Source organism: Epinephelus lanceolatus, chromosome 8, assembly GCF_041903045.1.
Source record: "Epinephelus lanceolatus isolate andai-2023 chromosome 8, ASM4190304v1, whole genome shotgun sequence".
Lineage (NCBI taxonomy): Eukaryota > Metazoa > Chordata > Actinopteri > Perciformes > Serranidae > Epinephelus > Epinephelus lanceolatus.
In genome coordinates, this window is record NC_135741.1 from 8,081,791 (window position 1) to 8,209,926 (window position 128,136).

Genomic DNA, 128,136 nt, shown 5'->3' on the forward strand with positions numbered 1-128,136 from the left:
TATGACGTTGTTTCATCATTTTGGACGACATACTATTACATTTTTTTTATAATTTTGGCCGACATCCTATACTATGACTTTTCTTCATGATTTGAGACGAGAAACTATACTATGTCGTTTTGTCATGATTTTGGATGATATCCTGTACTATGATTTTTTTTCATAACTTTGGATGACATACTATACTATGAGGTTTTTTTTCATGATTTTGGACGACATGCTATACTATGACTTATTTTTCAGGATTTTGGACGACATACTATACTATGACTTTTTTTCATGATTTTGGACGACATGCTATACTATGACTTATTTTTCAGGATTTTGGACGACATACTATACTATGACTTTTTTTCATGATTTGGACGACATATTATACTATGACTTTTTTTTCATGATTTTGGACGACATGCTATAATATGACTTTTTGTCATGATTTCGAACGACATACTATACTATGACGTTTTGTCATGATTTCGGAAGGCAGACAATACTATTACTTTTTTCATGATTTTGGACGACATACTGAGTTTTTTTTCATGATTTTGAACAACATACTATACTATGACATTTTTTTCATGATTTTGGACGATATACTATACTATTACATTTTTTCATGATTTCGGAAGGCATACGATACTATGACGTTTTTTCATGATTTTGGACGACCTGCTTTACTATGACTTTTCTTCATGATTTGAGACAAGAAACTCTACTATGATATTTTTTCATAGTTTTGGACCACACACTATACTATGACTTTTTTTCATAACTTTGGACGACATACTATACTATGACTTTTTTTCATGAATTTAGAGGACATACTATACTATGAGGTTTTTTTCATGATTTTGGACAACATACTATACTATGACTTTTTTTCATGACTTTGGACGACATGCTACTATGACTTTTTTTCATAACTTTGGACGACATACTATACTATGACTTTTTTCATGAATTTAGAGGACATACTATACTATGAGTTTTTTTTCATGATTTTGGACAACATACTATACTATGACTTTTTTTCATAACTTTGGACGACATACTATACTATGACTTTTCTTCATGATTTGAAACAAGAAACTATACTATGTCGTTTTGTCATGATTTTGGATGACATCCTATACTATGACTTTTTTTCATAACTTTGGACGACATACTATACTCTGAGTTTTTTTTTCATAATTTTGGACAACATGCTATACTATGACATTTTTTAATGATTTTGGACGACATGCTATACTATGACTTTTTTTCATAACTTTGGACGACATACTATACTATGACTTTTTTTCATAACTTTGGACGACATACTATACTATGACATTTTTTCATGATTTTGGACGACATCCTATACTATGACTTTTCTTCATGATTTGAGACGAGAAACTATACTATGTCGTTTTGTCATGATTTTGGATGATATCCTGTACTATGATTTTTTTTCATAACTTTGGACGACATACTATACTATGAGGTTTTTTTTCATGATTTTGGACGACATGCTATACTATGACTTATTTTTCAGGATTTTGGACGACATACTATACTATGACTTTTTTTCAGGATTTTGGATGACATACTATACTATGACTTTTTTTCATGATTTGGACGACATACTATACTATGACTTTTTTTCATGATTTGGACGACATACTATACTATGACTTTTTGTCATGTTTTGGACGACATGCTATACTATGACTTTTTTTCATGATTTGGACGACATACTATACTATGACTTTTTTTCATGATTTGGACGACATACTATACTATGACTTTTTTTCAGGATTTTGGACGACATGCTATACTATGACTTTTTTTTCATGATTTGGACGACATACTATACTATGACTTTTTTTCATGATTTTGGACGACATTCTATACTATACTATGACTTCTTTTCATGATTTTGGACGACATGGTATACTATGACTTTTCTTCATGATTTGAGACAAGAAACTCTACTATGATATCTTTTCATAGTTTTGGACGACATCCTATACTATGACTTTTTTTTCATAACTTTGGACGACATACTATACTATGAGTTTTTTTTTCATGAATTTGGACCACATACTATACCATGACTTTTTGTCATGTTTTGGACGACATGCTATACTATGACTTTTTTTCAGGATTTTGGACAACATCCTATACTATGGCTTTTCTTCATGATTTGAGACGAGAAACTATACTATATTGTTTTGTCATGATTTTGGATGACATCCTATACTATGACTTTTTTTCATAACTTTGGATGACATACTATACTATGAGTTTTTTTCCATGGATTTGGACCACATACTATACTATGACATCTATGTCATGTTTTGGACGACATACTATACTATGACTTATTTTTCAGGATTTTGGACGACATACTATACTATGACTTATTTTTCATGATTTTGGACGACATACTATACTATGACTTTTTTTCATGATTTTGGACGACTTACTATACTATGACTTATTTTTCATGATTTTGGACGACATACTATACTATGCATTTTTTCATGATTTTGGATGACATACTATACTATGACATCTTTTCATGATTTTGGACGACATACTATACTATGACTTTTCTTCATGATTTTGGACGACATACTATATTATGACTTTTTTTCATAACTTTGGATGACATACTATACTATGACTTTTTTTCATGATTTTGGACGACATACTATACTATGACTTTTTTTCATAACTTTGGACGACATACTATACTATGCATTTTTTCATGATTTTGGATGACATACTATACTATGACATCTTTTCATGATTTTGGACGACATACTATACTATGACTTTTCTTCATGATTTTGGACGACATACTATATTATGACTTTTTTTCATAACTTTGGACGACATACTATACTATGACTTTTTTTCATGATTTTGGACGACATACTATACTATGACTTTTTTTCATAACTTTGGACGACATACTATACTATGACTTTTCTTCATGATTTTGGACGACATACTATACTATGACTTTTTTTCATAACTTTGGACGACATACTATACTATGACTTTTCTTCATGATTTTGGACGACATACTATACTATGACTTTTTTTCATAACTTTGGACGACATACTATACTATGACTTTTCTTCATGATTTGAGACGAGAAACTCTACTATATTTTTTCGTAACTTTGGACGACATACTATACTATGAGGTTTTTTTCATGATTTTGAACGACATACTATGCAATGACTTTTTTTCAGGATTTTGGACGACATACTATAGTATGACTTTTTTTCATGATTTGAGACAAGAAACTCTACTATGATATTTTTTTCATGATTTTGGACGACATACTATACTATGACTTATTTTTCAGGATTTTGGACGACATACTATACTATGACTTTTTGTCATGATTTTTGACGACATACTATACTATGACTTTTTTTCAGGATTCTGGACGACATGCTATACTATGACTTATTTTTCAGGATTTTGGACGACATACTATACTATGCATTTTTTTCATGATTTTGGACGACATACTATACTATGACTTTTTGTCATGATTTTTGACGACATACTATATTATGCATTTTTTTCATGATTTTGGACGACATACTATACTAGACTATGCATTTTTTTCAGGATTTTGGACGACATACTATACTATGCATTTTTTTCAGGATTTTGGACGACATACTATACTATGACTTTTTGTCATGATTTTTGACGACATACTATATTATGCATTTTTTTCATGATTTTGGACGACATACTATACTAGACTATGCATTTTTTTCAGGATTTTGGACGACATACTATATTATGCATTTTTTTCATGATTTTGGACGACATACTATATTAGACTATGCATTTTTTTCATGATTTTGGACGACATACTATATTATGCATTTTTTTCATGATTTTGGACGACATACTATGAGTTTTTTGTCATGATTTTGAACGACATACTATACTATGACTTTTCTCATGATTTTGGACGACATACTATACCATGACTTTTTTTTCAGGATTTTGGACGACATACTATACTAGACTATGCATTTTTTTCAGGATTTTGGACGACATACTATATTATGCATTTTTTTCATGATTTTGGACGACATACTATACTAGACTATGCATTTTTTTCATGATTTTGGACGACATACTATACTATGACTTTTTTTCAGGATTCTGGACGACATGCTATACTATGACTTATTTTTCAGGATTTTGGACGACATACTATACTATGCATTTTTTTCATGATTTTGGACGACATACTATACTATGACTTTTTGTCATGATTTTTGACGACATACTATATTATGCATTTTTTTCATGATTTTGGACGACATACTATACTAGACTATGCATTTTTTTCAGGATTTTGGACGACATACTATACTATGCATTTTTTTCAGGATTTTGGACGACATACTATACTATGACTTTTTGTCATGATTTTTGACGACATACTATATTATGCATTTTTTTCATGATTTTGGACGACATACTATACTAGACTATGCATTTTTTTCAGGATTTTGGACGACATACTATATTATGCATTTTTTTCATGATTTTGGACGACATACTATATTAGACTATGCATTTTTTTCATGATTTTGGACGACATACTATATTATGCATTTTTTTCATGATTTTGGACGACATACTATGAGTTTTTTGTCATGATTTTGAACGACATACTATACTATGACTTTTCTCATGATTTTGGACGACATACTATACCATGACTTTTTTTTCAGGATTTTGGACGACATACTATACTAGACTATGCATTTTTTTCAGGATTTTGGACGACATACTATATTATGCATTTTTTTCATGATTTTGGACGACATACTATACTAGACTATGCATTTTTTTCATGATTTTGGACGACATACTATACTATGACTTTTTTTCAGGATTCTGGACGACATGCTATACTATGACTTATTTTTCAGGATTTTGGACGACATACTATACTATGCATTTTTTTCATGATTTTGGACGACATACTATACTATGACTTTTTGTCATGATTTTTGACGACATACTATATTATGCATTTTTTTCATGATTTTGGACGACATACTATACTAGACTATGCATTTTTTTCAGGATTTTGGACGACATACTATACTATGCATTTTTTTCAGGATTTTGGACGACATACTATACTATGACTTTTTGTCATGATTTTTGACGACATACTATATTATGCATTTTTTTCATGATTTTGGACGACATACTATACTAGACTATGCATTTTTTTCAGGATTTTGGACGACATACTATATTATGCATTTTTTTCATGATTTTGGACGACATACTATATTAGACTATGCATTTTTTTCATGATTTTGGACGACATACTATATTATGCATTTTTTTCATGATTTTGGACGACATACTATGAGTTTTTTGTCATGATTTTGAACGACATACTATACTATGACTTTTCTCATGATTTTGGACGACATACTATACCATGACTTTTTTTTCAGGATTTTGGACGACATACTATACTAGACTATGCATTTTTTTCAGGATTTTGGACGACATACTATATTATGCATTTTTTTCATGATTTTGGACGACATACTATACTAGACTATGCATTTTTTTCATGATTTTGGACGACATACTATATTATGCATTTTTTTCATGATTTTGGACGACATACTATGAGTTTTTTGTCATGATTTTGAACGACATACTATACTATGACTTTTCTCATGATTTTGGACGACATACTATACCATGACTTTTTTTTCAGGATTTTGGACGACATATTATTCTATGACTTTTTTTTCATTATTTTGGACATAATACTATACTATGATGTTTTTTCATAATTTGGGATGACATACTATGACTTTTTTTCATGGTTTTTGATACATTGTTTTTTATGACATAGTATACAATAAATTTCTTTTAAATACATATACGTCTTTGTGATTTCTGTCATGGTATATCATATGCTATGACATTTTTGTGTTTTTTTACAACACACTGTTGAGTTTCTGATTTTTTTTTACAATCTACTTTTTCATGAGGCAATAAAATTAATTAATAATTAATAAATAAATAAAATACTCAAGTTAAACAGGCCATGAAAGAGGCCACTCACCGCTCAGCTGATCAGAGCTGAAGCAACAGGTTCAGCTTATCATCATGACATAAAAAAAGATGATGCAATGAATTACTGAAACACATGGTCATGACCTCTGTGGTGTAATTCCTCTTCACCTCCCTAGACACATTCTTTCACCCCCCTGCTGTCTGCGTTAAAAACACTAGAAACGAAAGCAGTATGACCAGTTCATGTAGTTTTAATGCTTAATGCCATTCAGATTCAGCCTGTTCCCTCAAATCACTCCATTACAATGGATTAAACCATTAAAAGAGGGATAAAAGTATTTTAGCATTTTTATTCTGTAAGACACTTTAACGTCATTCCTGAAAGAGGAAACACATGATTTTGGTTCATAGCACATTCATGCCTGGCAAGAAAAAAAAATATTAAGACTACATCAACAAAAAAATGTACAAATCATGGAAGCAAACAATATAAACAATATCTTATATATAAAACATAGGCATAATAAATATTACACAAACAAAAAAAACTAAAAGTAAACAGAGTTAACCTATTTGGTTTGGGCGATGTTTGGAATAATGTTATAAAAGTCACTGATCTGAAAAGCTGAACATCAGTGTGAATGTTAAGTAAATCTCCCGGGGGAAACAAAACTGTGTTTAATGTATTCACTCATTACAGAATATCCAACCCAAACCTTTTGTTCAATCTCTTATTAGTGTACACTAATAACATACACAGGCATTACTCAAGTTTAGACTTCTTTTTACTTTGTCCTATGACCACGTTGTTGTGCACTAGTGTGCGTGGTTTTTGATACATTTAGGCCTCAAGAGTTGAACATACACTCAAGCCATGATATATATATAGTGCAGGAAATTCCTCCAAACGTCATATTCAGTCTTCTTTTTTCAGGAATTCAACTCTCATTAGTTCAACACACCAAATGGCATTAGTTCAACCAAGATTAACAATAAAGAAAGAAATCCATCTGTGTGTTGAAACATGATTCGCTGCATTGGACCTTTTGGGTGCACTTTTTGTTGGCGAGCCACTTCCATCTTTGGTTGTGTTAGCGTATTCACAGGAAATGGCGATCAGTTTTGGTTCAGTCAGGAATCGAGGACCATGTTATCATTTAAACACAAGACATTCATCATTCATTCATTCAAACGCACACACACACACACACACCTATACACGAGCAGACACAAACAAACTCATTGTGTGACTGTAAATGTAAATTCACTCCTTAGTGATTCTTCTACTTAACATAGATAACTGTGCAATTTTCATTTTTTTCTTTTGTTAAAGCAAACCAGGAGTAGTATAAATATTAGGAGGACATCCCAGGTGCTGTTTTTTTTTTTTTAGCCACGTGTAGAGAGAATTTTCAAGACATTGTGTCCCTCCTCGTTGACTCTGGAGATGGAGAATTCAGCTCCACCTCAGCTCCGTCGCACACTCCCCCAGTCCACCTTAAGGTCCCAGCCCCTATAATGCTACTTCCGTTGCAAAGTGCAAGCAGTTAATGTCTCTCTGCCTCTCCCTTCCACTCGAGAAATTCGGAAACCAATGCAACAGCAAAGAAAGAAATGTCCAAAATGCAAAAATGGTACGATCTGTGTCCAAAAAAGCAAACAGAAGGGAGAGGGCAGCAAGAGAGAGAGTGCATTTGTGTCTCAAGAAATTCAGTCCATCAAAGCAAAACAAGTGTTGTTCCTCATTATGCCCACGTGCCACTGATCAGTTGGTTGGAAGAGTGGTTATTATACCTCCCTGCGAATAAGAAGATAAAACACAACATTAATACACACACTCCCAAGAGTAAACAATGCTTCTATTAAATTTAAGATCATTTCAAGCAAATTAGAGGCATAGTTTAAAATCTTGACATTTTTTATGTGACCCTTGTTTTGACATACTATACCATGACTTTTTTCATGATTTTGGACGACATACTATACTATGACTTTTTTTCATGATTTTGGACGACATGCTATACTATGACTTTTTTTACATGATTTTGGACGACATGCTATACTATGACTTTTTTTCATGATTTTGGACGACATGCTATACTATGACTTTTTTTACATGATTTTGGACGACATGCTATACTATGACTTTTTTTCATGATTTTGGACGACATGCTATACTATGACTTTTTTCATGATTTTGGACGACATGCTATACTATGACTTTTTTTCATGATTTTGGACGACATGCTATACTATGACTTTTTTTTACATGATTTTGGACGACATGCTACACTATGACTTTTTTTCATGAATTTAGAGGACATACTATACCATGACTTTTTTTCATGATTTTGGACGACATGCTATACTATGACTTTTTTCATGATTTTGGACGACATGCTATACTATGACTTTTTTTCATGATTTTGGACGACATACTATACTATGACTTTTTTTCATGATTTTGGACGACATGCTATACTATGACTTTTTTCATGATTTTGGACGACATGCTATACTATGACTTTTTTTTACATGATTTTGGACGACATGCTATACTATGACTTTTTTTCATGATTTTGGACGACATGCTATACTATGACTTTTTTTACATGATTTTGGACGACATGCTATACTATGACTTTTTTTCATGATTTTGGACGACATGCTACACTATGACTTTTTTTCATGAATTTAGAGGACATACTATACTATGACTTTTTTCATGATTTTGGACGACATGCTATACTATGACTTTTTTCATGATTTTGGACGACATGCTATACTATGACTTTTTTCATGATTTTGGACGACATGCTATACTATGACTTTTTTTCATGATTTTGGACGACATACTATACTATGACTTTTTTTCATGATTTTGGACGACATGCTATACTATGACTTTTTTCATGATTTTGGACGACATGCTATACTATGACTTTTTTTACATGATTTTGGACGACATGCTATACTATGACTTTTTTTCATGATTTTGGACGACATGCTATACTATGACTTTTTTTACATGATTTTGGACGACATGCTATACTATGACTTTTTTTCATGATTTTGGACGACATGCTACACTATGACTTTTTTTCATGAATTTAGAGGACATACTATACCATGACTTTTTTTCATGATTTTGGACGACATACTATACTATGACTTTTTTCATGATTTTGGACGACATGCTATACTATGACTTTTTTCATGATTTTGGACGACATGCTATACTATGACTTTTTTTACATGATTTTGGACGACATGCTACACTATGACTTTTTTTCATGAATTTAGAGGACATACTATACCATGACTTTTTTTCATGATTTTGGACGACATACTATACTATGACTTTTTTCATGATTTTGGACGACATGCTATACTATGACTTTTTTCATGATTTTGGATGACATGCTATACTATGACTTTTTTTCATGATTTTGGACGACATGCTATACTATGTCTTTTTTTACATGATTTTGGACGACATGCTATACTATGTCTTTTTTTACATGATTTTGGACGACATGCTACACTATGACTTTTTTTCATGAATTTAGAGGTCATACTATACTATGAGTTTTTTTTCATGATTTTGGACGACATACTATACTATGACTTTTTTTCATGATTTTGGACGACATGCTATACTATGACTTTTTTCATGATTTTGGACGACATGCTACACTATGACTTTTTTTCATGATTTTGGACGACATGCTATACTATGACTTTTTTTCATGATTTTGGACGACATGCTACACTATGACTTTTTTTCATGATTTTGGACGACATACTATACTATGACTTTTTTTCATGATTTTGGACGACATGCTATACTATGACTTTTTTTCATGATTTTGGACGACATGCTACACTATGACTTTTTTTCATGATTTTGGACGACATGCTATACTATGATTTCTTAGTGACCCTTTTTGTGACATTTTAACCTATGACTTGTTTCTGCCTATACACCTATAAAGTGGAATCACAGAAGGTATTACTTACGATGCAGTGAGTGTGGAGTTGAGGACAAGAGTGGTGCGTATCCTATAGAGCTGAGCCAGTGTCAGCTTCTTGTGCTGTGCCGGTGATTTCCTCTTCTTCGGTGACATTTCCCCTGAATCACCTGTGGCTGTTGAATCGTTTTTCCTTTCTACGCAGGCAGATGGAGCCACTTCCCCGTCTGACCTGTTGCTTTGGGGCTCATTACCCTCACGTGGTCTAGCAAGCGCCATTTGGCTGTGCCTGGCCTCCGCCCTCTTCAGGGTGGCACAAAGTTTGTCAGAGGGCGTGCTCATACTCAAGCAGTCGTCAGACTGGTCGAGGTCACTGGAAAACAGCTCCACGCAGTTTTGGCCTAGCTCCGTCAGACTTCTACTGTGTGCCAGCTGCGACGTGTCCATGTCTCTACACTGTGATTGGTCCTGCGCCTCAGAGCTGAGTGAGTGTGTGTTGGGGGTTTTACCATGGAGGCGCTGCAGCAGATTGTCCTCAGAGCGGGATAAGGTCAGATTGGACAGCCTCTGGAGGCAATGGAGACGCGACTGAACATGAGGCCGCCGTCGAGGTTTAGAGGACTGGACTACTGACAGCTGGGACCCCACTGAAGCAGCATCCTCCTCCTCTTCCTCTTCTTCCTCCTGCTCTTCTTCTACCTCCTCTATTTCTGTCCCTTCCTGCTCCGCCTCCTCGACCTCCCTGTCTCCCTCTTCCTCCTCCGTCTCCTCTCCTTCACTCTGGCCAGGCTGTTGCCGAAGTTCTCTCAGTAGGGATTCAGGGGAGAGGGTACCGTAGGCGCTGTCCATGGAGAGAGAGCGACACTGGGGGTCCAGTTCCTCGCCGTCAGGCCCCGTCCCCTGTTCTTGCTCGGAGTAAACACTGGAGTGAATCCTGTGGGGGCTCGTGGACTGAGACTGCTCGACCTCAAATGTCTCAGACAGAGGAGTCAGATCAGAGTCTTTTTTACTGGTTCCCTCGAGGTTCATGTTGGGGGAAGGAGGCTCGCTTGCTTCATCAATTTCCATCACCGACAGGGTCTCAGTGGATCCATCGGATTGACTGAAAGGAGATGTTTGGTTGGTTAATTGGATCGTTAGGCTTAATACTTCTACAACTACCGTCACTTTATACTTCTATACAATACTTCTACTACAAAAAGTTTTACTACAACTACTAAAAATATTTACATTACAAGAACTACAAATAATTCAATACAAAAAACTTTAACTACTATTTCTACTAAAACTACTACTGTGTAATTTTATGTTAAACTATTGAATCTATCTCTTTATTTGTTTGAATCTTTATATGTTTAAATAATGAAACTACATCTACAGTACCAGGCAGCAGTATTTTATCACAGTTGAGTTATTCTCTGTGTTACCTTGAGTTCTGCTGCTCTTTGTGCCTCAGGCATGGAGAACTTGTGGTGGAGTTGCTACTCTCATCTTCCTCCTCCTCTTCCTCGTCACCCTCCGTGCATGTCTTCAGACTGTTCTGCTGTCGGAGGACCTCCTCGGTGCGAAGCCTCTGGAGCTGGTTCTGCAGGGTAATTAAACACAGCCACGTTAAGTTTATAAACTACATTATTCTGTCTCCCAGCTCCAGGTGTTAAACATTTAGTAAGACATGAACCGGCTCTCCAACCTGGACGTTGCAGATTGCATCGATCCAGCTTCGCCCCTGGGCGGCGCTGTTGGCTTGGAAAGTGTAGGCTGCCACTGCACTCTTGAACTCGTTGAGGTAGATGAGGATGAATGAGCCTGCAGAGACAAGAAGGCACAAAAAAATCTTGACTGTTTGTTGGTTATAAATTCCTAAATCCAGCAGACAAAATTAAACACATCGCATTTGCCCATATTTTTTATATTAAAAGTGTGTCTTGAGTATGAAAATGATCATTATTTGCCTCACAGTGTTCATCTGAGCACTCACCAGGGTCTTTGAGCTCCTTACAGACGACGTTGTGAATGAGGAGCGGCTGCCGGATGATTTTGACTTTCTCCACTCTCTTCACTGGCTTTGTAATTAGCAGCAGGTCGGTGAACAGGACACAGTAGACATCCATCTACAGAGGAGATAAACTCGTCTCAGCTCAGACAGAAACACGTCTCTATTCTATAGGTCAACCATTTTATGTGAAACGTGATGTGGCTGCGAGGCCAACGTGAGAAGCCAGATGTTGAGTTTAAAGATAAGAGGAGCTCATCGTGTGTTTACAAGCCGTCATGTGAGTCACTCTTACCCTACTGTCTTTGCCCTCTTTCATCCTCAGCGCTCCCTCCAGATGCAGCTGTCGAGTCTCCTCTGGTGATATTCCTCTCATGGGAGCCATGAGGTCGAAGCGGTTGTACTCCTTGAGAATCTGGTGGCGTAAAGACAAAAGCATGAGGCTGAATCTTCAAACAAGTCTCATATCTGACGGCTTTTCTTTAAAGAAGATGTGGGAAAGCTCTGCCAACAATCACTCCTTACCTTCTCCACCTCTTCACTGCTGCCCTCTACAGCTTCGTACGAGTCTATACGGGCGGAGATGGTGGCCAGCTTCTGTTGTTCCTGACGCTGTCGCATCTGGGACTCCACGCTGTTGATGAAGCCCTCGACTGCGGCGACCTTTAGGAGCAAAACACAGAAATACAGTCAGTGTTAATTAGAAAAGCAGCATGTGATATATCTACCTTAGCTTCTCTTGAAATTCCTCTTTTCAATTCCTGTTTTGTAAAAGCTGAAAATACTGAATATATAAAGAGAAAAGCTGTAAAAGGAAAAGCAGCAAATGTTTTGTATGCAAACATCTGAATTTGTTCAGTAACTGAAGCTGTCAAATAAATATAATGGCATACAAAGTACAATATTTTCTTATGAAATGCAGCGAAGAGGAACAAAATGGAAATACTCAAGTACAAATTTGAGGCACTTGATTAAATGTCTGCAGTTACATTCCATGACTGTCCTCACCATGCTGTTGACAATGTCCCGGGCTGACGGCTCGTCCGTCTTCTTGAGAACACTCTTCAGTAGGAGTGGATATTTGGTCAGTCTCTGGTGCGGCTTTGCCAACATGTCGGCCAGCTTCAGACGGTTACACTGCTTGTGTGTTTCTCCCCACTGAACAGAGGCAGACAAAAACAGGAAATCAAACATTTAACGAGCCAGGAATACGAAGACCGCTGACAGGGAGCGTACTGTAGGTGTCTGGGATCAGCTTTAAGGCGAGACTGACCGTGACGTAGGTCCTGAAGAGCTCATTGTCCCTGAGAAGCGTGCGCATGTTCTCCATGCAGCCCTCCTCCTCCATGCAGTAACGGATGTAGGGCTGGAACCTGGAGCCAAACTGAACACACACGCATAAACAGAGACATGCGTCAGAGATATTACTCATCAGGGAAAACATATTTACTCCTGCCGCAGTCTCAAGTCAACACTGCAGATGGTTGAATGATATAAACAGAGTGTGAAAGAAATATGAAAATCACTTCTGTGACCTTCAGTCAGATGGTTAATAAAGACAGACGTGGTCGAACTCAAACAAATCAACCCTTTCTGTGTGGTATCCATGGAAATACTGGAATATATTCACAGTGGGGTACTACTGACCGTCCTGAAGCCGTGGTGGAGGTCAGTGGGGTCGAGCAGAGCCCGGGCCTGCCTGGCCTTCTCCAGGACAGGCAGCATGACCTGGTTCCACAGTGACGTGTGGAGGCGGACGATCTCCTGGATGTTACTGAACAGCTTGGCGGGCTCCACCTCCGTCAGCAGGCCGCTCTCCTGCAGGTTCAGCAGCCCGCACAGGAACAGCTGCACAGGGCGACACATGAGAACATGAGTTAATATTTCTAAGACACTACGCTGACATAAGGTTATCACTTAACACAGCACAGGTTACAACTCTTTCTGTGGCTCACGGATTAGTGATAAAGGCCGCTGTGTATTTTTAGACTTTAACAATAGCTTCACTGTGTGTTTATCTGTCACAGTACAGAAGTCACTTCATCTTACACAACAGCCACGGCTGTATCAGCACATGATCTTTACAGTAGTTCTCTTTGCACTTACATCAGTGATGACTCTGAGTTTCTTTATGTAAGTCGCCTCCGTCTGCAGCAGCTCCCATATCGCCTCCTGCTGGTGGAACTGCCGCCTTGTCAGTGTCTGCAAACACAAATCATATTGTTAAATATAACAATTATATTCCAACGTTCAATTATTATGTCACAACATTTATTTTCTGTAGCTGGTAATCACACTCACATTCACACCTACGGACAATTTAGAGTCACCAATTAACCTGCATGTCTTTGGACTGTGGGAGGAAGCTGGAGCACCTGGAGGAAACCCACGCTGACACAGGGAGAACATGCAAACTCCACACAGGGTGTCTCTCTCAGTCCTTGGCTGCCCTTGTTTGAGTTATATTTGTTTGATATTGCGTATATGCAAGTAAGGCTGGGTGTATATATCTATTTAATTTCCATTGTTTATATGTTTGCTGTTCATATCTGTATAAGTCAATATTGTTGATTAGTGTCTGTGTTTCCTGCTCAGAGGGGTGTATCATGTAAATAAAACCATCCACTCATTGTTCTGTGTTCTCAAACACCAGGATAATTGTCCTGATATTTTCCAGTCACATCACCAACTGATTTACTGGACAACACACAGCCGTGAAGTCGGTAAATTGTCTTACGTAACAAATGAACATGCAGTATGAGGAGCAGCTGAGCGGTGATACTGCTGCTCTGATGAGTCATGTACACGTTAACAGGTGGAGGCCAGAGACAGTGAGTGATGGGTGTTATCTTTTATATACTGAAGGCATGTGCGGTTCCTGACAGCAGCGTAATCGCTGTGTTAGCATCCTTCTGGGAAAACGGGCACCGGGGCAGGTGTGACAAAGACGAATGATAGGGAAGTGAAAGTCAGACACGTTCCAGGAAGCTGGATGCCGGTATGTATGTACTGTAGGTAATTAGATACCAGAGAGTGTTTGTCAATCACTTATAAGGGACTGTATGAAAATTATTAGTGAGGGAGAGGAGCCAGGGAAGGGAAGGGTGAGGGGGAGTGGAGAGGATCCTATAATTTAGTTCTCACCACAGATTTCTATTTTTAATTTTCTTTTGCACAAAAAAAGGATTAAAATATATATATATATATATATATATATATATATTATATAATATTTATATAAAGACAGATAGATATTTGGGGGAGGACTGCAGTTTTTTCTTGGCCAAAAGGAAAGGTCCAAATACATTTTTTGCTTCAACTTATCATCATGACATAAACGTTGTCCGCACAATGTATTGGCTTTAGAATAATGACACTATCAGTGTTTAGACTGGTTCCCTAAAAGCTTCACTGTCATGATGCAATTCTGTCTCCAACCAGGTATGATCTCGTGGAAAAAAATTAAGGCTTAATTTACAGCACAAAGGAAGTGCGTCAACAACTGTGTATCCAAAACAGGAAGAGGATAGCACCTGGATTCACGTCCTCAGCTCATACACTGAGTAACACTACAAGTTAACATTCCATCTTAAAAGTTGCCGGCAGTCGGCCCAGTGAATTATTTTTCTCAGACTCCAGCTGCTGTGAGAGGCAGCAAAAATCATTTTATAGTTATAGTTTACTAATAAAACTCTCCACAGTATGAACAGTGGTTACATGAGCCTCAAAACCAGACACAACTCAGCCCTGAGCAGAGTGACCGTCCTCTACTGACCAATCGGACTGCAGCGTTCACAGCTCCACCTTTTAGTACCAGATCTGTGTGCTAGGTACCCCAACAGAGGGGGGACCAAACATGGAGACGGTACGGGACGGTTCCACTGGTACCATCCACAACTTTACACAGTGGAAACAGGAAAAAAGCGTACCCAACTGAATTCTAACGTACCGTACTGCTTGGTGGAAACGGGGCTATTGTTCTTCCCGATACCTATCGGCAGCTATCCCCAGATTATCAGTAGCGGAAATGGTGGACTGTTGAAAAGCTTACTGTGGAAAGTCTACTCAGCCAAAGAAAAATAGTCCCGCTGCTAAACTCTCAGGAAAACAGAAAGTGATTTAGTTGTCTTTCGGACATAAGTTGCGATAAACACAAGTAATTTTCTTACAGTCCCTAAACTGTATTCCTTGAAAATGCTTTTTCATTTCAATCTGGAGCTCGTTGCTGTTTGTCCTCATCCACACAAGTTTCATACATCAAATAACATGTTGACTTAATTTTGTTTCTAATTTTGGCTTAATTACTTTGCATTATATTTTGGTTTACAGTCTGTGCATATGCTCTCTATCGCCCACACCCCGCTGCCTGTGTGTGCCGTACCTCTGAGTTGTCCAGTAGCATCTGCCAACTGTCCTCCAGGGCCAGGTTGGTCTCCTCCTCCTCCTCCTCCCAAGAGTCCTGGTGGAAGGAGAGCTGCCGCGGCACCTTGGGCAGCCCGAACAACGTGTAGGAGTGGAGCTTGCTCTGGAGCTGCTCCAGACGGTCCACCTCCTGCGATGAGACAAAAAACAAGCCTAATTAGTTTGAACAAGGTTAACGGCGAGACAGCGAGATGAGATGCGAAACTAACTGTCCATGTCTGTCCTTTGTGTTTGATTTATTGTTACAATCAAACTGTAAGTAAAGATGAGTCCAGGCATTAGCATATAAATCCTGCCCGTACTGGCGCCTTAATTCTTAAATCCAACAGGAGCTGCTATTCAGGCCTTTGTTCTGTCTGGCGGGCCTTATGTAGTTATGAAAATGAGCTCTGTGCATTGAGACCACTTTAACAATAGAGCACGAGGGAGTGTGGGCAAAAGCTACAGCGTGGAGGGGGAGATGGACCACTGGTTTATGGTTCATGAAACCTTTTGAGAAAGACACTGCTCTACGTCCACTGATTGAAAGAAATGTACAACAGATTTCAGAGTAAAGTGATCATAGGTTAGCACTTCTTTTCAGAGTCAGTGAAAGTGGAGACTGACAGTGGTCGATCTCTACAATATGCAGAGTGCAAGAGGTCCAGGTCCTGGTGAAGGATCTCTGGCCCTGAAGGGGTGAAGGGGGGACACTAAGGGTGAATAGAGATGAGACGGGCAGTGACAGGTGACTGACAGATACTGTCTCTATCTGACATCTGCTACTGTGCAGAGTGTGACCTCAGGAGGGGAGATACAATGGGAGCGTGTGTGTGTGGGTGTGTGCTTTATTAGGACGTTTCTTATTGTTGCTGAAAACCTCTGATACAAGAGTTAAAGGAACGTTTTTGACATTTTAAATGACTTTATAAACGAACAGTATTTACAGGTTTTACATGAAGGAAGAAATAGAAGTTTAAGAAATTAGCTTATTGAGCTTTTTTTGGGTAGAGATGCATCGACTCATCAGCCGGACTTCGGCATCGGCCAACTGTAATAAGATGACATTCAAGGATGGCAGTGGCCGATGTTTATCGCCATGTCACATCAATTTGCGCAGGCTAAAAAGCAGGGCTCGAGACTAAAACTGTCCTGTCTTCCCCGGGACAACAGAAAATGTGTCTGGGGTGAACAGAGATCTTAACTGCAACACCATCAGGACGAAAGGACACAATAAGCTCACTATCAACAGCCCAATTTTTTTCAAAGTGAACAAAGAATCTGTGTTAAAATCAGCAGGAGAGCTAGGTAACGTTAGCTGTTAGCAGCTGGTGGCCGGAGCTAACTGCTGATGGAGGTTGCATAGAGTTACATTATGATGCGTTCAAGTTCTATGCAGTAAAAGTGAGTATTGGGCAAAGTTAATTATAACATTATTATGAAGTGTTCAGTGCGATCTTGTAAAATGCAGTTTTTGGTGAGAAACTTGAATAAATCCAGCTGTTAGAAGGAGAAATTTGCTGATGTTTTCACAGCAATATAAAATAGATATTAGAGAGGGAATTATATTATATATAGTGAAAAGACTTCTAATGAGTGAGACAAGTGTATTGGATAAGGGAACAGAAGGATAACAGAGGGAAGTCCTGTATCTAGACATACTTTTTTTTTTTTTTTAAAGGAAATTTTTAATAAATAACTACGAAAAAAACCCTAAGTATCAGCTATCAGCTTAACTGTTATTTAAAACATCAGTACTGGCACAGAATTTTGTAATTTGGCATCTCTGATTTGGTGATTTTACTTTTATATTAAATCAGTAGTTCCCAACTGGTGGACCATAAGTGACTTTGAAACATGTCAAGTTTGTAAAAAAACTCACTTTATTTTTAAGTACAGTGAATTTCTGGCATAGGGCTTTTATTTTGAAGTGCCGTTTCCTGCTGTAGAGTGAGTGACCAACAGACAGCAAACTAGCGATGACATGGCCAAACACAAGTATGACGCTGAATGTATTAAACTACGTGGACCTTGAACTAATGACTGAGGAGGAATCTGGACCCCGTGGCTGGACCAGTTGGGAACCACTGATAAATTTTGTCACCTTTGGACAGAGCCAGGCTTGCTGTCTTTCTGCTCGGCTAAGCTAAACTACAGCTGGCCAGAGGAGAGAAGTATCAATCTTCTCTTTTAACTCCCTGTAAAATAAACAAATAAGCATATTTCCCACGATGACGAATTACTCACTTAATCTTTCTTTTGGGAATTTTTAAAATAAAACTCAGTAGAACTGAGTGAGGCTCTTCCTCCACCTACTCATTTCCAGAGTAAAGCATGTGCGCCAACATGAGAAGGGAAATTACCTCACCAGAGCTCAGGGGATTTGACCTCCTGACCTCCTCCCACTGCTGCCGCTACTGTTTTGTTTGGTTTTAAAGATTTTTTTTTTAATCTGGGACCTATCTGGGAAACAAACTCACCCCCTGCAGCTTTTACAATTCCTGCTAACAGCAGAGAGAACATGCACCAATTTGCCTAAAACAGCTGTCTTGTGTTTCATGTGATGAGCTTTGTCTGATCAGTGTTACCTTGACGAAGGGCCCCGCTCCGGCGTTGGAGCTGAAGAAGCCACTGAAGCGGCTGGCGGCGCGGTTCTTCCAGCTGTCGGGACCGGCCCCGATGCCTGGCAGCGAGCCGCCGATTTGTCCCAGAGCATCCGGGGTAGGAATATTCGTCTCTCCCAGGAACTCTGTCATGTTCTTCCTCCTTCGAGCCTGTCCCTGCACGACAGAGACACAAACATTTACACAGTGTAACAAGACAGAAAACAGAAATTGAAAGAAGACTGGCACAAGAGTTTCTGTCACCTCGAGGGCAAGGACAAAAGTTTCCAACCAAACGGATGGAAAGAGACAATGAAGGAAAGAGAGAAATATACAAGGACAGGACAAACAGGAAATCAGAGGGGAATTCTGTACGAGGGATGACATCAGCAGGACCGTTAAAGCGATCCTAATGACCAGACACAAACAGGAGAGGGAAGGACTGCCACTTCCTCGCAGTGAATGCTCATTACATCACAAGGAGCAGGCGGGAGGTTGTTCCATAAGAACAGACGGCCCGAGTCTGGCCATTGTTCCCCCTTTCCATTGTTACCCTGTCAGCAGGCCTGGCCGCGAACCCTCACTCATGCAATCTCTGTCCACTTTACGAGCACCAGCAAAGCAAACAAACAGGGGCCACCTCTGTATCTGAGGAAGCAGTTGTTTTTGCCGTTAAAATGAGGAATCTGCTGCTGCGGAGTCGGGACACTGACCCCCCTTTGAACACAGTGACAAGGAACTTGCATTCCAGGACACTGACACTGTTTCTGAAACTGACCGGCCATTCCAACAAAATTCTTTGACCGAGATAAAACACACACACACACTGCAGGCAAAACACTTATTCAAACACCCCCCCCCCAAAACAAACATTCCAGTAACATTACAGTAAATAACACACCATGAAGGATGGACATGAGTACTCAGTTTGGATATCAGCATTGATTCAGGGTGTAAAGTAATCGCTGCCCAACCTCCCACACGTAAACATGACTTTTCTTTCTATTTTAAATTTCTTTAATGGTTAAAATCTAATTTTACTGTAAAGCTGCGTGCTGTGTTTTGCTTCGCTCGACGCCTCCTTGCCTCGCTGTCACTTTCTCTGTTCATCATGAGCCCACAGCTGATGGAGTGTGAGCTCCACACTAGCGGGACAGTTGGTAAGAGTTTGCCCGCACACACAAACAGTGACAGGGCTAACTGTTAGCACCACACGGCTAATGTTACCTAAGGCAGTGGTTCCCAACTGGTTCAGCCACGGGGTCCAGATTTCCCCTTAGTCATTAGTTCCAAGTCCACAAAGTTTAATATATTCAGCGCCATACTTGTGTTTGGACATGTCATCGAGCTAGTTTGCTGTCCGTCATTCACTCTACAGCAGGAAATGGCAATTCATCATACTTAAAACTGAAGTGTGTTTTTTTACAAACTTCACATTTGCGAGTCACTTGAGGTCCATTCAAAATGGACCTGTGACCCACTTTTGGACCACAACCCACCAGTTGGGAACCACTGACCTTAGCGTTATTAACAGGTTTCAGTGTTGGTACGGTGTCAGCCGCTTGTACTAACCAGGAAGACGTTGAGCTGACCATGAGAGAACCAGCTCTAGAGATGGTGCGTCTAACCTATGTAACGGCAGCAACAGAAAGTTTGCTGATTTTTCTCACTGTAACTTTGAATTTATAGTTTAATAGGCTAATTAAAACTTGGGTATCAAGTAAATAAATTCCAAATTGCACTAGTTTTCTGCGGCCGGCCAGTTTACATTCCTATTCTATCCCTTTAAATTGGTCACAGAGCTTTCCAAATATATGGCAATATAACAGAATATTTTGAAATGCTGGGTACACGGCTGTATCGTTAATACACGAACTATACCTAAAAAGAGTACTCCACTGATATAGCATTACACTCCTATGACATCATCACTCCTTATTAACAGTCTCCGCCCCGGAGATTTGGGTGTGTTAAGACTACGTGTGTGTACTGTGAGCCTCAAGCCAAATATTGACTGTAAACAAAATTAAATCAAATTACTTTTTTCACCCATTAAACATACAGACGTTTGTATATGTGCAGGTACAACCCGACCCATCAGAGGGCAGCTTAGTGGTATCTATGTAGCCTGGGAGGTGAAACATGAGGCAAAATAAAGTCCAAAAAGCCCTCGCTGCTGCTGCTGGTGTAGCATAGTACTAAATTATTGCTGGAAGCATTATATATTAACTGAAGCAAGAGCGTATCAACATCTTTACGAACCCCTTTCCTCTATCATCTGAATTCTGGAGGCTGGGTAGAAATAAGACTGTTTATAGAGAGTTTAGTGAGAAAGCCAAATGAAAACTGTAAAATTGGGACAGAAACAGGAGCACAGACGATCAGGCGTTACATAAATTGAGACAAACAAGCAGGCTGGGTAAAAAACTCCTGAGTCTGTGCTACTAGACATGAACAACCTCCATTACACTTCAGATACAGACTTATCAAAGTATATATTTTTCTGACATGTTTATCTAACAAGCTGAAATATAAATATTATGAAGAGCTCTGGTCAAATTGTTCTGCATCACACAGGTTCCCATTTTAGGAAGAACTTGCCCAGACCTTTGTGAAACCACTTAACCAGAGTAAAGGCACACAAGTGGCTTACACAGAGTTGCATAATGTGATAGTAAATCTGAGTGGGGGGTCCTGCAGGTTTCAAACAGCTCTCAGTCCTTTTATCTTTTTTTGTTAAATGATTACCAAAGAAGAGAGTGACCCAACTGCAAATAGACATGTTGGCTTTAAAACAAAAACTAGAGTGAGAGGGGAAAAACTGAAAGTCACAGTGGCGACAGGGAAACAAGTTTGGACCCATTTAGGGGATTTTTTTAAGGGGGAGAATTTGGCCAAGTGGTCAAGGACACAGGTGTCAGGAAGTGTTTGGTCTCCGTGGACAAACAGGGAAAGTCTGGACCTTGTGCCACTGACAGCACACCGCCTGGGAAACTGAAACCTGGTTAGTTTAGGCTGTGTTAGAGGAACATGACAGCACTTTAACCTCTCCAGATTTAAAACAGGCGGGAGAAGAAGAGCAAAAACAGACACTGGAGCTTTTCCAATTATGTGTTTCAGCAAATCACATCAATAAAAGTCAACATACTGCAGAAAGCAAATGTTCTGAGGATCACTTTAACAAGAAAGTGGTTTCTGAAAGACAAAGACAAAAGCCAGGAAGTTGTAATTAAAAAGGACACAGGGATAGAAGCTACCAGCAGTTTCCCACCACATTAACAGTGCTCACCATTGACGCCAGAGGCATGTCAAAAGAAACAAAAACCATCCTAATCCTTCAATTGGATTCATGGATCGCAGCCCATTCTGGAACCAGCTGCTGCGCTCTCTCAACTTCTATCCTCCTCTCTCCACCATGTAAAACACACATCCACGCCGTCCGGACTTGTGACGCCAAACCAGCCCCGAGAAAGCTGAGTGACAACTGCAACACCGCCACGTTATTATTCCCCCATCAAGACACTAAGTGTTGAACTTCATCTGGTCTTGAAAGCGTCCCGTTCCAGCTGACAGAGTCCGGGTTTGTGGTGTCTGTCTGCCGAGTCCTGCCGTGCCCGACAGCAGCGTCTCTTTGAAGCGGGATGTGTCTCTGTCCTGTCCTGCTGTCCAAACAGTCAGTGGGTGCATTTCATACGGACACTGGCCTGAAGTCATAGCAACCAGGAGGATCCTGCCTCATTGTGTCGGGCAGGAAAGAGGAGGCAGGGCCAGGGTAGAAAAAAAAAGGGTGGCTGATCTGAATATTAGGAGGCGGAGAGAGGGTGACAGCTTGTAGGGAGCTCCCTGCTTCAAACACACATCCTCAACAACCAGCTTCTCACTACTTATGAAACATTAGCTCCTTTTCACGGCAATTACCTGAATAACACCCAAGAAAATGACAGGGTGACTGTAAACGGTTGGGACGCTTCATTCTTTGCTCGTATTTGAAGTTGGTCCACTATTCTTTGTGCTATCTGAAATCATTGTTTTGCCTGGAGACCTCTGAACAATGCCAAGCTGGCTGGCCAAAACAAGGAACAAGAAATGCCCTGATAATGACCAAACGGGAAATTCCCTTTGTTTACTTGCATGTTTCAGCACATTTAATACGCTGCTTATCCCCACGAGATAAGCACAGGCACACCACCTCCTCCAGGAGCAGCAGAAAGTCAACTTAAGACCAGTTAATTTATATGTATACAGCACCAAACCACTACAAAATTGATTTCAGAACATTTATCACAAAGAGAAGGTTTCACTTCCACCAAGAGCTTCCATCAAAAACTTCATCTTGTCTCTGCCAGTTGTCTGAAAACTTTGTAGAGGTGAACTACTTAGTAGATCAACAGAAAATGTATCTGCAACTATTTTGATAGGCCATTAAGCGTCTCTGGTTCTAGTTTTTAAATTGTCTTGATTTGCTGATTCTATTGGTTCTTTGCAAACTGAAAGTCTTTGGGGTCTTGGACTGTTGGTCAGCCAAAAAAAGCAATTTGAAGATGTCTGCTTGTGCTCTCAGCCAGGCATTTTTCACAATGCATTTGAAATTTCACTGACTAAACCAATGATCAGAGAAAAAAAGACTGTAATGCCGGCCTTACATCAAACGACTGTTTTAACTCAGTTGGTGAGCACTCCTGTGATCTCAAACATTTAAAACTCGTCTTGATGTTCAGACAAAATCAAACACGTTTGATGTAATTGCAAGTTTCTAGTCTTGGCTCATGTGAATACAGAAATTCAATGGCATGAACATTGTCGACAACCAATAGCTGTGCTCTCTCCAGCACCAAACAGGACGCAGAAAACCAGGTAGACAGTAAACATGGAGGGGACTCCCACAGGGGGCGTGTGAACAAGTCTCGGTTCTCTTGGACTGTGGAAAAGTTGTCGAGGGAACAAGAGCTGGTGTTAAGTTTGATGTGTATCTGATCCACCAACTAGCTCTCATGAAACAGATCGCTTCTCATTCCCAGGGTCTCCTGCCGCCAAGATAGTGCAGTTAACCAAAGGAGGCTGGCAGCAAGTTGAGGCAGCAAAAACTAAAATGTAAAATTTGTACGCAAATACAGTTTATTTTTATAGATTATGTTGATGCTGCATTAACAAAAATACTGTCAACATGTGACGCCTTGAATATTGTGTTTACAGAGTCATGTTTTTGCAGACATTTGGGGAATTGTTAGAAATGTATGTTTTTTAAATGGAGTTTGGTGTAATATTTACCACTGGGAGCAGGATGGGAAATAATCTGTAGTCTTGCAAACAGTGACACTGCAAGATCCCCAGTCTTTGCAAAATCTGACAGTGTGTGACATAGTCTTTAAATGTGAGAGGGTGTTTAAAAGTTGTCCAGGTGTTAGTTGCAGCCCTAAAGCATTGTGGTAATTTCATCAGAGTCAATTATATTTCCACAGATAATAAACCTGAGAAGATTTACGTCACATGAAGCAAATACACCCTCACAGTAAACACTACACTGCCCTTAGTCGTGTCAGTCTAACTAATTATGTTTACAAGGTTCCCCTTGTGCCTCCTGTGTAAACCTGTCAGTCAGGACAGAGGGCAGCCAGATCCGGAGCTCTCTTTGTTACACAGCGACTCGACTCGGGGGCTGTGCGACTTGTGCAGCGGGCCAGCCATGTTAACGATATCAAGCCTTGTGCCCCCCTCGCAGCCTTATCTTATCACCACGGTTTGTGGTGTTAACCTTGGCCTGGAAAGGAGAAAATCTTTAAATGGGGGGGATTGTATTAAAATAAGTGGTGACAAAGAGCAAAGAGACCACCCCCCCCCCTCTCTGCCCACTGCTACTGCCTGTATGTTAGTCAACTGATAACAACTCCCCTTGATCAGGTGGGTTGATTAACGATGGGAAAACAGTGTGACACTGACCTTCCTGAGAGCCTGGACACACACCAACACCAACACACACACACTCACACCCTCACATTCACAACCAGGAAACAGAAACTAAAATAAACTCCTCCAGTGGTCAACACACGCTGCACGTTTCAAGGCCGTTTCAGTTCCAATAATGACGACCTGATGACCACCACACCGCAGCGACACAAACAGAAGGTTTCAGCCTGCGGTGAGAGACGAGAGTTGTCAAAACAATGCTGCTTTTCCTGGACCGCCATCACCTGACCCCGTCATCACACCTCACCCACACACACACAGACACACAGTTTACCTCAGGGCAGAGGAGATGAGATCAATGAGAAACTAAACAAGGGATAAAAGTGGAACTTTTTGTATACGACCATAAATTAAGTTGAATTTAAATCAAGTGTAAACATATGGGAGCTATTTAAATTAAATTAATTAGTCTTTTAATCTATATAATGCCTGTTATAACTACTCACAGTTCAAAGTGATGCCTTCAAATGTCTGTTTTTTGTATAACACAGTCCAAAACCCCCAAAAATCCAGGTTATCATCATGTTTGGTTAAGAAGAGCTCCCCATTTAAGAAGCTAGAATAAACACATGGCATTTTTGCTTTAAAAAATGGCAACAAACCTCTGCTAATTTTTAAAAAAAATATTATTTTAAGTGTGTTTTGTGTCCAGTTGACACACACATATCACTTTGGTTTCTGTATTCTTTAAAGAAAACCCCCAAAAAAAGAAAATGTCATTAAAAAAAAAGAAAATTACTGTGAAATATTTTTTAAAAACTTTCCAAAATATCAAAATAGTTGCACATCATGAACTGATTGTTGCAAACCGTATTATTTCCACTGTCAACAGAAGCTTCAGGTAATGTTGTCTTATTAAACTACATAATCATCATCATCACTGCACAGACGTGTCAGCAAACATCTCACCTGACAGTCAGTCGACGTCGGTTTCGTGTCAGGAGAAGGTGACTCAGGAATCTCTGAGTCCACATGCAGCAGGTCCCAGCTGCGCCACGATGACAGACGACCAAAACGAACCATTTTCCCGCAAAACAAAACAAAACAAAAATTCCCAAAACCTCAGGGACAAAAGTGTAATGGAGTAGATGAAAGAAAAAGCACAGTGGTAATTCCAAAAACTCAGGAAGAATCCATTTCCAGGAAATCACAGTCCAGACAGACGTGCAGCACAGAGAGCAGCATGGCAGCTCCTTCACCTCACTACCTGATCCTGCACATACTGTGAACCGCAGACCAACGGTCAAACAAACAACAATCATAAAAGGTGTGTGTGTGTTCGCCCTGCAGTAATCTCCACCTTTAGGCATCAGGGGGGTTCTTTGTCTTCTCACACACACACACTCTCACCTTTCCAGCACACACACACACCTCCTCAAACCGCTCAGCATGTAGCTCCTCCCACGCCATATGGGGAATAAATTACAGTCTCCCAGCACCTCGTATAATTAGTTTAATTAGAGAGTGTGCTAAAAAAAAACACACAAGTCATCTTAGTTCTTCACACACAGTTTGGACAAAGACGGATCCAGCAATTATAAGTGTTAATGATTCTTATATAAAATCTTAACAGTAACACAAACAGGCGACTTTCACTTTCAGTAATTAGATGATTATGTAATACATGAATATGCGCTCTGCAAATTGAGCTTTTACAAACTATCAGGGTGCAATTGATCTTTGCATTATCAGTTATTATTATTTAAACTGTAAGAAATCCAATAATCGAGTTTTCAGAAGTCCCATTTTGTTCCACCAACAGTCCAAAACCTTCAAATATTCTGTCTGCAATGAGATAAATGTGAGAAATGCAGCAAATTATGAGATTGAAGAGGTTGAGATCAGAGAATATCCTGCTTTTTCCCCCTTTAAACATGACTAAAAAAGTTGCTGCTTAATTTTCTGATGATTGGCTGTTCCATTAATCGTTGCAGCTCTACTATAACTAATCTAGTTTGCGCAGAATCAAGATGTCGACATATCAGACACTTAAATGTAATGCTTTTAAGACCCTTTCAAGACAATTTTGAATCAATTTAAGACTGATTTTTGGGCAAATTAACTTTTTCCTATTCAAATGTTAATTCAATTGTTAATTTACATTTCGTAAAATTTAAGCTAAGTATAATTAAGTGCAAGTATCAAGTAAAAAGTGGTTTAAAGTTCTAACACCAGAAATGCACAGGAGCATAACTCATTTTGACAATAAGAAATTAAAAAACTGATGCATAAAATTAGACATTTGTGGGAATTATAACCTTAAAAATGTAAAATTTGGACAATTTCTTGACTCTAAAACTGAACTGATACTATTACTAGCACTACTCATGATAACAATGCATTTATAAGGCGTCCTCGAGTAATCCTGTCATGTCTTGAGTTGCAAGACATAGCTAAAAAACAAGCAGCAATGAATCCATAGATCATAAAGTCAAGGAGTTCTGTACTATACAATAAAAGTTGATAAAAAGACTAGACAAAAATCATAATTATTAGGTATATGCCAGCTTGTAAAGGTGTGTTTTCAGACAGGATTTAAAAGCGCAACATGAGTCAATATTGCGAATGTCGTGGGGAAGAGAGTTCCAGAGGTGGTCAAGCTGGCAGATGCTGATGTGAGCTGGTTTGCAGAAGAGGATCTCAGAGTACGGGAGGGTGTGTAGACATGAACTTCCGACAGGTAGAAGGGGCTCGATTGTGAAGGGGCCTTAAAGGTGAGAAGCAGAATCTTGGAATCAAAAGCCAGAGAAGCTTCTGGAGAACAGGAGTGATATGATCTATGGAGGGGGTTCTGGTAAAGATACAGGCAGACCGACTGAGTTTATGGAGACACTTGAGAGGGAGACCAAAGAGGACAGATATAGGTTGTATCCAAAGAGTGAACGAGGACAGCAGCGCTGTGAGGTGTAAGTGACGGGCGAAGACGATTAATGTTTCGTAGATGAAAGTATGCAGGCCGAGTAACATTGTTAATGTGGGTCTCAAAGGACGGTGCACTGTGCAGGATGACACCCAGAGTGTTAACCTGTGGGGATGGACCGACTTTGGAGTTGTAAATGGTTAGAGTGAAACTGTGGTTCAGCCAAAGTAGATTTAGTACCCACAAGGATAACCTCAGTTTTATCACTGAATTTAAAACTTTTTAAGGACCTAGAGACACAAACAAGTGCATAGTTTTGACACTGAATCAAATCAGTTTCTTCCTTTACACCCTAGCACTGATGTCAGGGATGAAAGCAAACATTCAGGTCTTATATTAGACTTTATCAACTCAATCACTGACACTTCTCACTCTATTAAACTATACTGTCTGTTGTGTGGAACACCTCGGTGGAAGCCCGTGTGACCGCCGCTGATTCAACCATTGTCATTGTAAGTGGCTCTGTGTTCATCCACAATTGTCCCCATTGTGAGCCATCAGATAGCGAGAGAAGAGCTGAGCTGTTGGATGTGACGACCCGGCTGAGGAACAATCTCCACACATTACCATCCACTCGCTGTGTAATGCAGACGGAGGGGGGGGAAAACATTCTGTGTGACCCAGTTTGAAAAAGAGGAAATAAATAATGACAATTGTTTCTGCCACACGTCTTCCGCCTGCCGAAACAAAGCACACTGAGAGCATTGTATGAGCTGAATACAATATCACTCAGAACAGACTGGAAGAAAATAACCCATGAGTCGCTGTGTTTTGGGTTCAGTACACCAACAGTGAGAAGACGAGACACTTGCCACTCCTTCCACTGTCTGAAATGTAGGCTCACAGTACGTCATCGCCGTGTCTTCAGCCCTGGAGGCTTTTGGGAGCTTTTGTCAGCGACGTGTTTCTCAGAGTCCTTGTCTGTTATGAAACAACATTATCTACCTATGTTGTGTATTACATAACAAAGCATCCACCCCCGAGGCAAAGCCCTGAGTCTGTTTCTTTTTCCAATGTGTGAACTATTGCAAGGCTGCAGCTAACGCTCATCTGCAGATCAGTGTTGAGATTTTTGCTGAAAAAGGGAAACTAATTGATAATCAGAACAGTTGCAGATTAATTTTTACACTGACTGAATAATGGATTGATCATTTAGGCTCTAATCAAGCAATACAGATACTAGTTAGGTTGGGGGGGGAGGGGGGGGGGGGGGGGGGTTGATTCCTAGTTGTGTCACAGGTTTTCGATAAGTCGATAATTGGAAATTTAAAAACTAAATCACACATTTTGATCACTTGTAACAATTTTGTAAGACCAGGCTGTACATTCCTTATGGTTGAACCAACTGGATTGTAAGACGTAACATACGTAAAACATCAGCAATGTGTTTATGTTCCAAACTTGGCTACGTCTTGAGTTTTGGTGAGGATGTCGGAGCGTGAGCAAATGCAGATGGATGCAATCTGACTGGTACCCCATGGATTAAAAGGTAGCGTATGGAAGCATTTATAATGGAAGCAAATGCATTTGTTTATTTTAACATTACAAAAACGCTAGGTTTTAAAAGTAGCAAGGTGCCTCGAGATTCCCATCCCGAAGGACACTGCAATTGACTGAAACTTCTCCCGTGTGCCAAGCGTGCAGAAGAACCACAGTGGCTGTCAAGAAAACGTGAAAGGCCCTGTCTGGAGCTGGTGTTTGGTTTGTCTGTTCCGGGTTACTGTAGAAACATGGCGGACTCAGTGGAAAAGTACTCACTCTGTATACAGATATAAACGGCTCATTCTAAAATATATGCCCCTATTATTTTCAATGTACAACCCCACACTAACAGCAGCTAGATGCACATCGGCGCTCCCAGACGCGCCACCCTGGGCGACACAATTAAATGCATTTCCCCCCCATTCGCTCTCTGCTTGTACATACCAGCTCCCGTAGCAGCTCTTTGTCTCTGCTCCTACGGCAGCTCGACTCCTCTCCTCACCACCGACGCATGAAGAGAACTCTAGCTGCTGCTGTGTCTCAAGTGCGTCAAAGAATAGATAATGGGAGACTCATTGCTGAGGTTGAGAAATATCCTGAGCTAAATGACCCACGATCCTGTCATTATAAAGACAGTGGCCAAAAAGATATTCAGTCGTTTACATGTAGCTTCAGAAAATCGAATTATTGGCTTAGTCCGACTGAAACCAGATTTTAAATGCATGTAAACAGCTTAGTCCGACTGAAATCGGACTATCCGTAGCTCGACTAACACACATAGATAATTCGATTGAAAATCGGACTATTGCTGCATGTATCCACTTAGTCCGAGTGGAGTCGGACTTGGCGTTCTGTGCATGCACCACTTTTTCTTTCACAGGCTTTCACCTGGAAGAAGGACATGACGTAGCAGCAGTGCAGTAATTCCCGGAAAAACCATCAAACACCATGGCGACCGAGAAGCAGAAGACGCATTTCTGGACGGATGAGAAAACTACATTCATGCTCCGACAGCTAAAGGAGCCAAACATTTTGAAGTTTATGGATGGTAGGAAAACGAATTATTTATAATAATAATTATAATTATTTTAAAAAACAATATGCGCTATATTAAAAAGGACACAACGCCGCCTATCGAAGCAGAGTCAGACATACTTGGTCAGAAATTCAATTTTCTCTTCTGCATGTATACTCAGACAAAACGAGAAGTATGACTTGACTGATCAGCCGAGCTATGAAATTAGCTCGACTACTGCGTACATGTAAATGTACTGAGTGTCTGGCGAGTCATAGCTGTGGAAAATCAAGCACAGTAGTAGAAGCAGAAGTACAGATCTTTTAGTAAAAGTAGTAATAACTTTGTGTGGTCGTCTATTAATGAGCTGCAGTGCGACACGTCAGGTGTGTGCATTTGAAGGTAACGAAAACACGATTCCTAGTCCCAAGTGATTATTGATGAATAAAAACATACATTAGATTCCATTTCTGCCAATATATCCCTCTAAATCCTTCATGCTGCACCTTTAAAAAAAGAAGCCAACTTTCTCAAGTGTTACACTGATTACGTTGATCTAAAGATACGCACATAGGGACTGTCTGATCAATATAAAGGTAAATAAGATTACAGAAATCAAACAGCAGCTTTACTGCGCAGAAAACTTTATAAACTCAGCGTTACAGACACATTTCAGTTTGTACCACACAAGTATTGAGGTCTAGAACTGAGTATATAAGACTTTCCCTGCTGTGTTGGCCCAGTGCATTATGGGACGCCTGAGCACTGACACACATATGGAGGATCCATTACCTTATATTAACTCCCTGGGAAAGCCAAAACCATCCAACTGTTAACTGTAACGTAATCCCGCTCGATCTCTGGATCAGATAATCTTACTGTGAGTTAAAACACTTTCCCCCTGTTGCAGGGTTTTATGTGTTTAACTTCACCCAGAGCGGCGGAGTTGGCGCGCCACGTCGGTGTTGTGCTCAGTGTGCTGTGGCAACTGATGGTCGTGTGTTATATAAAAGCTGCCACAGAGCGAGGATTATTGTCCTGTACATGCTTACTGAGTATCACGAGGTCACAGACAGTTGAGTTATCTTTATGACGACTGTAAAACTTACAGTTTCTCTTCTCAGCAAACAGGAAAGACAAGTTTGAACTGGGTGAGCTGCTGTGATACTGTATCAGCAATGCAGATGTTTTATAAGCCCCCTGTGTACTTAAGTTTTGTTTCTGCTCCAACCAGACGTCATATTTCTCTGCATATGGACCACAAACATCCTGAGCCTTGACCCCGGAGACGAATGACTGCAACAGACCAAACAGGTAAAATGAGTCACAGCTACTGCAGAGGAAGCACAGGGGGGATCCCAACTTCCAGATTTTAGTTTTAGTTTAACTGGTCTAAAATAGACGTGGCTCTCATCCACTCACTGTAAAATACAGGATGCTGAATTTTTCTTTGAAGCTATAAACATGTTTTTCTACTCCCACGCTGAGGCACGCAGGTTAAAAGTTGAACTTGCTTCAGATCAGTTGATACACTGCTGATATTATAAGGGGCAGCGGTGCTTTGTGGGAACTATCAGCAAGATTGGAATGCGTCTTCGACCAATCAGAGAGCTTGGCCGAGGCTCCCCGTTGTAAAATAATCAATCTGGATCATCAAAGCTCTCTGCAGCCTATCACAACGCTGCCAGGGCCTATAAAATCTAACATGCACGCAATAATAAACTTGAAATACCTTCATTTAAACAAAAGAGGAAATCTGCACAGTAAAGGACAGGACTTGGCTGCGTTTCCTCCGACGCCTGGCACAAGCCGCTGCCATGCCAGGCCGTGAATCCCTTCACCAAGCAAATATCTGAACGTCTTTGAGCGAAGCCCTCCGTTCCATAAAAAGCAGGCACGCATACATTTTAATGGCGAGTGCCAAAGCTGCTGCCATAGAAACTCAAAGAGCGCACTCAGTACCCACATGTCCAAGAGGAGCCTTTGTCCTTCAAATAGCTTTCATAAAATATGGGCTGGCACCCAACACGGATCACAGGGCTTCTGCTGCCGAGTCTGTTAAAGACAAAAGTATTCAATAGAGTTCAGTGAGCTTTGGTTCTGTGGCAGGAGGCTCTTTATTTGGGTCCAAGAGTGAATAATTTATGAGTCATTCTCAAATAGTTTCAGAGACAGAGAAATGAGAAATGTGGGGCTGGAGCACAGGAGTATTTTCATTTTCAACACTTGGCTAAATACGCCCACAAAAAGAGTTACTATGACAGAATTTTGACATGTTGAATATTTATTTTCCCAACTGTATGTCGACAAGGACGTGTAAATCATTGTATTTGGTTTTTATGTGCACTTTATACAATATCCCAACCTTTGTGGAATTGTACTATTTTCTCAATTAACCAATTCATTATTTAGTTGGTAAAATATGAGAAAAAGTGACAAATACCAACCAAAATTTCCAAGAGCCCAAGTTAAAATAATCATATTGCTCGACCATCAGTCAAAAAACCAAATATATTAGTAGTTTATTGTATTAATTTATTGCAAATATTGACATTTGAGAAGCTGAAGCCAGTGAATTTTAGCTTAAAGATCCTCTATAGACATGTTTTAACGCTATAAAATACTGTCTTTGAATAATAATTTGTGTCTGATTTGATTTCAAATACCTATAATCACTTCTCCCTCATCAAAAAATGCATAATCTATAATTTTGCAAAACTTTTTCATTAAAAGTTTACCTACGAGATGTCTCAGACTTTACCAGAAAGTCGATTCTGAGTCAATGTGCACTTCAAGTTTCAACATCTTACGTGTTAATTGTATACTGAACTATGACTGGACTCCAAACTAGTCGTGACGTCACAAAATCCTGCTCGCACACGTCTTGACCTTAGATTCAAGGTGACCTCAGAGACACTTTAATGTGAAAACAGCCTTCTGTCATCAAAAAGCAACAATAAGGAAAACACATTTTTGAGTGGAGGACTTTTAAAGTATGATGAACTGCAGATGAATAAAGTTTTAGCTCTATAGAAATGTCCTTATAACTCCACACAGACACACTGACAGTCAGACACTGTGTGTATTCTGCCAGACATCCCACAGACAGCAGCTTTCATCAGAGCATCACAAGCAGCACATCACTGCCCCCCTGAGGACCGCACTCATCACTGACATCACTTTCCCCACATTAACACTCAACATAACTGACAAGTCACCTGCAGCGAGGGCACGTTCACATTCTTTGACAAAGTTCATAGCAAAGGAATTACACCGTCTGTACTTTGATGGCACAAACAAAATAAAATGCAACAGTTCCAGTCAGCAACAGGAGGTCAGATACTGTATGACTAAATCTCTGCTTTCCTCGGCAACCTCCAGTGTTTATGTCTCCACGTGATGACTAACCGGTGACTTACTGCCACAGATGGCAGTAAAATGCTTTGACCCAGCCTCTACCTGTTTCCCCGCCTAAAGCAACGATGACATCAACACTGCTGTCTGTTTACAGTGTGTGTACATGCACACATACAATCAACCTCACCCAGAAGTGGGTCAAGACATGTCTCGAGGGTGTTTAGCAACAAATTAATTGTTTCAAGGACCAAACCTGAGCAAACACCAAAAGTAAGAATTACCACAGGGAGGTCCACAGCAGCATGACGAAACTACAGTACGGCACAGTTCATCACAAAGAGACAGAAGCAGCCGATGTCATGTAAGAGAAAGATGTGTCATGATTTATGAGACATACGTATAAATAATAGGCTACTTCTGACTGTATTTGAATTGGCAGCATTATGATTACATTATCAGTATTACAGCAGCAAACAACTTCTTGCTGTGTAAAGATATAGTAAATATAGTATAAAGTAGATATAGTACAGTAATGGTGTCATGAAGTCATGCTACTTCTGTGCGTGGACACAGTCCGGCTACGTGTGCATGTCTTGGTACGTGACCACAGGACGTGTCATTTCCATTTATAGTCTCTGTAAGCAGCTGTGCAAGGCATTCTGGTCATGCATCGCTGTGTTTCAGGAGGCGGGGCGTCCACTCCTCATCTGCGTAAAGTCTAATCTAGGCTACTTTATATACAAATCAGTAGCATCTATTGTCACCTGCCACCTCTGAAAAACTAAAACTAAAACTAACTCTTTTGTCGGCGTAATTGGAAGACACGTTCAGCAGCTGCATGGCTGTTTTTTCCAGCTCTAACGTTTTCAGAAACAAATTTCAGTGAACTGTTTCCGTAATATAAGAGAAAGTTTACACACGTGCCGCCATGTTGGTTCAGTTTAAGATCTGGGAGCAGACAGCTCACGGGCCTAGTGCCACAAAATGATTCAAGAAGTAATTTTAAATGTTTTAAAGTGACATCAAAACACCAATAAATGGGAAATAATATAAGATAATGTGATGTGTCTCACATTTATAATTCCCTCACACAAACAGTGACAAGTAGATTCCCCGTTAAGTTTTTAAAATGAAATGAAATTAGATTAGATTAAGTTAAATTACATTTTTGGGTAGAGCTCAACTCTTTATTAGGAAATGGATGTGCACAATATACTAATACAGTCAACTGAAAATTCATTCATAGCTTTTTGAAAGGGCCCAGTTGAATATTGCAATAATAATGTGCACACCATTTGAGAACCACTGTATGCATCTATGGTAAGTCCTTGTATGCGTTTCCCACAGGCCAGCTAATTCTCCTCGCTCAACACATACGGCGGTTACACATGATAACGGCAACAGCATCGTCACAATAGTGTGATGTCCAACTGTGATTCCCCCCTACATTAAAACAGTTTGCTCTGTTAGCACTGTTTGTGTTGTTAGCATCATTAGCTCCTAGCGCCCAGCTGAACCACCTCCATGTTGAGAGCCATGTGCAGACAATCCCACTCAGACTCTGAACTGATGTTGCACACAGCTTCATTAAGTATCAATATTAGCGTCAATGGGATCGATACAAAAAAGAAATGGATCCATCACATGTTAAATTACATCCTGTGTTCATGAATACTTTCTTTAATTAATTTAAGTTATTTTTTAATTACTTTTTCAATTTTTATTTTTGTTTTATTTAATTAATTTATACTTTCAAAAAATTATTCAAATTATCAATTGCTGGTAATAATCTATTCCCCTCATTAATCATGACACATTCCACATGATATTACATTACCTGCTTTTAACAATAAAAACATTATATAGATATTGATACTTGTATTGATTTCTGTGATGCTGGTGCAGGTTTTACTTGGTATTAGATAAAACAAAGTATCAACCATCCCATAATGCACATCTGAACACAAGACAGTTTTAAATGGAAAATAAAATATGTTCATTAAACAAATTCTCTGAACTCAAGAGGTGATCAAAGCACACAGCATCAGCAGGGTTACAAATACTGTGCCGTAATAACAGTTTCATGTGCGCAGGACGTGATCCAACATGAGATGGATCAGATTTCTTTGTATCAATATTTTGGACACTTGTATCTGTTCTCTAAACTGTGTCCTCCCGAACAATAACTGTGCTCACTCCTTCTTCTGGAGGGCACGGGGATGACCTCATGAAGATGATTCAAGTTGGAGCAACTGTTAAACATCTGGCGATAACACACACACACCGGTGACAATACAACTGCTCATGTAAATATTATTGTGCCAAACACAAATCACTGCTCCTACTGGGAGCGGATGTTGCTAAGCAACCACTTTGTTCGGCTCCTCTTCAGCAACAATACCGACATGCAGGGGAAGCAATTTCAATTGTTGATCTATAATACTGTTTATAAAATATTCGACTGTTGAATTGTGCTGCTGTTGTAGAGCAAGTCGAGCCGGTGAGCCCATGAACCTGCAGCGCTCTGCAGCTGACAGAACAACAGCAGCTCTTGTATCTCATATAACTGATTTAATCATTCAGGTCATTTATGGAGCAAAATACAGATCAGATGGTTCCACCTTCTCAAATGAGGATTTACTGCTTTAATCTGTAAATTAAATATGTTTGAGTTTTAGACAAAACAAGCATTTAATAGTTGGATAATGCTCTCCTCTGAACAGTAATTGTCCAATCATAGTTTAGCAACCATAAGTCTGCTTTTGTAAAAAATAAATAAATAAATAAATAAAAAGAGGCTCAATTCATGAGGAGCAGATTCACTTTGTAGTATTGCCTTGCTGTGTGTGAGCTGGTCCTGCATGTTATCAGAGTTTAGGGTAAAAAAACAACATAAAGGGGCTCCATGTGAAAGTCTGAACATGGTTCTTAACATGGATGTGGCTGAGCTGGCAGCTAGCAGCTAACGGTGCTAACTCCATAAACAGCACAAAAACAATGGCAACAGTGCTAACAGAGCTAACACTGTTAACCACGGGGGAACCAGAGGGTGGGCGCTATGCTTCGACAGCACTTACATCATGATTTCAGTGGTAACCACCACATGAGCGCAGTGCAAAGCAGCAGCGACGAGCTAGCCAGTGAGATACACACATGCACGCACAGCTGGACCGGCTTACCACAACAAACTATAGACAAACTCTGATTGTAACGCACAAAGAGGTAGTGTGACTTCATTCTCTACTATTTCTTTACACAGCCAATAAGGGGTTGTTGCTATGGCAACATTGTTTTGATACATTGGATGTGCTGAATGTGCATATTAAGGCAGTACAGGAGGAGGTGCACATTAATAATCCTCCAGGACTGTAACATGCTCATGTTTAACCCAAACAATGTGTCATGTGACAGCTTGGTTCAGATCCAGGTCGGAACACGTTCTCACCACAATCGAACTGCACCAGAGTTCGTTTGTAACCGGACTGACACCACCTCTTCAAGAAGGTCTCGGTCTGGTTGGTTTGGTGCGCACCTGAGTGTGATTGTTGTCACACCTGCCCAAACAACCAGCAGGGGCACGTGAACATAGTTCGATTGAACCGAACAAAACAGTGCAGGTGTGAAAGCACCTTTAACAACAGTCGTCATTTCAACTGGCAAAACTTAATTGTGCTACGCAAGAATGGTCAGTTTGACACACATACCAATGGTAACTAATTAGGCTGGGGTAGTGCTAACAGTCACTTTGTCAGCTTGGACTCTGTCTGGCTTGTTAAAGTAATTGTTAGTTGCAGCTGTATGCAGAGGATAAAGAATACTCAATTATTGCTAAAATGAATCCACAGTGGAACGTTGAAAACAGCTTCATCATGTTTAAGAGCTGCATTTCTGGGCCTGTGTCGTTCTGTGCCACAACATGAACCCAGTGACTGTCTGCTCCGTGTTTGGCGGGACCAGGATCCTGCAGGCTTCCGTCAGCCTCTCAGCGTCTCTCACCAGTAACAAAACAGCCACTTCCTGTAGCTGCAGGAAGTGCTGAAGTGGCACAGAGTGTTCCTGAGTGAACTCATCATCAAATGAGACTCGAGGGCTCAGTTGGCAGCACCGAGCACGCCGACATGCACATACACGAGTATGTGCACAAAGACACACACACACAGCTGGCAGTAGACTGAAACGGAAATCCAAAAATACATTCCCAGGGTTCTGCTGGGCAGATAAAGGTAAAGCAATACCATGAGGTCATGGTGGGATTACCATGAGATACTAACCTGGCCCAAGGCATTATGGGAGTAAGGGAAGAGGAGGTGAAGTGATGGAAAATAGTAAAGGGTGTGGCAAAACAGTACGAGTCACAGGGTGTGTCTGTGTTTGTGTGTGGTTAAATGGGATGGTGTGTTTGGTTTGATGAGTCTGAGAGACAGTGACGAGCTTCACATGAAACATAAGACCATCAAGAGATACTATTATCCCGTCCGGCCAGATCCAACTCACCAACAGATCCACACTTTCTTTTCGTCCCAGAGATCCATGCTCCAGCTTCTCGCTGCCCGGGGTGAGGATGTAGGGGCTCTGGCTCTGACCGCTAGAGGGCTTCATGTTGGGCAGACTGAGCGACCGCAAGTCCTTCACACCCTGCTCCACCTTCAGCTCATCACCCAGCCGTGCTACATGAAAAAAAAAAAAGGAGGCTGAGCCGTGTGGGAAAGGGAATTTTGCAAAACTGAAAACTTGCACAACCTTCAGATCATTATTTATTTAGGATCTGTATGATTTATCACTATGGTCAAAATGTCAAGTGCTTTATTTCAAGTTTACTTGTCTCCTTATTTGAGACATTTTAAACAGAGTACCACACCCAGAGTTTTGAGTTTGATGTTTTTCTTGAAGTTAATCCTTTAACAGACCCTCGTAAACATCACAGGGTATATTACCAACAAAAAACACAGACAAACTTCTGTTAAACCTGTAATAAAATGTTTTTTTTGGCACTTGAAAGCAGCAGAGACAAGTTGTTCACACAAAATCAAACGTTTAAGTTGATATGGTGAGCTTGTTATCATATTGTTGTCTACACATCCAGCACATACGGAGCAACATTATACTTCATTCTGAGCTGTGCTTCTGGTTGATGTAACTCCAATATTCACTCTCTTTTAGCTCTGTTTTTGGTCTCTACCAAGCAGCAACTCCTGGGGCTGAAAAAGTAAGCCAACAATGAAGTGACAAAAACTGCAGTTCCTCTAACGGCCACTTGAGGCTGGCTCCAAGAGCGAGTCAATGCCCTCAGCCACCCATGTTAGAATGCCAAACTCTGCAGCTGAAAGAAACATGTTTACAGTCCGGTATAAAAACAGTTTTGGTCTCTACTGCTAATTTCACCGTCCATGACAACTGCATAGTGGACAATTTTTTTATATAACTCACCTGTTTACATTTTATCAAGGCTTAAAATTATGCGTAATCACTTTTGTTCACCTATAAAAGTCTTGTTAGGCATTTGATTGTACTGAAAGACCCTCTAAGGGGTCAGATGTTCAGTTTTAAAACCTGTTTTTTGTTTTTTGTTTTTTTTTAGCAAAAATTAGGATTCTCATTATTACAGTTAACCATAGCCTTAAATGCTGCATGCTAGGGCTGTGCGATACGATGATATATATCGTGTGACGAAAGAAAAATGTCTATCGTTTCATATTTTGCTCTATCATTTATATCGCTGTGACGCAAATTACACTTCTTACGGCAATATTTTTCATCATTTGGAGTCTGTCCATCTTTTGCACGCATCTCATTGATAAATTACTCTTCTTGGCTTTTTAATTCGCAAAGCTTTTACGGCACTTACAGTAGCAAAACAAGTTTATATAACTGCGCTGTCTTTCTCTGCTGCGCTGCACACACTGAGGGCTCAGCCGCGCAGAGAGCAGAGACGCAGCGAGGCGGCGACAATATTCAGATTAAATCAGGTGGTGCGGAGTACAGCCTCAACTTTTTATTCATTGGATTAAAATGTGCTATATTGTGATATGTATCGTCATCGGGATATGAAATGACCTACATCGTGATATGAGATTTTGGTCATATCGCCCAGTCCTACTGCATACTAACCAAGCTAGCAGCTAGCAATAGCTCTACCCTCTCACCAAGTATGTCACTTCTTGCTCCAAAAAACAAGATGGTGACGGTCAAAATGCCAGACTCAAAGCTTCGATATGGGTGTCCAGAAACCACTGGGTGATGTCAGGGTGGCTACGTCTATTATTTTGTACAGTCTATGGTTAACAGAAACCAAAACCGAACAAATGTTTTACAAGTTAAACCTGTAATAAAATATTTTTTGGCCACTTCTGGGAAGCAGAAACAAATTGTTCACGCAAAATGTTGTCTATTTTCACATCCAAAAGATATGGAGCGACATCATAATTTATTCTGAATTGTGTTTCTGTCCACCTGGCAGATTTCAGTCCAGTATTCAGTCTCTTATAGCTCCTCTGTTGGACTCTAATAACTCCTCTTTATCTCCTAAACGCTCAACTATGTTCATCAGAAAGGCGATTACTTTGTTTTTGTGCTGTTTGACAGTGGCCAGGCAGCGTAGGTCACTTTTTAAAAGCTTTTTTTCCTGAAAACAACAGACGAGTACACTAAAACATTAAAGTTGTGGGCTGACAAAACAAAACAACGTACTAAAACGTGATGAACCGCTTCATACAGTCAGGTGTAAACTCTTCATCACATGAGCAAAACCTTTAACATACATGTGATCCATTATTAATTTAAAAATACTGATTATACCCACTTCAATATTTGTTGGAGCTTTGGAGGAAATAATAATGTGATTGAGCATTTTAACAATATAGACCAAAACAGAGCAGAACAATGCAGATGCTCAGTTGTCATCTTTATAAAAACTGTTTAACCCTCCACCCACATGACCTAACAGCTGTAGACCGTTTGCCCTCGACCTCTGTTTCAGCATGTAACTCCAGACTGTGAGTCGGGCGGGTGAACATTTGAAAAGAATAGTCATTAGTCATGGCGCAGATCTGTTTTATGGAAGGCTTAAACAGGCCTGTGATATGGAAACTGACACAAGTGTAACTGCAGCGATCGCGCAGAAGGAGCACCATTCCTAGTTTCCACTGGGGAGAGGGAGCTGGCAGAGTCATCACGCTGCTGTTGCTGCTGCTGCTGTTGCTGTTGCTGCTGTTGCTACATTATTATTAAGGGATTGATGGGAATCTTAATCACACTTCTGGAAAAAGACTGAGCAGAGCAGTGATGTGTTTTCCCTTGTAGCTCTGATCACCTCTGTACAGTCCACTCCCTTTTCCTCCTGGTCAGAAGCATGTGAGAGGAAACTGGCCTCCGTCATCTCACGTGCTCGGTCATTGTTCAGGGCTCGCAGATAAGAATGCTGTGACGTCTAAAATACACCGAAATACAGGACTTAAAGGCTGCCTACTTTCTATGAACAAAGCAAAACATCAGCACATGATACTGCTGCGTTTCTCATTTATTTTAAAAGTTTATGGTCCTATTGTTTGTCCACAGTCCTTTCAGAGACACCCAACAACTTAATCATGATTATGATTTAATTAGAAATAAGTTGGAAAATGCAGACAGGACCCATCTGTTACCGGCCGCGATGTCAGTGACTTTCAAAAGAAAAATTGTGTTTGAGTGACTAAACATTCACAGCGCAAACAAACAACAGGTACTGATGTTATATTCTGACACAACAGGAGGAAGACGATGGAGGATATTTACTAACCAGCTGTAAACTGACCTCATGGATGCAAAATGTTGACCAAAGACTAAAGATAAAAATGAGCTCAGTCCCAGTTCAGCTAATAAAGATCTGATGCTGGGCTGTTATAACACGTTGCATGTGTTCGTATAGTGATGAATGTGCAAATGAAAGTGTTTCCTGCTGTTGCACCTGACATACTGGTTGAACAGAAGTGAGAATGTGAAAATATATTCTGCAAGAGGAAAGTTATATGTTAGAATGACCTGATATTGTTATATAAACAAAAACATCAGTGATTCAAAGTTCAGAATCAATCCGGGAGAATTTCACTAAAACTTCTTAACCGCTCTGACTAAATTATTGCTGTAAAAAGACTTGTCTCACTGCTTCGATCTGGCTCATCTCTCGCCCTCAGTGTGCATCCAATAAAACGGTGCCACAAAGTTTTTCTCACAAGTTAAATCTCAGACACATTTGTCATTCTGCAGCGATAAATCAGGCATAGCGGCTTGTTGTGAGCATATTTTGTGTCTCAAACACAGAAACCTTAAAATACACATTGGATGAGCATAAACACGCCATTCTCAGCTGAGAAAAATATCAGTGCAGTCCTTAAAGGGATAGTTCAGATTTTTTTTAAGTGAGGTTGTATGAGGTACTTATCTATAGTCAGTTTGTTACAGACAATAGATGTCAACTGGCACGCCTCCAGTTTAGAGAAGCAGACAGGAGTACTGACACAGAAGCTAAGCAATGTACTGTTGTGGGCGGGGACAAAAAGTCCTACTGAAAAATATTAATATCATTCTAAGTGTACACTTTTTAAGAATGTTTTCACCGCTTTACTTTGCCGTCAGACAGCAGACAGGCTGCTTCTTCCCACTTTAACCTGAATAACAAACCGGAGCTAGCTGTGAGGCTAGTGGAGCGTTAGCCGCAGTATGACCGGAGGGAAGCACAGTCAGTTAGCCTCTGCTAGTCTCTGAGCTAGCCCCGGCTCTCTGTTTGGATCCAACCGGAGCACCGAGCCCTGGTTTGTTATTCAGGTTAAAGTGGGAAGAAGCAGCGGGTTTGTCGGCCAGCTGAGTGAAGTGGAGCCTGCGGAGGAAACACCGGGACCGTCTGCAATAGTCCGTGGAGGTGCTGCGGTGCTCGGCTGCACAGATAGGAAACCCCTCGGCTGACAGGATGTATCACTCTCTCACTCTGCTCTCTCTCACGCAGGTGCATAACATATGTGCTACTTGGCTGTCGGATAGTCTGTGTAGTGTGTTCAAATGTGACTGACACAGGGCGATGTGAGGCGACACAACAGTTGGCTTTCATCGCTGCTAGTTCTTTGATGTTGGTTTGGTGTGTCCGCAGCTTTAGTCACCAATTAGCTTTTGAAATTATTTACTTGTAATTGTTGTCTCCCTGATAAACAACTGAAAATACGACTCAGACAGTGGTTTTACAAAGCCCCTAATAGTCTGGCCCCATCCCACATCGCAGACCTCCTAACCCCTTATTCTACCTCCAGGTCCCTCAGGTCAGCTGAGATTCAAACTCAGGGGTGATCATGTGTTTGCTGTGGAACAGCATCTCTGTCTTAATCAGATCTGCCCTGTCCATTGACTTGTTAAAGTCCAGGCTCAAATCTACTTTTATTGATTAGTGTTTGAGTCCCCCTGATGTGGCTTATTGTGATGTTGCCTCACCTGTTTTTTAGTGTGAGTGTTTTTTTAGTTTGAGTTGAGAGCAGCTGATCTGCAGTGTGTTACAGTGCAGCACAGTTAGGGTTCCGAAATCATGAAGTGCTGCAGTTAAGCATGTAAAGTGCCAAAGCAATGGGCCTTCTGATGGCAAATTAAAGCAGTGAATATATTCTAAATATAGCAGGTGGCTATTAAACGTATTGTTGCTGCCCCTGTCCACAGCACTACATTTCTTAGCGTGTGTGCTGGCACTCCTGCCTGCTTCTCCAAACTGGGGGTGTGTCGCCAACCATGGATTGAAGGACCAATCTAATTTCACTCTTCAATGCCTATAAAGGGCGATAAATCCTCGGTGCACATGCCCCAGTGACTCAGACAGAGGATGAGGCCTTACAGCAAGGTGGAGTTGATTCTGTGCTGAAGTTTGTATTTAGGTCAAGGTGTGTTTTTACCTTTCACTTTGAGGTAGTGTCCTCCAAAACGGTAGGCCTCAAAGTTGAGGGACAGCGGCGTGTTGGACTGATCCAGGAACAAGTTGACCCGGGACAGCTCGATGCCGTTCCTCTCAAACACTGGACCCAGAACCTCTCTGTTTGCACACAGAGAGAAAGAGAAGCTGTTAATTACGGTTCATTTCAAACTCTTGTAACTTATTCTATGTGGCCGCTCTTACCTCAGGGTTTTCTTTTTCATTGCAGGTACGATTTCTGTGTTGATGTCCACGTTGAGATCAAACTTAAGGCTGAAGCACTCCTTACTGGGGTCCTGCAGGGGGAACAGACACACTGTTAGTTTACACAGGTGGGGCTGCAGCTCTGCTCGGGCTGTATGTGAGCTCTCAGCAGATCCACAGGGGGGCTCCTTCTCACTACGCTGCCTGACTCAGACACAAAGCAGCCTGGGAGATACCATTATGTTACAGCAGCGTTGCTCGGAATAATGGTGGCTGCTCTCCTCACAGCACACCTCTCTGCTTGTACTGTGCACCATTTGTGTGAAACTGTGCTTTTACATGTAACTCTGAGTCACACAGCGAGGGACAAGTATCGTTAACCCCCCCACAGATTCTGTAAAGTCTCTCAGGCGAGGACACAGACTCCTTCCAGGAACAGAAATCAAACTGTGGTTTCGTGAAGGGGGGGGGGGGGGGGGCTTTGTATATTACACACTGCAGCCCATGTCTCTGCACGATTACTTACATCAGTGTGTCGTCTCCGTGGCTTCTTTTTCACCAACTTCATCCCCCCTGTTTTACGCTCCCTGCAAAACAGTTACACACACATTATCATACCTGTTCATACACCACGAACCCAACATCAGAGGAAACTGTTTAACGTGACCGTCGAGACTTGGACAGAAGTGATCAAACTGTCAGGAGACACACATTTCATGGCTGTAATTTATCCTCCAGTGAGAAAGGACAAGAGCTCCACTGACAGGCGGGAACACATGAACACTAGCATGACAGAACGGAGGGTTACTGACCCGCGGTCGTTGCTCCCCTCATCCTCTTCCTCCAGGTCGGAGGGGGGGCTGGTGCGTGGGGGACAGGAGCGCGTGGACACGTTCCGAGCCAGGATGGAGGCTAAAGGTCAAGAAAACACAGCAGTCATTACTTCTGTTTCATCACAACTATGGCAACCTTTAATATCAAGCTTTAAAGGGTCAGTTCACACAAATTTAGAAAATTCTTTCCCCTGAGTTTTGCTTTAATTTGTTTAGGTTTTGATGTGTTTGTCTCAACTGAGGGGATTCTGTCTGTGGTGTTCACTCCAGGACCCCAGGAACGCTGCTCAGCCTTGCTTCTAATTCTTTCCACTGGCAACTTGAAAGCAGCCCAAAAAGCATTTCCCCATAGACCACCATTATAAAAGAGACGTCTGTAAAACTATTGACAAGACACTTCGAACTGCAAACAAGGTCAAATATGACTCTTCCTATTAAGACGTTTTGATCCATGGAGGTTTAATATTTGCAAAACTTTCCTCAAGCCGAGAAAACTCTACTGCGTATATACAGTGGGCAACATACCACATATGTAAACGCAGAAGCTACAAACTTTTTTGGTGTACGTGCCATGGGAGCAATTTTCATTGGTCTAAATGGGCACCATCTTGGGGTTCAGTATCCAGATCTTAAAGTACATCTATGCGTCCATCACAAATAAACGTCCATCAATCTGATTAGAAATCACAGAAACAAGACGATCCCTGTAACTCCAGAATTTGCCTGAGAATCATCACGTAATCCAGTGAATACTTTTTAATTTTCCAAATGATAAAAATACAGGATAAATCAGTGTTTACCAACTGCTCCAGTCTCAAGGTCCAGATTTCTCCGTGGTCATCAGTTCAAGGTCCACACAATTTAATACATTCAGTGTCAAACTTGTATTCGGCCATGTTGTCGAGCTAGTTTGCTGTCTCTGTCAAGGAGCTGTCAGTAAGTCACTCACTCTACAACAGGAAACGGCACTTCAAATTAAAAGCTCTGTGCCAGAAATTCACTGTGCTTCAATATAAAGTGTGTTTTTTTACAAAGTTGACACGTTTGCAAATTGCTTGCGGTTCATTCAGAATGGACCCACGACCCACTGGTTGGGAACCACAAGGCTAAAAGACAGGGCTCAACTTGAAGCCCAAGGTGTTGGACTTTGAAACCACCTGCTCTGGATAGTTTTCTTATGGACGATTTCTCGATAGAATAAAGCTCTATTGAAAACAAAAATTTCATCGTGAGGTTTGAAGATTATCTGGAATAACCAGATTTTAATGAACAAAATTCAATTCACTGCCAGTGTGTTTGTGGGGAAATCTCAGGGACATATTTAACATCGCTGGTTAGCACTAGCCTGGTTGCAGACCAGCTCAACGTCTATGATTTCTACCGCAGTTCAATGAGGTCAGGCATCATGTCCACTTAAGAAAGATCTACCAGCTGTAAAAAACAGTCGACCAATCAGTGCTTTGTAGGCAGGATTAAGAATATAAAAGCAATGTTTTTGGGGATGCCCACTGATTTCTCCATATTGGCAAGAGACTGTCAAAGAAATAAGGAACATCTTTGGAATATAAGTTGATTGTTGTTTTGTCATGTTGAACTTGGGCTCAATCTCATGACCCAGGACAAAAACCTTTACAAAGTACTTTTCGCCGCGAGCAAGAAAGCCATCACATGGACGACTGGATCGCAATTATTAATGAAATTCACTGTATGAAGAAAATCTAATTTTCTTTAAGACCACCAGTTGATCAATCTTCAAAACATTGGAAAAAATGGATTGTATACACAAAGGGATGTATCCTACTGAGTGGTGAGCTGAAAAGCCCTGTTCTGTACCAATGCGTGGCTTCTACCGACCCCTTACCACCAATAAAAATAAAGCTAAAAATAAATTAATAAATAAAAATGTCATCTTCCCGCGTAGCTTGCCTCGTACCACCCATGAAAAATAACGACAGACAAATAGTCACAAAAATGCCCAGAAGTGTGGATGAGACTGACAAAGCTGCACAGGATGTTGTTAACTTGATTTACATGAGTAACAACTCCTACACTGTAAAATGTCCGGATTTGCTTCAAGCAACTTCTACTGATGACAAAATGACATCAGCGTGTTTGTAACCTGCTGCAGAGACACAATGTTTGGGTGGGTGAATGAGGTGAAACAAAATGTGTCATGATCAGGGTCACTTGAGAAAAGTGTGATGAACCAACCTTTGATAACAGTAATGGTGAGAATTTGACTGAGACATGCATTAAATAATTACACAAATCATAAGTCAGAATTTTACATATGGAACAGGAAAATGTTGATTCGCAGTTTTTGCCTTATTTAGATGACAATAAAAAAAAAAACAAAACAGTGATATCTACACAGTGAAATCCTGCGATGAGGCAATGGGTATGACATCACTGTAACAGGAAGGATCACCAAATAAAGAAACAACCCACCTTGAGGTTGTAAGTCAAATCGGGGGTGCCGATCAAAGTGCATGTTGTCTGTGTTCTCTGAATGGCTGCGTGAGTCACATGACTCACACAGGTGAAGGGGGCTTTTGTTATTCAGGTCTTGGCAGTCTGGGTGGTGGCAAACCTAAAAGCAGACACAGAGGGGAGGAGAGGACAAGAGAAAGTCAGATCACATCACTGCCAAGAACTCCAGGTCCCTGCATTAAAAGACAAAAACATTTTAACAGACTGGGCCAAAGTGAAAAGAGTAAAACAGTCACACACATTGAGAGTAAACAGCTCCCTGCCTTACTATTGTTTCTGCCACGATTAAATGACCACAGAGGCGGCCGCGGGCATTCCTGAGGTCTGATGACTCCCACCTTCCCACCATCTGTCCCCCTCTGTGGGATGGCAACTAATTGACTTAAAGTTAGTTTTTCACCTTGCGTGCTGAGCTGGGACCAGCTTACCCCTTATGTAATCTAAAATCGTATCCTGGGAGGTGAAACAATGAAACTGACCGCGGGTCAGTCAGACTTTCAGGCCGCAGAGCTCTGAAAGCTCCGAGCCGGGGCGACAGGCAGCAGAAGGCTGCAGGATTAAGGATCTCTCTGTCTCTCTGTCTCGGCCCAGACAGATCCGACGCCCCCCCGTAGCCGTCGCCGCCGCTCTTCTACATCTCCACCCTGTGTCCACCTCCGCCACTGCCCACACCCGGCTCAGGAAGCGAGGATATATGGGGAGATACAATGGAGGTCCAGCTAATGTACTTCCTGTCATTGTGTCCATGTACTCGGGAGGAGCAGTGTGTCTCTGCATGAGTGTGTAAATGTGTGCACGACATGGGTTTGACCGCAAGCTAGGGAGACTAGCTTTCATGTAAACACAACAACGATAATTAATCACGAACAGAAGCATCCTCTGACAAAACCCTGTCATACAGGCCCGTCTGAAGCAACTCTACTGCTGTAACACACTCACATGCACAGCCACATGCGCCTGCTATACATAACAGCGTGTAAGTGCTATTGAGTAACTCAGATTTCAAAGCAAACGACTCTCTGTCCCCACTTCTGGTACTCTACCGTCACATCCTGCTGACTGGAGCAGGAGACTCCTCCACTCCTGCAATTTGGCTCCAAATCCATGCCAGCAGGACCCCAATAAACATCCAACTCACCACGTCAGCGGCCTGCTAATTCACTCTGCAGCGTGCCCCTGTCCAGCCGCACTGACGAGCTGCCTTATTAATCCACTCCTCTCAGTGTCTAGCCAGGTATAATCGCAGATTTTAAGGAGCAGGTCGCAGGGCCGCAGGAGGACAGAAGGAGGGAGGGGAGGAAGGAGGGATAAGGTTATGGGAGGGTGAGGAGTCCCAGTAAAGATATAAACCCAAGGCAGGAAGGAAGGGAAAAAAAAAAGGTCCATGCAGAAGCTTTTCAGAAGTACAAAGCCCCCCTAATCTCGCAGCCTAATTGGTGCCTGTGCTCTGTCAAAGCCATCTGACGGTCGTGCGGAGATTAAACAGCCTCGCAATGAGCTCGGCAAGCCAGGGTCTTCTCCTCTTCTTCCCCTCTCTCCCTTTCTTCTCTGTCCTCTCTGCCACCACCAGCACCGACTCCTCCCTTCCTCTCACGCACCCAGGGTCACTAAACCCAGACAGAGCCCCCGACCAGAGAGAGGTTTTAAATAGAAAGAGACTGAGTGACAGGAGTCAGTGAGGCCCACAGAACGGCCTTGTTTGCTGTGGTGAACATGACATGCTCTCGTCCAGTGCGCACAACTCCAGCTTTTTACAACTTGGGTGTTACATTCATAGTTTTGGCTCATTTCATAATGTTGTGCAAAAGTCATTGCTGAGATCTGGGAATACGGTGACACCATTACAACAAAGTGCGGCACGGCATGAAACACGTTTATCTGACAGGAGTAATATCCAAATCTATAAAGATAACATCCAAGTTGTAAAACAGCCCTTTAGTTACCTGTCTTACCAAAAACAAGTCCACAGCCATGCTAGCAAGTCTGTGAGGCTGTGCTGATGTTTATCAGGTTTAATATTTGCCATGTTTAATATCTCAGATTAACGTGCATGCATGCTAACATTTGCTAATTACCCAAAACTACAAAGTTCAGCTGTGGCTGATGGGAATAACTTAAAGGCCACATCCACATTCATACGTTAATAACAAAATTGATCTCCATACACACAAGCACCACCAAGCTTCAGTCTGATTTATAGTTTTGCACAGGCTCTACACCAGGGTGTCAAACTCATTTTAGTTCATGAGCCACATGCAGCCCAGTTTGATCTGAGATTGGCCGGACCATTAAAACCATTGCATAATAACCAATAAGTTCCATCAGCTCCAATATTTTCCCTTTTTTGTGTAAAGAATCACAAGTACATTCTGTAGACGTTCATCCTTTTACAAAACACATGAACAGCCTGAGATGTCTTAAGAAAAATATGTGCACTTTCAACAGTACGTCTCAGTTTTTCCACATTCAGTCACTGTCAGTACATGTGCATTTATCCACACATGTCCTGATGCAGATTCTTCTTTTTGAACTGAAGCTGCTGATTTAAAATATTTTGCACAATGTTCAGTTTCTGTAAACATGGTCACAGTAAGTATTCATTGTTATATCAGAGAGCTGTGTCCTGGTCAGGGTGGAAAAGCCTCTGAAGCAGAATTTCACATGAAGTAGGCACTTGCTCCTGAAGCCTGGCACCTCTTAGTCTAGTCATCTAGTGGGTCGGATTAGACTCTTTGGAGGGCTGGCTCTGGCCCATGGGCCGTATGTTTGACACCCCTGCTCTACACCATTGGCTTCCCAAGCAGCTTATACTGTTATGAGCATTTGTACTTGTGTGGTGGTGTGTCTGTGTCAATCTGCAGTTACACCTCCAAAACACTAGTGGGCAATGGGGTTTCTGTGAAGTGCTGTAAAGTTTGACTGATTCAAAACACACCTAAACACATAAAACAAGGTGTAACAGTGACAATATTAAACAAGTACAATTTTGGCTTCATTATATCTCAAAAGATTCACCGACAAAACAGCTGTCTTTATACGAGACGTGTTTTCCCCACATGTACAACATGCTAATGTTATTAGCATAAGCCTATGACGTTTTACACTATATAAATTAGCATAGCAGCTAGCAGACTTTCCTCTACTCATATGAAGCCAGGATAAATCACGCACAATTTATTGTTTCTTATCTGTGAAAAATAGTAAATAAAAGCTTTATTTGCACTGAGGAAAATGGTTTGCAGCTTTCAAAAAAAAAGATCAGGCTTCCTTGGAAAGTGCACATCAGGCTATGGCGTAGGCTACAACAACATAGGTTACACGATTGTGCAGAGTCTACCACATAGGTATGGCATCGCTTCAACGCCGAAGTATAAATCAGCAACGAATTAGGGGTTTCAAAATGCTGGAGGTGTAAATGTAGTGATAGTTATTCACTGAAAAACAAAACATATTATTAGTGTGTATTCAGCCTGACTTTGCCAGTATGTGGTTGGAAAATATTAGCCTGATTAAAATGTTGACGTGATATTGGCGCTAGAGGAAAAGTCAGGGCATCACCAGAGTCAGAAGGATTCATCGTCTGGGAGCAATAAATGTCTTTATAAAAATTTCATTGCAATCAATCCAACATTTGTTGCAATATGTCAGCGAGGAACAAGTTGTGTTCTACTTTTTAGGACAAACTGAGGTCTTGTTCAGTCTTGTGCTCTCTGTGTAGTCACCACAGCAGAGGAGGATCATGAGAACACTGAAAACTAAGGTCATTTCTCAATCACTGTAGCTGATGACGTTCGACAACTTGCAGGTACAGAGGAGTGAAGCGTCTCACCCCCGACTGAGTCACTGACCTCGACTTACCGCTCCACGTCCACGCTGCAACAGACACGGCTTCACGGCAGAAGCAAACAAGTCACAGAAATCTGTTACAACACCACCTACTTATCCAACCTCTGAAGTCTACGTCAACGCATGCGCTTGCATTTTTGTGTAGCAGAGTCAAATGTCCCTTCGCACTGAGGTGGTATGTTCTCCTTAAGGTGTGGAGACGGATGGCGGGGCCGGAGAAATACGAGCAAATCGGATGCCATATTTAGACAGTAGCTGCAGATAGGTAGGCCTTCCTCACTATCAAGTCAGGGCGTTCACATTCCAGCTGGAAATATCTGACGCTTCAGCCAAGACAAACCAGTGCATCACAGGATGGAAGAAAAAAAAAAAAGTTCAAACAATCCTCGAAAAGCTTGTAATCTGACGTTCATGACAGAAACCTGAAGATAAACACCTGAAATAAGAGTTTCAGCTCAGGATATGTGCAACGTGGAGTTTTGCAATGCGCAACATTCCTAACAATGAGAGGCATGATTGATACTTGAGAACGAAGAGAACCTGACTTTCATTATCCGGCCTGTTACTGGATCAGTTTTCCCACACAACGAAGAGGAGGAGGAGGAGTGTGAGTGAAGCTGAGTGTAAGGGAATGTGACCACAGCTGACAGGAGGCCATGCGAGCCTCGCACTGACTGTATGAATGCGTGTGGGACAACATGTGTCATGTGAGAGTGTGTCGCGTGTGTCCCCTTCCCCGCATGCCTGCTCTCTGGTCTGGCCGGATTAGTGGGAAGGTCCAGGGGGGTAGCATGACTGTAGATGAAACACCGCACACACACACACACACACATAATTCCACCTTGGTCCCCCTGCCCAACAGCTGAGATCACACAGCGGCCCCACAGCGGCCCTTCGTCTTGGCTTAGCACATCCAGCGCCACGTGGCACCTGCTTATGCACCCTTGTTTCCACACATCCTGCAAACACGCCAACACTCCCTCACGGACTCACAAACGCAGGCATGCCCGCTCTGAGGCTGTGTCATCAGTGAGCAGCACGCCAGTCGCTCAGCTGTAATAAAGCCGTTCTTGTTTGGAAGAAGATGACTGGAGTCTTCTGAGGTGAATCAGGATTATTACCTTAACGCTTAATCCTTCCAAACGCTGGCACGCAACGAATGAGGGCAACACGCTTTAAAACACTTACTGCCGCCGCTGACAGGGACTAAATCACACTGCTGATGCTAAAGACATTAAACTGGGGGAAGGTTATATTAACCTCACATTCAGACGTCTCAAACATGATTTATAATTAAGGATGGAACTTGTGGTTTTACAGCAACAGCCTGGCAGTTCAATTTGGCTGCGATGTCCTCACCACCATCACGATTTTTAATACACTTAGACGGCCTGGCGCATCCTAACAAGCTGGAAAATCTGCGGGTAATCAGCCGGGGTGTATGGAATTATATGACGCATGGAGGGAGAGGCCGCAGATAAATTCAAACCCAGATTACAGATGTGACTCAATGTGATACAAGGCTCATCCATCACAGGGCGGCTGTGAGGAACACAGAGAGAGACAATGTCTTCAAACCCATACTGATCGAACCTCATGTCCGTTTACAACCTTGCTGCCTTTCCCGCTCTGACCACACTCCGCCCTCCTCCGGAACAGCTTGTCCTGCCAGAGCACACCTAGGACTTATATAATAGCACGCATCACCGTGTGCACGTGTGTGTGTGTGAGGAGTAAAAGGGGGTCCGTGAGCTGTAAGCTTTAGTTTCTCTCGGAGCCAGGAGTCATCACAGTGCGTCTTCAGAGGGATCATTGGCTTTCCTTGTTTTGTTGTGTAAAGCTTCAGAGATGGAGCACCATATCAGATCTAATCTTAGTTTGCAACATCTGTCAGTAAACTCAAAGATTCGGTTAAATCTGTATCGCCGTTTGTTGGCCTAGAAGCCATAAACGCTCACGGAATAGTTATCAAATGTACTGGGACACACTGAAACAACATTAACAACATATAATAACCTCCTGACTCTGACACCTTGTTTTTAACGAGTTACTGGCTCCAAACTCTGGAGGTCCAGATGCAAAAATGTTGAGCTGATGATCTTAAAGGAGACCTAACATGCTTTTCCTTATTTTCTGTCAGATATATAACGTTACAGATGTTCATATTAAACGATTGTGGCTCAAGTTTTAAATAATGACGTAAATGTGTGTAATCAATCCCTGTGAGCAAAACCCTCAAGTTTCAGACTGTTCTGAACACTCTGTGTCCAACTGCTTTCTCCTGCTATTGAGACAAGCTGACATCAGCTCAGGATGGATTTCTATATATGGTCATCTCCTTCAGACACGTTTCTGCAAGTTCACATTGTGTAGCCTACACTGCTACATGTAGCTACATGCTAACATCAGGGAAACATGAAATCTTGATTGTTAATACTCTGAGATTTCCAGTCGTATTCCAGCTGGCACATGTCCAGTAGTAAAGATTTTGGTTTTGAAGCTGATATTGGTAATTTTTCATAATAAAAATTGCCACTATTCAGTCTGCAATGACGGAGCAGAGACACAGAGATACTTTAGACCTGAAGATGCTGACCAGTCAGAGCAGACAGGCTTTTTTAAGAGGGGGGATTCAAGAGACAGGCACTAAAATGGAGTGTCTCAGGCAGAGGGTGAATAAATGAAAATGAGTGTAAGAGGTCCCTTTAAAATATCGTTGTATTACTCTACTGATATTGACAAGACGCAGTCAGCTAGATTATTTACGGTTGGGATGAGGAGCTACTCTGTTTGTTTTATTGACCTACAAAAACACACAATTAACTCAAGGTCGGTGGTTTCTTTTCTAAGGCTGCTCCTTGAAAGTCAGAGATTCGAATAGTCAGTTAAAGACTCCTCAGTCGAAACACATTGCCTCAAGTAGAGCAGTCATTTTGGGGGTTTTTTTCTGGTCAGTGTGCTGTGCAGTGTAGTTCTGGGAACGTTTTGGTCCAAAGATTTTGCTGCAGAGTGAGTACTCTTGACTTTAAGCAACTCTTTGGTAAAGACATCTGCGGACACAATGCAGTGGCACAGAGGAGGAGCAACTCGCCATCGTAAGGCTCCAAGACAACATTATCTATCTATAAAAACTAATTTCACTCCCAAACGTAAGTCTAGTGTAGCCCGATTCACAACAGGGTCTGCCCATTGGTCCGACATCCCATTGTTCCGACCATATTAAACCCATTGTTCTGACCATATTAAACCCATTGTTCCAAAGTCCCGGTGTTCCGAAATCATCATGATGCCCTGTGGTTAAGGTCTGGTTAGGTTTAGGCACAAAAACCACTTGGTTAGGGTCAGGAAAAGATCATGGTGTGGGTTAAAATGAAAAAGAAAGTGACAAACACATAAGCTGTGAGCCTGCTTCAACTCAAGCCTTTCCCAGCTGACCCAGAGCCGGTCACGGCTAGTTAGTCCGGGACGTCGGACTAATGAGAGGTCGGAACACTGAGAGGTCGGAACAATGCTACGGCACCATTCACAACTCCCTTCCACCATGGGGAGACAATCTTGGACACACATGTGGCGATCTGGCAATAGGCTTTCTTACGCTGGCACAGGAGTGTGCTGATGAAGCATTAAGTTGTTAGATTTAACTCATGTAGCAACTAGCTAGTTAGCTAGCTAGCTTGGTAATTCCACCAGGCTTTAATGCCACAGTGGTGACACAAAACAACATGGTAGACTTTATTGTATCCATAGGGAAATTTGATTTGGACTACACACAACAGTATAGCACATCATCCACTCGTGTTAAGCCTTAAGCATGACTTAGGTCATCACTCACTTCAACCATCACTCAATAATGGACAGACTTTTGTGTTTGGCCTCGCATGCAGCGATCAAGCCAAAAAAAGGAGAGGAGAATATTCAATTAAAGATTGCTGGAGTTTAACAAATCTGGGTATTGCAGCGATTGAGGACTTGTTCCGACCAGCTGTTGGAAACCAACCCTAAAGGTGGATAAATAAACGTCAACCTACGGCAGTGACTAGCCAACCAGATGTTAATAATGACAGGTGAGAATTCACAGGTGTAAACGTCCAACTGAGGAAACACGCTCCAGCTTGAGCTTTTAATAAAGTTTTTATTGTGTTGACTGTTGGCGTGCGTGTTTGTGTATGTCAGACTGTAAGTATGAGTGAGTGGAGGGGTGGGACAGGAGTTAATGCACAACACGTAAAATTTTACCGCATCTAAAAGAAAAACATACTGAAAAAGTTGAAAAAAAATCGTATCTTTTATTGACATATTGCGAAAACAGGAGTTCCCACACATTTCCCTCCATAACACACACACACACACAGCTGTTTGTCATAGCGGTGCCCACACCCATAGAGCAAACTCAACTCCCTGTCTTTGTTCCAAGCGGCCGTCATCAACCTTCACTCAGACACACACTATAGAACATGTGAAATCAAAGCCAACCTGAATCAACACACAACACAACAGCATGATTAATGCGTCATATTGGGGACAATGGAGAAAACTGTTTGGTTGAGTTGAGCTCAAACCTGATGTTTGGGCCAACCTTCTGTCCGATGCTGAAAAGTCTCATTGCACTCCAGTCTTTGTTGAGACTGCGGGTGACATCCAGGTACACTGTGTTTAATTACACGGGCCAACTTTAATGCTTACCATCACTCCACTCCCACAGAGAGGGCTGCTTTAAAGGTCCTGTCCTAACACGAAAGTCATCACTGATTTGGCAACTGGCGGAGACTCTCCTCAGCAGTAAGTTATGTTAGTATTAACTCCTCATCAGTCATGAGAGGCTGGAGCAGACGGCTCACGGTAGCTTCAAGCCGACCTCTCAAACTCAGTTTTATTTCAAAAACCCACCTTGACTTTGTCGTTTCTCTCTTTTACTTACGCAAAAGAAAAACACACACCAAAAAAACGCGTCCCAATTAACACGCCCACACACGCAAATGATTGGTTAGCGCCAGATGAGGCAGAGTCATGCACAGTCTTGTTCAAATAGTCAGACTGCAGCGGAGTCAGTCAAACATCCAGACAGACTTTGGTCAGCCCAACTCATATACCGTCGAACTAACCAAAGATAACCCCAGAGTCAGACACAAGTCCACATCATCAGTGGTTCATAGTCTGTGACTGACAGAAACACAACCACTGTCTCATGTTCACACACAAATACACTAATGTGCTGACCTTTGACCTCTGCGTTACATCAATACAGTACAGAACAGGGCAGAGACTGCACAAACACAGGTGTGCCAAACCATGTCTGATGCAAACAAAGTAAAACATTTCTCAAGGATTTTTTTACAGTAACACCTTCACCTGTCATTTTATTTTAGGCAGATTAAAGAAATCTGATATCCTAATGGACTGTTTCAATTTGTTTTGAATGCTTGAACCATTTTATCCGATTAAATGCGATATTAAGGCCGAGCAACACTGACAAAATCAAACGTCACAACATCTTTAATTGATCCCTCGATATCCATAACACTAAACTTGTATGAGGAAGCCTGCTGGGTGTTTCCAGGCGATATGACCTATGAGACATATGTAAGACACATTAATTATAGAGCTGTAGCTAAGGATGTCACAAGAACTAATGCCTTGATATCAACTTGGCGCCAAAATTCTAACATGACGGTACTTGTTTTTCTCTTGTACTGTAGGTGCTGCAGATGCAATTCTTCCTGACCTGATGGAGCAGCATGTACTTCTATGAGTGTTCTAGTTTGCCGTTAAATGCCAATGTAGACAACAACGACACATGGAAGATGGCGACGGCTACAGCTCCACTCGTCAAAAGGAAAAGTGTTTTTTTTTTTTCCCTGAGGCCAGCGTATTTTGTTAATTCTTTGCACTGGGAGCACCGTGTATTTACACTCTGCAAACGCCAGCAGCGTGACGAGGCACTGAACGTCTATTCTACATTAGGCTTGGCGTTTTTTTGTCTGATCGCAGAGAGTTGAAAAATGTTTGACTTTAGGAGCAACGCTAAAATCAACCTGCTTAGCTGTCCCTCCATTGTGACATTAGAAAGTGTCACATTTATCTTGCAAGTGTACTCTTCTTCAACGTTTGCTTTACTTCCTGGATTTTTCCCACATGGAAATTCTGACCAATCAAGAGCAGCTTTCTCGCACAAGGCATTTTATCTGGTCCGCTTGTAAATGCTGCCATGAGAACACAAACCAACTCTAAGCAATTATACAACTTTGTAACACAATTAGTCCCTGATTGGGACCAAAGCAAGACCACTCTAGGTCTGAAAGCACTCAAACCGTGGGACCAAACTGGGTACTGAGAATTGTGAAATTTCACTAGTATTGTCATCTACTACTGGTGGCATCATGACATTCTTTGCTGTAACTGATGTTTTCTTTCATACTGATTAATCTAGGAGTTGGTTTTTCCTTTCAATTAGTCAATTAAAAATGTATCGATATAAGTCAGGAATAAGGAGAAATTTCCATCTCAAGTTCTCCGACCCCAAAGTGTCATTTTAAAATCACTTAATTTCTATCATTCTTTATATTTTATTTCATTTTAGTTAAGTTGGGAGCATGAGACAAAAAAACATTTAAGACTCTGACACTGGACAAAGCTAGAAACTACACATTTTTGGTGTTTTCTTTGCTAAATCAATCACTTAAGTTGTTGCAGCATAATATCATGAATGTTGATATGTCAGAGGTTGTAAGAGGAAACCATCTGAGATCATTAAACTGCACAAAGAGTCAAATAAGTTTAGAAAATGACATCACTCAACTGTTTATTAGCCTTTAGGAAAAGGAAACGATAACAGCTTTCCCAGATTATATCGATACTATATTGAAATATTCCAACTTTCCAGTACTGAGGTTCCTTCCTCATCTTCAAGTCTTGTCGAGACGTTGATTAGTTACTCACGGCAACTTACAGTCCAATATCTGCTGCTGCATTAAGCATGATTGATCGTCAGAGAAAAAGTCTGAAGAGCTAAATGCCTGCAGAGCGAGCGTGCTTTTCATCAAGCCGAGCTGACAGAGACTGAGCCAGGTCAAACTCTGCTACACGTTACGTTTTTGCTACCTTTTTTGTTAAGAGCCAATTTTCATTGTCCTCTTGGGAGCAGAGCACACGACCCCGCAGGGCCTCCCTATGTGTGCCAGAGAGGGCCTGCTTTCCTAAACATTACACAGAGTTGCCATTAGCTGTGGCCCAGTAGGTGGGATTGAAAACAGCGCCCAGTAAGGCTGCAGGAGATCAAAGGGGGAGCCTGGGCAGGCCTGGCCCCGACTCTGATTTATTTTTCAATAAATAAACGATGCATCTGTTGAGGAGTGGCACGGGAGAGAGCTGCCGCGTGCTCGCTTTCTTCTGCCGCCATCTGTCCTCTGGCCGGGCAAGGAGGCGGAGGAGGAGAGCCAGGGCCTGTTTTTTTTTTTTTTTTACTGCTGCCGTTATGCAACAAGACGGCCTGCCTCACTGCATGCCTGTTCCCTATTAACCGACTCTCCCTCATTCTGGTACCGTACAGGCCCGACGCCTTCACACACATATGGATTTACTCAAACAGAGGCACTTGTTGTGTTTCATCCTCCCAGGAGAGAGCAAAATGTGAGTGTGTGTGTGCCTGTGTGTGTGTGTGTGTGTGTGTGTGTTACCCAAACACATGTTAAGTATGCTCATCAAAAGGAGCCGCAGTGGTTAATTCTGGTGAGTTTTCATTCACTAACAGGCATCAAATGTGCGCTGAGGAGGGGCATTTAACGGGCGGTGATGTCATGAAAACTGCAAGTGAAAATGAAACAGTGACGGCGGGTGAATATAATGATCCTAATAAGGAAGACTGAACATTTAACCATTTACGGCGATGTTGCTGCAAGAAACATGAGCAGTCAGACGATCAGACGATCAGACGATCAGACAGTCGGCCGTTCACTAGTTTCGAGGGGTATGACTGTACACAGATGTCACGGTTCAGGTCATTCCGAGGAGTCTGATACGTCAGGGAAAAAACCCAAGTGATACTTGTGATAAATAAAGTTGAAAGAAATTACATTTCTAGGCATCGTAACAGATTATAAACTACACTGCAAGCCGCATCTAAATCATAGCAAAGCCAAAATTTCAAAGTCAACTGCAAGTTCTTCTAAATCATGCCTCATTTTTATTTGCAGACTGAAATAAATTCTAAATTCTGAAATTCTTCGTTTCTTTTCACTTATTTTGAACACACAGTAGTACAAGTCTCAAAGGCAGACAGAGTTCTCTTCCTGGGGACTGAGGGAGCATTTTGTGCACTTGCAACTTTGGTAAATTATTTTCATTAGGAAATTTCAAACACTTCTGCATTACACTGTACAAACACTGAACAAACATGTTCCCAAAAGAGTAACAGCGTTCAACAAGCTACAGAACTGAAAAGCAATTGTTTTAATATGGAATTAATATTTAACAAAATATAGTAAAAGTAAATTTGTGCAGGAGGAAGAGTGTTCGGTTATATGCTGATGTAAATGCCAAACTTCTGTATTTCCTTTTTTATCCTGTTCTGTTTTTGCATCTAGGGGCTGCTTTAAAGCACCAGGGATGAGGCGTTTTTTTGCTCATCCCAGTGATCCACACATCTGGGTGATGCTGTCCAATGTGTGTTAGCATGTTTGATGTGTTTACATTCATATGACGAAGCAACACTGACACACCGTCCTCGTCTTGCACACAACTCTATCTCTGCTGCTGTGGTACCTGACCAGAAATCTGCAAGCGAGTCTTCTAGCTCCAGCATTTCATTTGTGCTCAACATATTGTGACTGACTCACACCAATTAGCTCGTTGTGCCAACCTCGGCAAATGTTGCCAACAATGTACAACTAAAAGGTTCTCTGCCGTGTGAACTTTGGTTCTGCATTATGTACATAACTCTACATACTGTGTTCTGCTCACAGCCGCATGCACCAGACTGGGACGGCACGAATACACAAACTGTTTCTGGCACATATAGTTTACAATGATAACTGACAGATTTTCAACTCAAAATAGAAAGTAATTTTTGCAACAGTGGGTTTCTAATCTGCCACAATAGTAAACAAAGCAGGCTTCTTATTTCAAGCTGAAACGACGACGAGTCAGAGCAGATTTTAGCTCATTAATGTGAACACTGTCGCTGATTTTAAAATTTCCAGATAGCCTGTTTTATAATTGAGAATCCTGCAAAAGGGTCTGGATATACACTTGAAGGCTACACACATGCTGTAATGCTAAAAGGCTACAGCTACACGTCCCAGGCAAAAACATCAACATCTTCACCAGCTGATGATCCAAGCAGAGGCCGTAATGACCATGTGTTCGTACACTGCGGAGCTGGTTAGCTATATTAACCTAGAAGTTGGTCTGTAGACTGGATAAGATGTGAACAACAGACTAGTTGGGTATTAACTGAACTATCTGCCTGCATTTTATCTTCAAAAAAAATCGCATGATCATGTTTCTACAGGCTTCTTTCCGCATCACAGATTTCTCCCCCAGATTCACTTTTACCAGCAGCAAAGGTGGACACGATAAAATTCAAGATGGAATAAACTGGATTACAGACTGGAATTACCTCCCCAAGAAACATGTCATATCAGTACATCAGACTCCAGATAAGTTTGTGTGACTAATGTGCTTGTTTGATGGTTTGTTGACTAAGGACTGTGTAACTGTACACAGAATTTCATAATGTCATCCTCCTCTGCACGGTGACAAACCATGGGAGAGAAAGGTTTTTTCCAGGGTTACACATTTAGGAGAAACTGGACCATTTTGCAGAGGTGTTTTTTGCAAGTCACCTGTAAGTCACAAATATTTGCACTCAAGTATCAAGATCAGTTCTGAAGTCCTTGACATGGAGTTACCGGTCCTTAACAGTTCATAATGCTCTCCTCACCAAACCCATTTTTATAACAGAGTAAGGTATTAAGAAGAAGAAAGAAATATTAGCACATTTTTGGAGAAATGAAAGAGTGATTCCAGAGAGAAGCAGACAGAGGGGTCTACAGTCTGTGTTTGAAGGATATATCCAGGATGTCAAACTGACTCAGCAGCAACAACAGGTTAAAAAGACAAAGATAGTTAGAAGCTAAAGCCGAACTATAGGCTACAGATCACAGTGTAAAAGTGAACCACCACATCACTGCTGATCGCCACACAAGACAGTGAATATAAAGGGAAACTATGCTGATATTGAACCAGCTGTGTGGCATCGCAGTGTGTGCAGTGTGTTTGGCTTCACCCCCGTGCTGCTGCCAGCACCTGGACCTCCGCCACTGGACGGGCAGGGATCTTTTAAACAACGTTCATTTGCCCACACTGTGATGACACACCGCTGGTTGATTATCAGCAAAGTTTCCCTGCTTCCCTTCACTGGTCCCTGTACAGCAGGGTCGGTCTTTGTTTCACTGTTATAATCATTAAAAAGCAAAAGCAGCATGTGTATACATTCAGTAGGCTATATCTTCAGTAGCTAGCTAACCCTACACTTTTCAGGGTTTGATTTTGGTTTTGGAACAGGGAAGAAACGTATATCTTTTTCCAACCTCTCCAGGTAACGAGTATCATTAATACACGACGTGCCCCAGACATAACATTTAGCTCCAAATCCACAAAACCAGCCTGAAAATGAAGGGAATCTGGAATGACTGCATTAGAGTCAATGGAGCACAGCTGTGTTGTTGTCTGACCCTGGTCTGAGCCGGCCTGATGCTAGGTTATGATTAGCCAGTCTGTATCCGAGGGCGGGACTTAACGAAGGGTCAATTGGCTTGGGCCACGGTTTCATGTACTTTCAAGTCAAAAGGCTCAAGTCCAAGTGAAGTCATGAGTCAGTGGTGTTTAAGTCCAAGTCCAGTTGCAAGTGTTCTTTTAATTTTGTTCAGTTGAGTCATCAAATTTGTGAGTCGAGCCTGACTCGGAGTCCAAGTCATTTGACTTCAGTCTACACCTATTCATCTCTGCCATTTAGTATTATTAACACACTGACATCATTTTCATAATTACACTGCGACACAGCAGAAGTAAATAACCCCCAAAGTCCATCATGGAATATTTGCATTTCCTCCTCTGGTCATAGATATATAAATCACAGGTGCCTTGACTCCAGATATTCATCAGCTCTCCTGTCCTGATGCTGCCTCAACACCATCTCTTATCTTTTTGCCCCTGCTACTATCACACACAGCAGAGTACAACACAAACAATGTAAAGGTGAAATCAGACACTGCCCAAAGGTCCATCTGACAGCACACAGTCACTCCAGGTTTGAGCTTTCACCACAGAAAGTAACAAACTCTGGAACAAACATGCTCACAGGAAACACTGTAACTCCTTTTTTGTTAAGCAGACTATGCATTCCAGTGAAAGGTATGTTTCAACATGCAGCCGGTGTTTGCGCACAGAAAATATTAGCAGCTCATTTTCCTCTTGGATGACTGGATATAGTTGCTTTTCTATCGGAATACAAGCATGAATAAAACCTGCAACAATTACTGAAAACACGAAATTCTATTTCTTTAAAAATAATTATATTTGGAAGACTTAAAAAGCAAAAGTTGAATCTGCTTTGATTGTTTTTAGCCCTACGACGAAAACACAAGTGACCCCAACCCCCGCAGCAGCACACTCAAATATTTACATGACACCAAAATGACACATGCCACTGTCACAGTGTCGTCACAGAGAAAAAACAACACACTCAAGCTTAAGGAGAGAAACGGAAGTAAATCCTCTTAGCGCTGAAGAACTAAACACAACTCCACACTATTCAGCTCAGCGTGATCAATACGGCAACACGAGAAGAGGCAGCACTCACCAGCAGCTGGTCTCACTCTGCTCTGACACAGTCAAGTGTACTGACTGCTGTCTCAGGGCAAATCTTGGCCGGACTGTGACGCAACCAGCCTTCCTATCCATAGCTTCAGGGCAGAAAAAGAAAGAGGGATAGACAGACAGGAGGGCGGCGAACAAGTCCAAAAAAGGATGAAGTCAGAAGGGGGAAAAAAAACTGGGTATTCCAAGTGAAATCAGAATTGATTTTGGAGACTACTTCCAATTTGGTATAAAGAATATGGAAAGGAGAGAGCTCTGGTGTGTGCCAGGGGGCACGACTGGTGTGTTGATATAAGAAGCAGATGTGAAATATGCAGACAAAGCAGGAAAAACAGGCTTTAAGTGCTGGTCTGCACAGATGTGAATGTGTGATACCTTCACAGCCTTACACAGACAGAAAAAAGCAGTCAACAAAAAATGAATCGGTGACTACCTGAATAATCGATTAATTGTTTCAGAGTTTCTAAAAAAGGGGAATTTGTTGCTTTTCCTTGTCTTGCAATTATTATTAATAATAATCTTTATTGCCGACAAATGTGGCTTCACAATGGATGTACAGAGAACAATAACGGACATGGCTCCAGTGTAAAAAGTGGTCACGATTTTTTGAACTCTTTAAAAAGGGGATGGACAGGATCAGCCACAGTTTGTAGGGCTTTGTGTTTCACCTGTATGTTACATATACAGTACAGGCCAAAAGTTTGGACACACCTTCTCATTCAATGCGTTTTCTTTATTTTCATGACTATTTACATTGTAGATTCTCACTGAAGGCATCAAAACTATGAATGAACACATGTGGAGTTATGTACTTAACAAAAAAAGGTGAAATAACTGAAAACATGTTTTATATTCTAGTTTCTTCAAAATAGCCACCCTTTGCTCTGATTACTGCTTTGCACACTCTTGGCATTCTCTCCATGAGCTTCAAGAGGTAGTCACCTGAAATGGTTTTCCAACAGTCTTGAAGGAGTTCCCAGAGGTGTTTAGCACTTGTTGGCCCCTTTGCCTTCACTCTGCGGTCCAGCTCACCCCAAACCATCTCGATTGGGTTCAGGTCCGGTGACTGTGGAGGCCAGGTCATCTGCCGCAGCACTCCATCACTCTCCTTCTTGGTCAAATAGCCCTTACACAGCCTGGAGGTGTGTTTGGGGTCATTGTCCTGTTGAAAAATAAATGATGGTCCAACTAAACGCAAACCGGATGGGATGGCATGTCGCTGCAGGATGCTGTGGTAGCCATGCTGGTTCAGTGTGCCTTCAATTTTGAATAAATCCCCAACAGTGTCACCAGCAAAACACCCCCACACCATCACACCTCCTCCTCCATGCTTCACAGTGGGAACCAGGCATGTGGAATCCATCCCTTCACCTTTTCTGCGTCTCACAAAGACACGGCGGTTGGAACCAAAGATCTCAAATTTGGACTCATCAGACCAAAGCACAGATTTCCACTGGTCTAATGTCCATTCCTTGTGTTTCTTGGCCCAAACAAATCTCTTCTGCTTGTTGCCTCTCCTTAGCAGTGGTTTCCTAGCAGCTATTTGACCATGAAGGCCTGATTCGCGCAGTCTCCTCTTAACAGTTGTTCTAGAGATGGGTCTGCTGCTAGAACTCTGTGTGGCATTCATCTGGTCTCTGATCTGAGCTGCTGTTAACTTGTGATTTCTGAGGCTGGTGACTCGGATGAACTTATCCTCAGAAGCAGAGGTGACTCTTGGTCTTCCTTTCCTGGGTCGGTCCTCATGTGTGCCAGTTTCGTTGTAGCGCTTAATGGTTTTTGCGACTCCACTTGAGGACACATTTAAAGTTTTTGCAATTTTCCGGACTGACTGACCTTCATTTCTTAAAGTAATGATGGCCACTCGTTTTTCTTTAGTTAGCTGATTGGTTCTTGCCATAATATGAATTTTAACAGTTGTCCAATAGGGCTGTCGGCTGTGTATTAACCTGACTTCTGCACAACACAACTGATGGTCCCAACCCCATTGATAAAGCAAGAAATTCCACTAATTAACCCTGATAAGGCACACCTGTGAAGTGGAAACCATTTCAGGTGACTACCTCTTGAAGCTCATGGAGAGAATGCCAAGAGTGTGCAAAGCAGTAATCAGAGCAAAGGGTGGCTATTTTGAAGAAACTAGAATATAAAACATGTTTTCAGTTATTTCACCTTTTTTTGTTAAGTACATAACTCCACATGTGTTCATTCATAGTTTTGATGCCTTCAGTGAGAATCTACAATGTAAATAGTCATGAAAATAAAGAAAACGCATTGAATGAGAAGGTGTGTCCAAACTTTTGGCCTGTACTGTACATCACTGTTGTATCTGCTCTTTCCTACGAATTTTACAGGCCACGTTAGGGCTAGCCATACTTGCCAACATTGGGTTGTGAAAAATAGGGAGATTTTTTTCATCTGTGTATCTGCCCAAGGAACAAGGTTCCTTTGCAGGGTGTGCGTATAATTGTTGTCATTTCTTGCCTTGTATTTTAAACCTGATGAAGGAAACTTGTTCTGAAAATGTTCTTTCTTTGATATTCAATAAATGATTCTGTTTACCATTGAGGATAATGAAAAAATTAGCAGTTTTAATTGTTGAAATGAGTACCAGAAGGCTAAATAATAAGGCGGTTACACTGCAATGCATTTAGTATGCAGTATTTATTGCACATCAAATTAAAAAGTGTGTGCCACTGACTGTGCCACCCTCGGAGGCCACACCGCCCACGGAAGCGCTGCGAATAGCCTCGAAGCGCCAAGAAGCAAAGCCAGTTTCCTTTCGCCGCACGTGATAACCGACAGTGTCATCCACACTGGCTGCGCCGCGCAGCTCCGTCGTTTCGGCGTCTGGTCTATTTTCTGCGCGAGCGGCGAGCGATTGTGTCAAGCCGGGTGACGGAGACAACAGCTGGGAGCAGAACCACTTGTCGACCAGCATGGAGAAATGTGCATCTGATGTAAACGGAAGTGCTCCGTCTCGCGCAAGAATTTTGGTGCGCTGTGCTTCGCAGCACTTCCACTTCGCAGCGGTGTGGCCCTGGCGTCAGGTGTCTCTCTTTCTCTATCCATTTCTGTCTGGTCGCTGAACTGACAACGCTACTTGGCGTATCACTGCCTCCAGCGAGTGACTGAGTCACGTCACCGGCTTGCCTCATACGCGCAGGCAGGCCAGGGTTGCCAGATACTGCAACAAATATTCCCCACAATATTACTTGTTTCCTTCACTGTAAAATCGGGAGATCAGCGGGAGAAATTACTGACCTGGAGCATCGCGGGAGATAGGGTTAAAAATCGGGAGTCTCCCGCGTGAATCGGGAGAGTTGGCTAGCAAGTATGGGCTAGCAAGGTATCAGACTGTTACTACACCATGAAGAGTTGTAGTGTAGCTGTAGCTATCAGAGTACACAATAACGACAATATTGTGATAACTACAGAAAATCTGAAAAATTAAAATAATGCTATCAGTAAAATTCATCTTTATTAATTGTGCATTTTGTATCTTAATTTTGTGGCAAATGATTCACACTTAAAATACGAATGTAGGGACATGAAGAGAGTTTGTAAACATAACTGTACAAAGCGAAGAATGGTAATAAACAGAAAATATTTAAAGGTTTTAGTGTGTCGGGTTTAGTGCAATCTAGTGGTGAGATTGCAGATTGCAACCAACTGAAACTTCTCTCGTGTGCAAGCATGTCGGAGAACTATGGTGGCCAACGCGAAATGCAAATGGTTCTATCTAGAGCCAGTGCTTAGTTTGTCCATTTGGGGCTACTGTAGAAACATGGCGGAGATAGATAGAGTAGATAGAATTGGCTCATTCTAAGGTAATGAAAACATGTGATTCTTAGTTTCAGTTGATGATACACTTATGAAAACCTACCTATCAATACACAGGGTTCCCACACATTTTAATGGACAAAATTTCAAATCTTTTCCATGACTTTTCAAGGACTCTTGATAACATTTTTTTTCTTGCCGCATTTGCCCCGCATATTTCACCCATATCAGATTCAAACTCTATGCAAACCTAATTTCAGCTGTCTGGCATACATGAATGGAGCGACAGAACGCAGGGAGAAAATGAAGAAACGAATGTGATGGTAAACAAAACGTCACATCGACGGATGCACTACGAAGAATAAATTTGCCATTGTTACATTACATGGAAGGTTAACGCCAGAAGATTACAGCAACAATTTCATCACACACAACAAATTCCATGACCTTTCCAAAACTTTCAATGATTTGTACTGATTCCATGATTTTTCCAGGTCTAGAAAACATGATTTCCAGGTTTTCGTGAACGTGGGAGCCCTTCTCATGTCCCCCTAAATCCTACACACCGGACCTTTAAGAGGTCCTGGATTATTTACACAGTATTATCATATCTCTATTATTGACATCAATATCTAAGCTTTAAAAAAGTTGATACTGGTATATCGTGACAGTCTTACATAAAATATAATCAATTCAGTATCTTTGGGTTGTGTTGGCTGAGCAAAACAAGACATCTGATAGTCTCCTTAAATTCTACAAAATGGAGACTATCATTTTTCTCTAATTTCTGATGTTTTGTTGACCGAAATAAATAATCAGTTATCGAGAAGACTAATCAATGATTAAAACATGTCCTCCTTTAGTTCGGCTATCCTTTGCTTTTACAGAGAATGAATGAAAACTGCAACACATGCTAACACAGAGTGTTTCTCCAGCAACACACTTCTTATATTCTTGAATAAACGCGTCGTCACACTGGAAAAAGAAATGAAAAGCTTGATCTTTATGTTAAATGTACCTACCATAGAAGACTCCAGTTTCAAGGAAAGGCAACCTCGTTGAGTTTCAGTGGAAAAACCAATCAATATCTCCAACAAACAGCAGGTGGTTAAAGTTTTAGTTCCTACGCGGGTCACTCTGTGGTCCCTCAGACGAGTGTTTGTGTTTCAGTGAGTTTCAAAATAATCCCGACCTCTCTGGTGAAAACAGCGGACGGAGTTCATCTGACAGACGGTGGGATCGAAATAACGTGACAGAGCTGCGAGGCTCTCTCTGTTTACTACTGCAGTCTACTGGGAAGACACACACAAACATACACACACACGCAGAGGGAGAAAATCATCAGCCCCGCCTATCTGCTCAATCACACACCCACAAGCTCACACACATCCTGGCTGACTCATATAAACTCCCCGTGAAACTGAGCTCTTTTCTCCTGGGAATTAACAAACTTTTCCGTCTGACGTACAGCTCTGTGATGTTTCAGCTGATCCTCATGTAAACCAAAGTCAATGAGCAACAGTCCGTTTTCTTCTTATTCATGTCCGTGCTAAAGTCTCCTGCGTGATTTAGTGCCTCAGCAGAACTCTGACCCTGAGGTGACAGAAGGTTAAATGAGGGTGTTCAGTTGAGTTTCTTTAAAAATGCTGACCGGGGGCCGAGTGTGTTCAAACAACCACTTCATAAACATTAAAAGACCACATTCAGACTGAATCAGTCCTGAAATAAAAAACAGATTTTTAAAAAGTAGGTTGAGGTTAAATGAGGAATAATGAAAAATGACCTGATGTTCCTCTCTGACATTAACACCTTCAGTTTGGTGTAGGGCTGCAACTGAAGATTATATTAACTGCCAATTAATATATTACTATCTCGATTAATCGATTAGTTGTTTGGTCTATAGAAAATTTTCAATCAGCGTTTGTTTTCGAAAGCTCAAGATGTTCTCCTCAATCATCTTGTTTTGTTCACAACCCAAAGATATTCCATTTACTGCCATAAAAGAGCAAAGAAACCAGCAAATATTCCCATTTAACAAGCTGGAATCAGAGACTTTACTCAGACTGATTATCAGATTAGTTGGCAATTAATTTAGTAGTAATCGATTCATTATTAAAGCTCTAGTGTGGTGTAGTGAAAAGATAAGTATATTGGATTAAAGTGCTCCTCAGCCGATGAAAACAGTCGAGTGGTGCAAGATGGAGTCCTGAAACCTGGACATAAGTTAGCATTTTAGCACTCCTGGTTCCCTCATCTCAAAGTCAGAGTTTTCTTGAATGTTTTTTTTGTTAGATGTCTGCAATAAGGTCTGTGGTTAACAAGTTTAAGAGACTTTAACATTTGATCTACGATATACTCTCTCGATGCCGTACCTGCAGCGTAGCCTGACATGCACCTCCCCAGAAATGTAACTAAACGTCGCAGCGACACAGACCTCCTGTTTATGTTTGTAAGCTGAAACCATTTCCCTCAGTGGAAACACAGCTTTTATTTACTTTAATTTCACAGATAAGAAACAATAAATTGTGAAGACAATAAAGCCTCCACAAAAATAGCATTTTAAGTCTTGTGTGTGATTTATCCTGGCTTCATATGAGCAGAGGAAATCTCCACTAGTCGCTAGGCTAATTTATACAATGTAAAAGGCCATAGGCTTGTGCTAATAACGTTAGCATGATATATTTGTTTAGAAAACGTGTTTAGTATAAGACAGTTGTTTTGTCGGTGAGCCTTGTGAGTTGTAATGGAGCCAAATTTTGTAACGTTACCTTTGTTAATTGTTGCTGTTGTCCCTGGCTTCATGAGTAAAAGAAAGGTCTGCTAGCCACTAAGCTAATTTATACAATGTAAAATGCCATAGGCTTGTGCTAATAACATTAGCCTGTTGTATTTGTGGGGAAAATGTGTCCAGATAAAGACAAGTGTTTGTGAGTGCTGCGAGTTATAGTGAAGCTGATTTGTGTACTTGTGTTTGAATGTGTGCCTGCATAAAGCTGAGGCACAAGTATTAATCCCACTTTAGTGGTAGTGATGTTAAAATCATGTGACTGGTGTAGTTTGTTTATAGTCTAACGTTAACTTTTTACTTCTGGTGATTGCTTTTACGCTTCAAAAATCATGTGCAGTGGTTTTCATTCATGAAGATAATCTTGCTGAAAAAAACTTGTAAGTGTCATAAACTGCTGTTTGCTGCAATAATCCAAAATCCAATGGAAAAAAACCCTGTTGGCTTTTTGTCACGTAAACCAGGTCAACACGAACTTCTAGGTTATACTACAAAAAAACATCATGCCTGCAGCACTCTGTTGTTTGGCTCTCTGACAACTTTGTCACGTCTGAGAAAAAAACCCAGATGATGTCACAGTAACGTCATCAGGGTTATCTCACTTGACAGTGTTCACACTTGTAACAGAAAACCTGCATTGAGACCTGCAACATTAGTCAATAAATCGTCAAGAATCAAGATAATCAGCAACTATTTTGATAAGTATTAATCATAAAAAAAAGTCACATATTTGCTGGTTCCAGCCTCTTAAACATGGGTATTTTATCATTAATGACGGTAAATTAAATATTTTTTGTTTTATTTTGGACTGTTAGTCAGATAACACAATTTAAGGACGTCACACAGGGTTGTGGGAAGTTGTGATAGCTGTTTTTTTTTTGTTTTTGTTTTTGATGTTTTAAACAATTACTTGATTCACTGAGAAAATAATCAGCAGAATAATCAATAATGACAAAAGCTGTGGAGTTTAAAATAAGGGGGTGTTTGCAGGGCAGGGAAGTTCTGATGAAGAGACGCTATAGACCCATATACTGTTAGTACAGTGTGACGTTTTTTGGTGGGCGGGGCTTAGCTGAAGGCAAAACAATTTCCCATAGACATTAGCTGGCAAGTTCTGTGGGCTTGATGGAGGAAGATGATGCGAGCGGTGCATTCGGAAATACTCGTTCCAAGTGCAGGAGCACTTCTTAAATTCAGAGCGCCGTCTGAATGTACCGTTGGGTTACCCAGAGCATCGCACTCTGGACACTGTCCGGGGAGACGCGGCAGCAGAGCACTGAGCAAAGTGAATGTGTGATTAACTTAACTGTTCGTTAATTCATGTAGAAATATAACACTCAGTGTCTTCATCCAACAGGGCTCTCATTTTAGTGTAGAGCGTCAGACTGAATATATGAACGGACCATGTCAGGTCACTCACTCTCCGGGACCGCCAGTGTTACTTGAATAAGTAAACACTGACCAACGGGACCAGACTGGCCGACCCGTATGCTCTCACTCAGTGGATGGATGATGTCACAGGAAGCCAATCTTACAAAGGAGGGTGACAGTTGAAGGTTTCCTCCAGTTTGTTTTGCTATGGAAGCTAACGTTAGCTAAAGCGCTAACAAGTTAGCGTTCCAGAGAAATCCAACATTCCTCTTAATACCTCTTCAGTTTCTGATGAGGTGGACATGATAACCCTTAATACACATAACGTTATTCATCCCTACAACAGGAAATACCTTTTCCCTAACCTGATATGAAGTGTGCGCTGCACATGTGAGCATTTTTGATGAAGGCCTCTGTCCAGTCCATTCGTTTTATCGCATTCAACCATAGTTGTCTTTGTTTTTGTTGACGGGCAGTGGCGGCTGGTATGTGATAAAATTTAAGTTTTGATCCATGACTCCTTCTATTCTGGCTCCCAATAACACATTGTGACATCGGCCCTGAAAGGGTCTATAAAATTAAATTACTGGACATACAGGATATAGCGTTTTTAAAGCTTGGGCCTCAAAGTCAGGATTATACCTCAGCCTCTGATTCTTTTTTTAGTCTATCTCTCATAACTCCACAAACTTTATGTAAATGCAATGCCAAATCGCTGAAATACCACATTAAACTAACATTTCATTGCTTTCATATTACTCAAATGTGAGGATTTGCCGTTTTTCTGTAATCAGCACATAAATCAAAAATGAAAATAAAAGTCAGCTGCTGCCCCGTGTGGGGTGGTGTGTGTGTGTGTGTGGGAGAGTACAACGCTGTGTGTGGGTGTGTGTTGTAAGAGCACGTATGATTTATAGCCTAATGTCCTGTTACAGTCTGTTGCGCTGACCACAAACACCCAGCCCACTTCTCTCCGTTCTTTTGTCATTCAGGTTAATCCGAGATGAACCGTGTTTAAATCCCACACAGTTAGCTAGCTCACAAAAACAATTCAAGGCCCTGAGGCTGGGGGCCGCATGTTTGGAGTAAGGCAAAGGGGGAGGTGCAGTGGGGAGGTTTTAATGCCCCAAAGCCCACCTCTTCTTGTCTTGTGTCTTCAAAACAAGGCGACCTGTTGAATCCATGTCTGCCCCGCCACCCCCCACTGTCAGCATTAATTAGTGGAGGCTATATTTAAAAGAGTGGACAGCAGCGATGTAATTATCTTCAAGGATTAGACCCCACTGGCATTGCCATTACTGGGGGGCTGAACATGAGTGACCTCCCCTTGATGCCTGACCTTGGCATTAACCCCTCGATAACCGTAAGCTCTGAATTCTTTCAAGTCTTCAAGGGGGCGGTTAAATAACAAAGGGATATGTGAGCGTGAAGAAGACAGGGATGAGCACGCTGGTGTGAGAAACAGAAGTGTGGAGAAAGAGAAAGGATTAAAGCCAAATATTTCACCCGTGATGATGCTGCTGGAAGTTCCACGGTTTCGTGGCTGGCTTCAGTTAAGAGTGATTTAGAGAGCACGCTTCCACCGCCATAATAACACGTTCTGAATTGGAGATTTTTCAAAGCTTATTATCGCCTCTGTAACTAAGCACTGCAGGCTGACGTTCTCACAGCATTTCATTAGGCAGCGGTTGCTCACGTTCTCAAAACACTCGCAGCAAACTAACAATTAGAGGGGTTTGCCATGAGAAGGCTCTTCGCATGCGAGAGATTTAAGGGGGGTTGTTTTCTCAATCTGTCTCCTCGCTGGGGGCCTTCCCTAAAGTCTTTGAACCCTGGCTATATTGGTCGGCCCATACAAGGCCGTTTCCATCGGAGCGTCAGTCAGGTACCCTTTTCCTGTTATTCCCCTGTCTGCCGCGATGCTGCTTCCTGACTGGGATGCTCCTGGCGTCACTGGTACACCTCCCTGACTAGGCACTGTATGTATGGACACACATAAGTCAGTGTCCAGCTTGTTTGTTATTTCTGGATGAAACTGATTGTCTTTCCACTAACACCAATGGACAGATATGCCCTTTTCCCACATTTCAGTGGCATTACATCATTATTATGGGTCAGTATTTGATCTTGAAACTCAGCGGGACGTCTTACAACAAAGTAACAGGATGACGGCACGTTGAATATCTCTCCCCGTCTCTTCAGTCTGCTGCTTTAAAGCTGTTCTGATCAATATTACTATTTTTTACAATGGAAGACATGACTGTGTGTGATGTGAGTCAGGTCACTTGACAAATTATCATCCGAATCTGTGGTTTTATTGTTGTTATAGTGTTTTAGCATCTTTCAGATAATTGTTTTGCTTTTACAGCTGCAACTTTACTGTTTCAATTCCCTCTGACTGTTTTCATCAGCATCATTTCCAGCTGCAACAGGAAGCTGTTTTCACCACCCACCCACCCCCAGATAGCAGGCAATCAAAGTTAGTGACTAGCTGGTAAACACAGTGCAGTATTTAGAAGCTACAGAGGTGGATATTTCCCAATTTTCCAAGAGTCTAAAAACAGAGCTAAAAAGAGAGTGAGTACTGGACTTATACTTGCTAGGCGGACACAAACACGACCTAAAATGTTACTTCGTGTCTGCTGGATGCGTCAGTAGGCAACCATCTGCTAGAACATTTACCATATCAACAAAAATGTTAACTTAATGTTTTATTTTTGTGAAAAAAAAAATCACTGTGAAATGTCTAATTGTGACATGCTAAAATGGTGGCTCCTAACTTGTGGGTCCTGGTCCAAAAGAGGATTTCGGGTCCATTGTGAATGGGCCGCAAATGACTTGCAAACCTGTCAAGTTTGTAAAAAAAACACTACATTTTTAAGTACAGTGAATTTCCAACACATAGCTTTTATTTTGAAGTGGGATTTTCTGCTGTAGATTGAATGACTAACCCACAGCTACTTGAGAGAGACAGCAAACTAGCTCGACGACATGGCCAAACACAAGTTTGACGCTTAATGTATTAAACTGTGTGGACCTTGAACTAATGACTAAGGAAAAATCTGTGCTAAAATATAGCATAAGTGTAGCGTAGACAGAGCCCCGACTCCCTACTGGATTAGCAAACTTTCTGTTGCTGCTGTCACATAAGTTATACCCAGGGCTGACCTGGCGCTGGCTGAATTCAAGCCGCTACAGCCACCGACCAAAGCTCCGGAGCAGCTGCCTGCTCTCCTTCTGCAAAAGCAGTCCACAGTGGTGGTGAGCGAGGCGGAGGGACCGTTGGGTGGCTAGCTTGCTAATTCTTGCTTCATTTGTGGTCTGATAAACAGAGAGAGTGGGGCAGGGAGGGGCTGAGCAAATGTGACCAGTGCAACTCTACAAAGAAAAAGATTGAATAAATCGATGTATAGGAAACACTGGGTTAATGTATAAAGCACGCGTATATGCCTGTGGTCGTATGGTAGGAGGGGCTTAGGAAAGAGAAGAAAGGGGAAAGATTTGCAAGGTGAAAGTGTGTTTTAAAATTCAGCCATTTTTTAACCCTTTCCAGATTTCTACCTACTCAAGCTTTACAACTACACTATGTTGTTTTTAATGCGTATTTGGTCAAATCCAATTCACCAGAATCAGCAGGTGTTGTTGAAATGCTACAAGTAAAAAAGATTAAACAGACTTCCAAGTAAATCCAGAGAATCTATGTACTCTACGTGCTGTGTTTTGTATTTTCACTGGAATATAGTCACCTCTCCACTGAAGTTGGGTGACAGTGGTCTGAGGTAAAATGAGTCAAAGTCTCAGAGTCATCAGCCTCTTTTTTCTAGACTGTCACATCCCACAGGGATGGAAAAGTACAGCCTCTGTGATTGGTGCACAGCTGAAGAGGTGTGTGTCTGTACAAGAGGGAGCTGCCAGCCTGTTGCAGCCTGCTGGAGTGGCTGGGATCCACACCGCGACAGTGTTACTTCACTGGAGTGAAGTCTCCACGTGAGGAAGGGAATATCAGTGACTGTCCACGAGGAAGACTTTCCTGTTTTTTACAGGATAAGTGTGTGTGGTGTTACATACGCTTAAGAAGAAAAAGTTATCATCAGCTGACGTGTGTAGTATGATGACAGCTGGCACTCACAACAGAAGCTAATAATTACGCAAGACTGATGATCAATTCTTTCCCATGTGGTAAAATCATTTACAAGATGTCATGAATGTGTGGTGACAAGCAAACCTTTTGTAAACTCACAATAGTCATCGTCACAAAGCCGATTACAGCATAACAAAAAAAGAGGTAAACAAACTAATTAAAACATGAATTGTCCACCATGAGAAGAAAAAAACTGGACCCTAACGGAAAGATGAATAACTCTTAATCAAGAACACTCTTACAATGCTAGAGAGGGCCAGTCAGTCCGGTCCAGAGTGTATTTTTTCCAGTAAATGAAACACTCATGCAGAAGCAGCTGCCTGGGATCACTTCTCCTGGTGCACAGACTAACAGTTAGTAATGATTTTTGAATGCATTTCAGTTTCACTGGATAGTTTACAGGTCTAATTAAAGCCTGGAACATTGTGTGGCCCTTCAGCCAACTGAGCCACAACACGCTGACTGAATCTGGCATGTGTATCCAAAATCCTAGCAACATGGCTCAATGGGCGGCAGCTCAATGTTGGTACGTTGTCTGTCCAGAACTTTGCTCTGGACTCAAATATCTCTACTGACTTGATTGCCACAAAATTTCGTACAGACATTCATGGTCCCCTGATGATGTATCCTCCTGACTTTGGTGTGTTTCAGCAACTACTGAATGGATTGCCATGAAATTTGGTCTCAGGTATACATGAGACCAGAAGGATGAATTGTTATAACTTTGGTGATCTATTGACTTTTTATTTAGCGCCATCCATCCATCCATTCAACCGTTTATCAGAGGCTGGGTCGTGGGGGCAGCTGGCTGAGCAAATTATTCCAGATGTCCCACTCCCCACCAACGATTTCCAGCTCCTCCTGGGGGACCCCAAGGTGTTTCCAGGCCAGATGAGATATGTAATCCCTCCAGTGTGTTCTGGGTCTACCCCGGGGCCTCCTACCAGAAGGACGTGCCCAGAACACCTCCAATGGAAGGCGCCCAGGAGGCTTCCTGATCAGATGCCCGAACCACCTCAACTGACTGGCTCTACTTGGAGCTCCCTCCAGTTGTCCAAACTCCTTACCCTATCTCTAAGTCTGAGCCTTGCCACCCCACTGAACCGCTTGTATCTGTGACCTCATTCTTTCAGTCATTACCGAGAGTTCATGACCATGGGTGAGAGCTGGGACGTAGATGGACCAGTAAATAGAAAGCTTTGCCTTCCGGCTCAGCTCTCCATTCACCATGACAGTCCGGCACAGCGCCCTCATCACTGCACATGCTGCGCCAACCCGCTGACACACCTCACGCTCCATTTTCTTTTCCAATACTTTGCTATTAAGATGGTGAACGTGGTAAATATTACACCCAAACGTTAGCATGTTAGCATTGCCATTGTGCGCAGAGTCGGGTTGTTTCATGGTTATGCTGGTCCAGTCCAGTGTATGCCTAAGTACAGCCTCACAGAGCTACAAGCTAAAATTTGGGCCCGGACACATGCTGTGTTTTTTGCACCCTCAAATCCATTTTTGTCAATGTAGATACACTGAAAAATAGGTGCTTCGGAACGCTTGCATGCTGCGATAGTGTTACGTTCAACTTTCGTAACACAACCACGTGAGTTGATCATTTTAACGCAGGCTACCCAGAGCTTTACAATCTGTCCCATGGACAATGTTTCAATACACACCTAAAAAAACAACAATTTCTGGAGTGTAGGCTATGATACAGTGCTGGTTGCAGTTGCTTAGCAATGTCAGGTGCAACCAGCCCTTGAAAGTTGGCACAAGAGTAGCGCCAGGTGCCTGACCTCATGCTTTCCAGGCTGTAAAAAATGCAGCATGTGTATGAGCCTTTCAGCTGGTAATAAAATCATGGCATGTTTTACCTTGCTTGATATGACAGCAATGTACATTCTGCTTGGGCATTATTTCTGCAGTAAATAAAACTACCATCAATCTACAAATACGTATAGATGTTGGAATATGTAGATTCAAACTATTAACCAAGCTGCAGAAGTGAGTCTTTACAAACTCGGCAGGCAGCCAGGATTCAGTATGCACAGGCTGATGAGCACTGAGCACACCTTTTTTAACTCTTACAGCTGCTTCCTTTACAAAGGAACCCTGCGTGAAGTTATTTTTGTAACAACAACTACAAAAGATAATGGACCTCCAATTTCTAGACAGTCTAGCAGCAGAAAATCTGTGTCCTGACAGACAACTGACGCTGCTGTGTGTGAATGAGAATGTCTGCGAATGTAAAGCAGGTGATGAAATGCTGGAAAAGAGTATGCAAGCTCGCTCTTCTTTCGAAAAACAAATTAACACTAGAGTATCTTGACAGTCAGCGTTTTGTTGAAAAGTGATTAGGTAACTTTTCCTCAGCTCCCCTGATGTCTAAATGACTCCAGAGTCATCAGAGCTCTGCAGACCACTGTTTCCATCAGTGGGCTTGTGTTACTTCATAAAGTAAACTTTCCAAGAACTTTACTGTTACAGCTGAGGTCACATCCTGATACATTTTTCCCAGAAAACCAATTTAAAGACTGTAGTCTGCAGTCACTCAAGTAGAATACAAGCTGTGAGAAATACATGCGGGTAGCAATCGAGCAAAACTGATGAATATACTGTATTTCGCTGCTATGAAGCAAATCAACTGCAACGTCTCACTTTTAAAGACGATGGAAACATTTGCTCAGAGAGGAAAATGCAAAGAAAAAAAGCACTAGAAGAAAGAAAAGCAACTCTGAAAATGCAAAGCAGTTGTTTCTAGGGCTGCCCCCTGATAATGACTAAATGTTAGTTGACCAGAAAGGTCATTAGTCGGTAAGATTTCATTGGTCACTGAGTCGCAGAAAAAAATAAAATGTGAAAATCTATTAGGAGCTGCACCTTGTCAAGATAAATCCAAACCTATATGCCTGGACCATGTGGGAATTTAATTTGAAAGGACAGACACAAGAAGTGGCCACGCTCAGCAGTCAGACAGGAGTCAGGTTACAAACCAATCACAGCCAACACAGATATCGAGGTACCTGTAATCTTAAGTCTGTCCCATTTTCATGAATGCAGTATCTCAGGAACCTTTGAGAAAACTTCTTCAAATTTGGCACAAACGTCCACTTGATTAGACTTTGATGGTCAAAGGTCGCTATGACCTCACAATGTTTTTGGACATACCTCAAGAATTCATACAATTGAGATGACAAATGTCTTAAAGGATAAAATATTCAGTCTGATAAACACAGAAAAGTTGATGTTAGTGCAGGGCTACCCAGAGCTTTACATCTGTCCCATAAGGCCCATTTCCACTGAAGAAGTTCCTGGTACTATTTGGGGGGCAGGAACTACTACAGGAACATCTTCTCTCTCGGCCCTCTCAACCGCCGTGTCTCCACTGAGAGAACGGAGTAGGAGGAAGGTTCCTGTAAAGTTACCGGGCTCTGTATGTGATGTAATCGTTGCGCGACCATTATGACCGGGGCGACATAGGGGCGCCGTTAGCCGTTAGCGGTGTCTGTAATGACTCCGGTCACGGTCCTTGAAAATTTTTTTTTTTTCCAGCGGATGTCTTAGTTACAACATGATTGAGCTAACTGGAGTAGTTTCATGTCGTATCCGACAACGGGAGGCTTTTAACAGATGACGTCCTGATGTTAGCTTTGCTGCTGCTGTTAGCTGTCCCTGTCAGCTGAGGCTTTCTAGACATTGTGATTTCCCAAAACTGAATAAATACCACACATAGCAACACAAAACTGCTTTGCTAGCTCAATCATGTTGTAACTAAGATATCCGCTGGGAAAAAAAAAAAAATTTCACGGACCGTTTTTTGAGTTATTTCAGACACCGCTAACAGCTAATGGTTAGCCCAGCTAATCTACGATAACGATGTTATTAATTACAAAACGTCACATCCCGCCTTGAGTATATCCAATCAGCACCAAATAATCCCCAAGCCCCAGCCAGGAGTTTCTCGGGGCCGTTCTGAGTACCTACTCCAAGGCAGGGACTTGTTTAGCCCCTGTAAAAGTTCCGGAACTCTGTCCTTCGGGTGTGGCTCCTGTGGTAGAGACACGCACCAACAGCCCCGGCCCCATAAAATTACCACAAAGTTCCTGCGGTGGAAATGGGCCTATAGACGATAGGCCTACACACTTATAAATAGCTCCTGGAGGAAGATCAGCTCTGCTCTCAGGATTTCACGTAAATAGGCTATACGATGCACAGAGCTGGTATCTACGGTTATTCCACAGGCTAGTTAATAACATGTCGAGCAGGAAATCCAAAGTGTGGGATCATTTTGAGAAGGTGAAGGACGAACCCAAGGTGATATGTAAACTCATCTTCATTGGTCGACTACAAACATGACGTATCATCTAAAACATGGAAGTAGCTACATGCCCATTAGCCCACAGCGTCATTAACAGGCGGCTCGCTCAGTGTGTGACGTGCACTTGTAGATAAAATATAGGCCTATATTAATGAAGGTTCATTAGTACGGTTTTGTATTTCTCTGTAATGTAGCACAGTGTTAACAATGTTACTGATACTATTCTTTCTCACACCTTCAACTCAAACCATTGTGTTGCCCCGCCCACAATATATCATTTAATAATGAAATTAATATTGGAAACATGCGTGACTAGTCGACTAATGGCCCTAAATGAAGACTATTGGACGACTAGGAAAATTCTTAATCGGGGGCAGCCCTAATTTTCTTCTGTTAGTGGTAGTGTAGTGGTGTGACAGGAACAGGTAAATCAAAGCCCTAAAAGGATGTCATGGGTACAGTTTAGATTCTGTTAGCACCTATGAAAACATGCAGGCCCTAAATGACAACTAGGAAAATTCTTAGTCGGGGCAGACCTAGTTGTTTCCCATCAGGACCTGTTTAAGCATTAACAGAATATCCCTCAAAGGAACCACAGTACAAGAAGGATGAGGAGGAGAGGCAGGTAAACTGAGAAGATACACACAGCTGTTTAGATCAGTTCATACATGCTGAGTGACTGACTGGTCCCGCCTTGCCGGAGAATCCATGGAGGCTGAAGGATGGACTACAATCAGACGGCTGGGAAGGTGTTAGTGTTACTCCAAGACACCGTCTCTACCTGGAAAAGGCACCTAATACCTTGCACCCTTCAGCCCCATTGACACATACAGAAAGTGGGCATCCAGCCCGATAAGAGCGTTTACTTGGCAGTCTTAGCAGGTCCCTGTCAGAGTCACTTAGGTGAGATTTTGGCCAAGCAGGTCAGTGTAAAGAAGAGCAAGGTTAAGTAAGTAGAGTCAGTGTGTCTGTATTTGAAAAAATAAAAACCACAAACTGGCATCAAAAGAAAATCTATTTTAGCAACTATGAAAAAAAGAGCCCAGCTGAGGGCGAATGATTCAATCACTAGTAATAAGGTGATTCTGTATATCACACTGGTGCGTCTGTGCTTGTCTGACTAATACTTACTTCCCCAAAAACATCACTGAAGGATTACTCACAATGTGTGACTGAATGAGACAGAAGAGAGGGAGGGAAAAAAAAGAAAGAGAGAAGACAGAATGAACGCCAAACCACAGACACAATGGGCCTGAGGCTGAGGAGCGGGTGATGGCATGAAACCCAAAAGCAAGGTTTCCATCGAAATGCGTCCCAAATTTCTGCAGAACTTCTAGAAAGCTGGCAAAAGAAAATGTGAGGGAGTCGACAGAGGGAAGAAAAAAAGGATTGAATTTATGTTTGTTTGATGGAGTAATTTGAGAAAGGTTACAGTCTCATCAGTCCACAGAGGTCTGACATTGGAGTAGGCGATACTTTAATCATACCTAATGAACCACTTGTTTTACGTGGGATGTATAAAATGACTGTATCATAAACACTGAGTATAAAGTGTCACTGTTATACGTCATACTTTTAAGCCGGTGGCCCTGTGCTTTAAATTTATGATAACAGTTCTTTATCTAACTTTATTAAAACAGTACTTTGTTTAACTTTATGATTAACTGCACTTTATTTAACTTTATTGTAACAATATTTTATTTACCTTTTTTACAGCAGTACTTTATTTAACTTTATTAAAACTGTTCTTTAACTTTATTATAACAGTACTTTATTTAACTTTATTATAACGAAACATTATTAGACTTTATTATAACAGTACTTTATTTAACTTTATTATAACAGTACTTTGTTTAACTTTATTATAACGAAACATTATTAGACTTTATTATAAAAGTACTTTATTTAACTTTATTACAACATCACTTTAACTTTATTATAGCGATACTTTATTGGCTTGATTATATCAGTACTTTATTTAACTTTATTATAACAGTACTTTATTTAACTCTATTACAACAGTACTTTAGTTAGCTTTATTATAACAGTACTTTATTTAACTTTATTATAACAGTACTTTATTTAGCTTTATTATACCAGTACTTTATTTAACTTTATTATAACAGTACTTTTACTTTATTATAGCGATACTTTATTCGCTTGATTATAACAGTACTTTATTGACTTTATTATATCAGTACTTATATCAGTATTTAGTTTAGTATTTTAATAGCCTACAATAGTTTAGAGAAGATTTCAAAATATTAAGCTCTATATCCTGTATCTCAATATAGCCTAAAAATATTGCAGTATTATTTATAAGCCATATCACCAGCCCCTGAAGTGACGTTTTTGACCATCGCTTTTTCTTTGTCTTCAGTGGAGCATAAGCTTGAGTGACAAGTAAGTCACATGCCTAATATTCGCTGTCCAAAAAATCACTGTCACACAGAAAGAGGGGGAACCTGAAAGTTGGACCCAGTTAACTGAAACTTCTCCTCATCCTTTCTGTTTCTGTCAAACCCCGACTCTCTTCACAGTATCCCTGTGCCTCCAGGTGTTTGGCAGGGAGGGGCCCGTTGCCAAGGCGATCCACACCTTTTCGATTTGTCTTGTCCTGTCTTGTCAAAGCTGAGGGAGGGAGGGAAACGAAGGAGACACGGATAGGAGCAAAGAGGAGGGAGGGAGAAGGGGGGGCAAGCGATCAGGGATAATAAGCCCTTCTCTGGGAGTCTGGATCCACAGAGCAAGCTCAGACTAGCACTGAACACTAACCAGCATAATCTCAAATGAATCCCACCAACTCAGCCAAGAAATGGATTGGACGTCATATTCCAGTCGGACACCTGCAGGCTGATTTTAAATCCCAGTGACTTGCAGAAACCCACAGCAAAGTATCAGCAAAGTATCCAAATATCTAAAAGTAAGCCCTCTTGGAATCACATGTGTCGGGTCGATCCAAAGGCCTTCTAGTAACCCTTGGAGAGCTGTTGTGTAATGTGGTGACAGCACTGAGCTACGGCAGCACGAGCACAGAGGGTGACACCTGGTGTGATTTCAGTAAATTATGGTGCAGGTGAACTCATTCAGTTCCAGGCCAGTCATGCTGAGACGCAGCCCCGCTAGGAGCTGATCTATGGCAGTGGGAGACCAAAGGCAGGCCTGTCTGGGAATAAAATGGTTTAAATGCAGTGCAGCACTGGCCTGAGATTCTCTGTCTGTCTGTCTGTGTCTGCTCTGTGTCCTGTTGCCAAGCTGCCGGCATATCAAAGAGACTATTCGTAGTGCTCTGAAAAAAAAAAAAAAAAACTCTTAAAAGTGAAATATAAAAGTTTAATGTTTTTTCATTTTCAGAACAAAAATGCCTTCTAAATCTCTTCAGTGGGTGGAGTGGGCGAAAGTTATATTTATGTTCCCATTCTTCCTAGAAATGTGCCTCGAACTTCTGCAGCAAATGCAAAGTGAGTGAGCTGTGGAAGGGGATAAGCAACAGAGAGCTGTGTATTATAGGTCAGGGTTGTCGTGACATTGCCCCCTGCTGTTTAAAACTTGCTACAGGCATGTTTAACTCTTGTGCAACAGCCATGAGATCCAGCTGAGTGAGAAACATGCTGTCAGAAACTATTACATTACACAATAATTTTTCATTTTTATTATAGTCCGGAAATGCCCAAAGCAGCATGACTCAGCTTCTCGATGTTCTTACTTCACACCTCAGAGTACTAAAAGCACCAGGAATATGAGGAATTGGGACATCTCAGGATATCCCCTCTGTACTAGGACAGGAAAGATCATTGTGAGGTCAAGCAGTTGAGGGGAAGTGTACAAAAACACTGATGCAGCATGATGAAAGCCGAATGATGAATGTAAAAATGTAATATTTTCCTCAAACATCTTTCATTTCACACTGCTGACTGATGATACAGTCAGGAAACAGTAAGCTTGTCATGGTTTTAATGTTCTAAATTTAGACATATTCAGGATTTTGTAGAACTAAAGACAGTGAATCTTAAATAAAGTGTATATAAAAAGTATAACTGATCAACAGAAAAAAAAGACTCCTTTACAAAGTGATGTAAATTAATTACAAATGTATAAATGCAAGCATAAGTACAGGTAACCATGTAACCTCAGACACTAAAGGTGCGGACACACCAAACCGACATCAAAGAACTAGCAGTGACGAATGCCAACTGTTGCGTCGTCTGCGTCGCCTCACGTCGCCCTGTGTCAGTTGCATTTGAACACACTACACGGACTACATCCGACGGCCAAGTGGCACATATGTTCTGCGCCTGTGTGAGAGAGCGGAGTGAGAGAGTGGTACATCCTGACAGCTGAGGGGTTTCCTATCTGTGCAGCCGAGCACCGCAGCACCCCCACGGACTATTGCAGACGGTCCCGGTGTTTCCTCCGCAGGCTCCACTTTACTCAGCTGCCCGACAAACCCGCTGCTTCTTCCCACTTTAACCTGAATAACAAACCAGGGCTCGGTACTCCGGTTGGATCCAAACAGAGAGCCGGGGCTAGCTCAGAGACTAGCAGAGGCTAACTGGCTGTGCTTCCCTCCGGTCATGCTGCAGCCAATGCTCCACTAGCCTCACAGCTAGCCTCGGTTTGTTATTCAGGTTAAAGTGGGAGAGGCAGCGGATCTGTGGGGCAGCTGAGTGAAGTGGAGCCTGAGGAGGAAGCACCGGTAGCCCCGGTTTCACTACAGGCAGATTCACTCGAGGGAATAAAACCTAAACAGCCAATCAGAGTGATCTCTCTCACCGACTAGCTCCGCCGTCGATTCAACATGCTCAATCAGCCAAAAAGCCGCCGCCGAAGGGCCGACCTTGCGGGACACACCACAAAAACTAGGCAGACAGACACTCACAGACGGCCCAACTTTGGTCAACAGCCGACCGTCGGCTTGGTGTGTCCGGGCCTTAAAGCCGGGTACACTACACAAGAATCAACCAGATCTTGGGCCTGATTGCCCCTCCTGACAATCGTCAGCAAAGCCCCAATTTTGATTTCTGATCAGCTCGGAAGTCCATCCTAGCTGCACAGATTTAAAATCGCCAAAATTCAACATATACTGGTCCATCTACGTTCCAGCTCTCACCCATCATCATGAACTCTGGGATGTGACCGGAAGAATGAGATCGCAGGTACAAGCTGCCGAAATGAGTTTCCTCCGTGGGGTGTCTGGGCTCAGCCCTAGAGATAGGGTAAGGAGCTCGGACATCTGGAGAGAGCTCGAAGTAGAGCTGCTGCTCCTTCATGTCCACGGGGGTCAGTTGAGGTGGTTCGGGCATCTGATCAGGATTCCTCTTGGGCGCCTTCCATTGGAGGTGTTCTGGGCACATCCTACTGGTAGGAGGCCCCGGGGCAGACCCAGAACACGCTGGAGGGATTACATATCTCATCTGGCCTGAGAATGCCTTGGGGTCCCCCAGGAGGAGCTGAGCCGAGAAGAGCTCGGAGGAGAGCCACTCCTCCTTTGCGTCGAAAGGCGTCAGTTGAGGTGGAAGCATCAGGACGCATCAATGTTTACTCTACAAAAGATACGTGGTCAAATGCGTCCCAGACCACCTCAGTGAGTGATCAGATCACAGTGTGTCTTGGTAGTCGTTTAGACTTGTATTTAGCGCTGTCCACTTATGATCAGATCACGCAAAACGCATGTTATTATCAAGTCTAAACAGGCTCTTAGGGTGCTTTCAGACCTAGAGTCGTCTCCTTTGGTCTGAATCAAGGTCTAATTTTGTTCCAAAGTTGCATAATTGCCTAGAGTTGGTTGGTGTTCTCACGGCAGCATTTACAAGAGGACCAGATCAAATGCCTTGTGTGAGAAAGCTGCTCTTGATTGGTCAGAATTTCCATGTGGGGAAAAATCCAGGAAGTAAAGCAAACGTTGAAGAAGAGTACACTTGGAAGATAAATGTGACACTTTCTAATGTCACAATGGAGGGACAACTACGCAGGTTGATTTTAGTGCTGCTCATCGTGGACTATATTGCTGTCACTGTTCATTTTAGTCAAACCATACAGTTTGAAAACGAGGCGCGGCTCCAACTAGAAAACAATGTTTTGATGCATTGGATGTGCTGAATGTGCATATTAAGGCAGTACAGGAGGAGGTGCACATTAATAATCCTCCAGGACTGTAACATGCTCATGTTTAACCCAAACAATGTGTCATGTGACTGCAGTTGGTTCACATCCAGGTCGGAACACGTTCTCGACCACCTCTTCAAGAAGGTCTCTGTCCGGTTGTTTTGGTGCGAGCGTGATTGCTGTGTTCACACCTGCCCAAACGAACCTCACTTAGGGGGCAAATGAACTTGAGTTTGATTGAACCAAACCAAACAGGGCAGGTGTGAAAGCACCCTTAACATTTTAAAATCATCAGGGGGTCAGATTTACGACTCACAATTAATGATAATGTCCTTTATCTGCTGGATGTGTAAATAGGCAAATATTTGCTAACAAGTTTTACTACATCAACTTTATAAGGTGATAATATGTTCATGTGTGTGTACGAGCTTGTTTTACTGGCCAAAAAAAATCTGTTAAGGTTAAATTTTTGTTGACTAAACCAGCTTAGCTGCTTTTCACAACATAAAGAATGCATCTTGAAATCTAATTACATTATTGGTTAAATTTAAAGACCTCTACGAATCTGCTGTCGACCTGCCCCCCTCATTCTCTCTGTCCATCCGTCTGTCCCAGTCCACACTGGGCTACAAGTCTTTCCCTAATCTCCTTACATAATAACGTCAACCCTGACCCTGAACAAGGACACAGGTGGCGTCAGACATGCTTTGTCCCACAGTGCCTCCCCCCTGTGCCACAGCGGGTCATATACACACAAATACTTTAAATTACATAGCACATGAACTCAGCTTCTGCCTCATTGACGACTCGCCGAACAAGTCTTTGGGGAAAAGAAAAAAAAAAAAGCAGGGGGCTCGTCATGTGAGAGGGGCCTCATGGGATCAAGTGTCTTTGAGGAAAAGTGGGGTTGGAAGACTCAATAATGTGAGGAGCAAGGGAAGGAGAGTCCAGGTTAAGCTCTTTGGATCTCTCTTCTCCCACCACTTTATTATTCTCAGTTGCCATGGAGACAAACTATATATAACCAACCGTCTCTCTCCTCTCTGTCTCTCCACGTGCTGTCTGAATGCACTTTTCTCTCTGTCATTTTCCCTTTCCATTGTTTCCACTAGGAAGACAGAAGGGGACAACATCTTGATTCAATGGGAAAATCCGTCTAATGCTCGGCTGCAGTGGCAGGAGGGAGTCGACAAACCAAACAGCCGAGAGGGTGACTGACAGACCAGACACTGTCGGTTTCTCTTCTGGCCAGACTCCCATTTTCAGAAACCAGTGGCTTCAAAGGAATAATTCATTTCACAGTCTAGTGGCCAGACACAGAGCCCCCGACACTCTCGCCCCTTTTAACACCTAAAAGAAGAAAAAGCAGCCACGCCGCTCTGCGTCACCTTCGCTGTGTTGTAACGCCACATAAAAGAGAGATGCAACAACCTCTAGGTCAAAAACTACAACGTGAGTTACGGGGACAAAGTCAGGGTGCATCTTCATTTTAGAACTATTTTAAGTATTTTTAGTTCCTGTTAAAGTGACAGTAAAAACCACGTCTTGAGGTGACCTGAGGACAACTTCATTTGTCAGTGCCGCCCCAAAACCATCACAAATCACTGCTGCAAAAAAAGCACTTTTAGGTTAACGTCTGGTTAGTTGTAGGCACAGAAACGAGCAGGTTAGGGTTCAGGAACGATCATGGTTTAGGTTAAAATAACTACTTGGTTAAGGTCAGAGGACGTTTGTCATCATGGTTACAACAATAACTGCTTGGTTGAGATTAGGGAACGATTATGGTCATGGTGAAAAGAGACCGACGTTGCCTGTTGGTAGGAAACAGGAAACGGATGGCAGTGTCTTGTGGCAAAGTTTGACGTCTTGTTAACCCATTCAACCACCCCGACCTCCTCTCTCTGCAGAGCGTTTGGCTCTATAACAACATCAACACTATTTCCTCCTTTGCTCCGAACGGATGAGACTCTTTGTCACTTCAACATAAATGTGTCATCTTTGGGCTCGTGATAAAACGATGGAGAGCAGTCTCTAATTCCAATGTCCCCGGCTCAAGACCCTTGTTACTTGACATTCATCATAAATTTTCTCTCTACCTTCATTTACTCTCCTCTCTCGAGTGTCCACTGTCTAATAAAGAAATAAAATCCTCAAAGATAGTTACGAAAATGCACTCTGTTTGACTGTCAGCTAAATATGTGTCATAGTTAAACATTTTGAGTCTTTGTGACTAAGCTGATATGACACAAGAAAAACAGCATTTACAATAACTTAAAGGAGTAGTTTGACATTTTTGGGATAATAACCATATTTAAGTTCTTGCACAGAGTTAAAAGAGAAGATTAAAATCATTTTCATGTCTGTACAGTAAATATGAAGCTACAGCCAACAACCAGTTAGCTTAGCTTAGCATAAACACTAGAAACAGGCAGGAACAGCTGACCTGGCTCTACCAAAACAAAAATGCTGGATATTGGGTTTTCGAGGCACTGGTAAAAGCATTTTGGTCTCTCTGGGCAGAGCCAGGCTAATTGTTTCCATATGTTTCCAGTCTTTATGCTAAGCTAAGCTAACCAGCTGATGGCTGTAGCTTTATATTTACCAGACAGACATAGATGCAGTTGGTGTCTAGTCATAGCTAGGGGGAAACCAGTTCTCTCCCCCAGCCTGTAAATACTAGAAAGCACAGTGTTTTCTGAAACTCACATAAGAGGCACAATCACATCTACTAGATATGATTAATTAAATTTAGCATAATATCAGTACCCTACAGCCATCAACACTATGTATTAGACTAGCACAGGGGTCAGAAACCTTTACTAGAAAAAGAGCCATTTCTGGCCAAAAAAGCTCTGAAATAAATAATTCTAAGGTAACATTAAAGGCTCTGTATGTAAGAATGTGGCCAAAACAGGTTGCTGGACAGCAGCATGCTGGAGACTGATTTGTTTGCCCACGGGCAGCTGCCGTGGCAGGGCCACATCGCCACGTCCCTGATCTTCAGTTTTCCAGCGGACTGTTCAAGCAAGTCCGGCTTCTCTGCTGCTAACGCTGCTGCTGGGATACAGCTCATGAGGAGCCGGCTGCTCATGCTATGTACCGGGACACTGCTAATGCTGCTTGCTGTGCTGCTGTAGCTCAGTTGTAACTGTAACTGATGCTGAGACTCTACTGACTGCGTGACTGGTAGACAGCGGTGGGTGATGCAACAGGCGAAAACACAAATTCAAAACATAAACATGATTTGCAGGCCGTAAAAATTTTTTTTAAATGCAAATATTCTGGCTGTACTATTGTTGTCGGTGAGATCAGTATGTTATATTAACATTATTACTTAGTCTCTGTGACATATTAGGAGGATTTTATGACTATATGCTTTATATTTCTTACATATAGCTCCTTCAAGTCTTAATTTGCCCATTAACATTACTAATAGGTCTAAATGAGCCTTCATCAATATGTTTTACCACAAGGTGGCTTCTTTGCAGTGAGCTTTTAATGATTGTTTGGCACTTTAACTTAGCAAGGTTGGAGGTCAAAGAAAATGAAGACTACTCATTTTTACAATGGAGAATGTAATATTCACTCAAGGTCTATGACAGTGAAAAATGAAAAAAAAATAGCTGTTATTAATTTCTAGGGGCGGGGAAAAAAATCGATTTTTAGATGCATCGAGATTCTGTCTTGAACGATGCGAGCATCGATGTGGAAAACTCATAATCGATTTTAATTTTATTTTTATATTTATTTTTCAAAGTACTTAAACTTCTCAACCATTCACACTATTGACGTAATTCCAACAGATTCTGAAAGCTGAGAAGCGGAGCTTTTCAGTGATGTACAGTACATTACGGTAAAGACGTCATTACCTGTAGAGGAGGGGAGGGAAGTGAGCACAGCAGGAGGAGAGTGACAGCTGAAGCCTGATTTATGGGCCTGTGGCGTCCCTACGACGTACCTACGTCGTTGCCATGACGCTGTCGTGAACCCTTCGAACTTCTCCATCACTCCATTTCGTCACGGTGCAATTCACCACCAGAGCGGTAGGGGGCTGCGTTCCTTTCCTGAATGGTTATCGTCGTCTCTAGTTGATTCTTTGTTTAGCTTCCGGCTTTTCCGGTCACAGTGAACAATGGCGACCGAGAGAGAGAGAATCTTGCTGGAGTTGGAGTTGTTGGATGTCGAAGAAAGTATGTTAATACTGCAACATCTACATCGCAACAGAAGATGTTTAAAGATGGCGGGGATGGCGCAATCTGGAAATATGGAACCAGAAATGCGTTGCTACCAAGCAAACCAATCACAGTCCTCTTGGTCTGCGCTGGGTCTGCGTCGCCTCGACGTGTAGTTACATTTTTTGGGAGGTGCACATCAGGCTACACCGGGGGCTACGGCGAGCCTCCTGCGTAGCCACATACCCTACGACGTAGGTACGTCGTTGATTTAACGCAGGACCATAAATCAGGCTTGACGAGGAGAGTGCAAGTTGGAGTGATTTAGCAGTGTTTTAGCAGAGTTTTGGTGGTGTTTTCTTTGTAAATAATATTTAGTGTTGCAAATACTAGTATTTGTGAATTTTTGAGAGATTTTGAGTTTTTTTATGCCGTGTTTTTGAGTGGTTTTTGCCGTGTTGTCATCGTGTTTTCACCATAGTTCGTAGTTTTGCCATCGTTTGTCTTTTTTTTTGCAATAGTTCGTGTTTTTATAGTTCATAGATAGTTATAGTCAGTTGTAGTTTTGTAAATACTGGAGGAGAAATGTTGAGGAGGTTGACGAGGGACAGGAGAATCCCGTTGAGATTTGTGGATGAGGAGGATGGACTGGTGGAGTGTAGTCATCTCAACCACAGTAAGTAATACAGTTTGTATGCACTGGATATGTATTCCCAGCTTTATTACAATACTGTTTTTCAATATCTAGTGTAAATTTTCTTATTGGCTCGTTTTAGAATCGAGAATCTTTTTATAATCAAAATCATTGCCCTCAGAATCAGAATTGAATCAAATCGTGATCGAAGATCGCCTAGAGATTCCCACCTCTATTAATTTCTATATAACTTTTTGCCTAAGCCACAGGGAGCCACTGGAGACACTCTTAGCCTACGTGTTGATGATGTGCTATAATGTTATCACACAAGGATTTGCAACATCAAGAACTACAGGTCCTTGGACTCACAACTTTATTTTACCAGTGGCTAAACAATCTGTTTGGATGAAGAGTTAGATCCTTTCTGTTTAACCAGAAACAGCCCTGACATCGCCATCGCCAAACCCACCAGACTCCATTTAAAAAACCAGCAATTTAAGCGTGCATAGCGTCAGCATATTTCCACATCTAACTGGGCGAATTAAGGGTTTACTTCAACCAAACCAGAGCTGTTGACTGTTGGAACAGTGGAGAGATGAACCAATATGGTTTCTGAGTTTTATTTTGTTTCTGCCGACTTTGAATGAAGTATGTTTTAAGATGATAAAATTGCTGTTTATTTAAATGGAGTATGGTGGATTTGGCGACGGCAATTTCGGAGCTGTTTCTGGTTAAACATCAAGGATCTTATTCTTTAAAAAAAAAAAAAAAAATCAGTCTTTTCAGGGATCCTTTCAATAATCTTGTTGGACATTTGTGATAATCTGAGCCTGTCAGTGGCAAGAAGAAACACTTTCAGTGAATGTAAATTGACGGTACAAACATGCCCCAAGTGGTTACAATGCTGCCAGTGTTAAAGGATGTGACGTTTAGTGGGTGTTCTCATAAATACTGACTGTATCTATCCAAGCAGTATTGATCTTCTCCTCTAACTCTGCAAAAAGTGAATGAGCATACTATAACAAAAAAGTTGAACTACTCATTTAAGTGAGTGAAGATTTTTTTTTTATCAGGACATTTAAACAATCACAGTCCTTCTTTTAGTTGACCTGGCAGGTTTAAGGGTTCAAGGTCTTACCTTAGAGGCCCTCCGGCGCTCTGGACACTCAGGGTGCTGGCACACAACCCAGTCCTCCTCCTGGACGGGCTTGTCATCTGAAACAGAACACACAAGTCAATTAAACATCTCTCTTTATCACTAAAACACCAAACCAGCCACCCAGCCAGCCACACGTCCATTAACACACCTTTCTTGGTAAAGCTGTAAAAACATATTGTAGACACCAAGACTGAAGACACTGTCTGTGTTTATACAAGGACGGAGCAAGAGAGTGACTATGAGGCACAAGAAACACTCTCACGCAGTAATAGAGCCCAAGGAGCCGTGTCATAAAATGAAAAAAGAGAGGGTCTGGTTAAAGAGATTTCTTGAAGGAAAGGTAAACAGAGGGAAGAGGGTGGGGTGTGTTGGGAGGAGATCAGAGAGAAATGAGTAACGACCAAAGAGGCAGGAAGAAAATGGAGCAAATGAGAGGAAGCCCCATTCTGTAAGAAAGTGCTCTCATCGTGGGTTAGCTCGCTGTAGTCCACTCCACAATAACAAATCACCGTTGTCAAATAAACCTCTAAAATCTACTTGACTGGTTGGCCAATGCTGCATCGAGGGAATGATAAAAGGCAGTGTTTGGGTCTACATCTTCTACATGTACACACACGATAAAGATATCATAACAGAGCACCAATATTTATCTGTGTGCCTAATGAGAAAAACAGGGAATACACGTGCAAGGAGGAGAAAGCAGGAGCAGGGAAGGGGAGCAGAAGGAGCTGGAGGGGGGTGAAGGTGCTTGTAGAAGAAAGTCTCCAGTTTCTGGGCATGACAGGACTTTGTAGCAAAAACCTTTCCAGCGAGCTCAGATAACCTGCTCATTGTACTGTCACCTCTCCCTGTTTGGCCGAGCCACAAATGATATATCATTACTGAATCATCAGTAAGAGAGACGGGCTGCTGCTAGAGAATGAAGTCACTTAGTGGCTGAACTTTAAGGCCAAATTCAAACAATAATTTGTCACCGTGAAAGAAGCCGTAAAACAGCCGAGGGCCTTCTGTGGGCCTGAGCAGGCGCGCGGAAACAAGTCACCTTGAGTCATCCACTTGGCTACAGCTACACTCGCAGGTCAAGGGTGCTTGTGGGGAAGAGGGAAAAACACTGTAATTGGTGCATACCACAGAGCCCATGGCTTCCCCACTGGGAAGGGAAGGGTCAACCTGTCTGCAGTGAATTTGCTCAATGGGAGTAAAAACAAGAGCAACAGCCTGCAGCCACGCAAGGAGCTCTGAGAGAGTGTGCTCAGGCACAGTGGTGCTTTGGGCTAAACGCTAACAACAACTTGCCTTTATGTTCACGGTGACAATGTTAACATGCTGATAATGTCATCTTCACCTTGTCCAATATTTTAGTTTAGCAAGTACACATACTAACACTTGATGATGAGCAGTAAACACAGAACAGCAGGGGATGATGGGAATGTTACTAGTTTTGCAGGTATTTGGTCATGAAATGAAGAATTAGAAGTAGGGTTGCCCATAGTGGACCAAATGTTAATCGACTAGAAAGGTCACTAGTCAGCAAGACTTCATTGGTCACTTATTTGCAGCGGAATTTAATTTGAAAGGACACAGGAAGTGGCCACGCTCACTGCATTCTGGCAGTTCTATGTTTTCTACATCTTGAGCTAAAGCAAACGCTGCAGCCCTTTTTCTCTGTTTTCTTTGGTTATGTAGCATCAATTTTAAAAGTATATGCATCTTTCCACTGCATACACAGCCTAGTTTTATGAAAAGACCATCTTTCCAGCGGTGAAATACTTCTTTAAAGGATCACGAAAAATAGCAGTTGTCTAGAATGTCAACCTGTTGCTACAGAGTTCTCTTTATACATCAGTGGTGAGGAGAAGAGTTGAGCTGCTATAGGAGCAGAGAAAAAGAGCAGCTACGGGAGCTGGTATGTACAAGCAGAGAGCAAGAGGGGGAAAAATGCATTTTTATTCCAGTGGTGGTGAGACTGGAAATGGGACAGTGGCGTAAAGCACCACAGGGCGGTGCGACCAGGAGTGCCGACGCGCGTCTAGCCACTGCCAGTGTAGGGTTGTACATTGAAAATAAAAGGGACGTATTCTTTGATGCACTGCACTCGCCAGCGGTGTGTTTTGACCTTCATTCTGCCTCACCGTTCTGTAGGTACAGACATGGATTGGGGGGACAGAGTTGTCTTGCCTTAGAGCCAGCAGCGAAGGTAGTAACAGAGCTGAATCGATGTCTCTGTAAAAAATGTGAGCCAAAGGGTTTGACATTTTGATGAGATTTAAAAAGTAGCATGTAAAATGTCCGCAACCAAGTGAGACAATGTGGTCCAAAAGCTCCTTACCCTCAGGATGAGATCAACCAGAATATAACAGGGACAGTTGATGATTCTTAGCGCCATGTTATCCCAGTGGTGTAGTGGAGGGTATACGCAGGTATACGGGGTATACCCACATCTTTTTACGGCCATTTACAGTATACCCATCGATCAACCAAAAACCCATTAGACTATATAAGAGAGTATGCCTACTTCTTCCTCTGTAACCTACCCATCTACCAAGTAGAACATCCACCTCATCAGCTACCACTACACCACTGTGTTATCCCATTGTTATTGTTTAGAAAGCGCTGCACGGTACGTATGTTACGTGTCATACAGACATCCAGACGCTATTGTGCAATGCTTCTTTTGCTTCCAGAACGCCGGCATGCTGTCTAAAATCACACACTAGGACGGCATTATGCCTGCGTTGTTTGGGCCTCTATGAAAAAAGGTAAAGCTGGCACAATGAAGGGACTTTGTTGCAGCAGGGTATTGGAACATCTGTAAATAAAAAAAGGCCTAGGATTAACCCTCTGTGGACCATGAATGTTGGTACCTAATTTCATGCCAATCCATCATATGGTTGTTGAGATATTTCAGTCTCCAAAGCAGGGTACTGACCAACTGACTGACTGACACGAGCATGATAAAAAGCCTCTTTGAACACCTTTCAACAATTCCACCAAGGCGGAGTGTATTTTGTCAAACGTCCACCACCTTCCGGGAAAAGAGAAAAGAAAGTCTGCCCTGTCTGAGCTGTGCTGGGCTGGGAGCAGGCCGAGACGTGCTGTCAGCTCTGACTGTGGCCGGCGGGCCTCGAGCTAACGGCTCCCTCAGGATTAACAAGCAGCAGGCTGCGGAGGGAGCCTCCAGCTTTAATGGAGTATTTCCCAAAGAGCCAGAACTACTTCTTTACCTCGGCGAGACTTCACAGACGCCTCACATTCGTCAGGTGGACAGAAAAGATCTGTAATCTGGATCTGTGTGGAAGCACAGGCGGGAAACGTGCTTTGTGTTCCAGCTGGGGGCGTTTGTCAAATCCACCGTCACTGTCCTCTGAGATATAAATGTGTGGAAGCATTTTGGATTTGGCACAATGGATGTAGAAACTGTGGATTTGTGAAAAGCAAATTCCTCAGAGTAAAAGCACCATGACAACTAATCTGACGAGTCATCTTTTAGCTCACTGAGCAGAAGAGACAGCACAAGTGAACGTGGCTACATGGGTTACATTATGTGTTTCTTCTCCTGGATTCAAACTTGAGTTTAACCACAAATCCACTCCATGTCTTACTGTCCTAAACTCAAGCCTCTCCTTAGCCCCTTAAATCCCTCTTTTTACTACCTGACCATCCTGCTGTATTGTAAAATCACTCCATTATCTGCTGGAGCTCCATCTTCTCTCCTACTTGCTCATATCTTGCTGACTCTCCCTCTTTCTCTCTCTGATGAACTGGAATTCCTGAACTCAGCACTGCTGATTAAGCCAAAAGCAAACACAAGCACACACACACACACACACACACACACAATACACAAACACACGTGACAGCAGACAATGAGCTTGCACACTAAAGAGACAGTGGAGCATCCCATCTACGCAGCTCTCTGCTGGCCTGCTTGCCACAGAGAGACACCGCCTGGGGGCAAAGACCCATTAGGCACCCATAAATAAGCCAGAGCAGCGCAGGCGAGTTTGAAATGATGCTCACTTGAACACGCAAGATGTACTTCTTGTCAATCTCAAGTTCCACAATTCGTAACTATCATGCAACTATGAACATGGTTTAAATGTGGAAATGACTCAGGGTTCTTGCATTACTTTTTCCTTACTGTCAAATCTTTGTGTGCTCGCTATAACAGAAATGTAAAAGCATTCTAGTGCCTTTTGATCACGTAGTAAATTCATTTATTTCTGTCACTGCTTATCCTTTTGAGGGTTGCAGGGGGGCTGGAACCTATCCCAGCTGACATTGGGCGAGAGGCAGGGTACACCCTGGACAGGTGACCAGACTATCACAGGGCTGACACATAGAGACAGACAACCATTCACACTCACATTCACACCTACGGACAATTCAGAGTCACCAATTAACCTGCATGTCTTTGGACTGTGGGAGGAAGCTGGAGTACCTGGAGTAAACCCACTCTGACACAGGGCGAACATGCAAACTCTGCAGAGAAGGGCTCTTGCTATGAGGTGACAATGCTAATCACAATGCTAACCAGTGCACCACTGTGCTGCCACATAGCAAATGAGAGAATTAAACAACAATTTTAAGTAATTTATCAAGCAAAAAAACAAACACCAAATGTCTGTTCTTCAAATGTTTTGTCTGTTTTATATTATTGTAAATGTCATACCTTTAAATTCTGGACTACTGCACTGAAAAAAAAACAAGCAGTTTGAAAAAGCTGTTGACAAAATCAACTAGAAGTCAAGCGGCAACCTCCCGGACTAAAAATTCCAATATCACAAATCACAGTTTGCTTTAGAGGGCTTTACAGCATACGACATCCCTCTGTCCCTTCACAGCGGATAAGGAAAACCTCCCCCCAAAAAAACCTTTGACAGGGAACAAATAATGGTAGAAACCTCAGGCTATGGCTTGGTAACTGCACAAGAAGAAGCTCAGAGAAGCGTGTAAGACTGCGACTCTGTTTCCTGGTCTCAACTCTGGGTTGTCAGGGTTTGGACTCTCTAATGAACTTGGACAGGCTTCTAGAGATGAGAGCAGCTCCATCCAAAGTGGGATGAATGCCGTCTCTCCTAATCAGACCAGGTTTTTCCCACAAAGTTCGCCACTTAGTGTATATACGAAGCCCACATTGTTTGCTGGACGCCACCTTGACAGCCAGCGATTGAATGATGACATGCGGCTTAACATCTCATCACTGGTCAGATTTGGGAGGGGTCCAGAGAAAACTACGGAGTCTGACATTGTTTTTACATATGCACACACCGACTCAACATTAATTTTTGTGACCTCCGATTGCAACCGGGTGACATTACCGCCGACGTGAATAACAATCTTACTGAATCCATCTTTATATTTAGCCAGCAGTTTTAAGTTTGATTCAGTGTCATCCGCTCTGGCTCCAGGGATACATTGGACTATGATCACTGGTTCAAGAAATTCAGTTTTTGGCACTTCCATGTTGGCTTCATTTTCAGCCCCTGAGGCTGCTGCTTGTTTAAGACCTTCATGCCCATGGGCGCACAGATGGGCACAAGTACTTAGACAACATGGGCACTGGCTGTGAAAAGGACAACTGCATCGGTCTGTAACTAACGTTGACATTGGGTACACTTCATAAGGTAGGGCCTTTGGTCTGGGATGCAATCCAATATCAAACTCCCCAAAAATGTTCAACCAGGTCTTCGATCACCTCATCATCCCTGTTACACTATTCATCTCCTCTCACACCTCCACCTCCCTCAGAGCCTCACCAGACATCCATATTTAGGTGGGGAGAGGCCGAGTCGAGCACACATTTTTATGAGGAATGATAAGTATGCTTCACTCTGCCTTCTATTTGGTGAGATCTCATCATGGCACATGAAATGTGGGGGGGGTGAGCTTATTCTTTTGTTTGCTCAGGCTTCAACTCCGCTTCTCATTTTCACATGATGTTCTTGAGAGCCCCTCCGCCCCTCTCCTCTCCACCCTGTACGCAACGCAACATGCACATCTCCATGCCAGGAGATAGTTATGAAAAGACTCCCGGGAGACAAGCACAGATGGCAGGCAGGCGGGATGGCATACGGACTGGGAAACTTGGCAAAGAGATAGCCGTATCAGCACATGCCGGGGTAGCAGACAGACAGACAGTTAGACCATAGACTACATAAATGTGGAATGAGTAGACAAGAAGGTGAGGATGCTCTGAGGGGAAGAAAGGCAGGTGAGGATGAAGACTCTGGTTAATGGGTGGGCTGCTGAAATATGGTTATATAGTTATAAAATAGAACTATAAAATATAGTTTTATTCAACACTTTGTCTGCCATTTTTAGTCATTTTATTCATCTTTATGTAGCAGTTTTATTCTATTTTATCTTTTTATTCATTTTTATTCTATTTAATGTCTTTCTTTTTGTGTTGTGCTGCTGTGACATTTGAATTTCCCCTCTAGGGGATCAATAAAGTATACCTTACCTTATCTTAGTTATATACAGTCAGACTGTCATTATGACTCGTTCTGCTGTTCATATGTATTAAAGAAATATTTCGCAAAACATGCCATGTACCTGATGGGTCCTGTTTTTGTCCTGATAATGTTCAAAGCACATATTCCCAAATTACTGGATGGCGAAAGACTGTCAAAATTAGCCCCTCCCCCATGGCTACAGGAAGTTTTTACCAATTTTCTATTCATTCATAAACAAATGCACTTCCTTGCATTGGACACTAGAGGCATAATCTGTATATTTATAGATCTATGGACACCGGTCACATATGTAAGTGGAAATGAGACATAAAGGCTCCCTAATACCCCCTTTACGTACAAAAATACATACATCTATTTCAAATGTAAATGTCACTGTCCTCATACTTCCGTGTGTCCTTTATGTTGGCATAGAACCAGCAAATAGATTGTGTGAAGGAGGTTGTCATATTGTACCTATAAACACAGCAAGTCCTTGTACATCCTGACATGTGGACGAAGAATTATTTTTACTATATTACTGATTTGTTCTGTTCTGTTATTATTTAAATTTCTTCATCTTCTACGGTCGTATTTCGCTTGAACGGCGCTTCAACCATATTCGTAAGCTTTCAAGAAACGTGCACAAGTACGGATGACATGAACGCAGAGTATGGACAGAAGGCTCCATCTGTCTCCATATCTCACGCTAAGCAGAAATGAAATCGGTGCATTCCTATCGACATTGTGTCCAAATAGTTCAAGGAGTTTTTGGGTAACGACATCAAAACCAAACAAGGTAACTGCCCCCAGTCTCCCCTAATCAACCATGCGTTTCCAGTCTCAGAAACAAAACGACTCAAATCCTGTAGAAATAAAGACGAGACAGAGCTGGTATACATGAAGATGCCATGTTGGTCATGTGAGGCACAAGGTAAATGTAAACACTGTCAGAAAACAGTGGAGTATACTGCAGCATTTATACGGCGACGGAGACGGCATTACTGCACTCCGGACAGGCAGGTGAGCTGGACATCAGGCTAGTGGTAACCATGAATGCAACAGTGAATGTTCGATATGAGATACAGTTTGTCAGAATCATCAGACCAGTGAAGTAAGAAATCATCAAGCACTCTGATTGGGGGGTGTTCAGTTTATAATCTTTGCTCATCCTGAGCTCTGGCTGCTTGGGGAGCTTTATATAGCAGCAGTGCAAATCATTTAGGAGATACACTGCTACTGAAGCCCCACAGTGTTCCTCTACAGGTGAATGAGTCCGGTCCCAGCGAGCAGACGTTACAACACAAGCAGGTTGCAGCTGTTTCTAATGCTGAGGGTTCGGTGGCAGCGGGGGCAGGACACAGCCCTCCTGCTTAATGTTGTTTTACCCCCAAAGTGGTTAAATCACACACACATGTGCATCACACACTCTCCTGCCCCCTCCCTGCATCCTTCTCCCTCCCCCACCACATCTGAGCGAACCCGAGGTCCCCACGTATAAAACTGAAAACCACAGAACAACAAGTGTAAACTGTTCCAGAGAGGCATGGCGGAGCAGTCAACAAGTTTCAATTTACAAGATGGAAGAAAACAAATAATATCTAATTTATTCTGCTGACTCACTTTGGAGTTATTTAGCGTCAAAGAGAAGATACAGCTTTCTCAAGCCTCTCCATGAGTATCTGCAGTCTACATGACGGTAAACCCAACACACTGTCACCGTATTTATAAGAGGGGTCATGAGGGGATTACTGCATATCTTGAATTTTTAAGGGCATTATAATGCCACAAGGTACAGTAACTGGTCAAGCTGATTATTATATAACACCGTGGCCTTTTGTGTCACTCTATTCTTTTTATGGGCTTTATTGGTGCTAAATTCCAAGAAAAATAGAGCCATGTTTTGCTGTTACTGGAACTCGTGGTTAAGTATGACCTGAGGAATTTCACTGTGTGCTTGTACACTGAGGATAATTTGGACTGGCCAAATTAGGACTCGCCAAACAACCTTATTTTGTTCATGTTGGACATTTCAACAAATGCTTTACTCGTGTGTTTTCAAAAGTGGTCAAAAAAATGCCAGTAGACATCCAGTCTCCTGCTATGATTTTATGTCCTTATTAAGAACAAAACAACACGCGATATACAGATTTGTAGCTGTTGGTGAGACGTGATAGAGGTAAAAAAAATAAATAAATAAATAAATAACAATACAACATTTACATTATCAAAGTAACGCTTTAGTGATACTGTCTTTTTCAGTATCACTAAAGCATTACTACATTAAAGCATGGTTTATTTCCCAAAAAGCTCTAAGAAAATGTAAGACACCTGAGGCATAAACAATGTATACGCACAAAAACAATGTGGATGCCTTTTTCCACACATTAACTAGTATGCTTAAAGGAATAATGCGTGGTGTGAATGTGTGAATCTCATGCATGTACACAAGGTTTTAGCTGTGATTGCTGCAGGTAATATGAAGGTAAATATTACTATAAACTTTAAAATAAAACATTGCTGTCACTTTGTTTGCCAGTTTCACAGCGTGCACAAAGGCGCATTTATAAATTTAAAATTATTGATAAGTGATGGATTTCATCATTCTTTATACTTGAGCTGCAATCTCCCCGTTAATGACCGTTTGCTTTGATCCTGAATTTTGACGCATATACTGCAATTCATTACCTTTATTCCACTGTAAATTATGTCTCCAAAGCAAAAACTTTGTCAACATCTGTCAGCCATTTTTTCGCAGCAGCAAACTGTATTGAGTGGACTGAAAAAGCAATTGATTACATTATTCTAGTAGGCTACCTAAAGTTTAATTTGTATTTGTCATATTAACAATTTAAATAATTTTAAAAAAGGATACTTGGTGTATCGATACGATATTGTCACACAAAAATATTGCAATACTTAACTGTATCGACCCCTAGTTTCTACGTCTATCTATGGCGAACTGTGCATATGGAAATGAAGCTCATGCATGTGTGCCCAGCTCCACAATGATCTAGATTTATAAAAAAGCATCTGGTGAACATGCGACTTTATAAGTCTGACGAAAAGAATCCACATGCACATTTCTGTCTTTGAAACATAGTTTTAGCCGTGATTCAACACAGTTTTATGCATCTGGCCCCTACAGCAATCACAAGTTCTCACAGGCACTGGTGCACTAACTCTTGCAGATGCTGGTTCACCCAAAATTCACACAAGGTATCAGTGTTTTGTCACATCAACAGTCCAAAACTGCAAAATACTCACTAAACTATCATACATGACAGAGACAAGCAGCAAAACCTTTAATTTGAGATCCTGGAACCAGAAAATGTTTCATATTTTTTTCTTGAAAAATGACTATGTATTAAACATTATCCATACATTGTTTTTTTTTTTAATTATTATTATTGGTTTACATGGCATGGTTTCAGGTGTGTTCGACACACAAAGTCAAAGCTGATGATGACTTGCTGCAAAAGGAAGAAAACAGGTTTCAAAAAGGCACGAAAACAGATCAGTTGCTGCACAGTGAGACGACAGAGAGGACCACTAAGTGTGTAAGCATCTAACCTTGTTGTTCATGCTTCACAAGGCAACAACTGTAAATCTGTAACATTTACCTGCAGCACTAAAGCACTGAAGTTTCACGGTGTTACAAAACAGCTGTGACAAGAAAAGTGAGCTCTGAGTTAGGTTCTGTTGTGTTAGGGAAAGGAAAAGTCTCTTTCATCTGAGTGCTCCAACAGAGTTGGTAAATGTTTTCAGTAGAAGCTCAGGGCTTAATTACAGAGATGGTGAAAAGGTAAGGATCAAAGCCTCACTGTTCCCTCTGTGGCATTCCTCTTTTCCATCTCTGCCAAACAGGTCTGCCTCAGCAGGCACCGTCCTTAAGCTGACCAGAAAGTAGCCGGATTTCCAAGAGGCTGGCTGGCAGAGAGGAGAGGATGAAGAACATTCCTCCCCAGCCCTGTGTTATCACTTCCCCTTCACTAATGGCATAAATCGGGCGGCACAGCGGAAAGCAAGTGCCCCTGTGCCACATCAAAAAAAGCACTGAGAGGAGACAGGGAAGCATTTCAGTTCAGCTATGCACTTCTTCGGTGGTAAATATTTCATCTGTGGAGCCGGTCTCATCCGTTCTTTTCCTCTCTACTCGCTCATGTGAGGTTGTCTTCATGCCAGGTCACTGAGTGCTTTCCACGGAAGAACAGAGCAATGGAAAAAAAACCTTTCCATGATGGTGCTTAAATCCTGAGCTGAAAAGTGCAAGTGAACCAGATCATGTGCTCGCAGGAAAGTTACATACAACACTGTGAGGTAATGTCTGATCCATGTTGAACGTCATGTTAGATGATTAAGGATGAGACTTAGTGGAGCAGGACTCAGCTACACACAAGGTTTCCATTTCGTTTTCCATTGTGCTGAATAATGGAATAATAATGTTAGAAATACACTGATTCTCACCATGATATCAGAGGTAAAACTGAGCCATGTTTAGAACTTGTAGCTCACTCCAAACCATCAAGACAAAAGTCTAAAGCCAGCGGCTCTGTGTGACTGCATTTAGGTACAGAAATGCTAACATCAAGATTCCCACGACTTCCTTAACATCAAATTCAAGGATTTTTCAAGGACTTTCCAGACCAGACAGGAGAATGTAGCCTATTTACCAACGTTAAGTAAAAACAAATCAAAAGAACATTAATTTCTATTGTTGCACAAAATATATAAATTCAAGCATTTTTAGTGACCCATGTCTGTCTATTTTCAGAAACTTTCAAGGCAGAGACTTTTGCATTCACATTTACAAACTTGCATGAATTTCAAAGATCTGCGGAAACCTTGTGACAGTGCTAACATTCTGATGTTTAGTGGTTAGTTTAACACGTTACCATGCTAACATTTGCCAGGAACACCACTCAGCTTTGCTTCCAATTTTTCCCAGTGTGGCACAAACAGCCTGTTCCTAAAAGAGCACTGTTGTAACAGAGACATCTGTAAAACTGTTGACATGACCTTGAACTGTAAACAAGGTCAATTATGACTTTTTCTGCAATGAATTTTTGATCTGTGGAGGTTTTATCTTTTTAAAACTTGCTTGAAACTGAGAAACGTTGTTTACACATCTGTGATGTCATCACAATGTAATGTCTATAAGCCAAACAGGAACTTGCAGGTGGAGCGAAATGCTATTGCGCATATTCAGTGGGCCGCAAACCATGGTATTTTTTTTATTTCTTGGCATATACACCAGAGGAGAAATTCCACTGGACTGAAAAGGTGCCATCTTGGGGTCAGGTATCCAGATCTAATAACACATCCTTTCATTTTTCATTTTCCGTTATCCTCTTGCGGGTTGCGGGGCGGCTAGAGCCCATCCCAGCTGACATTGGGTGAAAGGCACGGTACACCCTAGACAGGTCACAGACTATCACAGGGCTGACACATAGAGACCTATGGCCTACGGACAATTTAGAGTCACCAATTAACCTGCGTGTCTTTGGACTGTGGGAGGAAGCTGGAGTACCTGGAGGAAACCCACGCTGACACGGGGCGAACTCAACACAGAGGCATAAATATGGGACAAACTGAATATTTGACCTGATGATGTCGCAGATGAAAAATCAGAGGATCACCAAAGTTATTACATTTCATCCTGACTGAAACATGAATTTCATGCCAATCCATCCAAACTCAAAGTCAAGACATTTCACTAAAAGCAAAAAATGTCAACCACATGGTGGTGGTAAATGAAGTCTGGTGATTACCACAGTTGGTAGGCTACATGCTCTCAGGACTGTGAAAGTTTGTACAAAACTTTCATGGCAATCCACCTGATACTTGTTGAGATATTTCAGTCTGGACCAAAGTGTCAGTTGAGTCAAAAAAAGTATTCATCAACTTTATCTTAATGTCCGGTCTCATGCAATGCTTTACCCAATCAACCATCAGTGTTGTTTACAAACAAGAAGAAATACCTGCACATCATGAGTACTTTAAATGGACAGTCTGTTTTGCTGTGAAGGGAACAACTATTTTTAATTACAGAACAAAACTACAATTATCGCTTTGCGGTTGTATGCCTCTGCTAACAAGGCAAGTTGCTGTTTACAAGCATGTCTGTCCAGACTCATGAAGCCATGACAAGCTTCAAATACAGATGTTGCTGCAAAGAAGCTTCAAATTCTAAAATATACTTCACACACATTGTCAATCTGGCAGCACAGAAGATCTGTACAATTAGCACAGTTTCAAGATGGAGGATGGTGCCGAGTAATGGACCGAAAAGTGTTTTTGCATAATATTATCATGTCACAGTGAAACTGACCTTTGACCTTTTGAATATTGTCATCATGTCATCATTTTATCCTATCAGACATTTATGTGAAATTTTGTCATAATTAACACAGGAATTCTTGAGTTATGGCCAAACACTGTTTTGTGAGGTCACAGTGACCTTTAACCCCCAAATTCTAATCAAGTGGATGTTTGTGCCAAATTTGAATTAATTCTCTCAAGGCGTTCCTGAGATACTGCATTCACAAAAATGGAACGGGCGCACAATCACAGTGACCTTGACCACCAAATTCGAATCAGTTCAGTCTTGAGTCCATGTGGACGTTTGTGCCAAATTTAAGGAAATTTCCTGTTCCTGAGATATCTCGTTCACACGAATGGGATGGACAACCCAGAACGTAACACCTCAGGCCACGGTTGTCATCTCTGGAGACAAACTCATAAAAAGGTAGAGATTCCAGCAAAACATACTGAACATTGATGGTCTGAAGGGTCATCTAAAAAGTAAGGTTAGTGGTTATGCGAACCAAATTCTACATTAATAAAACTGTCATGGCCAATAATCAAACATAAAAAGCAGAGACAAATGTAAACCAGTCCACTGCCCAGCCTCAGTGTCACTGTCACTGTCACACAAACACAAATCCAGTCAGGTGATCCTCCCCGCTCCCCAGCTTACCACACAGATCATGGATGACGTCCAGGGATGACGACCAGGAGTAGCGCTCTATTCCCACTTGGGTGAGAGAGGGTGGCAGTGTCTCCAGCTCATACGCTCCACGCTTTTTCCAGTACAGGAACATCGTGAGTTCTTCAACCAATATATACTCTAACTCTTTAAATCATTGCCCTGAAACTGAACTCATCTCAGTGTCTAACCTGACTCAGACCCCCCTCTGAAAACATAATAACCTGAACTTCTGCAGACAATCAAACCGCCCTCCTCATCAACCATTTTTGTAATATAAAACTTACCCGACCAACTCAACTTTAAACTATGCCAACTGCCAATATGTTCATATTCAACCCCACCTGCACAATTACCTCATCCGGCTATAAGCCACAGAACACTTTGCTTTGAACCTTCTGTCCAAGTCTGACTCTGCTGCGAGGCAAGTCCAAGTGAGCAAACAGACGCCTCTCAAGTACAATCTATCACATCTCCAGGGGACCATATTATCAGTTCTAAACCTGGATTAAGCTTTACCACTGCCATCCAGGCTTCAACAGGTGACACAACTGACCACGCTTCTTTCTAAACCGTGCCTCCCCACATTAGCGTCAAATGCCTCTTCCTGTTGACTCCAGATTTTTAAGTTCATCCACTGAAAGCCACCTACCGAGCCCTGCCAAGTACCAAATGCTGCCCTCTTCTAATCCATTAAGGAGATCTGTTCCTGACTAAATTACAGGCGCCCCACTGCTAAAAGGTGTCGCAAACTTATCTCCAGCAGCAAGTTAAGTGTCCTCTGCTGTCTCCTTCCCTGAGCCTCGCCTCCATCTGTGGCAAAGTTTCTCAAACTGTACAAAACTTGAGTGTGAGGCGAGCTGCTCATGTTAAAGCCCTGTGTAGGATCTCCTGCCGATGGGGGGGCTTTCTGCCCACTCCATCAGACAAGTGTTGTATTCATGCAGAGGTGAGTTGCATGCTGGGACGGGCAATCTGGGCCAATGGCTTTTGGACTGGGTGACACAAAGATCTCTTTTAAACCTCCTCCTACATCCAGAGCGGACTTTCTTTATGTTTTGCGCAAACCGTAAGAGGCTGACATTTTTCTGCATTAATTAGTGCCCGCGCCCTTTATGTCTCCTGAAAGATTTATTCCTTTTTATGAATGCACCAGCTCTGTGCTGACGAAGCTCAGTTATTTCTGTGGAGGTACAATGCACACATTGGCCTCTTGGAGATGAGAAATACCAACTGAGCCAAAAGGAGTCCCGTTATGAGATGATTATCTGGGACAATGAATTTCCACTTCTCTAATACCTTTGAAGACAGGTTAAAACAACATGCAGTTAGATATCTCCAGTTGAGGCATAATATTTTCCCCAGTGTTGCATGAAGGCTGATGCACTGCTATTATGCATCTAAAAGTGGAGAAGAAATACTGTGAGAATGTGCTGCACCGGCCGGGGGAAGGGAGGGACGTTGTCACACACAACGACCCACATGTCCAATTTTGGGATAAGAAATTAGAGGGTAGGATGGGAGCCGGTTTGCTGCTCAGCTCTAGGCTTTGCAGACATATGGTAATAATCTGAAGCAGCTTTGAGCACGCAGCTTCCCTTTTAATGAAGAGAGCAGCCGTGCAGCATGAGAACTGGGCTGCAAATACAAGGGCCAATTTCCATCTACTGTAGAAACAAAGAGGGAAGCAGAGGAGGTACGAGACGGCCTTCGCTTTCATCATCGTCCATCACATCACCTTTTTAATAAAAAGGGAAGGCCAGAACTTACCGGCCTCCATCATGGCACTGGAGCTGACATTAACATGCAGTTTGAGCTGATCTCAAACAAAAAACATTTAGCTCATGAAAAAAATCTTATTACATTAATATAGATGTGGACTCTTTACAATGAAAACACAAACTCATATCTGGCAGCTGTGTGCTGGCACAGGGTCTGTTTTCTGATGAGGATGAGGTCCAATCTTTGTTAGAGAGCAAAGGTCCAATAACATAGAAATAGAGTAGAACAGACATTCCCATCCAAATCAACAAAGCAGGATGGTCAGGGCAGCGGCCATTTTTTTGTGCACCATTGTCACTGCAACTGCTGTAACAGGCTAACAGCTGTATAAACCAAGTGGCAACCTCCAGGCCTGAAACATGAAGCCAACACTAGGGGTGTGACGTATCATCTCGTCATACTGTTACCCACGGCAACAACAAGCATGGCTCAAAAAGCAAAATTATTACAGACTCCGCAGTGGTTCCAAAAAGAGGCGCAGCTTCAGCAGTGTGGAATAAACTGTGGCGTCCTGAATGTTTTATGAACAGCCCCGGACTTCTCAGATTCTTTTAGTGACATAAGGTGCGGACACATCAAACCGACATCAAAGAACTAGCAGCGACGGAAGCCAACTGTTGTGTAGTCTACGTCGCCTCGTGTCGCCCTGCGTCAGTTGCATTTGAACACACTACACAGACTACATCCGACGGCCAAGTAGCACGTACGCTCTGCGCCTGCGTGAGAGGAAATAACGCAAAAAGGGAAACCGGAAGTCTGAGGAATGCATGAGATAAACAAAGTAGCGAAGTGACAGAGTGGTCGCACTTTAACCTGAATAACAAACCAGGGCTCGGTGCTCCGGTTGGATCCAAACGGAGAGCCGGGGCTAGCTGGGAAGCTAGTGGAGGCTAACTGGATGTGTGTCCCTCCGTCATGCTGCGGATATTCAGGTTAAAGTGGGAAGAAGCAGCGTCTGTGGGGCAGCTGTGTGAAGTGAAGCCTGAGGAGGAAGCACCAGTTAGCCCCGGTTTCACTACAGGCAGATTCACTGGCTACAGGGACGAGGAAATAAAACCTGAACAGCCAATCGGAGCGATCTCTCTCCCTGACAAGCTCCGCCGCCGATTCAACATGCTCAATTGGCCGAAAAGACGCCGACGCCAAAGTGCCGACGGTGCGGGACACACCGCAAAAACTAGGGCAACAGACGCTCATCGACGACCCGACTTTGACCGACAGCCAACCGTCAGCTTGGTGTGTCAGAGCCTTTACTGCCCAGAGGGAACTCATTCAGCAGCTCCTCTGGCAGCAGCACAGCGTCTCTCCCTCCCTTAAATTATTTCATTTTATTAATTTTATGTGATTCAAGACTATGATTATATGTTAAGGAGCAAAAACATACAATAATAACAATAAACAATGGCAAACGACATAGCTTAAGTACAACAAATGTTACTTTAACAAAGGAAGAATGTGCTGAATTCACTACCTTTACATTCAGGTTGCACACTGTATATGTTCTATCCAGGCCAGGAATTGTTGTTTACTCTAAAATTACAAATCGCCGCCTGTACTTTTGGTTTTCGTACAACAGATACTCTTCCAGAGTAAGCTCGTTTGTACTCTATAAATATCACATGATGTCATACGTTTGAGCTCACTTTGCCACTTCTGCACGAACTGATCTCTGAGGCTCTGTTCAACGATTAGTTTCAACCAGTGTTACACTTTTGTGTGAGCCAGGGGTGAGACACACCACAGATTCAGTACCAAACCCAACACCGCCAGTTTATAATGCAGGCTTCCTGAGATCACATCACCGTGACATCATCAGGGTTATTTATTCAAAGTCAAAAGTACACCTCATGAAGACTTAACTGGACTTCATGTGTGAATTTGGCAGAGTGTGCCTTTAAATGACCAGATGGATTAGGAGATTATTTGTAATCACACCTGCATGAGACTTTCTCATCCTCCTAAAAGAAGAAACTGAAGATGACTAAAGATTTAAGATCATGCACAGCTGCTTTTAGCTTAGATAATTTAGGAGAGATAAGTGTTTTTTTTTCCAAATGTGACATCCAGCAGTTCAGAGCAAACATCACCTCAAGGAGGTTTTTCCCAAAATGTCAATGCACTCTTTTAATAAAGAAGAGGTCGGCAGTAAACACCTAAAATATTTGACATTTAAATCCTTTATTACACGTTTGCTGCACTCTGAGCATCAACATAACAAAAACTCAAGTTGACTCATCCACCTCTGTTTTAGTTTTAGTGTGAGACAGAAATAGCATGCAATAGTGTGCCGTGCCTGAATGAACTGGCCTCTCAACAGATCTCACACTCACTAAAGTATTAATGGTGTGTTGAGAAATGAGTGTGTGAGCGGCTGCAGTACGACAAGACTGTAAATGAGCCTGTTGGAGTGTGTGCGCTGTGGGGTAAAAAAAAGTGTGTGAGCCAGAGTGTTGACAGAGGGAGTGCAGTTGAAGGCTTGTGCGTGCCCATGTGGAGGAGGTTTAGGGTTATATTTAGCAAGGTGGCCCATCAAACGGGCCGAGGTTAACCCTTCGCCGGCAGACGAAGACTAGGAGAAGTTTAAGATTCTCTGTGTGAGTTATCTAAAAGGGAAAAATGCAAAAGATTTGGATCTAGTTTCATCAAAGAGCGACTCCAAAACCTCCTCCAGTCAGACTGTCTGCATCTCAGATGCAGAGTAATAAGTACAGCCTGTGTGTGCCTGCTCATTTAGTCATCTGTATAACTACCATGTTGCTGCTAACAAGAATCTGCAGCTATGCTAGCAGCTCTGTGAGGCTGTACTTATGCTGCAAACCCTTGCAAGTCGGAAGTTGATAATTCCGAGTCGGTATTCCCGACTTCCGATCTAAATGCGTCCCAGTGCATCTGCTCGGAAAAACAAGGACACCCGCAGCAAACTGATGTTTGTATGTCAAGTTTTAGAGCTTTACAAGCCTCTACAGAGGACTGACATCAGTTACCACAGCGCCTTTAGCAGTGTACAAAGTAATAAGCGAACTGTCTTGCTCGTCTCTCTCTTCATTCAAATAACGTACAACAGCTCAAAATTCTGTAAATAGTGACTTGTAGTTTTTTTTCAATAGCCGGCTAAAAAAATTAAACTTATGTGGATGTAAAACCGTTACTTTAAACAATACTTGAATTGCGTAGGCCAGAAATAATATTCAACAACATCATGATACAGAAATATGTAGAAATAAAGGCTAACATGGTGGCACGCAAGAGTGCTGAGGCTCTTTGCTCTCCGAATTGGTGCTTAATTTTGTTCGTTGCTGTATTGTAAAGTACAATGACAATAAAAGGCATACAATTCAATTCAAAAGAGGGTTCTCCAAATGCACTGTATTATTGCAGCCTAACCTATAGGTTACACAGTGTGATGCCAAATCTAAAGGTTAAAAAACAACAAAAGACGATCTTCTGACGTCACTAATTGCCCGACCTGATTTATTTGAGGCAGCTGGGGTGGCATGGCATTTTTTAGGGTAGTCTGAGTGGGCGGAAGTTTGCTGCATAGATCAGCCTCTCATTGGGCAGAACGAGCCACCCGCTGAAGTCCTGCCCTACCACCTCCGGTTGTAGTTTTCAATACGTTCTTTACTAACTTTTGCGGTGTTTGATCTTGTAGCCATTTTTCTGCCATGGTTCGTGTCCTGTAGGCGATATTTTTGTGGGCGTGTTACACCAAAACCTGTTTCCCCCCGGCAATATTTTTGCAAGTGCACCGTTGCTGTGGCACCGCCCAGAACGACTGTGATTGGTTGAAAGAAATACAAGCAGCCGGGGCGTTTTTGTCTCCAATCTTAAAGTGAGAGTCAGCCCAGCCAGACCTTTCTTTTCTTGAGAAAGGTCTGGTGAGCGAGACTAGGCACCCTGGTAGATATGCCCCTGTTGACAGCACCCATTGGTTTGTTGACTCCCATTCTGAAGCCTCAAGTTTGCTTATTTGCCCCTTGCCATTCTGTTTTTTAAGAGCTAGAAGTGTCCATGTTTGAATGAGAGGGTGGAGCCAATCCTAAAGCTGGGTTTTAGCTACCTTAGAATAAGCTGTTTATATCTACATAGGGAGCAGGTCCTCTTCCACAGAGTCTGCCATGTTGTTTCACAATAACCCTGAATGGACAAACGAAACACTGCATCTAGACAGGGCCGTTAGTGTTTGGTAAGGTAGCTGGGGTGGCTAGGCATTTTCACCCTGGTAGATCTGCCCCTATTGATGACACCCATTGGTTTGTTGACTCCCGTTTTGAAGCCTTGTGTTTGGTATTTTGGCCGTCACCATCTTGGTTTTTTAGAGCCATTAGTGACCGTATTTGGACGAGAAGGTGGGGCTAATACTACAGCTAGCTGCTAGCTTGGTTAGCACAGTGCATTTACAGCTATGATAAACTGTGATAATACTAATGCTAGTGCTACTTAAGTTAAAAAAAACATTAAAACAAAATGGACTTACTGGATCTGATTTCTTGAAGGGTTTTAAGTACAACCACTGAAGTTTGTTTAGGCAACCAAAAAATTACAAATAACCTTCATAAGCTGAGAACACACAGAAATAGTGACAGCTACGCCGATACTCAGTGAATCTGGGGTTACACCATGGTTGCATTACAGCTGTGGTAGCAACTTGTCAACGCATAGCACCCACCTGTCACTTAAACCGCCCATGCCTTTAATTATGCATAACTTTAAGCCTTAATGACATTCAAACGGGTGAGTTTTATAAACCTTAAAAAAACAAAACAGGTGGATTTTACCATATCATCAACAGATGTGTTCTAATATTTCTTTTGATGACAAAGTAAACACTGATGTATTAACCATCAGAAACCTGTTGCATGAAGAGGTTGTACACGACCATCCCGACCAAGAGCTGCTGTGACACATCATGTAATTTAACTGTCCATCCTTAAACCAGCAGGGACAAACAGCCACTCTTCAACTTGTTGATATGAATAATCCCATAATTGAAACAATCTGGTTCAAATTGCAGTGGGGGCTGCCATTGAGGAGCCAATAACAGAGTCAACAGGAATCAAAAACACTTATTCCCTAAAAGTACAGTTATTGTCATGTGGAGGGCTGCAATGCACATAAACAGCCATTTAGCCTGGGTGGAGGTTATGAGCGTGGAGGGACGTGCACAGAAATAAACATTTGTCTTTTTGTTTCTTAAGTTAAAGAAGGTGTATGTGACCTTAGCGTCGCCCCTCTAATTATCTGCTGCACAGCACGAAGAGGAGCAGCTCACTGTTGGTGTGACAGCCAACGTGAGCACATCAGTGAGACTTCAGTCCAAATGTCGAGATAAACTCTGACCAATGACAACATATACGAGCGTGTACATGGTCAAAGTCATTGTGTACGCAAATTAAATGAAAATGCAAAGCAGAGTCCAGTTTCTACCAGAGTTTCTTCTCTGTCTGGTGATGCAAATCAGCAGATTAGGACGAGGATGGAGAATAAAACCCCCTCAGGGCCAAACAAGCAGTACACCATCTGAAATATGAACCCAAGAAACATGTCTACTGTTGTGAAGCAATGTCCTACAAAAATAAGAATAACATCTATACAAAGTGCTGAGAATAAGAGGTAATAAGAGCCGAAAAGTTAAGAGCAGTATAACAGTCTCAGCTTCTGTTTACAGTCAGATATTTCTTAGTGTTCTGGGAGTCTTTTGTGAGCGAGACAGTGATGATGGGGAAAGATACACGAGAGAAGGGGGTGACTGGCCTCCAGCTGTGAGCACGTTTATGACAATGACCTCATCTGTGACTCAAAACTGCAAAACAGACACTGTCATGAAGTGTAGGAGGACACAGCACCTGTTCATCTGTGTATTGGGATATTCAGAATCAGAAATACATTACTGATCCCTGAGGGGAAACTGTTATTCATCATAGTCGCTCCGATGTAAGGAAGAGAGAATTAGGCTATAAGAAGCAAGAATAAGAGTATGAAATAGAAGTATGTAAATAATAATAGAGATGCATGATACATGTTGGGCTGATAAATTATTCCATTAATTAAAATCATATCCAATAAACAGCACTGATAACACGACGCCAAACTGCTTTCATTGACTTAACAAGGGCAGCATCTACACACCTGACACAGTTGGTGGCGCTACATGTACCTTTACACTTTATATTTGCGAGTCGCCAATAAACACAGAGAACAACAATTGCAGCATGCTGTCTAGAGGGCAAAACATGTCGCGGTGTGGACGTCTTTCACAGTTCCAGAGGAAGACAACAGGATTGTGCCGAGGGTCTGATCTCCGACTGCCCGACACCCCGCCAGATTAAACAGGTTAGACACATTCACACTCCGTGAGCACCACGTTCTTATGCTAGTGCTTTGATTAATAAATCTATCACAAATTAGGTTATATATCAAGAATTATTTGGAGGAACCAAGCAATTCTTTATAAAATAAAACATACAGTGACTCTATATAACCGGAATGGAATAAGTCTTTGTCTCATAACCACATTTTCCTGCAGCTGCAACAATTTGGCAGTCAAATCAGGCTCCTGAGATCAAGTCGCTGAATAGTCCGCTAACTGCAGGTTGAACTGAATTTAGGCCTCACATAAAAAAAAAATTCACATTTTCACAGAGATTTAAAATCTTTTTGTCATTACAATATCCAATAACTACACCTCTCATGCTGCTGACAGCACACCTATGGACTCATGGGCAATGTAGTTGTTAAAGATGAGGTGATCCAGTTTTACTGTAGGGCTTCAACTAGTGATTATTTTCAGTGTCGGTTCATCTACATATTATTTTCTCATCTAATTGTTTGGTCTATAAAATCAGAAAAAACTGAAAAATGCCCAGAACAATGTCGGAGAACCTTTATAAAACCCAAATCTACTATACTACAACAGCATACTGTATTCTGTCCACTAAAGCCTGATTTATGGTCCTGCGTTAAATCAACGACGTCGCTACATTGTAGGGTATGTGGCTACGCAGAAGGCTCCCCATAGCCCCCGGCGTAGCCTGACGTGCACCTCCCCAAAAATGTAACTACACGTCGAAGCGACACAGACCCAGCGCAGACCAAGAGGGCTGTGATTGGTTTGCTTGGTAGCAATGCATTTCCGGTTCCGTATTTCCAGATTGTGCCATCCCCGCCATCTTTAAACATCTTCTGTTGCAATGTAGATGTTGCAGTATTAAGGCCCATTTATGCTCAACGTTCAATACGGATACGGATACGGACGGAGCCGTCTGTCCGTGCTCCGTGTTCATTTCTCTGTGACCGTAAAAGCCGGAAGCTAAACAAAGAATCAACTAGAGACGCCGATAGCCATTCAGGAAAGGAACACAGCCTCCTACCGCTCTGGTGGTGAATTGGAGTGAAATGGAGTGACGGAGAAGTTCGAAGGGTTCACGACGGCGTCACGGCAATGACGTAGGTACATTGTAGGTACGCCGCAGGACCATAAATCAGGCTTAAGGAGAGCAACACATCTCCACATCTGAGAGGGTGGAGCAGGTTCTTCTATCATATATGATTCAAGAAAGCCTTAAACAACTAACAAACTGCAAAGAAAAATGTTGCAGAATAATTTATTATGCAAACTGTTTCAGCCCTGTTTTACTATCCACTATAGTGCTAGATACTCATCATACGAAGAGCAATTTGAAAACAACTATATCAAAAAAAACCATCATGTTGGATGTCTTCCATCGACGATGCCTCAGAACCATCTTGAGGATCTCATGGCAAGACCACATCACCAACGATGAGGTGATGAGAAGGGCAGGGGTGGTGCTACTGTCTGACATGGTCTCTGACAGGGGAAAAAGAATGGCTGGACACGCACGCCGACTGCCAAGAGAGAGACCAGTGAGTGTGGCAATGGACTGGGTGCCTGAGGGCAGCAAGAGGAAGAGAGGGAGGCCAAAGAAGACGTGGAGACAGACGTTTAAGGAAGACCTAAGCGAGATGGGTGTTAGCTGGCATGGTGCAAGGAGGGTCGCCAGGGACCAGCGCAAGTGGAAGGGACTCATCGCAGAATGTTCCAATAGGAACGGGAGGAACAAAGTCTAAGTAAGTAATTATATTAAAAAATACACTGTACATTTGGTATCCACCATCTATGACAGGTTAGCGGAGATCAGAGACGCCCCTCTTGACAAAATCAAATATGCCTGGGAACAAGATTAAAACCCGTCATTATCGGACAGTGCATGTGACTCTATCTCCAAATTGGTTAATTCATCATCTCTGTGTGCTCGCCACTGTCTGTTACAGTTTAATCTTGTGCAAAGAGCCCGTTGGTCTAAAGTCAGACTTTGACATATTTACCCAGATGTGAACCCTAGCTGTAACGAATGTTCAAGAGGTGAGGTTTCTCTTATTCACATGTATTGGACGTGTCCGAGCCTTGAAAAATACTGGAGGGATGTTTTCCAAACCTTATCGTCAATCCTCAACTTTGACCTGAACCCAACCCCCGGTCGCCCTCCCTGGCACCACCAGAGAGGATGATATACACCTCACTCCGACACAATGCTGTACACTGTCCTTCGCCTCTCTGCTGGCCAGACGGGCGGTAAACAAATGGAGGGATGCTGCCCTGCCCACCCATGCCCAGTGTCTGAGGGACACTATGTCCTGCCTCAGTCTTGAAAAGATACGCTACTCAGTTTATAACTCAGATAAACATATTCCAAAAGGTTTGTGGCCTCTTTCTGAAACACTTCCGGAGTTCACAGTTAAACTTTAGATTTTGTGTTTGTTTCTTGTTCTTGGTGCTTTTGTCAGTGTGTACTCTAATAAAGTACCCCATCATTCTGATCTTGCCTTTTACATTGGCATCTCTCCTTTTCTCTTTTAATATTGAGCCTGACTTTCAGCTCATTTTTTGTACCATTCAGGAGATGGAGGAGCGTCCTACTGACGATATTCCGGCTGTTATCAGGGGTTAGTGGAATGGGGAGGATTGTGATTGGATTTCATGCTTTGCTCCCCGTCATGTATATGCTTAAAGTTTGATACCTGATTATGCATTGTGTAATCTTGTTAAAATTGAATACAAATATTCTTGATAAAAAAAAGAAAATACACTGAAGACAAACAGATAGAAGAGCAGAAGGTAACCTGGAAGTGACGCTGGAGGTAGCAGCGTTCAGATATCGAAGGTTCAATATTCTTTTTCTTATTCCTATTGCACATCTATGGCAGCTCTGGTAATTGTACATAAAATGAAAAAGGCATTTTTGTGTCATAAGACCTGTAAGTGCTCCCTGCTGAAGTGAGCTCCTACAGGAAGTGAAGTACAGATATGAAGAGATGTAACAAAGGACATTATCTGTCAGACACCAGGAAGACGACTGCACCAGCGCTTGATTTGTTTTCCCATTACAGTCTCTCAAACGTCACAATCAACCAGAGGAAAAAAAAACAGGCTGCATTACAAAGCAGAGCAGTATTTACTGTGGCACAACCTGCCGTCTCTGAGCAGTTACAGTCAGAGTTACCACCAGAGCCATGAAAAAGTTATTACAGAGCCTGACGTGTTAGCCATATTAAATGCAGCGCAGGGCCTTCATAAAACATGTAAAGGTTGTCGTGCAAATAATATTAAAATGAGCTGCGGCATTGCACAAGAAGCTGGGATAATTATTCCTGAGCTGTTGGAGAGAAAAAAGGAGAATAAAACAAAAGCAGAGCGAAAACTGTGACCCCGGAGTGCCATCAGGAAAAGGCAGAAATGCAAAGAGTGGAAAAGAGAAAGGAAATTACTGCCGGGAAAAAAGTGGAACAATGGAGAGACAGTCTGAAGAAGGAAGTCTGAACTGTAACAAGCCACGAGCCAGGCGACACACACACACACACACACACACACACTGTGGCATACCCAGATTACACCAGTCTAGTCAGGCTCGAGTGCTGAAGCAGGAAACCTAAACACTCCAGTATTTTCAGATTAAACTTCCACAAGTCTGTTAAAGAAAACTATCTTACCACAAGGTCCATTTAGTAGCTGCTCTGGAGCTTTCGATCTTATCGCTTCACCTTCACCAACAGGTGGGAGTTGGTCCAGTTGTTTTGAATTGTAGAAACACAGGAGCAGCTACTTGACAGCTTTAACATATCGACCAAAGTGACCAAATACCAAGTAGTATCAAAACGTCTACATCCGAGGGGTATGATCTTAGACTGTCCCGACTCCCCATCAGATCAACAAACGCTCCGTTTCGGCCGTCTCCGGGGCTGCTCTCCTCCCAGCAAGTGTGTCCAGTTAGCATGAGCTAACAAAGCAGCAGTAGCTAACATCCAACACTGAGCCGTTAAATGGGCCCAACATACCTAAACAGACACCAAAACAGCTCAGCTCTGTCGTTAAATCCATAAATAACTGTGAGGTACCATTAGCATTTTGATGCTAAAAGTTAGCCCATCCTCAGCACAGACCTCACACTTATGGAGCAGTAGCTACAACCTATAATACAGTCTGTGGTGTGATGAAGTCAAGTACGTTGTATTTGACAGAGTTGGCAGTTCAGTGTGCCGAGATGCCACTAAAACGTTCAAAAGTATCTACACTACACGCCACTCCATTTACATTGAATGAGGTATATTATTAGCACTTGTATCACTTTAAGGGAACTGGTATTGGTACTGGTATCGTCATTTTTTAAATGATAATCAGACTTGGTGGTGAGACTGTTTTCTAAACTGATATACCATGTGTCATGGGTCCATTCTGAATGGACAGTAAGTGACTCGCAAACATGTCGAGTTTGTAAAAAACATCCCTCATTTTCAAGTGCAGTGAATTTCCAGCACAGAGCTTTTATTGTGAAGTACCGTTTCCTGCTGTAGAGTGAGAGACTAACAGAAGAGACAGTAAAGTACCTCAACGATGTGGACAAACAAGAATGATGCTGAATGTAATAAACTGTGTGGACCTTAACTAATGACTGAGGAGAAATCTGGACCCCGTCACTGGACCAGTTGGGAACCACTGATCTAGACCAGTTACTAAACACTTCCCTAAATAAAACATGTGGTTCGACAGTTTTCTTAAATGCTGAAGAATGAACCTGGAACTGCAGCTTTAAAACCATCATGAGACGTTTTTGAACCAAACAGTTCTGGGAACTCCCCAAGAGGAACTGCCTACTGGGAAGCTCCTCCAAGACCGACATACCATCAAGACATTTTTCTGTTACCATTTGAAACACCAATATGAATGCCTGCGTGACATAAGCCAGCTGGTAGTTGGAGTAGCAACGTCACTTCTGTGTGACATAAAACGTCACTTCTATTGTCCGTGTTTTTAGCGTTAGGTTTTATCGTCAGTGTTTTCCGTTGACTGATGTTTGGTTGTCAGTGCTGCGTTGGCTCATATGTTCAATCAATCAAGGTTATGCCTTGCTTTTAATAAAGCTATTAAATGGTCCTCAGAAGGAGATTGTTTCTCAAATGCTGCTGAAGCATGAACTCTGAACCTCAGCTTTAAAACAAACATGGACATAAAAATCATTCAAGTGCAAAAAATCTGAACATCTACACTTCAATGCAAACTTGTGATATGACAGAAAGCTCCGGAGGTGCTACTAAATGGACCTTATGAGTCTTTTTTTTGGTGGAATATGTCTCAAAGTACTTTTCTATCTGAGAAAATGTGAATATTTTGAATGCCTCTCTGCAGCATTTCTCAGTGGATGTTTGCTTGATATTTTTACGAGCACTTTCTTGGCGAGCTACCTGCTGTCAGAGATCATGTGATCTGATTAAAAGCTCCACAACAGCTGCTAAATAAGCCTTGCGGTGAGACTTTTTTCCTTAACTGTTGTTTCCAAGGTCAAAAATAAATTCTGAACCTCAACTTTAGAGCCTGCACGCATCAGAAATTCCTCGAGTGCAAATATGAAAAAAAAGAGTATATACATTTCCACGAAAGTAGGACAATCATCTATCTGTGGATGGACGAAGATCACGTGATCTGATGTAAAGCTCCACAACAGTCACTAAGTGGCCCTTGTGAAGACACAGACAACTTGACAGTGGCATTAACCTGCAACAATAGACACCAGTAATACTCCAACACAAACATATCAAAGCATCAAATGAGGAAAATAAAGTGCTGAGCTATAAGCTAAACCAACCAAACCACATTCATGAAATCATTAATTTAACCCAGAGCACCGTGTAGTCCTTCTACAGATGTCTTCTTTTGTGATGACCGACACTTTAACGCCCTAATAGTTCATCAAAAGACCAAGAGCTGAGGTTTCTAGTCTCTGTTTTTGTTTTTCGGTGGTGAACAGAGACCAGACAAGACATCTGGTCCCCGATTAGACCAGTGTGTTTAAGACAGGCTTAAGACTCCGGTGGCCTGGAACATTGAAGGGTTCCAGACTCAACCAATTACGGCTGCTAAACTTTAACTCCATGCTTACTTCACTTACTGTATGAACCCATGAAGTGCCAACAATGCATGCATCACACATATAATGCATGTGATACAGAACCAACCCTTAGTGGACGACCAATTTTGTGTTCTTTAATTGATAAGGTCAAATTTTAAAGCAAAAACTCCCAAAATTCACTGGTACCAATTTCTTAAATGTGCTGTATTGGTCTCCGGTTACTGCAAACTCATTCCCTTTGGGCTTTAGGACCAAAACAAACCCTTTAAACATGCCTGCTTGGGGATATAATAGTTGGTTGCAGCCCTCGGAGAGTCCAAATATTAAAATTCTCCACTTTGATGTGAATTATGAGCTGGGAAACAGAGAGGAGAGAGCACAGATGGCAGGCCTGGGGGGGGGGAAATACAATAAAATAGTGTTGGTTGGAGAGCTAATATCTATCATCTGAGTGTATGCTGAGCTGTACCAACCCTTCATCAGATCAGAGTGTACTGTCCTCCTCTCTAACTAAAATACCACTGCCTCCAGCTGAGATAATTGCTCAGGTCACTTGCCAAATCCAGCCATTAACTTTGATGACTGGAGGGAGGGGAGGGGGCATTAAACAAAGATCTGGTGCCTGAGGATCAAAGTCATCTTGCCTTCCTATCTGAGTGCACAGAGTGACTTACACAAGGTGTTTCTCTACAGAACAAAGAGTCCAGGTGACTCAGTTTAAAGTGAGTGTGCAGCAGCTTGGTGTTAATATGGAGAAGGTGATCAATACAGATGACTTCACTTACTGAGTCGTAATCTGAGACCAAGCCAGCTCCTTGGTGGCGATTTGTGCAGGACTGAATTCATGCTCCACTTGTTTGGCACCATCTATGCAGGCAAAAAAATCCCCTGCACGGACACCAGCTCCTCACAGGTCCGTGTGTCGGTGTGTGTGCTGCAGGCTCCAATGCTAATCACCCAGAGATGTTTAATTAGCACGCTCCTCTATGGCATTTTCTTCCCATTTCTGTGGTCGGCTTCCTCCAAAAAAAAAAAAAAAACAAGACGGCTGAGCCCGGTGGAGATCTGTCTGTGGTGGTGGCAGCAACAAAGCTGCAGCTCACATCGCGGTGAATGCACGGAAGAGTGTGGCAAAAACGCATCCACGAAAAAGTTAACACACATGTAACAAGCTGTGAGACACAGCTGCAAGTTGGAGTCCGAGCTAAGCTGGAAATAACCTGTTGCTGGCTGCACACATGCGAAGAAGAAACCTCCTCGACGTCCAAACGTCTGTTGGTGAAGCTCGCTCGGTGCAGGAGTGGGGTCCAAAAACAGACAAAAAACCTCCTCCAGATGATTTAAAGAAGTAAATCCACAGATGGACCTCCTTCTGGGAACTTTACACACCGTGCTGCTGGAGTTAAACACATTTTGTCCGCTGCTTCGCCTCGCCGTCCTCTCTGATCCACCATCGGCTCTCCATTCATTCACACAACCTGGATCCCACAAAGACCAGATGCAGTTTGGCTCTGCAGTGGCGCCGTGTGGCCGCTGGAGGCGCCACAGAGGCACAACAACCACAGTCCATTCATTTTCTAAGTGACATCCAGATGTCTGTCAGCCGAGGTATTTCTGGAAACAGTCAAAAAGAGGCACAACATTAGCCAAAATGTCCGCCATTATCCAGAAGTAGAAAGAAACACATTTACTCAAGAACACGTTTGAAGTGCTTGAACTTTCTTTTTTCTTGTACTTCATACTTCTACACTACAGTTCACAGTCGAATATTGTAGGGGAGACCAGGGTTGGTTGTCACACAGGTTGGTTGTCACAGTGCTTGTGACAAATTATGGTGTATTATAAAATAAGATTAAACTTTATTGATTTCCATGGGAAATTCACGAGCTCCACAGCAGATAAAGTACATATAAAGCTCCATATTTACCAGCTGCACCAACTAATGTAATGTATTGTGATGCCCACACTTTAACAAAGCTTATACTGATCAGCCAAAACATTAAAACCACTGACAGGTGAAGTGAGTAACATTGATTGTTTTGTTACAGTGCAATGTTCTGCTGGGAGACCTTTGGTCCTGGCATTCATGTGGATGCCACAGATGTCCTCCACCACCCAAACACTGCTGTGGGCTAACCCTTCCTCATAGCAATGGTACTCCCTTACGGCAGTGGCCCCCCAGCAGAAAAATGTGCCATGCCACACCACAGAAACAGCCCAGCAAGCATTTTTTGTTTTAAAAAACGTCTAATAGCCGTCTACATGAAGACCTGACGTCTAGGCTAAATCACGGCTGAATTTGGGCTGTCAGTGAAAATTTGGTAGATGTCTAACTATAGCCAAAGTGTAGACGTCATCAATTATACGGCTATGTAGAGACCATGTCCAAAAAATGGAGATAAACATATTTTAATTACTACTGACTCTCCATATGTGATTGAATATCATACCGCACACCATCTGCAATGGTGAAAATTACATTTAATCAATTTCAAAATTAAATCAGCTAGATTTGGGTTACATGTAGCTAGACTAAATTGGAGCTAAATATAGCCAATACATTTAAATCACGACTATTGCTTGCTGGGAGCTCAGGAATGGCCTGAGGAACGTGACAAAAAGCTCAAGGTGTCAACCTGGCCTCCAAATCTCCCACACCCTAATCTGATTGAGCATCTTGGGAAGTGCTGGTGCCCCACCTCACAACTGACAGGTCTCGAATGATCCGAAGCCAGCACCCCGGTGCCAGACACCACAGGACACCTTGCAGAGGTCATGTGTCCATGCCTTGACATGTCAGAGTAAAGTCCGATCCAGGAAGGCCCCATCGTGAATCGGGGGTACCTTTGAGGTACCAGCACATCCCATGGATGCTCAATCAGATTTGGATCTTGGGAATCTGGAGGCCAGGTCGACACCTTTAGCTCTTTGTCACGTTTCTCGGGCCGATCCTGAGCAGTTTTAGTGATGTGGCATGGCTCATTTTTCTGCTGGGGGGCCACTGCCATCAGGGGGTACCATTGCCATGAGGGGTTTACTTAGCCCACAGCCGTGTTTGGGTGGGTGGAGGACGTCAAGTGGCATCCACATGAATGCCAGGACCCAAGATTTCCCAGCAGGACATTGCATTGTAACAAGATGATCAATGTTACTCACTTCACCCACCACTGGTTTTAATGTTTTGGCTGATCGGTATATAAAACACAGTAGGCTAGATTTATTCAAGACCAAGTTTGAAGTACTTGTATTTAGGTCTATTTGTTAACCTTAACTTCTTCACAGATTCAGACAATTAATACGAAATATAATCAACATTTAATAATACATTTCGATGCTAATACGTATGTACTTTTAATTGACCAATATTTTAAATGTAGTACTTGGTCTTGTAACAGTATTTCTAACACTGAAAGAGAGCCTCTCATTTCTGACAAATGTTGAGTTTGACAGTTGAGATGACAACTGTTGCTAACGGATTTTAGCTGTAGCTAGCTAGTGTAAGCTAACGCTAACGCTAAAATGTTTTTAGTTGGTTGAAAACTGTGTCCAGCTGATGTTTAAATGTTTCTAGCTTATTTGTTTAAAAATATTTGAGTAAAAATATGAACATGATGGCTACACGCATGATATAATGCTAAAAGACTGAGGTTAAAGTGACGTAATAGTCGATCATCTCTGTTGAAGACATGGAAATATGTAACAAGGTCAATTATACAGCAGTAATGTGTAACAAAGTCAAATGTACATTTGTAATATTAATTAATATAAAAAATTATTAGTTTCAGTTATTACTACCTGACACACCTAGGCCTCTATAGTCAATATGTGCAACGTTTGATACTCCGTTTCTGTACCCCTACGTTCTCCTTTGGGGGTAGGGGTACGTTACCTCTCCCGTTTTGCTGTTGTGCTCAATGGGAGAGGTAAGTGACATCTCTCTCATAGTAATTCCCATGTTTTAGTGTTGTTAAGCTGTTTATAAGTTCATTTTATGCTAACATATTCCTGTGTCACTTAATTTGTGTCGGGGCTCGAATTACATGGTCGTAATTGACAGAGAATTTTGTTTTCACCTCCTGCTGTCAGGTATGTTTTCTGTGTTTTATCGTACATAACTGAATGTAACATGGCCGCCATTTTGCTGTTGCGCTCGAGTTTATGTGGTCGTATTTGACTTGCAAGGTAATGAAGGAATGGACAAATGATTTGAGGTAGTTAACGTGTTTTATATATATCCGAAAAACTTATATGACAATGAACTGCTTGGCAACCAGACCAGGCACCTAATTGAGACAGACGTTTATTTGTCAAGATGTGTAGCGACACTGGGCTAGTAAGAGGCTGAAGGTTTAATTGGGACTAGGCTCTTCATTAAAGTTTTACGGTACACACAAAGTAATTAAAATGAGCCCCACCAGCAACAACAAGAACAAGTGATGTAATGTTGATGTACATATTAATGATTCAATTATTATAATGCAAAAAATATGGGCTACAATATTCTGGATTAGGCCATTCTTCAAAATGAGTACTTTTACTTTTGGTACTTTATGTATTCTTTGATGTCCATATTTTTATACTTTTATTCAAGTAACATTTTGAATGTAGGACTTTCACTTATAACAGAGTAAGGTGAAACATCTTCAAAGAACTCAACCATACAGCACTTAAGATAAAAAAAAACATTGTTACACATCATTCGACAGAAAATAAATTATGATACATAATATTGAAAGTTAGCCACGGAAGATTACTGTAACAATTGATTTCATTACACACAACATATTCCTTGACTTTTCCAAAACTTTAAAGAATTTTACTAATTCCAGGACTTTCTCAGGTCTGGAAACTGTTTCTGTTACTCTGTTAGGCACTGGTTTTGCTTTTCCTCCATGAAAACAGGTCTTATCTTATATGTTTTGCCAGATATTTAATACTCTATTGTTTTTATAACTGGGTCCAGTGAGTGACCCTGACCTGGGGAACCTACTGGTTGGTCTGGTAGTCACTGGTTGTGAAAGTTGAATGTGTTCCTACACCTCTCAGCTGTATTGGCCAGATCCTTGGCCCAGAGGAAAGTGGTCAGGGATCTGGCCAATGCAGCTAAGACGTGCAGTCATTTGCTGTGGCTGAAAAGAAAGGGTCCTGTCTGCACCCCGAGGTGACCACAGAGGAGCCAACCTTCTGACACACACCCAGGCCTGATCATCCTGTGGTGAGCTTCCCTCAACGGAGGGTGTCTTGCAATTAAGGCTGAAACACTCGATGATGTTGAGGTGCACAACTGATGATGTGTCGGGGGATGACTCTGCCGGGTGGTCATGACTGAAACACCCATGCTTTGAAATGCCAGGGATTGTAACACCCGTAAGTCGTAACTGATGAATCTGTAATTTGCAGCATTCTCTGGCACAAGAATTTCCTTCGGGATAAATAAAGTTCTATTGAATTGAAAATGAGATTGTGAAATTCTATGACTTTTCCAGGTTTTCCAAAGCTGTGGGAACCCTGTGATACACAAGGCTTGGAGTGAAGACAGAGCGACACAACTGATATTTCTGCATGACTCTGACTGTTGGCAGGTGTTCGCAATACTTTTAAAGACTGTAAATACATCACAGATTCTGCCAGGAGCATCAGAATTTAAAATATAGTGCGTGTGTCTTGTTCTTGGAAATCTAGAGGCTGGAAGCTGGGTTTGGCATCTCAGTTTATAAAATGACTTATTCATCGAAATAGTTGCCAGTTAATTTTCAGGCAATCAACTAATCCTGATTTGATTATCTTTCTAACTTTGATGCCAAATAAGAAGAGGTAAGTTTAACATCAAAAGAACTATATGTCGCAGAAGAAGTCTGAAGTTTTTCCTTGCTTGTTTCAGAATAAATTATATTAGAGATGTGTGTTTTATTATGTCTGATCACTCAGATTCATGCAGGCCGTCCAGTGGCACCTCTACAGTGGGATTTGTCTTTGCTTTGCATGTCGTCTATGGGAAAACATCTGACCCGACAAAGCCAAACAATGACTCTGCCAAAATGTAGCTGTGTTGTGTTTGTGTGCTCCCACCCTCAATAAAGAGGCGGGGAGCAGCGAACAAAGAAAAGCCAGGGGGCAGATAGGGGACGTTAAAACAGCCCACTTAACAAATTAGCAATTCCTCACTGTGTGAGAGGATGTTTACGACCGAGCACTCCGTCAATCCTTACAGTCAGATAATTTAAGGGTCCGTCTACATGACAGATACAAGTGGCTCAGATGAGGCTTGTAATTTCTGTAAATGAGTCTTGATTTGATTTTAAAACCATTATGAAAGATTAAAGTTGTTCAGTATTAAAGGCCAGTGTCTCGGCAGCTTTTATTACTGCCCTTGAGACTTTTTTTTAAAATTAACATCTGCTGTTGTTCAAAGACAAATGTCTACATACATTTGCTGCCCCCTTGAGGTCCAAAAGGTAGCACCAAGAAACAAAACTGGCTTTGAATCTGATGTTTTACACCTCAAATAAGTCTAGATAAGAAATTGTAAACATTTGCAAAACGTCTGGAAAGTGCAGGAACACTTTTGTGTCACTTAAACACAAACCAAATGTACAACAGTGAATGCAGAATTAGCCTGTACTAACAATAGAGCCACTTTTGCTGTCATGAAAACATAATACTGACAAAATAAGCTTTGGATTCATAGAAAATGTGAAGCATAAGGTCGTTTTAACTCTGCTCTGCCCTGTGCTTTACTTAAATGTTGGATTTAAGCATAAACGACGTGAAAAGTCTTGGCAGCAGGCGTTTCATCCAATAATACAGCAACAAAACTACTGTCTGAATCAGGGTCTACACCTGTGATTAACTGGTTAAATGACCAAAGACTTGTTGAAATCTACATGGATCCGTTTGTCAGTCAGTGTGCAGTATAGTCCTTTCAGTCCCCAGAAGTAGCTGCAGAATCAGTGCTCCTTGTTTTCATGCTGCTCTTCAGGGTAAAATCATTACACAACGTCAAGTCATCCTGTCCCCTTGGTGAAGCTGTCTGCAACTGCCCAGACGAAAAGAGATTTGCTCAAGACAAGCTTTCTGCGTTACAGCTCAAAGCATCTTAATACAACAGTCTCTGACTTTTGTTTGGTATCTACCTTTGGCAAAGAAATGTTTTGTCAATCTGTTGTTAGCACAGTTAGCATGCATTACCTCGGAGCACAATCTTGGTTTGTTTACTGTATTAGGCCCATTTCCACCGAGCAGTACTGTACAGTTCGGTACGCTTTTTTTCTGTTTCCACTGTGAAAAGTTGTGGATGGTACCAATGGAACCGTTCTTTACCGTCCCCATGTTTGGTCCCCCCTCTGTTGGGGTACCTAGCACACAGATCTGGTACTAAAAGGTGGAGCTGTGAACACTGCAGTCTGATTGGTCAGTAGAGGACGGTCACTCTGCTCAGGGCTGAGTTGTTGCTGGTTTTGAGGCTCATGTAACTACTGGTCATACCGTAGCAAGTTCTACATTAGTAATCTATAACTATAAAATGAAAGGATGTTTTGCTGCCTCTCACAGCAGCTGGAGTCTGAGAAAAACAATTCAATGGGCTGACTGCCGTCAACTTTGAGGTGGAACGTTTACTTGTTATGTTACTCAAATCATGAGTTTGACGACGTGAATCCATCCACACACCTTAAATTTCAATTTGACAACTTTGACCATCACTTTCTTTTTGTCTCTCTTTGGTGACAGAGACTTTTAGTAATGAGTGGATCTTCAAACGTTTAAAAACAATATATACACACATATATATATATATATACACACACACACACACACACACACACACACACACATATATATACAGTACAGGCCAAAAGTTTGGACACACCTTCTCATTCAGTGCGTTTTCTTTATTTTCATGACTATTTACATTGTAGATTCTCACTGAAGGCATCAAAACTATGAATGAACACATGTGGAGTTATGTACTTAACAAAAAAAGGTGAAATAACAGAAAACATGTTTTATATTCTAGTTTCTTCAAAATAGCCACCCTTTGCTCTGATTACTGCTTTGCACACTCTTGGCATTCTCTCCATGAGCTTCAAGAGGTAGTCACCTGAAATGGTTTCCACTTCACAGGTGTGCCTTATCAGGGTTAATTAGTGGAATTTCTTGCTTTATCAATGGGGTTGGGACCATCAGTTGTGTTGTGCAGAAGTCAGGTTAATACACAGCCGACAGCCCTATTGGACAACTGTTAAAATTCATATTATGGCAAGAACCAATCAGCTAACTAAAGAAAAACGAGTGGCCATCATTACTTTAAGAAATGAAGGTCAGTCAGTCCAGAAAATTGCAAAAACTTTAAATGTGTCCCCAAGTGGAGTCGCAAAAACCATCAAGCACTACAACGAAACTGGCACACATGAGGACCGACCCAGGAAAGGAAGACCAAGAGTCACCTCTGCTTCTGAGGATAAGTTCATCCGAGTCACCAGCCTCAGAAATGGCAAGTTAACAGCAGCTCAGATCAGAGACCAGATGAATGCCACACAGAGTTCTAGCAGCAGACCCATCTCTAGAACAACTGTTAAGAGGAGACTGCGCCAATCAGGCCTTCATGGTCAAATAGCTGCTAGGAAACCACTGCTAAGGAGAGGCAACAAGCAGAAGAGATTTGTTTGGGCCAAGAAACACAAGGAATGGACATTAGACCAGTGGAAATCTGTGCTTTGGTCTGATGAGTCCAAATTTGAGATCTTTGGTTCCAACCGCCGTGTCTTTGTGAGACGCAGAAAAGGTGAACGGATGGATTCCACATGCCTGGTTCCCACTGTGAAGCATGGAGGAGGAAGTGTGATGGTGTGGGGGTGTTTTGCTGGTGACACTGTTGGGGATTTATTCAAAATTGAAAGCACACTGAACCAGCATGGCTACCACAGCATCCTGCAGCGACATGCCATCCCATCCGGTTTGCGTTTAGTTGGACGATCATTTATTTTTCAACAGGACAATGACCCCAAACACACCTCCAGGCTGTGTAAGGGCTATTTGACCAAGAAGGAGAGTGATGGAGTGCTGCAGC

At 41.9% G+C, this 128,136-nt stretch overlaps 1 protein-coding gene across 3 annotated transcripts; it reads right to left on the bottom strand.

Moving 5' to 3' along the window:
* Positions 1 to 6,318: 6,318 nt before the first annotated feature.
* On the bottom strand, positions 6,319 to 120,531 carry plekhg5b (pleckstrin homology domain containing, family G (with RhoGef domain) member 5b). 3 transcript variants are annotated; one of them, XM_033629263.2, is made up of 21 exons: positions 119,855 to 120,531; positions 91,402 to 91,478; positions 47,196 to 47,337; positions 44,727 to 44,826; positions 44,441 to 44,501; positions 43,915 to 44,006; positions 43,694 to 43,830; positions 38,286 to 38,458; positions 19,039 to 19,230; positions 16,431 to 16,601; positions 14,156 to 14,251; positions 13,697 to 13,897; positions 13,323 to 13,433; positions 13,058 to 13,207; positions 12,575 to 12,712; positions 12,345 to 12,464; positions 12,035 to 12,167; positions 11,747 to 11,862; positions 11,484 to 11,641; positions 10,106 to 11,158; positions 6,319 to 7,883 (listed from the first exon to the last, which is right to left on the bottom strand). In XM_033629263.2, exons 1-21 carry the CDS (start codon positions 119,934 to 119,936, stop codon positions 7,874 to 7,876), a joined length of 3,513 nt encoding a protein of 1,170 aa, XP_033485154.1. In that variant the 5' UTR covers positions 119,937 to 120,531; the 3' UTR covers positions 6,319 to 7,873. The 3 variants fall into 3 exon arrangements, with proteins under 3 accessions (XP_033485154.1, XP_033485159.1, XP_033485161.1); XM_033629268.2 differs by lacking the exons at positions 91,402 to 91,478; positions 119,855 to 120,531 and adding an exon at positions 67,763 to 68,038; XM_033629270.2 differs by lacking the exons at positions 91,402 to 91,478; positions 119,855 to 120,531 and adding an exon at positions 62,941 to 62,958.
* Positions 120,532 to 128,136: the final 7,605 nt, after the last annotated feature.

Bases quoted from the DNA above. Each gene is read 5' to 3' on its own strand.
- plekhg5b (XM_033629263.2), bottom strand. From the start codon at position 119,936: ATGGTGCCAAACAAGTGGAGCATGAATTCAGTCCTGCACAAATCGCCA. The intron at 44,502-44,726 runs GTCAGTAACCCT...ACTGTTTTGCAG, and splicing joins GAGGGGAGCAACGACCGCGG to GGAGCGTAAAACAGGGGGGA. The intron at 12,713-13,057 runs GTGAGGACAGTC...TTGCTCCTAAAG, and splicing joins GGGACATTGTCAACAGCATG to GTCGCCGCAGTCGAGGGCTT.